The sequence below is a fragment of the Neolamprologus brichardi genome, chromosome 1, assembly GCF_056152115.1.
Source record: "Neolamprologus brichardi isolate AB-2024 chromosome 1, ASM5615211v1, whole genome shotgun sequence".
Lineage (NCBI taxonomy): Eukaryota > Metazoa > Chordata > Actinopteri > Cichliformes > Cichlidae > Neolamprologus > Neolamprologus brichardi.
The window spans coordinates 14953361-15086352 of NC_142104.1; the positions used below are offsets into that span (position 1 = coordinate 14953361).

Genomic DNA, 132992 nt, shown 5'->3' on the forward strand with positions numbered 1-132992 from the left:
TGCGCTGCGGAGCAGAGGTCAGCGTCTTTCATCTGTATATGAAGACAAAACACAAGTGCGATCCAACATCATCGCCATCTTCGCCCTCGCCGAAAGCGTGATTTTCCTCTTCTCCATTTTTTTCTTCTAGCGTTTCCCGCTTTAAAAACAACAAAGCGCTCAGAGCGAGTGAAGCAAAGCTTACCCTCGATGAGAGACAGACGCATTGATAAAGCCGAAGTTTGAAACAGGCACAGACAGGCAGAGGCTGAACGCCTACAGCTGCAGATAGCAGAGACTGCAACTTTCAGTCAGCCGCGATCCCCGCTGAGCTAATTCATTTAGGTTCGCTGGAGGAATAACTCTTTCCAAAAGGCTACCTGCACATCTCAAGGCCCGATGCACCTTTGGGTAAAAACCGAGCTCCATAGCAACTGTGTCGATGTGCGGATGAATGAATCTGGCATTACTGTTTACAGCATGTGTTTGTGATTTGCTCCCACACAGTCCCTCTTCTGCTTTTCCCCTGTTCTGTCACTAATTTAAAACACACAGGTTGAACTGTTTCGATAGGTGCGTGTCACAGACTTCATCTTAAGAACAACTCTTTGATAAATCCAATTACCGTCTGTCTGGAGCTTTTCTCCAACAGATAATAACTTCCTTAATAAAGCCTGCGTTTGCTGCTTTTTCCTGCAGTGCGGTGCCACCCTCCTCTATCAGCCATTTAGCTCTGCTCGCACCCCACTGATTAGCAGGAAAACAAGACTCGGTAAGAAGCTGGCTCCTCGAGAGCTGGCAGGAAGAAAAACCTTCTTAGGTCTGTCCAACAGAGAAGACTTTAATGGGGTATCCTGGTGAGGCAGCAGGCTCGTGTTTGCAACATTATCCTCCTGTGTGCAACAATGCACTCGCAGATATGAGGGTTTGTACCACATCCAGCTGCTAGGAGACTCCTGAGGTTCCCCGCCGTAGTACATACTGTAGTGAGTATGGGAAAAGGAAAGAGAGTACCCGCTATGCTACAAACTAGGAGAAGAGAGATTTCACAGTTATTATCACAGAAAAAGCAGATTTCTTTTTCATTTCCAACTGTAGGAGGCTGATAACACAAATTACTACACTTTTCCAGAAATAACAGGATAATACTTTTGAAGTACAAATGAGGTTGTACAACGTTCATGGGAGGGTAGCACGTAGCAGCTTCCTGTCAGCTCCTCAGTGCTGACACTTTTCTGACATGTTGATTACACACTGCAAAACAAAGACGTCAGACGCATAGAAGTGGAGTTTGTGCACACCTGAATCACATGCACGCCCCCTTTTTTTCCTCTGCTCTGTGCCTCAGACATAATAATCAGCTGTGATGACGCCGAGTATTTCCCTCTCTCCCTTCAAACAACTCGGCTCAATACAAGCAGACTCACTAATGGCTGAATATTAAAAGAAAAATCAATGTTCCCTAAGATAGACCACAATATCTTTGATCAAAAAACAACAGGAACAAAGGTTTTTCTATTGGAACACTGTAAGATTTCAGGGTTTGTTTGTTTTTTTGATCTATCAAATAATGCAGACAATTTGTCAGAGATGGCCACATTACTTTTTGCCTCCAACACCGTGATATTAGCTTACAGGCACTGATGCTGTGCTCAGAAAGTCTTTAAACTGTCATACACGAGCCGACAAGAGACACATTCTTCCAAATACGGGACTTTTCAGCTGATAATAGAGGAAATGCTATTTGCCAAGAGCTTTGATCTACACCACAGTATCATGACAGAGCTGAAGAAGCCAGCCGAACTAATTCTTCTGGCAGAGACGTGGTCTTTCAGATTATTCAAGAGTGGGCATTTGAATTAGCTGCCATGATAGTCCGAGTCCTACTCTTCATGCTGGCAGGATGCTGAATTCACCTCAAGGTGCTTGTGAGCACCAATAACACAATAACGTGTAGCTTGTTGGATGCAAGCAGTATGTGTTACAAATAAGAGGGGGTGGTGAGATGCATATAAATATCTTGTGTTTTTGTGAGCTAGAAAGGTTGCTCTGAAGTCTCACGCTGCACCACTCAACACTGCATCGACATCTGCCGGCTGCCCTTATCTCAATTTAATTAAAAACGTGACCCAAAGAAACACCAGCAGGTACCGAGGAAGTCACTGTGACATTTTATAAAGCGATTGCAGGTTAATTGGCAACACTTTGCAATCAGCACTTTGGGCTCTCTGATCATAATTATTAAGCATTTTATGTGTTTTTAAACACACTTCAAACGCAAAAAAAAAAAAGATGTGATCCTGAAAGTTAATAAGAGCAGTTATAAATTTCAAAATCGCAGCTAAGAAAACATCCATGGTCTTGTTAGGAATTTGCTGCCACCTCGATTAGTCTCTTCTTATGTCACAAAGAGGTGACATACAGTTTAGCCACTCCCTGCATGAGTCTACTCAAACACCAACCGGAACAAGTGTTTTATGGCCATGGCGGAGAAATGAGAAGGCTTGATAGCTGCAGCCTTCAGGGGCACTACTTTGTAGTTATATACACAGTTTAACACAGGGTCTGTTTTGTATTGGTGTAAACAACCTTTCAGCAAATATAGGCTGAATAATAGCCTTAGGTAAATGCATTAAAATCATATGCTAATTAGCAATGTGTCCATCTAGCTTTTGTTTATTTAACCATGAGAAGCTGCTGGCTCCGGGTTACAGCATGCTAGTCTGACTAAAGCTATAATACTGAAGAGATATGTCAAGTTAGAGGTGTCACGATAGCTGCGTACTGCATGATATTTGAAACTAAAAGATAAGTGCCATTGATGTACATATAATGTAACTACTTTTTGGTATAAATTTGTAAAGCCCAGTTCAATTCTTCTATTTTATTTTTATTTTATTTCATTTTATTTAAATGTCACCAAATCTCAACAAACGTCACCTCAAGCCTCTGCATATTGCAAAGTAACCTTAACCAGGGATTTACAGCTCTGAGTTTCAGAGGCTCTGCAAAACCCTCTGAAACTCTGCGCCTTAACCTCACGTGCACCACACCAGAAACTGTCGATTCTTCCTGTGCATTTCCGGATACTTCTTCACCACAGTTTTTGAATTGATTAGTAGAGAACAGCAATTAATGCCTCATATATAAGAAAAGATGTTTACAGTACCAGCAAATTCCAAGGGACATTTACAAAAATCAGAATAGATGTGAGGTAGGGCTGGGCGATATATCGAGTTTTTAAAAAATATCGATATATTTTCATACGAGATATAAGATGTGACAATATCCTTTATATCGATATAGTCTATGTTACGTTGTAATTATACTTGTGGAGCCACAAGTTTGCCTCTTTCGTCCACTTTTGTCTCTACGCAACGTTACTCGGCCTCGCCTCTCCTTCACTGAACACAACTCCCCCTCCTCCCCCATAGCTTCACCTGCAAGCAGCGACAAGAAGGACACGGCAAATCTCCGTTAGCGAGTTGTGGGGCTGGACGGCGTCAACGTGTTAGCGAGCTAACCGCGCTAACGAGCTAACCATGCTAACGACATGCAGCCCACAGGGGCTGCACGGCCTAAAATCCCTTCATTTTCTCAAAAGTTGACAGCGCGCCTTATGTATGAATTCTGGTTGTGCTTACTGACCGCGAACCGATTTTAGGTGGTACACGGCGCTCAGCAATCTGTCAAAAAATGTTTTAGTACGACTTTGGTAAGCTACGGAGCTGCAGCGCTTGATAGATTGTCGGAGCATTACGGCTACCGTAGTCTGGAGCCTCGCGGAGTGATACGTACTGTGCTTCAACGTAATATTACCGTATTGTGTGTGTATAAGGGCCATAAATGGCACCTGTTAAGAGACATGGTTACAAAGAGGATTTCAAACTCAAGGCTGTCAGTCTCGCAGTAGAAGTTGGGAACAGAGCAGCTGGGAAATCTGTCTTTGTTATTATGCTCAGCGTCTGTTAGTTTACATTTTGACTGCACAATTATGAGCTATTTGTTATGCACAAAAACAACATTGTTTTCTTTTATTTATGGAGCATGATTATTTAATAAATGCTCATAATTTATTTTTGAGTAATTTCTTCATGTAAATCTATGCTGTATGTAAATAAAAATGCCTGTGTGTCATCTGGGACACAGTGTGACTAAGAACTCTCTTTTTGTTCTTAACTTATGGCTTTAAAAAAATATTGAGATATATATCTTATATCGCCAACCAGCTAAAAAATATCGAGATATGAATTTTGGGTCATATCGCCCAGCCCTAATGTGAGGCAATGTACAAAGATGTGGAAAAACTTGAGGGACAAATGTGTTTCTCTAAAATAAAAAAATGACCACAACAAAGAGCAAGGACCCAGAAGGCAAGAGAGTCCCAGCTTTCTATTTAATGTATTGTTACTGCATATGAAACATGATCACACAGTAATTAACACATAGAAATGCCCCCGAAGAGAAAACCCCAACCATCAGACGATTACCACCCCCGTCAGCAACACTTGGGGACAGTGGGGAGGAAGAACTCCCTTTTGACAGGGAGAAACCTCCAGCAGAACCAAGGTGGGGCGGCCATCTGCCGAGACCAATTCGCGGTGAGGGGAGGACAACAGGACAAAAGACACACTGTGGAAATGCAAAGTGGTGTATAAACATACAGAGTGAAAAAGAAACATTGCATTGTGGGAAGGCTCCAGCAGCGTAACTAAGGGAAGATTTAGAGTCACCTGACCTAACGTTAAGTATACGCTTTATCGAAAAGGAAAGTTTTAAGCCTGATCTTAAAAAAAGAGAGTTAATGAACAATATTAAGGTTTAACTTGGATAATTTCTCTACAGTATCGTTTTTGTGAAGCCAAATGCTGACATCAGGAGAGCCCCGAGTTGAAATAATTGATTACATCTGCGGAAAATTGATTTTTCCATCTTTTCCTCCATTAATGGACTGAAACCGGTGCCCGAAAATCACTAATAAACCCAACTGTGGATTTGGGGAATTATTGCACACCGGCCGGTAACTGTAAAATCTATGAATGTGTTATTCAGTTGGTTACAAAAAGCACATCCATGAAATTTAGTCAATTTTTGAGAGTCTTGATGAAGCGTCGAGTCCATTTATTATGGAGTTTATTCCATGACAGCAAAGCGGGGGAGAGAGATCATTAAATGCTTCCGCTTTCTCAGACTGAGAGGGGGGGGGGAGATGCGATGGAAAAAACAACACTTCACCTGTGCAGCACCGCTTTTGTTTAACCAGATTAAATGTCCCTCTGTGTAAAGGCACCAACCAGGTGGAGGCCATCATCCATATTAATGCCACCTGCAACCCAACGCCAGTGAAAGTTGCTTATTGTGGAGTGTTACTTTGACCCCTCTAGGAACTTCAAATACACACAAACACACACACAGAGAGTGAGGAAAGCTATCAGCCTAATGGAAAAGTAAAAGTGCTGCTAGGGTTGACTGATGCAAAGCAAACACAGAGAGACAGATAGGACAAGACAAGAGAAAGGTGGGATACACACAGGACATTCACACACATATACTCACACACACAGCCTGGAGAGGTAATAAAGGCAGTGTACTGTGCACACAACCACCCATGCAGACCACACCTCACTCACTCACACACACACACACACACACACACCAGAATTCACTGACTTACATTAGCACACAGGTACACACACACACGCTAGGTGCTCTCCCAAGGCAAAACCCAGTGTCTCACATCTATCTCAGAAGATAGGTGTAAGTTTAGCTGTGTCGTGCCTTACTCTTCATGAACACCTGGAGGTTATTTAACCTGGATTATGTACTGCTTGCATATACAGATCCAGATACTGAAATCCATGGCTCCTAAACATGCAGAGTCACCCTACCAGCTGTGATGTTTCACCTTTATTATCCGCTAGAACAGACAGCTACATGTCTTCAGGTTATTATAGAAAATCTAGTCTAATAGCTGCTCTAATGGAGGTTATAATGTTCAGGTTTTTGTCAAAGTGTGTGTAGAAGTGTGCCAGTTCAACTGTGTGGTCACTTTGGAGGAGGCAGTTTGGGTTCATTTGCACTGCCTTATACTGAGAGGTGCTTCTATTAATACCAATACCAATTATCTTCTCTATTGATTAATCTGGCAGGTCATTTCTCAAGTAATCTTCCGATCCATAACACCAGACCTGAGCTGGCCAGTTGGAGAGGTGATGTCTTTATGCTGTTGCCCAAGTCAAGAACTCAAACATTTTATAATATGTTAGGAAAAGGAGAAAGCAGCAAATTCCCATATTTGTTTCCCACTAATTATTATTTTTCATTATTGATTAACGTGCTGAAGTTTGGACTGTCACAGCATCTAGTGACTTTATCCGGACAGCATTCCGGGACCAGGACGTGAAAAAGAGAATTTTGAGGAACTTTTAAGATTTTTAAACTAGAAAAGTCAGAATATTTAATATCTCCTTTCATCTCCAAACTCTAATATTTAACCCTCTCTGATAGGCAAGAGGTGGACAGAATATGAGCCACATAAAGATAAATCTCTGGAGATTCACCGCAGGGCTGATAGACCGCGCTGCATCGGCTTAATTCAGTGTAAAAATGTTTTAACAAGGGGGAATCTGTGCAGCACAGGGGGCAAAGTCTAAAATCAGAAAAAGAAATGTGTTTTAAAGACGCCGCTTTAAAAGAAAATCTCCTCCTGACAGCACAGTGCACGTAGAGCTTTAACCCGGCGTTAATCTGCACACTTCCTGATCTCTGCCTAGTTATCGGAGCAGCAGCAGCTTGTGCTGACGTGCTCTATAGGCTAACCCCCACCACCACCGGTACCTCCACCTCCCCCGGCCCTGCGAGCCAGGCCAGCAGCCCTATATTAATTACAACCCCCCCTGCATGCTTGATTCCGCTGTCACATCAGCCGGCACCGGCACCGTGAAGTGGTGAGCTGGGCTGCCTGGTGCAGACGCGCTCCGAGCCCCGGCACAGCGGGAGGTCTGTGTACGCCGACAAGCCAGGGAGCGAGCCAGCCAGCCAGCCCCGCTACCCACTGCCCTTGTCCACACTCATCTCCAACCAAATCAATGCCTCGCCACTGATACAAGCAGGCCTTTTTTCCCATTTTTTTCTTTAAAAAAAATCTAATTCCTCTCCGCATCGTGCAGCCGCAACCCCCCCGAGCCCCCAGAAAGGAAGAAAAGAGGCTCAACAGCGCCGAACCACAGCGCTCCATCTTCGCTTTGTCCTGGAAGAAAACCTCCACACGGACACAAAAAAGCAGTCGAGGAAAGGAAATCCTACCTTTCGACTCAACGCTGTCCCCGAGTAGAAGTAGTAGGCTATCCCCAGCACCCACAGCACAGCAAAGCACAACAATATCCTTGATTTCCTCCGCATGGCTGCCTGGTTTTTGCGTCCGCCCGCCTGTGTGTGCGCTTCGCGGCTCCCCCTGCTCGGCTCTCCTCTCGGCTGTGAGCGGCGGCTTGTCCCGGTCGGCTGTGTCCGTGCAGGGCGCTTCGCCGAGCGGCTTCGGCAGGCTTCGTCAGTCGATCAGACGGAGCGGAGCGAGCAGGAAGCAGCAAGCAAACATCAGCGAGGTTAGAGGGCAAAGGCTAGCCGACTCTAATCCAATCAAAACACCGGCCTGGAAGAGGGCCGGAGCCGTCAGCGAGTCAAGCTGTACCGAGCGGTTCCTTACTGAAACCGAGAAACAGGGGCTGGATAGTCACCGAAGGAAATGACTTGTAAACGTTCAGTTATGTGTCTGTGGGAGCTGTGAGAGAGGACGTGTGATCATCGTGATTTCACTCTGTGTGGAGCCGCATGCGCTCTAAGGAGACGGTAGGGGCGCCAGAGATATCCTCCCTGCTGCAAACCGGGTATAAAAACTGAAAACGAAAGCTTCCCGTTTAAATCTTTCATTGCCCTGACATGAACCGACCCATTAAAGGTAGAGACGGATTAAACAGTTTTGGGTTTGTTTGTTGTTTGAAGAGTTACCTCCTTCCTGCCCATGACGTTGCACATCGGAATAAGTTTATTTCAGTAAAAAGATCTGGGACAGCAAAGGAACAATGGGAACTGAATCCATTCCTTTAGATTGGTGTGAAATCCATAAAAATGAATCCCACAGTGGAACCTTTCGTGTCATTTCTCACTCATATTCGTATTTAATCCAATGAATGGTCAGAAAATAACAATACTGAGCTATTTTACAGTAAAATTAATTATTTATAATTTTTTTTTCCATTAAAAATGCCAGACTTCTTCCCTTTGTAAACTTAAACTGTGACTATTTACTGCTTTTCTATCACTTGTATCCTAGTAAAGCAAAAATCTTGAGTTCCTCAACATGTGGAGCCACTTTACAATATTGAAGTGGTTCAGATCTTCCTACCTTTGATCCTCCCAGGAACATTAAAGTTCATAATTGACACCTCTTGGTCTAACAATAGGTTTTTGATTTTGAACTGCAGGCAAACAATCAATGAATCCACTGATTAATCAATAAAGAGATTAATCAGTTTAAGTAGAACGTCAAAGCAGACACTCACAGTCATTCTAAGCTTGTTAGCTGTGTCTTACCTCTGTGCTCAGACCAGTCTGGATGTAGCTGGTTGGTCCTGATAAGCTGTTGAACTTTAAATCTGGTGTTTGAAAACAACTTATTGGTTCTTTTAAATCAGTAATCAGTGCTCATAGTGGCCTGGCTGCTTCCCAAAGGACATGTACTATAAATATAAACATGTCCATGGAAACCTCAGACGCCTGTCTGCATTCATAAAGTGACTAACTATCAGATCATCCATGCATTCAGTGACAAAAGATAAATCATGCTTAACTGGTTTTATTGAAAAACCTGATAAATTTTGTCTCCTGTTTCTTTTTTCTTTTTTCCCCTGCAGGGGCAGGAAAAGCAGGAAAGACTAATTTATTTTCTTCCTCGTTTAAGGAGCGGAGGTTTTGTGCAGCTAATGCATGTGCATGTGTCCTAAAGGAACTTGACCTCATCCATCCACTCATGCATCCATTCATCCGTCTTATTATTTTGTAAGCACGATTCACGTACAGTATGATTTTCAGTATGGTCTTTCTTAAATAGGAAAAACAATTTCAATCTTTTATATTTTCCTTTTTTGCATGTCAGATATTCTTAAATGGTAAATGTATTGGTTCCCATATTGTACTTTTCTAATCTACTTGAGCACTCAGAGCACTTTATACAACATGCCTCATTCACAAGCTCTTCTGAGAGGCTGCACCAAGCCCAGCAAGACGAAAAAGGGTTTTGTGAGGCATGCAAAGCTGCTTTAGTAGAGTCCAACAACAAGAATATGGATCTGGAAATGAGTATTATAGGTTCCCTTTAAATTTCCTCAAACGTGCAGTATGCCATCACCTTTCCCCAGTATCTTTAGACTAATGAGAAGAGCAGTGAAAAACGTGACAACGATGGAAGAAAATCGTGTGCTTAGACTCCTTTGCTCACAGTAAAACGCTTTCAGAGGCTTTAAGCAGTCGAAATCCATAAAACTGCAAAACTTTCAGACACAAAGAAAAGGAAACATTCGTCCTGCCTAAAATTGTTAACATTTTTAAAACACAGTTGAAATAGATTTTTCTATGGTCTGCAGCACTCAGACCAACTCTCTCTGACATCGAGCTCAGCTGGAACACCCCTGGCTAAACTAAAAGGTCTAGCTCATGTTCTGCGTGGTTCAATCTGCCTCTGACATTTTTCATTTTAATGGTGACAAAATGAGATTTTGACTGGAGAGCAAAATGCTTCTCGGTCCAAGAAAAGCAAAAAAAAAAAGAGAGAGAGATGCTATCAATACACACACTGTGCTTTTCTCCAAAGACGTCCCAGCAGTATTACACACTGAGACAGACGCACACGCAGAAAAACACACATTTACTCAGCACTGCTCTCGCTATGGTGGTCTGAGTAGAGACTCGGTGTGTTTATGTTACCTACAGTAGTGTTAAAGTATGGATGGATGGAAGTCAAACTGACAGAGCGGGGAGGAGGACTAAGAAGCACAGAAACAGATGTGCAAATTTAGCAGCACTGAAGTAAAAGAGGTTTTTATGTTTTGCCCTTTTGCCTCCGATGCCCTGATTAGCTCTTATGAGAATCTCAAGTTACCCCCAAAGGGGTCAGTTTGGCTCTAGGATTTCAGATAAAGATCAGCAGCAACAAGTGACATCTTTTTGGCTTTGATCATGGCTGTGAAGCTGTCATGCAGCAAGAAAATGTCATGTCTAACTCTGTTAAATCATGTTGTTGTCTTCTTGGTCTTATTTTTTTTAAGGCTTGTGCAGCAGCCATTAAACAAGAACAAGTGTGGTGTATTTGATCATTTTATGTTATGATAATATTATTAATACACAGGAACTTAATTATATGCAAATTACAGTCTGTTTTGGCTTTTGGATTAAAGCTGAAATCTAAAAACTGTAATTAAAGGGTCAGTGAAACATGACGAAACCATCCGAGGGAAGTTTTTAATTTTACAAAATAAGCCACATTTAATGGGCAAATTTCTAAAGATGGCAACAATATGATAACAGGAAGTAGAATTCCAGGCTTTCTGAGACTCTGTGCAAATTTGTTAGTTAAATCTAATGTTATAAACACAGAGGATAAAGAGTTGCACGGAGAATAACAGTCAGAGGATTAAGTGCAACCAAATTACAGCTGACTAATTTTGTTCATTGTTTCTATGATTAGAGCTCTTTTGTTTCCACAAGTTCACACCCCTGTGTTTGTTATTACTGTATAAATAAGTGCTGAATGGAGCGAACACACTGGTGTAGTTCATGGTTTAGAAAAATAACCCTCAGATTTTAATTCACGTGCCTTTTAAACCTGCTGTGAAGTGGCAGCGGAATATGAGCTCATTCACTTAAAGTGCAGGTGGTTCAACATTAGCTGAGCTGGGAGGACTGTTTAAAACTTACTGCTGCCAAGAAAAAAAGGGATTTTCTTCCCCAGGTCTGGAACATGGAGGAATGGGTCCAGTTTTGAAATATCCCAGTGCAACTGCCAACTATTTGTCAGACTCAGAGACGAATTGTGCAAGTATTTTTCAAGCTGTGGTGACCGTGGACTGTTTTCTTGATGACAAAGTTTCCAGATATCGTACTAATCGTACTTTACGATTAGTGTGTACCGATCCTTCAAGCTGACTTGCCAAAGATAAACTAAGGCCATCAGTTACTTTCAGTGTCAGCTGGCTCTTTGGGCATCGCTAGAGTCATTACAGAGTCTGCTTTTCTTCCAGACATATATGCAGTATTTAGACAGCGATTACACAAAAAACCTGAATGCTTGACTCCCACAGTGAGGTCACATACTGCGAGGCCATGTCGTACACCTCTTCAACTGCTTGTTAACTCAAATATCTAATCAGATAATCACACGGTTGCAACTCAGTGCGTTTAGACATGCAGACATAGTCCAGACGACCTGCTCAAGTTCAAACCAAGAATAGGAAAGAAAGACGATGTCAGTGCCTTTTGAATGTAGGTTGTTGGTGCCAAACATGCTGGTCTGAGTATTTCAGAATCTGCTGATTTGCAGGGATTTTCCAACATAACCATCTCTAAGGTTTATGGAGATGGTTAATATCCTGTTAGCGCCAGTTCTCTGGGTGAAAATGCCTATTTGATTTGAAGGCAGTTGTAGTTTGCCTTGTATCAGTAGTTCAGTTGGTGATGTAATAGTGTGAGGAATATTCTCTTGATAGACTTTGGGCCCCATAGTGCCAACTGAGCACCATATACAGCTTGTCTGAGTATAGTTGCTGACCATATCCATCCTGTTACGACCACAGTGTACCGATCTTCTGGTGCCTGCTTCCAGCAGGATGGCGTTCCATGCATCACAATTAGCATCATGGCTGTGCAGCCGACAGAGCTGCAGCAACTGTGTGATGCTGTTATGTTAGTATGTTGAATTTATGGTTCTGAAGGAAAAAGAGGGTACAACCTAATCCTAATGACCTAATGAAGCAGCTTTTGAGTGTATATTAAGATGTGGTGAATCCTACAGTGAGGCGATCCAGTGGCTGTCTTATGCTGTGGGGGTCATACAGTTAACCTTTACTCCAGGGCGAATCATTTCTGTTCTGCACAAACCCCTTTGTTCTATATATAGACCCTAAAAGCAAACTTGCTCTGACACACTGCTGGTTTGCAAAATCTAGTGACCCACACATTTTTTTTTTAAAAGGTGTGGCCTCTTCAGACTTCATACCTCACACCTTCAGAGCTTTCAAGGAGCCAGAAGATGTCAGAAACAACAGCATCCAGTGTTTCTGAGAATAGCTGAAGACGTGCACGGGAAAACCTTTAACAAGCCATTTCCTGTCTCCGTTGTTACCTGCAGTTTATGCCTCATTTGTGAAGCTTTTACCGAGGCAAGCGGCACTTCAAGGGAACGAGGTTTATAAAAAAATCATTCTCTTGATCGGTGCTGTGACACTCCTGTAAATAAAAACGTTTTCCATTTATGCCATTAACGCAGAACCTGGAAGACGGGAGTTTTCAGACTGATCGATGCATTATGAGAGGGTAAGTTCTGTACAGGCACAGTGATGACGAGTCCATTTAGTACTTTTAAAAACACGTTTATCTGACAGCGACATCGACTACTTAGGGTTGTAAGAAAAAAAAATGCTTTCGATTAATTTCTCCCCCAACATTTAAAAAATGTAAATGACTGAGCACTTCCAGTTTTAAGAGACATCAAAGCTCCAGATCTGTTATTCAAGCACAAGTCACGCCAATATGTACAGTATATCTCTGTAAATACTGAAAGAGCTCGACTCTAGCCCCCCCCCCCACCCTTTTTTTCTTGACAGTTTTGCATTAATGTTTACAAACACTGTCAGTTTAAACACTCGCTCCAAAGCATGAAACCCCCAGCTGTCACTTACTGCCAGTCGTTGTAGCGCGGCTGATGTATTGAAAGATTGAAATATTAAAAGAACAAAACAAAACACGGTTAGATCAGTGTTTCTAAGAGGAGGGAGGGTCACACAATGTCACATTTAAACTGCTCTTCATACACTTTTAATGGTAAATAGGCATGCTTTCATCGTTAGATTAACAGTTTTAGCAGCTGCAAACAAACAGAGCATGTATGATGAAAGCGTGTGTCTAAATGAAAGCTGCGATCATATAATAGCAATATCTGTCTTGCCAAAAAAAAGTGCCCACCGTGCACTATAAATCCAAATAATGAGTATCACTTTTTCCCATTGTAAAACAGCTACAAATCCTGTAGATCGAATCAACATTTGGCCTTTTTTTTAAACAGTTAATTCATCAGCTTTTCCATCAATAGGCAGCTTTTTTTCTGGAGCTCTTCTTATATGTATAACTGAAACGTCTCCTTTTTCTCTTGCTTTACTCTTTATTAAATTCTGGATGTTTATCCAGCCAATTTCCACCTGACAATCAACATTCTTGACGCCGACCTTCACTTTGCGTTTTTTCTTTTATCCAGCCCAGTTTTGTGTCTGTTTTCATTCAGGCATGTGTTGCTCTGGCTCACCCTGTGAAGTGTGTAGATTTATTGCAGTTGAAGCCTCTACACATTTCCTGTCTGATCCGCTTCTATATTCAACTGAATAAAGGCAAAAAATGCGCACAAAATTTTGCGACACGTGAAATATCGAGCCCTTTGAATGTTTCACAAGTATTTGTCCCCCTAAAATCTGCAACAATGTCATATTTTGACGTTCATATTTTGATTACACGTATGCTGTTGTCCGCTACGAGTAAGTGCAGCAGATGAAAAAATAGCAACATGCCCAGTATATCCATCGGAGAAAAAAAGGGATTTTTCCCCCCCCATTTTCTAATTAATTATGTATTCATTCATTTACTCTTTCTTATGTAGGGCTTACAGTCAGGAAGTCTCAAGCTAAGTGGGTGAAGAAATTGGAAGCAGGTGCGGTGGCTTATAATCACATTTTCAGTGGGAGGTGGTTCTGCTAATGAGCTTCTGGTTTTCAAGATTTCCTGTACTGACGCGATCACACCGGCGGTTAATAGCCACAGAGGACACAGGGTTGATTTCAGAAGTAGAGGGGCAAAACGGCAACCAACGCAAAGTCACTGCTTCAGGGGCTTGAAGATCTGCAGACTATATTAAGAAACATCATCTGCCATGTAAGCCGCAGCACCAGTATGATTTCTATGTTTCAGTGTCAGTGCTTTGTTACCATTTCGAAACAGCTGCAAAACACCGTGATATGATCTGTGAAAATAAATAAATTTACCTTAAAATGGTAGAAATATATCCAAAAATTGCATGTGGTGATTTAAAAGTTTAAAACTCCAGCAACATATTTCCTGTCATTGCTCATAAAGATGCTGAAGGGTGGAAGAATTTTGAGGAAACATTTTTAATAAACTTACAAACTTAAAATTAATATATTTGTTACCATGCAATGATTGAAATGTAAAAGGAATACAGGACAAAGGAGTCATTTAAAGTCCTGCAATCACGCATGTGCTGTGTCTTTAGGGTTCAGGGTGTAACTAAAGTGATCTCCTTGCAGTTTTGTATGCATTAAACAGATATTTATATGAGGTGCAACTGTGTTTGTGGTACCTGCAGGTCTGGTTACAACCCTCCTCAGGCTACTCCACGCAACTGCTTTACTTTACATACTTCCTTGTAACTCTGCTAGTTCGAGCTGTATAAATGTTCACAAAGGTGATGGTAGTCAGCTGTGGTGGTGCATAATACATCATGGAGCCAACACACACTCGAGACGCCGATCAAATAAAAAATGTCTTCTCTGTCCTCTAAAATATAAAAGGTATGATTTTATACATCTGATTGATGACTTTGGAGGTTAAAGGTGTTTCTATACCACGCTGTTTTATACTTTTTGAGTAAAAACCTTCATCCAAAAGAAAGCAGCTGACTTTTCAAAGGTTTGACGTTTAAGTGAGTCAGTTAACTCTTTGGTATCCAGGGATGCTTGCTTGAGTTAACAATCTGTACATGTGATTTACAGGCAGGTATCCAACCATGAAACCAACATAAACATAAAGAACAAAATTTAGACAGTGAAAGAATTAGAAAGATCATCATTGTTTTTTGTTTTGGAAATAAAAATATGTTCCCTAAAATCTGGTGGATTCTGATGTCTGAGATGGCTTCACATTCCCCATGAAATTTTAGAGATATTTATAAAACTGGACACTTTAAACTATCTGATCCTCAATGGATGTGAACTATTGTGCAAGAACATGTCTTCTAAATTCAACTGTCAGATACATTATCATATATATTAATGTTCAACAAGCTACTGGAGGGATTCCTGAGGAGTTTTTTGGAGGGTGTAATGTCAGTCTATCACTGAATGTGTTCCTGTGACTGGTAAGCACTTCGTGGAGTGGGTGGGAAGTATTATTCAGCATTGTCTTTATCTTGAAAAACATCCAACACTCTAATACCACCTTTAAAGAGTCCAGCTCCACCCCCACAATGCTACAGGCCCTGCAGATCAGTTTATTGAGTCTGTTGGTATTTGCCACCCTCAACCTTCTGCCGCAGCATACAACAGTATAGAAAAAGGGACTGACCATTACTTGTAGACAATCCTGAGCATGTTAAATGACCTCCGCCACCTCAGAAAATAGAGACGGCTCTGGCCCTTCCTGTAGAGTGCAGTGGTGGTTATAAACCCAGTCCAGTTTATTGTCATTGTGAACTCCGAGGTATTTATAGTCCTCCGCTACGTCCACATTGACCCTCTGGATTTCTGGTCTACTTAAAGTCTGCAATTATTTTCTTGGTTTTTGTTGCACCACATGACAAAGGAGTCCACCAAAGCCCAGTACTCTGTCACATCAGTGCCACTGATGCATCCAACCACCACAGTCATCAGAAAACCTCTGTAGATGGCAGGTCTCTGTTCAGTGGCTGAACTCCACAAAGAGATGGATAATACTGGATATAATAGGTAAATGATGCTCAGTTGGTATTAAGGGGACCAAAGTGTGGCAAGAAAATATCCCTACACCATTACACCACCATCAGACTGATCCATCGATACAAGGCAGGATGGATTCATGCTGTTTATGCCAGCTTTCTGCCAAATGTTGCACCAGAAATCCAGACTCATGAAACCAGGCAACCTTTCTCCAAACTTCTATTTTTAACAGGTTTAATATCTCTTCACACCTAAATGAAGGACAGGTGAGTAGGTGGAAAACATCTTTACACAGATAAACTCCACTCTTGCATAAATTGCATTTTAATCCAATTTAACTTCATCGAGTGAATTAAAGGTCATGAAGGTCAATTTAAGTCCAAGTTTTGTGAGCGTGAGTGAACTGTAGGCTTAGTTTCCTTCTTTTTAGATGACAGGAGTGGCACCCAGTGTGTTCTGGTTATTAATTCAAGCATTCTAGCCATTCTTCTGTCACTCCTGACATCAACAAAGCATTTTCATCGAGAGATCTGCTGCTAACTGGATATTTTCTCTTTCTCCGTTTCTCTGGAGAAAGCAGTGTGGGAAACTCCCGGTAGATCAGCAGCTTCTGAAATACTCAGACCAACAACCATGCCACATTCAAAGTCACTTAAATCAGTTTTCTTCCCCATTCTGATGTTGGGCTTGAGCTTCAGCAGCTCGTCTTGACCATGTCTACATGCCTAAATGTATTGAACTGCTGTCATGTGATCGCTTGATTAGATTAGTGGAAGTGTATCTACTAAAGTGGACAGTTTTGTTTTGTTTTTGAAGACAGGACTTCTCACAACATTTAACAAAATTGCATAAATCATATTTATTGTCTTAGGTACAAAATCCACCGTCTTAATTTTACAATAAACTCCGAAGAGCAAGAACATCAACAGTGACATCATATGGTATCCAAAACTGATTTTCTATTTAAAAAATAATCAAACATAAGCAGAAAATCTACTTTTGTTTAATTAAACTGAAACCAAAGGCAATTTCGGCAGTTAAACAGTGTACTTTTCCTCTCCTTGCCTCTGTGCTTTGTGATAGTGGGTGTAGCTGCCGTACAGCTCGTTGAAGACCTCCCTGACTCCCATCGGCAGTCCTGCCCTCAGAAACTTGATATCCTGCTCCTTGCACAGGTCCAGTATCAGATAGATGCCCTCAGTAAGATGCAGCTTCACGTCTGGTCGCAGAGTAACCTGGAGAGGTCATTTATGAAAGAGGACGAGACAGCAGAGACAATAAGAGATAAAAGAAGAATTTATATGAATCTGAGGTCAGACATCATTTGCTCACTTCATAAATCACATCTGTGTTCCAGTGAAATGATGATCATGTGTACACACATCTCTTCCTCTCTGTTTTGCACTTAACAAGGTCAAATTTGCATAGAAATATGATACCGTATGCTGCAATATCCATCAACCCGATGTCAACATTTCAAACCGGAAATTATGCGCCGAAACAGTTAAATACACATTTAAGTCTTTAGTTCAGCCATAAGTTTCAATTAGAGAGACATCAAAGGACAGATATAATCATTTATACTGACAAAAACTATATTACTGCAAATGCTCAGAGTAGGACTACAAAAATTCAACAATGAAGATCAATTAATTCCCCAGAAACCCAGAAAATATCTAAATACAGAGCAGTCCATAGCAACGGTCCACAAACCTAGATTCAAACTTCCAGGTGCATCCCAAAAAGAGTTTCTCAAACAGGATCATCACAACATAAAAAATCAACATGATCTACATTAATTTGCAGTTTGACACCTCATGACAGCAGATTTTATAGTAATAATCAGCAGTTTGCGTCACTGTTTCTCCAAAATGAACTAAAAATGTAAAAAGTTGTATTTTTAATCCCACGCTGTAGTTTACATATGAAATTCAGTACAGGGTTTTGCCTGGGGGATCTAGTATACGTGGCGTCACACTGCTGCAGAGGATTTTTTAGTTTTCTGAAAATAGGAAGGTCTTACACGCTTCATCTACACCTGAGTGACAGAAGCAGAGCAACGTGTTCCGCCAGCGAGAACCACGACGGGTGGAGCTGTCTTACTCTAATAACACGTAAAATAGTCAAACAACAATGATTGTGCTCAGTGGACCCTGCACAACGAGCCAAGTGGATATTCAATATCGTCTGGTTATTCATCTCTGTTACACTACACCGCCACAGACGCACAGGTGTAACACACCATGACCCGATGCTATCAGCGCTGACCGCAGTCTACAGACCTCTGACAATGAGCGAGGAGGTGATGGCTGCTCTGTGCTGCTGACTGTACCTGTTTAACGATTAGATAAAACCTGAGCCGCATAATGATAGGCTTCACACATGAAGGAAACAACCCACCATGGGGATTTCTGCACACAAAGCAGTCAGCAGCACATAGTAACTGCTTTGTGTGCAGAAAAATACAAAACGGAGACAGAAGAGGCAGAAAATTAACATGATAACCGAAGCTATGTAAAGCACTCGTCTATTTCCGCTTTTTATATTTACATTCAGGGTTTACTTATAAAGTACTACAGGGCTACTTGTATTTGCTCAATTACCTTTTCTTTTACATTTGCATAGTTTAGCACAGAGACACTCCTTCAACACACTTAGTGCTGCCAGTCTGGTCTGCTGCTGCACATACGGAGATGCAACTGCACTCCTGAGCAGTTTCAACTAAAATTAAATAAGATTGAAATAAAATAAAATTGTAAAAAAGCAGTGCTGTACTAATTGTACACACAAGGAAACAAAAGTCCCAATGCATGTGTCAAAGTATATCTAAAACATGTCCAAATCCTTAATCTCCATCAGTCTGTGGATGAGTTTTACTTTGGGTAAAAAAGGAAACATTTCTAGTTCTGAAGTGGGAGCTCCATGAACTGTATATAAAAGATGGTTGTAGTTTTCAATTCTGAAAACTAAAGTTAATGTTAAAGTGCCTAAAACCTTTTTTAAGGTTAATGATCAGCAGGGAGCGACTCCTTTGTCTGCAAAAAAAAAAAAGCACGCCCAACTGTAAGATACATCTAAGGGAAAATAATAAAATTATATTCAATTTTTTATGGTCCAACAAGAGTAACAGAAAAAACCCCAACATGTGTTTATTTTTCAAGTGATGATAGGATAAGATAAGATTTCCTGTTCTGTTTTCTGGTCTACTACTACTACTTTCGGCTTCTCGTTTATATGTTTTATTTTACTTCCTGACAGAGTCCAGCTGATGGCTAGGTGTGCGTGTGTGCTCCTAGCCTCAAACCGGGATTCTTTCATGTATAAGACAAAAGTGTTAACGACTACATGCAGAGCGACAACTGGACAAAACAACTGATGGTTTTGAGATTGCATTTTGGCAAACAAACGGCCTCTTTTGGCCTCAGCACAGGACTGTTTACTGGCAACCAAATCCTGCTCATCATATAACTCTACATAGAAGAAGGGCAAACAAACAGAAACCACAAAGCAGATAATCACCAAAATCAGGCTCCTTGTGACCAGATATTACGCATTCATACGCATGCAAATATCTGTTTAAACCTAGATCAGTCTACCCTGTGACTGATAAGTCAGTATCGAATCGCCCCTTTGCTCATCACGTGAGGTTTGGAGCTTAGCTCAGATCTACAATTCAGCACTTTGCACACCGACGAGTAGTTTCACGGTGGATTGCACATTTGTGCAAATACTGTCTCGATCTTCACTGGTCCTAACCGAGGGGAAACCCGAAAAGTGGTCAAAACTGCAGTTCCTCCAGGTGTCACTTGAGGCTTTCTGCAAAAGCGAGTCAATCCCCATAGATTCCCGTATTAAAATGCCTTAACGTTACAGTATTAAAAAGCATATTTACAGGGTGATATGAAATCATAGCTTTCCCACTCATAAAAACTCCATGTTCGGTGATTTAATTTAATAAACTGTTGATAAAATGTTGCTTTGCTGCTGCACAGGAAGTTTGCTTCTAAGAGCCATGAGGAGAAGCTCTGACACAGAGGCAGCTAAATTACAAAGAGCACAGAGTCTTTAAACTATTCCCATAAGTCCAATTTTAGGATTATTAGATGATTTACGGAGTACAAAGAATCCCAAATATGACTTTCACACTATTTCTGTCTGTCTGCTCGCCGGTTTGCTCATTTTCTTTTTCCCAGTATGCGACTCGACTGGAAACTGCTGAGTCAGGCTGGCGTCATGTTAAATACAGTCTGGCAGCTGAGAGCAGCCGCTCTCAGGAGCCAGACGTGACTCACTGTACTGAGGGAGCTTCACTCCAGCACTCAGAGTTACAGTAATCCTGGACCTGTTCACTGAGATTTGTGAACATCTACAGTTTGGCCAATGGAAATCACCGCTTCTGAGCGTCAGCGCCTCCATCGCTCAGCTCAACGGCTACCAGACAAACTGGGCTGGATCAAAGGATCATCTGAGATCCTGCTGCCTCTTCCATACATCAATCTCTGTGTGTGTGTCACTCACAGCTGTAGAAAATCACAGGGGATGACAGATGGGTTCAGATGAGGAACTGTCTTGGCTTTCTATAATACTGTCTCTGTGTGTGTGTGTGTGTGTGTGTGTCTGGCATTTCATTGCTCTGTCACCAAATTGTAAAAACCATCAGAAAGAATATGTTTCCAGTACAAATATTAGTAAATCAAGACACAGAGAACATTCATACTGTGTGTGTGTGTGTGTGTGTGTACCTTCTGCAGCTCTGTGACGTACTGAGCCACCATGAAGGCTGAGAGCGCGGTGAAGCTCTGAGCGGTTGCAGCAATGTGAGAGTACATCCTCTCTACCAGCCTGGAGCACTGGAAATACACATCACTGTCTGGACCTTCAGAAAACAGAGAAAGGTGTTCATGTTATTCAGATGTTCATATGTGGAATGTAAAGATATTCTTTACTTTACAAGATTCTTATTTTATGTTACCCAAACAAAACTAATGATCAATAGATAAAACTGGAGCGTAACACTGCATTGACCGGCCGGATGTTTTCAATGAAAGCTGGAGATACAAAGCTGCAAATCCATGAACTGTATATAAAAGATGGACATTAGTAATGGCTCGTGTCACAAGCAAATGGAGCTGTTTTAGTTTCTAGGTGATCTTTTAAGAGCATTGCCTTCTTAGTGTCTTGAAAGCAGATTTGATGATAGAGGGACATACAGTACTTTATCCTCCATTTTGACTCTAACTGGGGCCATAATTTGCTAAATGAGCACCACGTTGCACTTACAAAACTCAATAATCTCATAATGAAAATGTTTAATGAACAAAAAAGCCAAAGGGACATTTGAGAGCACGCCGAAAATGTCGTCAAATTTTGCTGACGTGGCCTGTCGTTTTGGTGGCCGATCGTGCACCTCTCAATTTTTGCAACTTGGCATATTATGGTTGAAGACACGAGCGTAACAGTGCTGAAGCTCAGAGAGTGACAAATTATACAGAGGATGTTGCAGCGACTTCCTGTGAGCTAACAGCGGCGTAAATAGAAGAGACTGCGAGATGATGTTGCGCACCACACAAAGCGGCCAATCCGGTGGTGTACCCGCACCTTAAACTTGAAAACAAGGTGACAACAAGCCAATCTATGTGCTTTTCTATTCTGTTCAGTTTCATTCACACAGCTAAAATCATTAAGGGAAACACTTGATCATCAACCTGTGCGCACACTAAAGCCTTTTTTGGGGAGTTGTCTGCCACCAATGCAGGGAAATGGATTCACAATAGTTTATGTTACCTAACTGATCAGGTGTCCCCTTAAAATCTCTGATTAGTATATTGTTGTATCACACTGAAAGAAGCTGGATAGGTACATCCCTAGAAATGTCCAGTTCTTATATACAGACTGTGCTTCAGCCTTTTTTCCATTTCTTTAATTACACAGTGAAGCATTAATCAATCATACATGTTTATTTCTACAGATACAAGAGCCTGAGGACAACATCAATGAGCACTAGATTAAAAAAAGAAACATCATGGTGTGATTGCAGCATTAAGACAGCTGAAAATTTAAAGCTAAACCCCAGAGTGCTCATGCAGCACTCTTATTGGTACAGAGAATAGTTCCTATGGTGACTAAGTAAGAGGTTACTGCAAACAGAGGTCTTAAATTTACAGTGGATTTAAAATGAGAAAATGAGCCTGTAACCTTCTCTACTTCTGGGAGGCTACTGCCTGAAGTGTTGAAACATGTGTGGGCATAACACAAAGTTTGTGTCAGCTCCAGATTACACAATGCAATTTCTTATTCTTCAGTAATCTGCAGTGTTATTTTTCGTTGGGAGGACGGTAACAAAACACAAGCCACATCTGTAGTGAACAGTGAACGCTAGTACAGCCCTGACCCGTCCTCTTCATCAGAGTAAAGCAGACTGTTTTTCTGGGCCTTGAAGACATGATAACGTTTCCTGTTATGTCTTTCACCTACAACTTTACACTGTGCAGTCCTAACAGCCTGACTGAGCTGGTTTGGCCACATTAGTGAATGATGTTAATGTTACCTGCGTCACCGTCTCCTCTTTGCCGACCTTCCTGCACAATAGAAGCCACTAGACGGTAGAAGACATTTAAGAACGAGGGAGCTGCGTTTAACATCGCCTGGAAACACACACAAAAAGTAAACAGTCAGTAACATATATAAATATATATCTTAATAGGTCATACTTCTGCCTGATAAAACACTGTTATACTGCAATTGCTGAAAAGTAATAGATCCTGGCAGAAAACTGTAGACTCTTAAATTCCCAGAAGAGTCATTAGATTTGTTCTTGAGGATTTGCAACTGACTTTGGATTATGTTACATTCCATTCACACCACTAATACAGCATTAACATGAATTGTGCTCAACCCGACCTAAACTCATGAATTACTGTCATATGTGTGCTAAAACACTCAAAGAAGGACAAATGTTACATGTTTTTAGGATCTGACAAACAGAGAGCAGAGAACTGAATCCACGAGGGGTTAAAAAAATGGACTAAGCAGTCCTGACAGATCCATCTGTTACATCGCTTTCACAGAGTTGTAACGGAGCAGCCATAAACTTACAGCTCGCAAAATGACTGAGGTAAAAGTTGGATTCCCGCGAGAGCTACGTATGCATTTTTGTCTGTACCTTTCTCCCTTCGGGGAGACTTAGGCAGGGAAGGAGAGACGGGAAGAATATAAATGAGGAAGGGATGATGTCACCAGCTCTGGTTGGAGCTCAGCAACGGTTTCCATCGACTTAAACCTGCTCCATGCCAACCTACCCGGCCTGCCAGCTCCCCGACCTCTCCTTGCTGAGCCTCCTCCCTCACACCTCTCTGACATAACCCTCTTTTCTATTTTGTCTCGAAACTTCCCTCATGTATCACGTTCTCCATCTCTGGTTTTATCCTTTAATCTCTTTATCGCTTATCTTTTACTCCTGTTTCTTTCTCACTCTGCTTTCCTTCACTGCCTCCTTTTTCCTCCCCTCTTCCCCCTTCTCTTAGTCGTCTTTTGTCCTTGCAAACATCTGATATCACTTAGCTCGTTCATGGCTGGCTTTATTTAACACAGCTGCCCCATTTCAGCCCGGCTTTGTCGCTGTTACTGAACAACAAACTGTCAACATTTTAGATTCAGAAAAACTGAAACATTATCGCATTAACAAAGCCGGAGCAGAATAAAGCGTGTGGGCCGGGATGCAGATGGCTCCATTTCTTCAGGAAAAAAAAAAAGAGTTCATTTTTACGACCTTTTGGGTGCAAAGTGAACACTCCCATTACAAGGCAGAAAAAGTAGACATCGTGATGTTTTCCATGCAGCTGGTGAGCTGCAATATCCTTTTGTTGAAAGCGGAATTCCTTCGAGGCATCCTGTGAGCTCAGCGGCACCACATACCACATTTTCTTCAAATCAAGGATTCAAACCAGCAGCCTTGACCTACAGAGACCTTCATTATACAAGTGTGTAGGTCTGATTTCATAAGTCGGGGGCAGAGTGCAGGAACAGCTTTTAAAAAGTACTTTTTTAATGTTCTTTAGCTGTACAAAAGCATCTTGTAGAAATTTATTAGAAAATTATCTATGAGAATTAAACTGCTCATTTAGCTTTTTGTAGTAATAATGTAAGCGAGCAGCCGCACCCAGCAGCCTGGCTGCACAGCACAGCCAAATAAAAACCTGTTTGGTCAGAATGCATTATGAATGTGGTGACAAGGAGTTTGCAAAGTATTTTAAGGTTTAGATTTACGAGTGAAACTGGGCGGTAGCTGGATGGTTAACCAGGATCCTGGCCTGTTTTATGAAGTACACCAATGATGGCAGAGTTCATGTTTGGAGACGGAGTCTGATGGTTCTAAATTTGAGTGACCATTCTAAAAAAAAAAGAGTAGGCGCTACCTTAGGCCATAAGTCTTTGTAGAAGTGTACTGGAAAACCTTCTGGTGCTGGGAATTTATTGTTTGGGAGATGCTGTAGAGCTTCGTGGAATTAAGATATTGAAAGAGGTGAATCCAGAGCCGCAATCTGTTCATCATTTAGTTTCAGTAGATTTATATTGTTAAGAAATTCTGAAATATCAGCGTCGGTGGGATTAATCTGTGATGAGTATAAAGCTTCATAAAAGTCTTTAAAATATTTATTTATTTGTTGTGGATCATGAGTAATGTTCCCAGTGGAATCCTTTATAGAATGAATAGCTGTTTTTTTTCACCTAAACGTTGAAATAAAGTCTTATTTGATATCAGAGCGGTGTGACACTTTGATCTTGTTGTCGGTACTAAAGTAGATCAGCAGCGAAGACTGGCCTCACATCAAGGAGGTCATTTTGTGTTTGGAGTCCAGCTGCAGTTTACATAAACCTTACCTGCTGCTGAGTTATGGCTGAAAAACGATCTGTGTTTCTGCAGTACATTAATTAACTGCTCATCTTTTTGCATAAAACACCAGGAGCACATAAACTCTTGAGTCAAGGCTAAAAACATCTTGTAACAGGTTAAACTGATCCTGAACTTTGGACACTGAAATCTAATCAGTTTATCCTCAAGTCAAAGAGAAAGTTTGTTTGCAATTTGAAAATTCCCTTTAAGACATTCCAGAGAAACTTTCATTACTGTTCACATGTCTCTGCCCAGGACACCAAGATGTTCCCAAGCCCATCGTGAGATCCTGGGATCTCCAGTCCCTGACAGCGTCAGTATCACTGGTGCCAATCCATCCATCTCCTGCTCCATTCTCCCCTCCCCTGACCCAGAGTGAGCACTCCACCCTTTTCCAGCTGACAACTATGGTCTCAGATTGGTGCTTATTCTGGTCCCAGTCACTTCACACTCTGCTGCAAACTGCCTTAATGCACACTGACGGTTATCACCTGATGAGCCCAGAAGAACCATGTCATCTGCATACAGCAGCGATATGATCCCAAGGGTGGCAAAGTGGAAACCCTCTGCTGCTTGGCTGCAACTAGAGATTTGCACAATGTGAACAAAGCTCTTGGCACGCCTGTACAGGAACTGTAGGTACGTGCAGTTTAAAGAACATACTTTTTCCACATTTCCAAAGCCACTGTCATGTGCATTACAATTTGCAGTGTCTATTTACACGCACAACTCCTTGACATGGTCAACTATTTTAGAGCTAAGCAGCAGTGAAACACATTTTTCTATAATTTAACTGAATAAGTTCTCACTTATTAAAAAGCAATCCCCTGTGCCAGACTGGACCCTCTTACACACTGCATGTTTCACACCCCTGCACCACTTCTTTCACCTGTCCCTTCATACCTGAGGATGACACTGGATGATGGCGAACAGCGCCTCGTGAACAGCCAAGAAAGCTGAATGATAGACTGTTGGGGTCATGTGGTCAAGGGGGACTGACTGGAGAGCTCCAAGAATCAAAGTCACGTGATGAGGGCTGGTGATTTGCCCCTCCCCCTGTCGAAGCAGTGATGTCATCGACGTTATCGTGGGAATGGTAAAGGGAAGGGTCAGCGAGACGTCCTGACTGGATAATCTCACTAAGAACTGTAACACAGAAAGACAAAGACACAGTAAAGGTTAGATAGATGAACACGTACAAACAATGAGAGCAAGAAGCTACAAAAATCCAATCCTTCCAAACATTAAAGGTATTTCCTTCACAACTCATCTTTCTTTTTTTTTTTTTTAAAGCTTTCTGGATGTAATGAATACCGAAAATACATATTTAACAAAACTGACAACAAAAGGCTGTTTCGCAGCAGACATGACTTCCCACAGCAGCACAGGTGTGCCTAACAACATTAACAATGGACCTGTTCATTGTATTTTAAGATCCCATTCAATCAAGTCAGTAACAATGGGCCAGCACGCAAAGCAACAGTCCACATTCACAAAGTACTTGGCTCAGAGTACCTCCCAGAAATGAAATTCCAAGTGTCAATATGTTTTCTAAGAACTGAAAGTTTGAACTAAACCCTGCAAAAATAACAGCTATTTACAAATATCTCAAACACCCAGGAAAGCCCTTAAGGTGAAAAACCATTAGGAGTACTGAGGATGATTTTTAAGAGAGCAAAGGCCCCGGCCACAGCAACCCCCCCTCCACCCCCCTCCCTTCTAGCAAGGACATTACATATTTGCAGTTTGCATTTGTTGACTGATTCATGGTGTCAGCTCATGCAAAAAACACAGTCCACCGTGTAGACAGGTAGAGCTGGAGATGAGACTGGAGAGATGGATGACCTTATGAACTATTCATGCAGTGAGATTTTGATCACGTGGTTATAGGTGACTAACGGTGATTACATAACTGTAGAAACGACTCAGTGCATGCATGCAGGCACGCCTCACTGGTGGGCTCTGGGAATTGGTTTAAGAAGGAGAAATGTTTTCCAAACACTGGAGTAGTCGTTATTTTGCACTTTTCCATATTACAAGCCTACATTCACACACAGTTCACAGCACTTTATTGTATGACATTAAGAGCTTTCTACCTACCACACATATACACATCCACATTCACTCTCTATACCAAGGACACTTTGGCATGCTGATTGGAGGCCCTGGAGATGGAACTACCAACTTTCTGATTAGCCAGTGACCTTCTCTACCTGCTGAGCTGATGAAATGCTGAAGGTTAGATTGTCAGGGATGCCTGTGGTCAATCTCAGTCATGCAGCAGTCATTAAATAGTCAATATTTGACAGGTGGAAAACTGCACTGAGCAGCGATGACTTGATTCTGTCCTTCATCGGCAGAGCGATCACAATAACAAACACACTGCTGTAACTGTATTATATTTGTGATGTAACTACAAAAAATTTGCAATTTTCCTGGGTTGCAAAATGGAAAGCATACATACATATGTACCCTTCTATACGCCCACCACCTGCAGGAGGAGCCATAGCAATGCGTGTTGGGCGGCAGTCAAGGTTTGAGGCCCAGTACATAACTCCGGCTATTGAAGCTGGCTACTGGGACGTGCTACGTCACCTCTCTGGTTAGAAAGGAGCCTGAACTCGTGCAGCTAGATACACTCCTGCTCACTTTAACACGCAGCTTGGGCTCTGGAAGCAACTTCAATGCAGTTCAAGGTTGGGTGATCTCTCCCTTAGAGATGGAGTAAGGAGTTTACTCATTTGGGACTCAAAGTAGAGCCACAAGTCCTCGACATCAGAGCCAGCTGAGGTGGTTTGGGAATCTTATTAGATTGCCTCCTGGATGAGGTACCTCCTACCAGCAGGAGGCCCCAGGGTAGACCCAGGACACACTGGAGTGCGTATAGTTTAAGTGCTTATGCTTGATTCATTTCTGACTTCTGAAAGAAATCCAGTGTGTCGGTTCAAATTTGGGTATAAAATTGTAAAATAAGTTTGCTGTTTGCTGAATAATTAATATAATTTTAAGATTTCTAAAATACTTGTGTTTCCTATGTTTTTAACTGGTGGACTAATACATTTGTTAAGCATTGTAATACTGTACTAAATAAATGCAAACAAAAATATAACAATCGGCATGTAAATTAAAGTAGTTTGTGTATTTCCAAAGAGAAATCGTGACAAGTAACCACCATTAAAGAGCTGAAGAAAAAAGGATTTTAATAAAATTCTGCCTCTTCACTTAAAAGAAGAATTTAATTAGTATATTTTATGCTTTTGAACAGGCTCTCTCTCACATGTCTGAAAATACAGACTTGACAGATAACAAAAGCGTGAGTGAGGGGATGTGTGTCTATCAGAGCGCTCCGTGTGAGTGGGTGGGGGTCTTGATGAAAAGGCCAAAAGAGCATAAGTGAAAATTACAAAGAAGATGAACAAAAGGCTGTGGCTGTCTTTAGGCGCTGGTGGCTGTCAAGCATTAAAAAATTACAGGCATTTTTATTGAATAAAAGAATAAAAAAAGTCCCATGTATTTCCAGCGCATGGTCACTAAAACCATCACAGATGATGAGCCGGAGGTCGGACTGTCACGTCTCATCATCATGGCCCAGTATCTGCTTGTCTTTACTATAATGTGAATGTTAAACTGATTATTCTTGTTTAATGGCTTTTACCTAAATAATAATAAAAAACCCATAAATCCTAAACATGTAAGCAGTCATTTAACTTGTAGTTTGAAGCCAGTTCATTTTCCAGTCACAGTCTCTGACGCTGGCCTAAAAACAAAGCTGGCTTCATTTCGAGGCGTGCCCCACACCCATAATCCCGTTTGTCATCATTCCAGTGATTCCACACCAGGTGTGCAAACTGATTTAACCGTCTTTTTTTGTCAAACAAACAACTGAACAATGACACACAGCATTCCCGCAATAACACAAAAGGTTTTATATTCTTTTAGCTTGGAGAGCACCTCCTCCTGACAGGCAGGCAGGGAAACTACGAGCGTGAAATGCATTTCGTTTCTAAAACACTGTCCTCATTCTCTTCATGATGATCTGGGACATTTTGGTGGTCTGGCAGAGATTTTAATACCGATTTTAAAAATTACCGCAGTAACCCAAAGTAGGTCGTTAAAATTAGGGGGGAAAAAAATCATAATCATTTTAAACACAGTTCAAACCAGCATGCTATTGAACTGAAAAATGTGCATACATACAGGGGATGCGATTAAACTTTAAATATGATTGAGATTAGACAGAAGGATCAGAAGAAGCACATGTTTTGGAGCATAAACACCATGATGTAATCAACTGATATTCCTGATGGTTTACAGCTTCCACCTCAGCATCTCTGCAGGTGCAGGTGGGGGCAATAAGAGACCCAGGCAGCATTTGACTTGCACGCCTCAAGAGACCCACATGGAAACCACTTGGGAAACAAAGCTGACAGTAGCTAACACCGAGCGCCACCAGAGGCAGTCCAGTCGAATGACAGGCAATGCAGAGAAAAAGGCAGCTGCAGGCAACAGTTAACAAGCCTACCAGAGGTTCAAGTATATCAAGCTGCCTACAGTCTCTCTTACTGTCTTTATTGTACATTTAAGGGGCCCCTTTTATGTACCTTAAAGTACTGTATATGAGTAATGAGTAAAGTGGTGCTTTTGTGTGTGTGTATTCTCACTGCATTAAACTTTGTATGTGTTCGAGTGTGAGTGTTTGGTTTTCTCACCACCACAGCAGATATAATCTGTGGTGCAATGAGCCACAGAGCTCTGGAGCAGGTTTCAGGCAGCTGACAACAGGACAGCAGCTTAATGGTGATTACTGCAGATAGCGCCTCCTGGAGAGCAGCAAACAGATAGAAGAGTTTGAAAAAACAGTTAACACAGAGTATTAAACTTATTCTTATTCTTATTCACTGTGGGAAAAAACACCAAAGTCACAACCTCCCATTTATCAGGTAGACAAAGAGAAAGCCTCTCATCTAAAACATTATATTAACAACACAGAAAAATCTAAATTGTGCAGATTCTACAGGTTTTAAGATCATGAAATCTGAAATAGGAAAACTGTAGAAAATTCAGTCTCAGCCTCACCCTGCAGTTTCCTGCCCTCAGCTTGCTAATGTCCAGTCCTTCCCTGATCGTCATCAGCAGTAGATTAAATCGACTTGTAGTACTTTTCGCCACCAAGTGGCGCAACAGCTCCTGCACAGCCGGCTCCAGCTCACTAAGGTCAGTTGAAGGCAGCCAGGGAGCTGAAATCAAAGAGATCGAAAGAGATTTTAGCAAGAAAACAGAATCATTAATGTGCTGCATTAATAATAAATCAGTCTAGTCAATAACACAGTGGATGCAAGCAATGTTTGCTTCACTGAGTGAATGGGTTAAATGCAGAGAGGAATTTCCCCACAGGGAACAATAAAGTATACATAAAATATACTGATCCAAACAGAAATGTTTTCAAAATGTCTGTGTGCCTGATGTGACGCTAACATTAGAGAACTGCCACTAAAACTGACAAAGGCACAGGGGGGACTGTTTTCATAAAGAGGGGTTTATCAGGCTTTCTCTTTTATTATTTTATTACTTTTTGATCTGTGTGATGTCAACCAGAACAGATATTCTTAATTAAATATTCTTAATTCTGTTTGCAAGGAGCAGCCAATCAGAAGAAAGTTGCACCAAGGCCCCAGGATAAGTTGTTAAACTAAGCATCATGTAAAGCTGCTCTAGTGGAGCCCAAGAATCGTCTGCAACAGAATTCAAATTCAAACAACTTTAAATTTAACTAGCTGGGTTGAATCTGACTGTCGTACGTGCGACAGAGAAAAGCTCATTTCCTTTAACAGATGGCATGAAATACTCCCTTAGTTGTATTCCTGTGTCAATGTGTGCGATGTGCAGAGGTAATTACTGAAAGGACAACACTGACTGATTGCACAGGTGAATGAGATGTTTGTTTTTAATATGGTTGCATATACCTGTCAGTAGCCTGTGCACATTCTGCAGTATCTGAATGTAAAGGTCATCCAGCTCATTTCTTCCCTTCTTCATCCCTCCTTCCTCCTCCGTGTCTTTTTCCTCCACCATCTGCACAGCTTGGTAAAAGGAGGACAGGAAGAGGAGAGAGGAAACCAGGAAGTCCATGGGCCTGGGGGCAGAGCTTATTTCTTTAAGGATCTGCTGGCAGAAGCCCTGATAAAGGCTCATATGAGTGAGCCTGGTGCCACTGTGCTTGTTCTCATCCTCCACTGAGAGTGAGGACAGCTCAGACTGCAGCATGACTGTTACAACATCTACTAGAAAAGCTTGACCGAGGATGCTGGCGGGCTGGTTCACCCCCTCACTGAGAGTTTGGGGCTTTAGGACAAACTCGACAGCTGGTACCAGCGAAGCAGTTATTTTTGCAAGCATTTGGGTTAAAATCTGATCCAGTGCCTTGCTTCTTCCCAAATTGGAGATCATCACTTGGGAGAAAGAAGTCACAGATGCCAGCAAAAGATGAACTGATGACAAGGAAGCCCCTGAACTGGATTCAGCATTTTGTCTGCTTGTCACTTCCTCACTAGTAAGATAGGAAGCAAACTGGTCCAGGTTGAGTCGAACACTACTGTTTCTGATAATTATCAAACTGACTAAGGTCTGTATGAAGACCTGCGCCGCTTTGATAAAATCCAACCAATCAGTGCTGCATGTGGCTTGAGCTCTCGCACTACTTCTATGCCACAGGAGAGATGACAAAGCGGCCTGCAGCAAGGTACTACCGTGCATGAGCTTCAGAACACTTTGGAAATTCTTACTCTCTAGGAGATGAGCGAGAACCCCGAGCAGCTTTCCTAGGAACAGAGCATCGCCTCCAGATTCTGTCATGCGCTCTGGCTTACAGGAGGTGGAGGTGAGCATAAAGAAAAGCAGGAGGAACACACAGGAGAGATCCTCGGAGCTCATCCCATCTGGATGTAGGATTGTTACGATTTGAAGTAAGCCTAACAGCTCCCTGCTTTCTGTTTCAGTCAGCAGTACAAAAATCTCTCCAGTTTTAGAGGATGTCAAAATATCCTCAACTATAGTCTCTTTCTTCACCAGCGTGGGCAGAGGCTGACTGGCATCTCTCTGTGAAGAGACTGCCTCTCTTTCCTGAAATGTCAGAAGTGTGGAACAAACCTTGGGTGTATGTGCTGCCCCGAGCACACAGATAATCCTTTGTGTGAGCGACCAAACTGTGGCGGAGAACAGTGAAGGCAACTCAGCAAGTATTGGGCTTTGAAGAAGCTGCGAAGATATGAGGGAGACGGTCAGAGAGTCGGGCGGCAAGTCTTCTGATCCGTCTGTCCGTCTGTTCAGAAATGAGCTGATAAGTACGTCAGCTATGCGGTGCACGTCTTCGCTGCTCAGGTGGCAAAGGATCAAAGGTAAGTTGGTCGTAACAAGATACCAGTGCGCTGCAAAGTAGGAGCTGGTGGTCACGCTGCTGATCTGCCTGTCCCACGCCTGCTCTCCATCCAGACTCACCTCCAGCTCAGATGTAGCTAAAATAAACTGTGCTGACCTTTTTAGAAGCGCCGCAGTGCTGGATTCGCCTATTAAGACGTCGTCCAGCAAAATCTTCTTCATCTGCTGTAAAGTGAGGAGCTTGAGCAGCATGCAGCTCATTGGGCTGTAGGAGGGGGACGGGCGGTGACAAGCAGGTAAGATGTCACCTGATAAAAGACTCTCTATGTCAGAGATTGGAGAACTAGAAGGAGCTTCATCAGGAGATGCATATTTGTAGCAGTGCGTGTGGAAGAGTGTATCCACCTCCACCCAGGTGTATCTGAGCAGGAGAGCTGCCTCCAGGGTCTTCTGCTCCCACAGTGCTCCAGCTTTAGACTCTGAAGGTTTCTCTTTGAGGTTCAGACTTTTTCTGCCTTTCTTTGAGGCCTTCTGAACTGAACTTGTATTTCTATTCTTCTTCTCTGTTGAAACCACACGTAGTAACTCCTTTATTAAGCTCTGAAACCCCTTCATTAGGTCCTGACTCTGCCTCACTAAGGGAACAGGAGAGGCATTGTCTAGAGTCTTCAGATTGAATAAAACAGCATGAAGCAGCTGACTGAGGGGGAGGAGTTTGAGAGAAGCGTCTTTTCTCTCTTGGTCCTCATGTTCTCCATCAGTCTCCATTCGCTCTCCCTCCGTTTTCTCCTTCACCAGGTCAGGCAGTATGAATTTCCTGATGGCCTCCATCACCAATGAACAGATCTCTAAAACTTGGGATGGAGGTGTGTCCAGAAGGCAGGTCCTGAGAGAGGTGGAGATGCTTTCAGGCAGAAGAGGAGGTCGAAGGTCATCCAGAGCAGGCTGGCAGATCACGGACATGAGCTCAGAGAAGAAACGAGGCAGCTGGCGAAGCTTAGTGTAGGTTTGGAGGAGGCTGCACACCATGAGCTGTTGGCAAGTGAAGTTTCATTAAAACATCACCATCTGAATATTCATATATTAAAATGAATAAAGCCAATTCTTAAAAAGTTGGTGGTGCTGTATAAAATGTAAATTAAAACAGAACACAATGATCATAAACGCACAGAAAAAACACAAAAACATATCAAATGTTTACATTTAGACATTTTCACATGTCATGACGAACATTAGCTTATTAAAACATGAAAAAAGCAAAGAGTTTTAATCTCATTATCTATAAGACATAATATCAAAAATTCAGGGATTCTGGAGAAATCTCTGTACGCAAGGCTAAAAAAATCAACACTGGATGACTGAACTTTGGACCGTCAGTTAGCCATGATTGTCATGGAAATAAGGAACACTTCCAGAAATCCAGAAAACCATTTTGTGGTCAAACGAATCCAAATTTGAAATTCTTTCTAGAAAACACGAACACTGCGTCCTCTATACTAAAGAGGAGAAGGGACCATCTGGCTTGTTATCACCGCTCAGTTCGAAAGCCTCCATCTCTGAGGATATGGGTGTGCATTAATGCCTATAGTATTGGCAGCTTGCACATCTTGAAAGGCAGCATAAGGGCTGAAATGTATATACAGGTTTTAGAGAAGCATGGCCTATCTAGGTGACATGTTTCAGGGAAAGACTTGCTTGTCTTCCTTCCATATTTCAGCAGGTCAATCTGCAATATGCAGTTTAGCAATGCTACAACTTTATTACAGCAGCATGGCTTCATAGGAGAAGAGGGTCCAGGTGCTGAGCTGGCCTGCCTGGCTGCACTCCACACCTTTCATTAACGGAAAAGATTTGCACATAATGAAATGAAAAATATGACAAAGAAAACCTGGGACTGTTGAGCAGCTAAAATCCAATATGAGGATATACAAAAGGTACTTTTTCTCAGTTTAAACATTTAATATGTTTTCTGTGTTCTATTGTAAATAAAATATGGGGCTATGAGACTTTTAAGAACTGAGTTTGTAATTAAAAACACTGATTTATTGTCCTTTTTTAAAATTTGTAAAATCTAAAAGTTAAATGAAGACCTGTCTGGCGCGTTGCACTCGTGCTTCCATGCATTCGGCATTAATCCAGGCTGAAGATAAAAGCTGGTCCAGATCTGGCTCGAGAATCAGATGATTGAGACTCAAAAGCACTTTCAAACAGCGGTACCACGATGGAATGCTGAAAGTCAAGACGGGAAATTTTTCTATCATAAGAAAAGAAAATTATTCTGTAATTTTATTGGAATAAAAATGTTTTATAGAGAAGTTGTTCTTTACCTTGGCTGGGCCTCGTTGAAGAGCAATTGTCCCATGGCTCTGTAAAAGTTGAGCTGGACGTCTTTGTGTCGTATCCTGTCTGCGGCCACATTATAAATACCGGCCGACAGCGCCTGACTTAGCAGGGACTCCACAGCCAGCAGAGCCAGGTTCCAGTTCTCTGGGGAGCTCATGGAAGCTGGAGGTGACTTCTGCTCACCAAGATGAAGATCTAAAGTTGGGACTAATCTGCTTAGAAAGTAGAAACACAGCATCCTCTGCTCCTCCTCATCTTCCACCCTCGCTTTCCCGTACTTTTCCAGAAAAAACTTAAACAACAGACACAAAGCACTGGACTTCACCGGGTAATGTAGTGATGGCTCACAGTAACCCCGGTCGTTCAGTTTGGAAAGCACAGCGTTGACAGGCTTGAAAGGCCCCTTTGTCCCTCCTGAACCACGTTTCCCAGAATCCTCTTTAGGTGGAAGGAGCTCCTCCTTGTACGAGTTCAGGTGCTCAGAGGGGAAGAGTGCTAACTGAAGGATGGAGTCCATCCTCATGCGGATGTCTCTACAAAGCTGTTGACGGAGACGCAGGTGAGCGAGACACGCTGCAAATTCTCCCGAGGTCAGCAGGTGCCGGAGCAGGACGAAGGGTTGGAGTAGGTGGTTTGTCACCATACTAGAGACTCTGCTAGGATTGGCTTGTTGTCGCTGCACTGACAAATACGATGACAGCACCTGAAGCAACACCTCAAATAGGTTAGCTGAACGGAGGTTTTCCTTCGGCTTGGAAGAGGATTTGTCAGCGTCCGACTGTGGCTGATCTAGTGAACTGGCATTCAGCATGTCCATCTGGGAAGTCTCCATATTTGTTGCAGGTTCAGTCTGAAGACACTCGGCCATCGATTCATCATGACTTGTGACAGGCTTCTTCTTTAGGTATTCCATGGGCAATGCCTGCTGCAGCTCACGACAGGCCAGCGAGCAGAGCTTGGCCAGCAGATCAACCATAAGTTCATACTTAGATGTAAAAACAGATGAGAGTGCAGGAGAAGAGAAAATGCACTGACACACGCTCAGTATATAGGACACACACCCCGACGACTTGGAGCCAACGTGTGCGCACTTCTGCAGCTGGTCAAGCAGCTGGAAGCAAAGAGAAAAAGCTGTGAGTAAAACTTCCACTTGTCAAGTTAGTAATTCTGGGACCTTTTAGTATAATTGCATCTTTATCAATTCATGCTACAACTGTAGTATTAACCCAGAACTGTGGAGGATATGCTCTTACTATCTTCTAATGACACAAGACAGAGTCAGAGGAGATCACATGTGCAGTTATATCACAGACATGATTTCTGATTTAACTGCTGAAGTACCTGTGCCATGTTGAGCTTGAGAGTGATGGTCTTTCCCTGCTTGAGAAAAGACTGGAGCTTCCGGCTGTGAAGCACATCATCAAGGTAGCACCACAGGCCTTCCAAGAAATCCTGGGAAAACTCCACCTTTTTACTGTAGTAGAGTGAGAGGGCATGGGTGCACCAGTCCAACAGCACCTACAGACAGATTTAGGTTAGCTGCTGCTTAATACACGCCAAAAAAGAAATTACCGTGCTACAAACATTCACAAGCTTCCACTTTTACCTGTTCTTTGTTGGGCAGCAGGCACTGTGAGGAGATCCAGGCAAAACGTGCCAGCTTCAGCTTGTTATCCCATGGAGTTTGTGGGCTCTTTAGTTTCAGGTGGATACCCGAGTAGATGGCAGCCATCGCTGCAGCTGCTGATGCAAAAGGTCTGGAAAGACAGGAAGAAGACAAGGAGTGAGTAGTTACACAGAGGAGAAGAAAGAGGAAACCTGGATATTCCTGATAATCATTAGTGATGATGAAACCAGCTAGCTGAGATTATATAAGACACAGACAAGGAAACAGAAAGAGATAAGTAAGGCTTTTCCTGACTCTTATTTTATGCAACAATAATTGGAAGTTTTACTTCATTTTATTTTTATAAATAGATGCTATAGAAGTATTTAACTGTCTGCCAGTTATAAAGTAATATTCAGATCCTGTTTTTTATATAAAAGGGAAAAAACTATTCCATCCATTTTTTTTTTGTTTATTAGCATCCTCCAAAAAGCTGCGATAAAATGAAAAGAATTACTCTACACATGACGTAGTTTAGTCTCTGAGGCGTTTTGACAAGCAAATTAAGTTTGGCGCAGTGTTTAAACAAGCTGTCTGACACAGTTAACCACATCATTTTAACTTCAAAGCTTTTTATATGTATTTGTCAATATCCTGAACTTCACCTACTCCTACTTAAATAACAGGAAACAGTGTAGAAGAGTGAGGGGATATGGTGTTCTATAGAAGTGGCTGCTTGACTTTATTTTAGCACCAATGCGTGTCTTAGTATTTGTGACATATGTTGTAATGTATATATACACATATACACATATATATGTAATGACACTGTGAGTTTTACCTATGAACAAACAGCAAAACAGTTGTGTTAGGCTTCATCTAAATGATCAGGCATCAGTTATCCCATTCATTGCAAACTCTCTGTACTCACTACATACTGCTCCCCATCTGTCTAACATCTGGATTACAACCGGATGTGACTACAGTCAAGGTGGGGGTTTTTTCACTTTATTGATCAAACAATTGATTATTTATATCTATTAAACTACTTATGAGCACAAAAAAAGACTGGAAATAAGCTGGCTGGTCTGATGAGTCTCAATTTTCTGCTGTGAAGTGCTGTGATCAGCTCTCAATTCAATATGGTCCCCTTTGGGATGTGGTGGAAGAGGAGATTCACACAGTGGTGAGGAAATGCGCCTTACACATCTGCAGCTGCTGTGTAATACTATTATGTCAACATGGATCAAAATCTCTGAGGAATGTTTTCAAGATGAATCCACGAAGATTTAAGGAAGCTCTCAAGGAAAAGGGGATCAAATCCGATATTAGCAAGGTGCTCCTAGTGAAGTGGCCTGTGAGTGTATTGCTTTGCACTATTTAAAAGCAGCCCCAGAAGTCTTTACAGCAGTGATTAATTTTTCTTTACCGTTTTAAGCAAAATTCATCAATTCATAATCTAGAACTGATCGTTTTTATGCATTCTGTCGTTTTATATTATAGAGTACTTGTTGTTCCGAGTTTATTTGCCCATCTGTCTGAGTTACTTTAACTTATAAAGTAAAAAAGATCACTTATAAGAATGATAAACCAGTAGAAGTCCCATCACAGAAACACACACTGACATGCTTAATGCTAACGGCTAGCTACGCAGCATATATTGATGCTAACATGGACTAATCCCGGTGCTGCTACCCGCCTGCACGCATACAAATTAGCTCAGAACGTCTGATTTACTTGATTATTACCATCGACCCACATCCGTACAAATTTAGGTCTTTAAACTTACTACTTTGGAATCCGCACGTGTCTCCTGTTTTCTGATTTGAACGACCCCTCAACTTTCACCCTGCCGGCCCAGGCACAAGCAATCGAGAGACGATATGAACCTGTCGGCCAACAGTTAGCTCAGCTTTTTTTCATTCAGAAATTTCATATATATATATATATATATATATATATATATATATATATATATATATATATATATATATATATATATATCAATCAATTAAAAAGATGAGCATAAATCCAAGACTTGGCTGGAATAGCTCAGGGTAATTTAATCAACCCACTGCTCGCTCTAATCATGACTAATGATATATTTGATCAGGTATCAGAGGACATAGATAAATCAGTTTTCACAACACAGCCACCTGGAAGAGAGGAAGGGAGAATGCAGCAGGTTGCAAATAAATTACAGGAAATAGGAAGATACAGATGTGGGCAGCTATGTGGTGATTCCTTTTTTCTCTGAAGAAAATGAAAATGATGCAATTTACCAGAAAGCACACGACAGAGGACTGTTTTACGAGAGGAAATGGACGAGGTGGAGGTGTCACTAGGTAAACTGGCATATTTCAGCAAATACTATGCTAAACTGCCTACTGCATCTATATAGCAGTTTGGCTTCATAGTAGAATAGTACAGGTGCTGCAGTGCCCTGCCTTCAGTCCAGACTTTTCACCAACTGAAAACATTTGGAGCATCGTGAAATGAAGAATACAGCAAAAAATGACTTTTAAGCAGGTAGAAACCTCTATCAGACAAGAATAGGACAGTATTCTGCTCCCAGAAGTCCAGCAGTGGGTCTCCTGTTACCAGATGTTTACAGATGGTTGTTAAAAGAAGAGGTGATGCTACACAGTGGTTTGCTACACACCGTTCTATCCCAGATTATTGAAACCTGTTGCTGCCTTCAAAATTAAAATTACCTTTTATTTTTGACAAGATGAAACATATTCACAGAATAGTAAAATGTCTCTTTAAAACAAAAAACGTTTTATACATCTTCTATGTTCTATAAAGGGTGAATTTATGAGATTGCCACCATGTGTGAGTGATCTGGGATTGTTTGGTTATGTCTGGGAAAGTTTATATCGTCAGCCATTGAAGTCGGCGTTGAGTTGGAAGAGGTTTCTTGTGTACGCGAGACAAATCAGGGTCACCTTTCTTGTTTATATCTTTTACCCTCTTCGTTAAAGTAGGTCTATCCTTTCCAGCGGACTTTCTGTTGGTCAGTGTTTGGCAGCTGGTGTTTTCATTTCACCCGCCTGCCAAACGGACATTTAGCGGCAGATGACAGCGACAGGCGGGGTGTTGGTAGCTGTTTGGTGATAAGAGATAAAGTGGGTAAAAGGTGGCTGTCAGGAACAGATAAAATTGACAGCAACGGTCTAAAAGCGACAATGTAGCGGTTACAAGCTGTACGGGAGGACACGGTGTGTTGGCAGACCGGCTGGATGTCCAAAAATGTTTCTCCTGGTGGACTTACTGAACCCGAAACACATCGGCACCATCAAAGACTGAGTCCGGAGAAAGAAATACAAAGAGATTTATTTTTATTTTTTGACGGAATCATCAAGTATCATATATTATCTGGTAAATAGCTGTGAAATAGGACGATGTGTCTTTTAATACGCGTGCCAGGCTGCACACACAAAGTGCATCTATCCAGGTTGAAGCTAATGCATTCTAGGTTGTTATGGCTGGAGCATCGTCCGACCTTCTCAGCTGCCCTCCGGAGGACGAGGCAGTCATCCGGGCTCAAATCATCACCCCATCCGACCCTGGCATTCCCTGTCTGGGCTCCCAGGCCCTACATTACGGTCCTACCGCGCAGCCCCCTCACGGGTGTCCCTGTGCTCTGCTCACACAGCCGGACTCTCGCTCGCACACCTGTTGCCTTTGCTAGCTCTTCAGCGGCCTCTACACCCTCACCTGCCGGATCAGTGAAGACCCAGGCGGACACAGAGAGAAGCCAGGCCCCCACTACGGTCCCCCTGGAGGATGTTAAAAGGATTTTGAGACTGGCTCACCCGGAGAGAGGGAGACTGGCAGGTAAACTTTATGTGACCTTTTACCTTAAGGTGTAGCCATTAACAAAAATCATCAGCAACATAGCTGGATCATTAACTTTAGGTGTTTCACTGACAGTAAAAAGCATTTCTTATTTTTAAAGTGCTTTAACCTTAATAAAAAACAAGGTGTCACTTTTATTGTAATTTTAGAAAACGGTGTCTGATACTCCCTTTTGTGGGAAATATACGTTGATTTTGCATTTATAATTTAAATATCACTGACTCGCAAAATGTGGACAGCTGTAGGTGATTTACAATCATTAAATTTTTTTTAACCTGACATGACGTGAATGTATTTTTAAACTTAAAAAAGCAGTGCTAGGGATTTAAAGAAAAAAGAAAGAATAGTAGGCTTGAACAGTAGGAAAGACTTCAAATAAAACAGGTGCCCAAAGTAAATGTGTTACTGTGGAATCGGCTCATTTTTTTAGTTATGTTGAGTGCCAAATACATTATATGCATGATGAACCCCACAATCTAGTGATGCTATGTGACATGTGCTGCAGAGTCCTAAAGCGTTGTAAACAATGATTTTGGTGCCCAGCTGATAATGTCTCTATCTGCTGACACACTTTATCAGTTACCTTTAGGATATTTACAGCATTGTCAAAGTTGATCCTTTTCTTCTTTTTTCCTGATGCCCACAAAAAACGTGTTAGCCTTCTGCTCAGTTTAAATTTCAGTTTTGTTCACAAAATGGGCAGCAATGTCAGAAAATGGACAGATGTCTATTAACCAAGGCAATATAGACTTACTGTCCTAACCATACGCAGCTCATTCACGCTTATGTGCATAGCTGACACCATTAGGTCCATTTTAAGCCTGGAAAACCCCCGCTTATGTCGTGTAAATAGCTGTGGATTATTATTATTGGTCTGAAAACCTTCAAGCTCCCCTGGAGGTTTTTGCGTGTCGGTTAAGTTTCAGAGCTGATGGTGTTCTGGCACACTTCATTTCTTCTGTTCTCTGGATTGATGATGGCACAAATATTACAGAAAAGAAAATCACAAATCTATTTCTGCTTGCCAAAGCTGACCTCACACATTAAACAAGAGGTTACTTCCTGTTTCTGTGGAAGTTTATTTGTAGTTTTATAAGATTTTCGTAAGTCCTCCTGTTTCCCAACCCTCATGTCATGTGCATGCAAGCGTAACAATCAGTTGAAGTGAAACAGTGTCCACACTTTGACCATGTTTTTTGTAATCAGTTACAACAGGTCACCTCACTGTACTTTACAAAGTGGTCATTGTATTTTCTTTTAGGTTAGGGTTGCAGTTCTTTAGGGTTCACAATTCTTTAGTATCTCTGGCTTACATTAACCTCATCTGATCTCATGTCGAGACTGCGGCTGTACATGTTGAAGTCAAATGGTATTCATTGCCCACTATAAACTTTTCTTGCTCCTCTTTGCTCTGTTTAAATGGTAAATGGCCTGCATTTGTATAGTGCTTTTCTAGTCCTTAAGGACCCCAAAGCGCTTTACACTACATTCAGTCATTCACCCATTCACACTCACATTCACAATATCTGTGACATTAGAAAAACCACCCATAGTAGTTGTGTTGGTATAACTCTTTCAAAGAAGAAGATAAGACCTTGTTTAATAATTTCTAGCCCTGGGTTTTTATTTTTCACACATATTTAAAATGTCACATTTTTTGCTTTGGTTCTGATTTTTCTCTCTTTTTTTGTTGTTTTATCCACCACAGCTGCTATAGGCTTCCTGACTGTCTCCAGTGCAGTAACGATGTCAGCTCCCTTCTTCCTGGGCAGAGTGATTGACACCATTTACGCCAGTGCATCAGACGCCGAGACGATGACGGCCTCGTTGACGTCGCTGTGTATCATGCTGGCGGGGGTGTTTCTGTGTGGTGGAGCGTGTAATGCCGCCAGAGTCTACCTCATGCAGTCCTCAGGTGAGATTTACTCACCTGACGTAAACAAAGGCACTTAAGTGGGTAACTATTAAAAAATTAATTAATTATAAACTACGGCTAGGACTTTAACTGACTCTTGTGTGCTTTGAATAATATTCATCGACATTCATGTCCCATTGCAGTCTGGAGATTGTTTGCTTTCCCCCATTTCATCGTTTTTCAACTGGACAGCTGAGACTACAGTTAAATTTGAGCTCTCTCCTCATGGTCTGTGCTTAAATCTTCGTAGTTCAGGGAAATAATCCAAAACAACCATTTAAAGAATTATTTATTTAAGAGATTGTTTGCAAAGAGTTGGATCTAAAGGTCAGTCTTACAGTGTGAACTGAAGGCTTTGATGTGGTTGTGTTACCACAGAGAGCCTCGTGTCTTGCCCTGTTTATTTATTCAAAAACATAAATGTCACAGCTACAAAGAGGTGGTTTTATGGAAAACTTAGAAGCTGTAGTTACTTTTGCCAGCCATTATCCCAGCACAGAGACTTCCTGGAGTCTCTGCTTCTTTTTCTTTCTCAGCCAAGAGTAACATTAGAGTGTTGGGGGGTGGGATGAAGAGCAGGACGTCCCAACCCTCCTGTCTGGCTGAGGCTGTGTGGCTTTTTTTCATACTTCTTCCCAAATTCTAAAGACATGTCAGGTTAATATGGAAATCTAAATTGGCTGTAGATGTGAGCATGTGTGTTACAGGATTTACCCAACATCTCAATGGATGCATGGACATGAATGAGGGAATCTCCCAAAATGTTATTCTATCTCTTTAGTTAATTAATAACACCTGTGAACATTTAATTTACAATTGGCCAAATACTTACCCAAACATAATTAAGTGTGAACCAGACTTTTTTCTGGCATGGCCAAGTGCATGTAATTTTGCACAGCAGCAGTTGCTTTCTCCCTCTCTGATCACGTTTCCCGTCTCTCTGCAGGGCAACAGATTGTTCGTAATCTCCGTGCCTCCGTCTTCTCCTCCATTCTCAGACAGGAAGTGGCATTCTTTGACAAGAATAGGACTGGCGAGCTTATAAATCGTCTCTCTGCTGACACGGCCGTGGTGGGCCGCTCAATCACAGACAACTTGTCAGATGGGCTGAGAGCCGTTGCCCAGGCAGCTGCTGGTGTCAGCATGATGGTGAGTACATCCCCTCCGAGTGTGTTGCTCTTGTCCCTCAGGTCAGATCTGAACCCTGTATTATTGTTTGTTGTTTGTTTGTTTGTTTTTAAATCTTTATTTGCAGTTGATATTCATAAATGCAAATTCGGAGCCAGTACGATCTCATATCTTCTGTTGGCTTTTACAGAAATATGAAAGTCTCATGTAATCTATTCTGGGAGAGATAAAGTGCACACACAAAGTTGTGAAGAATTTTCAGAGCGACTTCGAAGTGATGATATAATATATCTATCCACTCATGAATTGTGGGTGCTTTAGGGAGCAACCAGTGTCTTTAGTGAGTGCTTTTTTTGTACAGGCAGATATAAGAATATCAAATATGTATTCATTAGAGTGTATCAGAGGAGAGCTGCAAAGGTAGATGAGTGTTAAGTATGTGTTTCAGCCCTTTGTGAGAAGTGAATTAGTGAATGTCTGCCTCATAGGGCCTCATCACCCGACATTCCTAGAATATATGCCAGTGATTGGTTTCCTGGAACCCACACAGCCACGTTTAGAATCTCCTCCTGCAAAATGGGCTTTCTGTTGTGGTGTGATAAACAAACAAATTAAATATGGCAATTCAAATTCTTTCACTATCCGAGAATATGTTTTTTTCCACTGAAATTTAATACATTCAACCAGTTCTCATTTGATATTAAGAAATTGCTCCTTTTTTCCCTGCATTTCTCTTTAATGATTCCATGGTGTGAATATATTTATTTAATTATTTGGTCAAACGCTTTTAGATAAATTTTAGAGATGTTGCCCTTATTTGAATCACTTTGGTAAGCATCAAGGAATATTTTCAATATTGGGTCATTAAGATCTAGTCTGTGTCTAATGGTGTGTTCAAATATCTGGAAAAGTCCTGTTTTTCAAGGTGACAGACCTTCATCAAACTTGATCCATTTCATTAGGCTTAACCTCAGCATGTATTTGTAAATGATCCTCTAGTTTATCTTCTCTTCTTAAAATATCCCAGACTTTCAGCTGAACCTTGATCCATAGATCTGTACATTATTTATAAGTCAGGTTTTATATGCCACTAGTGCACGCACCAAATCCAGTGGTATATAAAAAAAATAATACGTAAAACAGTTGGGCTTCCACCAAAGGAAAATCACAATGTGATGTTTTACAAATAGGTTTTAAGTTGCTCAGTCATAAATATTTTTTGTCATAAAGTGTCCAAAGACAACAGAAAAAAGTGTATTTTAAATAATATAAAAAATACTGTACGTCTACATGAAGACCAGCTGGGAACCTGGAAAAACCCTGTGAATGAGAGAGGAAGAATAAAACATTGCTGATTAAATAACTGTGTAATGATTACTATGGACATAAATATTATAAAGTCAATGTCCTGGAGCCACAAAGATAATTATCCTTCTCAGAATGAGCCTTTTGAAAAGGCACACACACAGCGGTGAAGTATTTTGCTCTTATCAGTGTGACTTCTGGAAGCAAAGAATTGTTGGAAATGTCATCTTCAAGCTGAAATGTCACGTAGTTCCTGTTTAAAAAACCTTCCTTGTATATCTCTCACGCTCTCTCTTACATAAAAGCTCTGTGTTTTAGTCATCGAGCTGCACTGGAGCAGAGCATGTCTGCTTTTGTTTTTTCACTACAAGGAAGTGTCTGATTTTGATTTATTTTTATTATTGTTATTTATTTTTTCTGTGTCTGATCTGCTGCTTCTCATTCTCTGCTGCGTGCTTGTGGCCACAATGCTATTGTTAGACTATAAAACTGTTGTACAGCAGGTTTACCAAAAATAATTATTAGCATGAGGAAATGAGTGTGAGGAGCTGCCACGCCTCTGACAAACAATGCTCATTACTGAAGTCACAAAATGTGTATATGTGAATATAAATCATGTAGAGTTTTGACAGAGAGGTTGCTAAATTGTTGCTTGCTTACTGGCCTTTTAATAAACTGGTTTATCAATAGTTAATTCTGCCCATTTTCATACTTTATAAGATTTTCTTCATGGTTTAACTTCTCCCCCTTTAAAGAAAAGAAAACATGACGCGTGTTTATGATCAACAACAGGCATTTTTACTTCTTGTAAGGAAGTAAATGTATTTCCACTTTTCGTAAATGGTCAAGGAAATGAATGGAAGTAATTACCGTAATCAGCTGTTAAACTGGGTGGATGACAGTATCACAGATCACAATAGCTCCATTAGCTGTCTAAGTCTTGTGATGTGTCACTGTGACCTCACTGATTTAAATGCTTTCACGCTTAACAACAAAAATGCACCCAGATTTCTGCACAGTGGCTTCTACAGTGGATTCAATCAGATCAGAGCGAAACCGGCAACTTTTTAAAATTTTAACACAAGTTTAACTTTTACTATTTGAAGAAGAAAAGATTTTCTGCCTTGTCAAGTGAGCTTTAACTGAGGTTTTAATGTTGCTGATTAACTCGATTAACCTTTTCAGTAGTAATACTGAAACAACGCAAAAATACAATAACACACTTGTCTTCTTGTGGTTGGTGTAGATTGTGTATTGGCCCTCAGTGTTGGGAAGGTTACTTTTAAAATGTATTCCATTACAGAATACCGAATACATGCCCCAAAATGTATTCTGTAACGTATTCCGTTACGTTACTCAATGAGAGTAACGTATTCTGAATACTTTGGATTACTTAATATATTATCATGCTGTTTACAACTACGTGAATGTACTATTGCTGTGTGGTTTATTACTGTTACTGAAAGTCTGCGGCTCCGAACCGTAGTAAAGGGACCTCTGGCTAATACAGTGGGTTCTGTGTCGGGCTCATAGCCGAAAACTAGCTTTACTTTGTTGTGTGGGTCAACTTTGCTAGAGAGAGAGAGAGGCCTTGAAAGGCTGCTCCAACTGAACTTATTGTTTTTGGAGGAAAACACGAACACGGTGTACAGTCGAGTCTTAATAGCTTACTTACAACTGGGCTCGTCAGGCACTCTTCTTGGCTGCAGTGGTTGTTATTATATTTACATGCTTCCAGCTCCCGTTTTTGCTCGATGACAGCTCGTACTTTTCCTTTTTCTCCCTCCCTCGCTCACAGACACATAACGTGTATGGCAGTCCATTCTCCCTGCAGCACGGACTACGCTGCCTATGATGCTACATTCTTTAGAGCTATACCTGTAGCATTCTGCCTATTAGCTTAGCACAACAACAACAAAAAGGCCTCTCTCACCCAGGAAACACACAGAGCAAGAGCGTCACCCTGTAACCATGGCAACCGTAACGCTGCCACCTGGAACGACAGAACATGGCTGTCAAACAAAACCCAAACAGGCCTGACCCGCGACAATATGAAACAGGGAAGTACCGCCGTGTAATCCATTTATTTCAACAAAGTAACTGTATTCTAAATACCACCTTTTAAAACGGTAACTGTAACGGAATACAGTTACTCATATTTTGTATTTTAAATACGTAACGGCGGTACATGTATTCCGTTACTCCCCAACACTGTTGGCCCTTGATGTTTGGTGTGGAGTATTCTGGTGAAGTAGGATGGTAAATGAGTAATAAATATATTTTCTTTCATGTTTTGCATCTTTATCAAACTCTTAAAGGTCATCAGCCGTGTTGTTACTGTGAAACCATTTTCTATGAACGTCCTTCACCAGAACTCCTGTTTTCGCTTCTTTCTCTCTTCTTCTAGTTCTACGTCTCGCCCAGTCTTGCGAGCTTTGTGTTGCTGATTGTTCCTCCTATGGCCGGTCTTGCTGTCATCTATGGCAGATACCTTCGCTCAATCTCCAAGCGCACACAGGACGCACTCGCACAAGCCACACAGGTACAAAAACAGACCGACACCGCATCTGGGTTAAACAACTTGAACTTATATTACCAGGATTATTGTTATGATTCAGTGTTTTGGTTTTTAAGGGTAGTTACCCAGTGTTTCAAAAAAGATCCCATGTAAGTCCTACAAATAAAGTTTTAAATTTTTCACAAAATAAATATTATTAAATATAACAAAATAATTTGATAGGTTAAATAATAAAAGGATACAATAAAAGTAAAAATAAGCTGAAAATGTATAATAAAGATAAACTACAATATAGAGCCATGTAAATATATGACTATAGTGCATAGCTTAAATAGTTTACTAAGTGTGGTGAATGTAATTTTAAAGTGGCTTTGAAGGCAGTCAGTATAACAGTGTGTTGTGCAGTAGATCCTTAGTTTTGTGTACATGTGATATAAGTGCTTTACTTCCTTAGGTAACTTAATTAAATAGGCAGACAGAGTAAATTTGCTTGTTGATAATTTGATTTTCAATCAGTGAAGTCCTAATAAAATCACGTTCGTGTGTAGTTGGCAGAGGAGCGAATCAGCAACATGCGGACAGTCAGAGCTTTTGGTAAGGAGCTGTCAGAAGTCGACAAATACACACAGAAGACTGACCGCGTCCTCGGCCTGGCTAAGAAGGAGGCTGTGATGCGGGCTGGTTTCTTCGGAGTGGTGAGTACGTTTGTGTCCTTTCAGTGATGCAAATCAAATAAGTTAGCAAATGAGGTGTTGCACTCAAGCTTCTGCTTTTTGCCCCCATAGTTTGAGCTTGTCACAATCAAGGAGATGTTGCACCATAATTACCGTTTGATTCAGTTCTCCATACAACGACGGAGAATATTTAAACCAGCCTGTGTGCATTAAAAGTTAAATAAAGCACAACGCAGCATGTTCAGCGTTACAGCTTTTAAACAGTTACGTAGTCTATAAAACCTGCACACATGTCTTCTCTTTTCATAGCTTGGATTACTCTCCTTCTTTTATGAACGTGATCATATATAAAACATTTAATCAACACCATGTGATGCACTGTCCACAATAAACATGCACTGTGTGTTACCTTTTATTGCAGGGCTGATGAGTTTGTTTGTTGTGAGGCACCAGATAAATGTGCAATATTTGTAACAGGCATTAAGACAGAGACTGGTGAGAAAACTCAACATTTAGCTCGTTGTGCTGGTTCCCTAATAGATGATTATCAGTGTAATTGAGGAGCAGTGGTCCCAAATGTTATGTTAATTAGATAACATGTGATCGGTGTGTGTGCGTGTGTGTATTTCAGACTGGTCTGAGTGGTAACATGATGATCCTGTCGGTGCTCTACAAAGGAGGCCTTCTGATGGCCAGTCAGCACATGACTGTGGGAGAGCTCTCATCCTTCCTCATGTACACCTTTTGGGTGGGCATCAGTATCGCAGGTAAGATGTACATATTCATACATACCAGTGTATGTAGCATGTGGACGTGCAGTTGCTAACAGCACGCTGGTTTTGTGTTTTACTTGCAGGTCTGAGTTCGTTCTACTCTGAGCTGATGAAGGGTTTTGGAGCCGGGGCCAGGCTCTGGGAGCTGCTGGACAGAAAGCCTGAGTTTCCTCTAAATGGTCGGTACACGCAACATTTTATTATTCTGATTTATACCTGCGCGTGTTATGTTGTACTACTACTCACTCCAAGTGTATTTGTATAATGCCCGAGCAAATTTTACCTCTAAAGTCAAGTTCAAGTGAGTCTTGGACCAGGTCCATTACACCAGAGATGAAACTCTCCTTTCTGTCAGTGTAAAGAAGTGCAATTTAACAGTGCCTCTCAGTTTTCCTACATTATAAAGTCAGAGTCAGCACGATTCTTTGTGCTTAAAGTTTTAAGAAATAAATACAAATAAAAGAAAAGGCTCTGGTAGTTCATAGCCCAGACTGTGCTGTAATTATAAATCAAAAAGAAAATGTCTCTCTTTTTTTTTTTTTTTTTTTCCTCATTGTGGACCCAATGTCGATAGTGAAAAACAGGAACTTAATTGTTTATATTGTTTATCTATTACTTAATTACATTGGTTCCCTATGAGTGGCCATGTGGAGGTCTTATCGTGTGTGCGTGGAAAGAGAGGAGTTGAGATGGTTAACGAAGTGCAGGCCAGCAGGGGAGCGGGGAGGAGGGACGATCAATTTAATGGGTCTCTGGTTTGTTTGGGGAGCTGAGCAATAACTGCTCTGAAACCTGAGTACGTGATCTTAGCCTGGCCACAGAACTCTCGAGTGGTTTTGTTCGTGGCGGCAACTTAATCTAACATCGAACTGATCCGGCTACCAGGTCTGCTCCTCGAGTTTGAGCTAAACGGCTCCTGTTGTCAGGTGTGCTTTAAATTCTGTGGCAAACTGGAGCAAACAAATTGTAGCAACCTGCCTAGTTGTGCTAATGTTTCTCTCACTGTTGTATGAACTGAAAACACAGGTCCCTAATTTATTTACAGGCCACAACTGAGCTTCAAGTACAGTAAAACTTCTCAGATGGAGAAGCGTCAGAAATGCAAATCCTGACACGTTTAGCATTTTGCTTTCATTTTTCCTTAATGAAATAAATAACCTAAAGCAAGTTTTCAGGCTCTTTTCAAACCAGAACAAACTGTAGGTCAGAAACACCATAAAGTGGTACAGATGCTTTTATAAGCAAAGTATGACCTTGTTGCGTAGAAGTGCGTTTACGCTGTATATTAATTTTCAGACGTTTTATTGATAGTTTCAAGTTGCTTCTATAAAACTCAAGTCGATTTAACATTTCAAACATCTCTCCCAGAAACATTCATCTCAGATTTACGTGTTTAAATGTAAGATTTCTGTTTAAAATCAATCTTTGTCTGGTTTAATACAATAAAATCCTCTGTTCCTCCACAGAAGGTAAAATCCTCCCAGCAGACCAGCTGAAAGGCCAGCTCAAGTTCTGTGATGTCTCTTTTGCCTACCCGACACGTAAAGAAGCCCCCATTTTCCAGAATCTGAATCTCTTGGTCCCAGCTGGTAGCATCATGGCTGTGGTGGGGGCGAGTGGATCTGGGAAATCATCCATGGTTTCACTTCTTCTCAGGCTGTACGACCCCGATGCTGGTGAGAACAAGCTCGTTCTGTCCTCTCCGCCGTGACTGTAACACTTGAAGCTACTGATAAAGTGGATTTGACATTGGATGTTTTTGTTCAGGTGTGATCACCATAGACGGTCATGACATCAGGGATTTAAATCCTTACTGGCTCAGAAGTCACATTGGAACTGTTAGCCAGGTAATACTTTAATGGTCAACTTGTTTTATACAACAGATATAACGCACACCACACAAGTTAAATACAGCAAAAGCAATACATAATGTGTTACAATACACGACCTCTCACCCCTGCTGCACTTTTCGCCTCCCTCTTGCAGGAGCCGGTGCTCTTTTCCTGCTCTATCAGAGAGAATATCGCTTATGGAGCGACGGATCCAGATGCTGTAACCACAGAGGATATCTACAGAGCAGCCAAAGTAGCCAACGCCTATGACTTCATCCAGACGTTTCCTAAAGGCTTTGACACTGTGGTGGGGGAGAAAGGAGTGCTGCTGTCAGGTGAGGAACCAAATCAACTATTTATGAGCCGACACTACAGAAAATGTTATTTGTGAGACTTATAGGAACTATTTTTTTCATCTGTCCAATTCCTTAGACATTTATTTGTGCTTTCCCTGTCTGAGTTCAGTGTAGTGCCTTAGACTGCTCTAAATGCTCCCAGTATAAGATAAATTTAAAAAATATATATTTAGCGCCATGAATTAAATATTTAAGAGTAAAAATATGGAGCTGAACATGAGCACAATAGACCTCATTTCATTTGTTTTAATTACTGAGGAAGCATGTTCAAAACTCTCATCATGAATGGATGGATTTAAACTCCAAAATGATTTTATGTTTTAATATTTGATACTACCTGTTCAGAAACTGCTTAGACTTTAAACTCCTTAAATGGGCGCAGGTTTCTTTTTTGAAAGCTCGCGCTATCAGAGCATCATTTCATTATTTCTTTCTGGGGTTTTTAGCTGCTGTTGACTAACTTGACTCTGACTGTGCACATAATTACCTTGTGTCTGTTTTGTCAGGTGGTCAGAAGCAAAGGATAGCCATAGCCAGAGCTCTACTCAAGGTAAATAGACCGTAATTGTTTTACGCATCTATAATCATTGCATTCACCGAAAAACTTGAGTAGATTTATTTTGACTAGAATCTTTTACTCTTTTTCCAGATTTCCTTTTTGTGTGAAATGGTGTCTTATAATCATATTTGTGGTTTCTTTCCACAGAATCCAAAGATCCTGCTTTTAGATGAGGCTACCAGGTGAGAGACGGAGGAATGATTAAAGAATTATAATTTGTTGATTTGTTTGTCATTGTTTGCTCATCTGAACATGAATACAGATTGTAAGTAACCTGTGATAGAAACTTAGTTTAAAGATGGATATTAATATATTTTAATCTTCATCTTTCTGTAGTGCGCTGGATGCTGAGAATGAGTTTCTTGTCCAGGAGGCTTTGGAGCGTCTGATGGAAGGTACACTTTACCCGCTTTGCTTTCCCTGCCTTTCCTGTTGCGTCACACATACGTAACCACACTTATGTTTTATTTCGAGCTGTTGTCGTCCTTTTAACAGGGAGGACAGTCGTGATCATCGCTCACCGTCTCTCTACGATTAAGAACGCGGACGCTGTTGCTGTGCTGGACCAGCGGCGCATAGCTGAGTGTGGCCAGCCCACTGAGCTGCTAGGAAACAGGCAAGGACTATTCAGGAAGCTGATGGAGAAACAGGCGTTTCTACAGGAAGAGCAGCAGCGAGCACTTATCTGATAGGACAGGGAGCACGGATGCGTGAATGATAGAGAAATCGGGAGGCGAGGTCAGTGTCTGTGATAACCTTTGAACTCCAGTTGAAGGGAAGCCACTGGAAAAAATCTAATTTTATTTAAGGCTGAAGCTTTTCTTTCTGTCTCGTTGCTGAAAAGACTGCCGTACATAGCATCACATGTGGATCACTCAGTATTTTTTGAAAATATCTCATCTTATGTTGAAGAAGGTGAGATTAAGAGAAAGGACTTATAACTACAGTTTTAGGGGAAAAGCTCAAATCCTGTTTTCTATCATTCAGACATTCAGGAGGAATTTTGAAGAATTTAAATGTGACACTGTGTCTGCGTCTGGATTTTTTTTTATTTTTTTTGGGTCAAGTTACCAAAACAGTCCAGATTGATTTTTTTTTTTTTTTTTTTTTTTACAACTCTGCTAAATGTATATTTGTTTTTCTCTCTACAGCTGATTTTTTTTTTCTATAAAGACTTGAAGCCTTTTACTGTCATATTAGAGTCTAAAGAACTAATGAAACAAATGAGCAGCTTTATATATATTTATATATATGTATGTGGTGTTTACAACCTTGTAAAACAGGACTGAACACTATTTTAATACATTTTGATTAATGTAAGCACATTTGTCAGTTTTAGTCTAAACCAGTTAGTTCAGTTACACTCGTGTAACTGTTTGTGTTCAGTATTTAACTGATAGCCTTGAAACTGTTGAACTCTACTGTCTTTGATTGTCAAATGTAATAAAAATGAGTTCAGATGCAGGGTAAAGCTGACTGAGGCTGCTGAGCAGACACTTTTATGTTTGGAGATCTGCTGGTCTCAAGGAGGAAGGACACTGGAGTCAAGTCAATAGCATCTGTGCGGGTCTGCGTATCATCAAAACGTCTATTTCACTGTCAGAAATCCACATTTTCATCATCTTATATTGTTTTCAGAAAGCTATGCAGTGCAGATGAGAGTTTAACCTTTCAATTTGGAAAAGCCAAAAACGGCATTGCACCTTTAGACATGTGAGTGTACGTGTGAGCACAGATGACGCTGCTTAAAACTGCCTATGTGGCACAATCGTCTCCTCTGTGCACAGCCGGGTGTTTACTGGATGTGCACTTGGCTGGCTTTAAGTTCTCTATAGACATGCAACCATCTACATGTAGCCACAGTGCTGAATCTTATAAGTTGCATAGAGACAGACTCAGAAGCGATGACACTCTTGCATAAATATTAGGTTCATAAATGCCCTCTTCACGTCTCACTGAGATTCTGTTTGAGAGGATATTCCTTCATTTTTAACCCAGACATGTAAATGTCCTGAGGCCAAATTCCCTGCTTCTCTATCAGAAACAGTTCCTTTTGATTTGTCGCTGTAGAGCCCAGTTAACCTTTGTAACGAGTAGTTTGGAACATTACTGATTACAAGTCTGCATTAGTTACTAAACTCCTTTTATATTTCAGTGAGTGAGAAAAAAACAAGCAACATGAAGGACTCGTATAATAATTTATCACGTATCATTAATATAGATGTTATAGTGCTGTCTTACACATACTTGCTGTTTGTTACATTTGGACACTCTGGTCCATTATGAACTAATTAATCGTTGGAAACTGTCTATGACAACTGGCTAAAATATCAATTTAGCTCACAGTTTGTAGGCAGTGATGTGAGGTGGCTCATAAGTGACACTAATGCAGATGTAGTTTTAGGGGAAATTAATCTGGCATTGATCTGCAGTGACTTATCTTGTGTGTCACTTTTAGAGTTATTTATTTATTCATTGCAGCGTGTAGACTGTGTTTCAGGTGGATTTTATCTGTGTGTTCTTTGTTAAGTATATTGAACACAAGGTGGTTTATTGTGGACCCGTTTCTTCTTTATCATTTTTTTTTTCACTTTAGAAGGAAAAACAATTTTACTCAAATCACATTAGAGTTTCACATCATTGCGACATGTTAGTCCACATTCTAGAGCGAAGTTTACTTGAAAAGTTGCCTTGAATGTCTTTTTTGCTAAACTGAAGAAGCTGCAGAGTAAATTCACTCCACACTAAAGTAAATGCTGAACATCCAGCTGACAGCAGGTCAATGTGCTCACACAACTCACAGCTGCAAGTTTCTTTTTCTTTTTCTAACTTGTAAATAATGAGATATAAATATGACACGGTGGGTTTTAATGATTTTTTTGTGGTCAATAAATTATGATACTTCTATGTAAAGATAAAGTAAAATACTAATAAGTTGCTCTGTCTGTGTGTGAGTTTTTATGTGAATTTTTTGTAAGTGGTTTGTTATCATACACAGCTACTAGTCCCCATAGAATCAAATTACACCAAAAGTCACCCCAGGGTGCTTAATATTGTAAAGTTAAAAAAAACATAGAAAACCCTAACAATCAGATGAACCCCTATGAGCAAGTACTTGGTAACAGTAGGAAGGAAAAACGTTCTTGTAACAGAAAGAAACGTCCTGTAGAACCAGACTTGGGGAGGGGTGGCCGTCTGCCACAACAGGTTTGGGGATCTGGGGAGGGAGATGGGACAAAAAGACACTGTGACACTGTGAAGAGATTAATAACCAATGATTAACCTGCCTTTTATGTTGCGGGTCAAACAGACCTGTTTTAAAGTTAAAAAATCGAAGGGAAAACATTTTTAACCCCCGCATGTTTATATCACATAGATAGTGTTTGGGTCAGTTCAACCTGGCATTCAAAGTGGTTGTTAAAGGGGTCCAAATCTATTTGTTTTATGTGCAACCGTGAGACACATTTCACCACACGCACAACACTCCCTATATAAGGTTCTATTGACCTCATGTGTAAACCGCGTGAATGCAGGTGGCGTTATGACTTTTTCTCCACCCACATTGAGGGGACACTCGCCAGCAAGAGAGCAAAACGTGTAAAGAATCTCTGCAGTGGAGTCCTAACAACATTACACAGCTACATATGAGACATTCTCCTGTCAGAGTTTTACCAAATGAGCAGCAGAATAAAGGGTCATAGCCCTGAAAGCTCTAAAATTCAACTTTGATCATAGAGGAGGAGGATCTGTCTGCAGATGAAGACCATCGTGAAATAAAGAAACTGACTGGAGAAATATAAATCATGACAATAACATCAAAATGGTGAAATAGTCGTCTTCATCCTCAAATATACATCAGGCAAAACTGCATGAAACATAAAGATAGCCTTTTTGGCTCCCAGAAACAAATCTAAACAAAACCACATGCATAGCATAGAGGAGAGAGGGGACATGTTTTATACAATCAGCCACGTGGTGACAGGTGTGCTTCCTCTTAAGCCCCGCGTCACACGGGTTGCCCACCTCCAAACCAAACCGAGTGAGTTGAGTGGTCATCGCGCTAGCATTTAAACAGTTTACAAAGAACCTGTTACACTCCCACTCTTCAATTGACTTTCCACTACAGTTCCAGCAAAAACCATGTGATGATGAATCAAGCAGTCCCAGCTGCTCTGCCGTTCTCTGTCATTATATCACATTTGTTCATCCATATTACATAAGTATCTGGATGATTACATTTTCAGCCTCAATTCAAGGAGTTTAATAAAAGTGTTGCACTAACTTGCAATATAATATCCACAGGATATAATTCTGTAGTTATCCACTATAGGTGCCTCTCAGGGCTTTTGGTGTTGCTGACTGAGAAGTGCCTTTATTCTTGAATGTATCAGGTCCATGATTTGACCACTGTTAAAGTCTCTCTGATTGGTTTATTTTGGTTAATGATGAGCTCCTTCATTTGCATTGACATCACTTCACTTCATATTGAGAGTTCAGGTGAACAGTCTCTATATTGTTAACACTTGGGGGGGGGAAATCCAGATGTTTTATCAGCTAAATTTGTCATGAAAAAACTCAGTTGTCCAACTACTGTTCATGGACCTAACTGCGTTTCAGTGCGTGCCTGTGCAGTGTTTCAGACTATCACTAGGTGGCACTGCTGCTTCATACACTGAACTACCTTCCTGCTGTGAGGCTCTCACTTCAGGTTTCTGGTTCAGTCCTTCATACCAGACTGAAACCTCATGGTTGTGATATGACTAATGTGTATTCAGCTGCTGGTGGGTTGTGATGACAGTGCTGTGAGCTTTGCTGCAAATAGACCGTTGTCCCATCTGCTGGCACACAGACAGGTCGTGGCATTGAAGGGATGCAGTCGATATATTTATCCTTGTAAAACGTTTGTTACACCTGGGGGGGAGGAGGAGGAGCTTAAAAGTCCATCAAGATGAATCAAGTCTGCATTGGCTTGGATTTAAAATGTAAAATTTGTCAGTTCTGCTTTGTAAATGACAGGTTTTATAGCACATACACACAAGACTGAACCACACTGAAAACATCTGGAATAAAACAATGATTTGATGAATAGTTTTATTATTTCTTGAACTTAGTGAGCAAATAATGCTGTAAAAAAGACTATCTAATCTAAAGTCTAAATATCTGATCTTGGAATATTTCTGACATATTGCTCAAGACTTTGATGTCTTACTGAGATGTCTTGCTGCTTCAATTAGTTGGCATTCAGCTTAAGACTATAGACTTTGGGTTCTCCCCTGCACCAGACCAGGTCTCCAATTCCAGCTCCATGTGCTGCAGCTCCCCTCACCGATCCCCACATGACTACACTGAGCTATTTGAGGAACGCCAAGAAAAGAGGTCCTGACCCTTCTTGGCCTTACACAGCAGCATTCAAAGTCTTTATTTGTCACTTGGAAACACCACACAGAGCCTTACATTGCTAAAAAACAGGAATATAACTATATAATATATAATAATAAATATAACTAAATAACCAGAATAATTTACGTTGCGTTTTGAATCTCACTCATGCCAAAGCACCATATGGAGGAATCTCAAGAGAATTTCTACAGTCACATAAAGCAGAGAAGACTCAATATAATTTTGAGAAATCCACCGAATAGGTAGCCATGCATCAACCTCTGCCTGTCTTTGGCATGTCACACCGCCCATCATCTTCCATAACACTGCCCACATGGTGACATTTTACCATCTTCATGTTATGCTCACACCGAGCACTGGAGGGTGATTCCATGAGCTGATTGAATCAAAATGAAGGGAAACGAGCTGATAAAAGAGCTGATATTTTATGGTTGTGTTCGATTTTTACCTGTCCACTTACAACATCCTCAGTATCCTCAGCCACTCCTCACAGCAGCAAAATGGACAGCAAGTTCATTTAAATCTCCAACATCAAGTCCTGCCTATTCACTCTTAAAATAAAGAAAGATCTACTGTACATGTCGAGCATGCTGCCACACTTTAAAAGGTAGCACGCTCATGTACAGCAAGAGTATTGGTTCCAGCTACTGAATGCCTGAGCTTGTGCTATTCTTACACGTTCCCTGTCACTCTCGCCCTCTGTGCTCCCATGATAGTCCTGAAACTTTCAGCTGAAGAAAGCCTCACTAGAAAAGTAGCAGGTAGGCAGCCACAGAGACTGAGGGAGCTTTTACAAAGAAAATACCCTTTTCCCTCAGCCTATTCATGGCTTAAAAAGTGTCCAAACCCCCCCAAATATTCTCCCTTTCCAAAGTCTCTGTCTCTCTTCAGCTGCCTCGGTCACACACCTTCCGACTAACTGCACTCATCTTTTCTGCCACCTGCTGCACACGCCCTTTCACCTCCATCTTCCTCCTCCCCCTATTCTCCAGGCTTGCTCTCTCTAATCTCCTCCCCCTCGGCCCCTCTGACCTCCTCTTGCGCGTCTCCCTCTTGCACTCCCCAACAACTGCCCATCCCTTTACATTTTAGGTGTTTCACTGGCCCCCGGATCCAAAAGGGTTCACAGCAAGTGCATAAAAGTAGCTCAACCTTGCTCTGCAGCTCCTCCACCCCTTCAGCCCCCCCCCCACACACACGCAAACACATTCCCTAATCCACATTCTCTCTACTTTCGGCCTGTACCCAAGGAGGCCCTGCCCATTTGCTCTCATCCACCAAGGCATCCAAGATTTTGTCAGCCTACCTTCTCTTTTCCTATTTTCATTGACATATCAGTGAGCACAGGTACTGCGGAAATTCATTTTAAGTTCAGGAAGGAACCATTGAATCATTGAATGCAATTAAAAATTACCTGATTAAGTCCTCTGTTTACACAGGCAATCAATTCATTACCTCCAACCTCTTGCAGGCCATAGTTAGGAGCTGTAATGACAGTCCAGGTTATGTAAGACTATGTGTTAATATTTCTCTCTTCCCATTGAAACCCAGTTCGATAAGTAAAATATAGAGCAACCCCTTTTTATCAGTCAATATGTCCATTATTGATAAATTACCCTTCATGATATATTTCAAAATATTTGCAATTAGATGTGTACGAACAGCCACAGTCAACACAAATAATCTACAAAGAATCTAAGATCTAAGATCTGAATATTAAAAAAAAATAATAATAATAATTAGTCATGTTAATGCTGTCCTGCTTTCTGCGTATGCTGCTTTCAGGTAGGAATTCCAGGAGTTGCCAGACCCATTGTGATTTTTTTTCTGTCTGATTGATCAGTTCACCATAAATATGGTTCTCTTCTCCCCTGCTTTAGATCCATCTGTTTTTGTTTTGTTTGTTTTTTTTGTTTCTACACTAATCTAATCCTCTCTCACTCCTCCTATGGAGTTATTATAACCACCTTGGCACCTCCTCTTTCATTCCTTTCGGTGTATCCGTCAGTAATACACACTAACATGCATGTACACACACGCACACACTCTCCATTTGTCACACACGCACCAGCTCCCCTCCTCCATTAGAGTTATAATTAATCCAACTGCTTCACTGACAGAGCAGAGTAGCCCCTTCAGATAAGGTTTCAGCTGCTGGCTACTTCGAACTTAGAGCTCCGTGAATTTGAAGCCACGTGGGCTGCAGGATCCGATTTTGAGTTTAATTCATTGCACGTCTTGATACACGATTTAATGCATTTGTGGATGCAGTTATAACTGAGAAGGGGGGGGGGGGGGGTTACGTTTGCAATCTCCTAATTCTGATTGGTTCTCTGTACATTGATCAATATGTTTAGTATTTAGTGTTGTTTTTTAAAAAGAGTATATTTAAACTAGCAATCAATGAATAAAAAGTACACTTTTATAGCAACACTAAGTTAATTCTACTCTAATTAATGTGATTAATTAGAAATAAAGCGTTAATTCTGACATATGATGGCTGAAATAATGCAGTACATATTTAGCTGTTATATACAGAATTTCCAACTTCAGCTTTTGTCCGTTGACCTTTAATAAACCTGTATTAATTGAGTTATTAATTGGCCCTGTACAGCTCTCTTCCTGGTTGACCTGTCAGTCACTGCTTCAAGCCCTGGCCCTCACCGTGGCCTAAATCTGTTCAGATGAGGGAAGCATATTCCCATTTTAAGGCTGGATGAGGCCTACTAGCAACAAATCTATAACCCTGCTTGGTAGCAATTGGCGTCTCCCCTAGAAACACTCCCCAGTGGTCCGCATGGTCCTTATACGGCCCTCGAGGTGGGACTGCGAGCCTTGATGGGAGGTCAGAGCGACAGTTCCATATATGGCGCGCGCTCTCTCCACGTCGGGGGCGCGCAGCGTCACTTGTGATCCCCTCCTGAAATCCGATTGATGGAGTGCCCTCCTTGCCCTCACGTCGGCCCCCCACCTCCACCCACTCCCCAGCCTCGGCCTGTCAGTATCCTAATATGGCAGAGGGCCGGGATGGGGGCCAGTGCTGAGGTTTGTGAATGGTGGACGTTCGGTATAAAAGGTGGACAGGCAGCAGTAAGGACTGTAGCTGGTTCAGCAGCAGCACTGGTTGGGTCGTTCTCTCCGAGCCGCAGACACACCCCTAAGGTAAGACCCTGCTAGGACCTGACACCCCTGAAGCCACTCATCCAGGCTGGGACACTAGACTAAGCCTTAACCGGGGAGCCACTGCAATTACTTAGGGGCAAAAATTAGGAAGGACCACCGGGGACAGGAGGCATAGGACTTGAGGCTGATTTGGGGCAACACGACTGCTGGAGGATAGCTAGACCATAGGAGAGACCTGAAGGAAGAAGAACTGTTTACAGTTGAGGAGGCAGAACACAAACACTGTGCTTGACGGGAGAAGCCTTAACTATCAGATCTGTAATTAAATAGACTAAATAATTGATAAATTGATAGATAGGTAAATAAAACATTTGGACTGAGTTTCTGGTCTGATCTTAAGCTGTTGTACTTTATGACAATTTAAAAACGAGAGAAATTTACCTGAGGGGGGATTGGTGAGACAATGGGAATACTAGGGATTTTGGTTCAACTTTAGCTTATTTTAGAGCCTTGATTTCTTCTAAGATTAAATAAAAAGTAAATCTTAGACAAGTCTGGCCAAATTCCAATAGAAAATTTTAAAACAATATCAGTTACTTTTAATAAGATTTAATTGACGTTTACAAAGGATACTCATCACGCGTTGGTTTGTTAATGCACCATAGATTTATATAGCGCAAGCAGTGAACTTGAACAGGTTCATGCTCCGTGAAATTATTTTTAGTCTTTTTAGCCACACGTAGGATGAGAATACAAAATAATGATACAGTTAATCAACGCCTTACTGTGTAATTGATTTCTGTCACATACATTATGGATTTGATGTGATTTCAAATATTTTGTCTTCCTCTCCTCTCTTACAGAAGCCAACATGTGTGACGACGATGAGACTACCGCCCTTGTGTGCGACAACGGCTCCGGCCTGGTGAAGGCTGGCTTCGCCGGAGACGATGCCCCCAGGGCCGTGTTCCCCTCTATCGTCGGCCGTCCCCGCCACCAGGTAAACAGCGAAGAAAATTAACCGATAGGCTTGATATTAGCCTGGACTAATTGGCAGCAGTCATTATTTCACACTCACTAATTGTCACACCTCACCCATCACACCGTTCAATATCAAGAAATACAATTAACCTTCCAAAAAATGAATTAAAATCAAAATGCAATAAACAAAAACAATAAATTAACATTTTGGATTGTTAAAACATTTAACATTTATTGCTAAAAAATATTGTAAAAGTTCAGTATCAACGCAGTCACAATATTTTTGGCTTCTTTTACCTGGAGCAGCCTTTAAATTAGTAACAGATGAAGTGCCAACTTCACAACTGCTCTGTCTCTGTCTCTGTGACTGATATGTGGCACATTTACGCAACGGTCACTATGTCTGTCCGAAGACTTTAATCTGTCCAGGAAAGGTCGCACATCTGTATGGATCAGTTGACGTCCCCGGCTAACCTTCCTTTTACTTCCCCTCTCTCCTCCCTTCAGGGTGTCATGGTCGGTATGGGTCAGAAGGACTCCTACGTCGGTGACGAGGCCCAGAGCAAGAGGGGTATCCTGACTCTGAAGTACCCCATTGAGCACGGCATCATCACCAACTGGGACGATATGGAGAAGATCTGGCACCACACCTTCTACAACGAGCTGAGAGTGGCCCCCGAGGAGCACCCCACCCTGCTCACTGAGGCCCCACTGAACCCCAAGGCCAACAGGGAGAAGATGACCCAGATCATGTTTGAGACCTTCAACGTCCCTGCCATGTATGTGGCCATCCAGGCTGTGCTGTCCCTGTACGCTTCCGGCCGTACCACTGGTAAGACTGACATAAAACAAATAAACAAACGTAGCTTACTAAACACATAAAACACATATAGCTAGTTTACCTTATTACTTAATAATATGTTACTGACATAGTCAATCGATCTAACATAAATGACAATAACTATTGAGGGAGCAATTTCTCAACAAAACGCTTTTACGCACAGCTTTTACGCACACTCGACCAGCCTTTCTGGAACTGTTCATGTAGGTTTATTTGACTTTATCTCGTAAATTCACCCCCAAGCACCCACTTTACCCATAATTTTACGCACAAAACGTATTTTTAACAGTTTTTTTTTTTTCTTTTTTGTCGCTCGGACTTTACTAAATTTTCTCCGTGGCTCTCTATAGGTATTGTGCTGGATGCTGGTGATGGTGTGACCCACAACGTCCCAGTCTATGAGGGTTACGCCCTGCCCCACGCCATCATGCGTCTGGACCTGGCTGGTCGCGATCTGACCGACTACCTGATGAAGATCCTGACTGAGCGTGGCTACTCCTTCGTGACCACTGGTGAGCAATTGAACAATAATCAACACGGCCTGAAAGAAAGAGGAAAAAGAAAGAAGGAAACTAACATTTTCTAGCAAGACATTATCTGGGCGAAGACGAGTCTAAATTGTCAGCTACCGTTCAATTTTATTAGCAGTGTTTGGGATAATTTGCTATGACATGCTTTGATCAAAGATTTACCTATACAGATAAAAAGGCGCAGCAAATAATTGTCACACTTTGTGAGGCCTATTAATGCCCACATGCGAGCATATTGATACTTAAATGTAAAGATATTGTTTTAAATAGAGTGAAAATAAGATGTGTACATGTTCACAACAGCGAAGAATTTGTGTAGTTTAGCCCATTAAATCCGTGTTATTACGCAGATTAGTATTTCACGTTTTACGCTTTTGGCACTCTGTATAATAACTTATCAACTTATAACTCCACAGCCGAGCGTGAGATCGTGCGTGACATCAAGGAGAAGCTGTGCTATGTGGCTCTGGACTTCGAGAACGAGATGGCCACCGCTGCCTCCTCCTCCTCCCTGGAGAAGAGCTACGAGCTTCCCGACGGTCAGGTCATCACCATTGGTAACGAGAGGTTCCGTTGCCCCGAGACCCTCTTCCAGCCTTCCTTCATCGGTACTTCAAAGAATCAGTTCTTTTAAAAAAAAGTTTTTGCCACCAAATAGACTTATGGAGGCTACTGGTACATACCGGGTACTCATTTCTTAACACTTTTTCATCTCATCTGAACAGGTATGGAGTCTGCTGGTATTCATGAGACTGCGTACAACAGCATCATGAAGTGCGATATTGACATCCGTAAGGATCTGTACGCCAACAATGTGCTCTCCGGCGGTACCACCATGTACCCTGGTATTGCTGACCGTATGCAGAAGGAGATCACTGCCCTGGCTCCCAGCACCATGAAGATCAAGGTACTTGAAATTGAACTCAAATCAGAGAAGCAAAAGCTTCAGAGTTTACAAGAGGATTGAAATATTTTATGCATAAATTGGCAAATACGCACCCGATTTCACTGAACACTTGTTCACTTATAGAAACCGGCACTTTACTAATCCACTCTTTCCTCCTCCAGATCATTGCTCCTCCCGAGAGGAAGTACTCCGTCTGGATCGGTGGCTCCATCCTGGCTTCCCTGTCCACCTTCCAGCAGATGTGGATCTCCAAGCAGGAGTACGACGAGGCCGGCCCCAGCATTGTCCACAGGAAGTGCTTCTAAATCCTTCATCTTTTTCTCCAGCTTCTCCATCATCTCAATCATTTTTACCACCAGCCGTCTGGAGATCAAGCAAGGAGAAAGATCGACCTCTGCGGCACGACAACACTCTGCTGTCGATGGACTGTCTGTCCGCGCTGCTGACATTCATATGCATTTTTTAATCCTTTCAAAAAATGTGCATATTTTATGGCTGTCTGTTGTCTGTGTTGCACGGAGAAAGGCTGTGAAAACCACCACTGAACCATGCATCCACCAAAAAAACTTTAATAAAAAAAATAAGAACAACATGTTGCCCAACACATGTGAATGTAAGTGTATATACATATTGATAATTTATTAAAGTCCATTATTTGGTAACTTTGCCCCTGGTCTTGTTTTTCCGGTATTGGCAGAAGATGACAAACAAAAGCGCAGGGAAATCAGACGATAAATACATTTTTATCTCTTAAAAGATAAATTTGTCTTAAGCCAACAATGCAATATTTCAGTATTCAACAAATCCTGCAAGAACTGTGGGAAATAAACCGGGATAAGCACTAAACGAAACATAGTGCGGCTAATTGTTCCACGAAAGACCAGGTGCAGGGCGCATTCATGGACATCTAAATGCAAGCTGGCACTAATGTCTGGATCATATTTGGATGGATGAGAGGCAGGAGGAGGGGCTGCTAGGTGAAAGAGGTATTGAAGGGCGACGCCTTTGAGCAGTTGCCGACAGTCGGTGTTTGACTTGCCAAGAATGCGCAAAGGCAGCAGCAGCAGCTCAGCCTTTTAGACTGACTGGATTAGTAGCACATCCGACACCTGACACCCTCCCTGCACGACCATAGAGCTCACCCACCGGCCCCCAGACCATCTTTAGACACAACCAGACTCCGGGTACAGTGGGTCATCTTCGCAGGATTATACCTTATATGCCTATAAGCTCACAGGTTATGTAGATGTAGGTTTGGGAGTAGGCTGCAGGCGCGCACATCATTTATAGCACCCGAGTAGCCTATTGTAAGACAACATGTTTCCTCCCCCTACAGAGCACCATTTATCTTTTAATAAAACAAACTGTATTTTCATCTTCTTTTGCCATTTTGTACAAGTTCCATGGCCGCACAGACGGCATTCCTGACACCCCGGTGCGGGGCCACCTGTTGCGGGTGTGTTTGGCTAAAAACGTCTTCAGGTGGGCGGAGCTAAGCTCGGAGACGCAGTCCTGTGTGTGATTACAGCAGCGGCACTGTGAACGCCATCTGTCCTGCTCTGCTTCCGCGAAATCCGACCCCGGCGTGAGTATATTTACTGTACTCAAAATTAGACAGTTACAGCCCCGAATTTCTCCGTGCGAGGCGCGCACTGCTGTTGAGTAGTGAGGATGGATGGTCTGTGACATTTAACGTTTACTGCGCTTCACCTGCGGGCGCTGACAGGCGATTATCGCTGCCCTGTGTCAGTATTAGCGCCATATGATTAATAATGGAGGTCTATAAATAACACATTTGTCATGAGGAGGTAATAGCTATAAAAGCTACAGGCAATAAATAGCCAGCTCACTGATTCTCAGTTACAGCCTAATGGCGTATGGTACACTTGTGCTTTCTGTACGCATATGTTGATTAGCTGGACTACGGAACAGCATTTTTCAGCAGTGAGGACAGGCTTGTAGAGCTGTAGCTGCATGCGTTTCACAGCCTGTCGTGTTTTTTTGTTTCTTGTTTCCTTTTTTTTACACAGATTTGTAGCCGACCTGTAAATTGGAATACTCAAGAGCAGTTTACACCTCTGCGGCCAATCAGAAGAGAAGGTTGCACTTACGTCATCGCGTTCAGGAACTTTCTGCTCTTAACGTTGTAACAGTTTTTTTTACCGGAGGCCATTTAAAAAAATGAAACGCAGATTAAATGAATGAAAAATGGATCATTTACTATGTAATTGTCCCCAGATTTGTCTTTTGTCCTCTTTCCTAACACAAGGAGGCAAACTGCCCCCGCCTGCATCCGCCTTCGACAGGATGTAGGCGGGCTTCTTAGAGGAGGGGGAACCCCTCGTGCTGCTCCGTCATTGGTTTTAACGGCTTCTCCATTATCTTTTAAATGTCTGGCGGTGCTAACAAACACGGGGCTGTGTGTAAAGGGGCGTGGAGGCTGTTTAGGCGTGTTCTGCGTGAGTAACAACAAGCTGTTTTTTCAGTTTAAAGAGTTTTCAGACGAGCAAGATGGTGGCGAAGAGGATCCGCTCGGAGTACATGAAGAAGTTCAAAGATCCCAAATGGGACACGTACACTAAATGTTACGAGGAGATGTTGAAGTACAGGCTGACCCGCAGGCTGCTGGAACACACGCACAACCCCTGGTTCTGGAGCGGCTCCGATACTGACTCGGACTCGGGAGGTAGAAGTCCTCCTATTCCTCCAAGCAAGAACCAGGTACGGGACCAGGAGGATACCGGTGGCCGCGCGGAGGCTGAGCTAGAGGAATGTGGGGGTGCGAGGACGGACACACAGCAGGAGCAGAGCAGAACCGCGGGGCCCGTACCCAGGGTTCCTATTCAAGAAGAGGAGGAGGATACAGGGCCTGCTGCACAGTCTGCACTTCATGGTAACCTGTATAAAACCCTTAATAACATACTGGGATGTATCATTTTAAATATTATGTATTAAAGCCACCGAAAATATAATAATAATAATAATAATAATAATAATAATAATAATAATAATAAAGGACTGGGATTAAAGTTCCAAATGTATTAGAAAAAAAACAGGTACATTTATAAGAAAAAATGAATTGGCAACATAAAGAGCAAAATAAATATTTTTTTTAAAAAGTATAATATATTTTATAAAAAGCTTCTTATATAATTTTAGTTATTTTGTCCTTGAATTTACCACTTTTGCTGTAGTTTTTTCATAATTTTGTCGTTGACGTTTACCTTATAAATTTGACATATTTTTATTACTAAATTCGTCTGCTTTTTCTTTCTTTTAAATTTCCCCTTTTTTCATAAACTAGTGTCTTTTTACTTTTTAAAAAAGTTTTCTATATTTGCCAGTTTTCTCATTAACAGGCCAATAAAACCCCCACTAATGCCTCTTTTTTTTTTCTCAGAAACGTTCTCGGAAAAATTCTTAAGTCTTTGACTCAAAGCTTTTGGTTGTCAAGTTTATTCTCTAAATTTCAGCCCTCTTGTCCAGCTCCTTTATTTCTTTTTCATTCAGTCGCCCTATTACTGCATTGTAGGGATACATGCTTGATACTTTACTGTAACGTACAATTTTCTTTGCTCTTTTGGCCCAGCGTCTGATGCTATGAGGGAGACAAAGGTACTACAAGAGGAGCAGCGAGCCAGCAACAGAGGTAATAAGTAATTAACATTTGCTGAGTCAATTAAAAATAAATAAATAAATGAAAAAGCGTTATAATAAACACTGTTAATGAAATGATGAACTGAAAGTTGATTAAAGTTAAGTCAATTTGTATTTTTGCTTTTTTCTAAACTCAGACTAATGGTATCAAAGCTTGAACTTGAGATGATTATTCATGCTTTTATTTCTTCTCGTTTAGACTACTGTAATGGCCTTTTTACTTGTTTTAACAAATCAGCCTTAAATCGTCTTCAGACTGTGCAGAATGCTGCAGCACGTCTCTTAACAGGCACCAAGAGAAGATCGCATATCACTCCAGTCTTGGCCTCCCTTCACTGGTTGCCTGTAAATTTTAGGTTTCATTTTAAAATTTTAGTTCTAACCTTTAGGGCCCTACATGGTCAAGCTCCTCAATATTTATCTGACCTGCTGAAACCACATTCATCTTCTCGGGCTTTAAGGTCATTAGATCAGAGACTGCTGGTGGTACCGCGCACTCGTTTTAAAACTCGTGGTGATCGGGCCTTTCAGACTGTGGCACCACGGCTGTGGAATTCTCTCCCACTGTCTCTTCGCTGCACGGACTCCATTGATTCTTTTAAGAAACAGCTGAAGACATTTTTATTTAGAAAAGCATTTGATTAATTTCCTCTTATGCTGTTTTTATAGTTTTATTGTTTTACATTGTTTTATTTACTGTTATATTGTTTTTATATTTCCATTTCCTGTGTTGTACAGCACTTTGTGATTTTTATCTGTGAAAAGCGCTATATAAATAAATTTTACTTACTTACTTACTTTTAGCAAACAACTCTCTGTTATAAACAACGTCCATAGATAGTTTATAGTACCTCTGGTTTATTTGGTGAGTTCCTCTTCCATGTTGGTGGTGCTTTAGCCCGTTTGCTTTTTCTGTTTATAGAGAGAGACTCTGAAGGACCCCGACCACAGCAGAGTAAACCCTCAAAGTCCTTGAGGCAACCCCGGCGATCACAGCGGGTCAGGCCTGCACCATCTCGACTGCCCAGAGAGGACAGTAAGGAGAGCAGACATCCTTTCGCCTTGTATGGGTCGGGGGAGAAAGATGCAGACACTGCAGGAAGGAAGACGCACAACGTCGGCCCAGTGGCTTCGACTAATGAGGTTATTTTACTGTCATAGTGGATTTGTTGACAGGTACATACAGAAGCTTGTTGTTACATTGGATTTTTGTTTACCTGATAGATCCATGAATCGGCTCTGCGTGCTAAGACCAGGCGGGAGGTGGAGCATCAGATCCAGACTCAGCGGTCTGAGCGGCGGAGAGCCAAGTCTGCTGACCTGGACAAGGCCAGAAAAGTGGTCCAACCTGAGTTCAACCCCTGGCTAACTGAGTACATGCGTTGCTTTTCGGCTCGCTCGCGATAGGACGCAAACAGGAAAAAAGACCTCTGTACATCAGGATGATGTAGAGGGTCTAGACAACAAACACAACAAACACAAAACTGAAGCCATCACTGCCTCTCACCTCTAAAGTTTAAACTTCAAGTGGCCAAGTAGGACTATATTTATACTGGGATTACTTTAATGTCCCCTACTATGAATTTGATAGTTACTTCATCTAGAGTTTTCAGCAGTTCCTTTTTTAAATGTTAAAATTGGCATGCTGTAAAACAAACATACCTCAAGGTTTAAAATGAATCTTTTTTTTTTCTAGTATTATTGAAACAAAGAAAATAGTTTCAATAGAAGTAACAGAGAGACAATAAGGTCTTTTTTGCATAAACAATGCAAAAGAGCATAAAAAAGCATTATTGAATGATATTAGAGCAGGGGTGTCGAACTCCAGGCCTCGAGGGCCGGTGTCCTGCAGGTTTCAGATCTCACCCTGGGTCAACACACCTGAATCACATGATGAGTTCATTACCAGGCCTCTGGAGAACTTCAAGACATGTTGAGGAGGTCATTTAGCCATTTAAATCAGCTGTGTTGGATCAAGGACACACATAAAACCTGCAGGACACCGGCCCTCGAGGCCTGGAGTTCGACACCTGTGTATTAGAGCATAGGTATGATAAGCACTAACAGAGCCCTTTAAAAAAAGAGTTCTTGCATATAATATAATAGGGTCATAAATGACCACACTCGGTCATTTTAGTGGCTAAAGGAGCATGGTCACTTGAGGGTTAAACACCGACACATGTAAATGATAACATGAAACGGATTCAAACAGATTCTCAGGATGGAAGCTGACTTTCCTTCAATGTTAAGTTTCACTGTGTGGCTTATTCCTCCATGTTTCTATAAACCACTTTTACTAAGACAGTACAATAATATGTATTTGACAGAGTAAGATACTTTATAACAAATGTAAAAATAATGGATACGTCTGTAATACACAAGTTTAGTTGAGGATGAGGAGTCCCAAACGTATGTCAAAGCCATACATTGATGCAGCCCCTTTAAATACATGCTGTATAAGATGTACCCATATTTTTATACATAGATCTCAAACTACAGTGGGACATGTCGAAAAGATAGAGCCTTGTTCTTCTGAGGTAAAGTGAACAATGGTGTGAACGTATATAATAATACGTCATTTCCTGTGTGTGCACACAGACACACAAATTTATGCCAAGAACTCGGAGTAGTTTAATCAGATGAAAGTTTATTTCAAATTCACTTGACTTTTAATGTGCATATTTTCCTATTTGCGCAGAATACAGCTGAGTACACTTAATTGATGTATAGATATATTGATATGTAAGAGTGAAATTTTTAATGCTGGGAGCTGCTTCATGTTTGTGTCCCTCTTGATGGTTCAGACTTGGTTGATGGGTAGTGACTCACTTTATGCTGACAGTGAAAATCACACGTGTTTTGTGACACATTTTCAAGTATTTTCATGAACTCTGATGCATTAGTGACTTAAAGTGGTTTTATAACTGATAGCATTGCTTTGTTCTTAATCATTTTGGTGCTAAGGTCTCAACGGTATTGTGGATACTGTGTACTTTCCTTCATACATCCACACAAGCAAGTAGCAGCAGCATCAGAGAAAGTTGAATACACTGCAGTTTTTTTGTTTTAAAAGCACAGGTAAATAGAAAAAACACAAGCAGATTTAGAAACATTCATAGAAAATAACCAACTACAGAGAAGTGCTGCACAGACAACACCTGAAAGATTTACAGGGGACGCAAAAACGATAGACTGTGTTTGGCTGACGGAGCACAGTCTATCGACTTGCTGCTGACTTCAATAATGTAAGTCACAAAAACAACAAGCATGTATGGAAGCTGTATGGACAACAAACGTTTTTTGGTATCCATGAGTAAAATCTTTGACTAACTAACTTCTGAGAAAATAACTTGAAATAAATAAATTTTTTACTTGCGGCTCAAAATTAGGGTTGTCAACATTAACGCAGATTAATCCGTCATCACAATTAACGCGATTAAAATTTTATGCAGTTAACCCATCTGAATTGCAGAATGACTCAAAATCCCTGAAATGTCTCTGTCAATGCGTTTCGGGCAGTTTGTCCAAAGCTTGTCCATTCTGCACTCCAAAAATTTTAATCACATTAATCATGATGACACGTTAATGCGTTAATGTTGAGAGTCCTAGTCAAAATGTATGTTTGTTTGTTTTTGGTGTGGTGGCAAAAAAGCTTCCTTATAGTTTGGTTTATCACCTCTTTGTGTCCTCTAGAAATATTTCCAGTTTTTGAATAGGCCTTTGTGAGGGTTTGACTAGTTCCTATGTAAGCACATACATGAAAGGCAACCAAAATCTGTGTTGTCATGTTTTCAACAATTTAATATTTAGCAAAACTAAATATCAGAATATTTTAATCTACGTGATTTGGCTCTGCTTTAAGCCTCTGTATTTAAAACCTTCTGTCTGATTGAGTGTTGGATTTGCAGTTGATGCGCTGGCAGATGGAAGATACTTAAAAAAAAATTAATTGCTACTTGCATGCATTTCATTAAACTAGAGCATGTTGAGCTCCCTTTGGTTTGTTGTTGAGGCCAAACGTCTTTATCGTTATTAATTTGAGTCAGCTACAGCTTAAATAACCATTAACAGGAAATGCATACAAACACATTATGCTGATGTACTTTTTGGTTTTCAGCCAGTCAAGAAGCGCTTTGATCATTTAATCACTGTGTTGTTTTCATCTAATTAATTTATGAACATTAGACAAAAGTATGTAAACTCAAATAATGACTGTTCAAACCACAAGAAGTCAGATCTAGTAATGTAACAAAGATAAAATAAGCTTTGTGCCATTAAGACTTGGTGAACAAACATTTTCAGCTGTTGTTGCTGTAAATATTTTGCAGATGATAGTTTGGTTAGTGGCCCCCTTTTACTTTTGTTTTTACTTTTTAACACTTGATTTCTGTGAATGTTGAAACTTTGAGTTCAGTATTACATTGTTAAGATTTGCTTTTAAGTTATAATGAAATGCAGTTTGGTGCAATATTTTGATGCTTTAAAAGTCGGTTTTGAGCCTTTGTGATTTTAGATGTGATGAACTTTGACAATCTCAGAAAACAGGAGGGAAGCAGGATGATACATTCCTTACTTCTTCGTTAGTTATTGGGACAAAGCTTTATAGTCGACTTCCCGCTTAGACTGTTTAGACGTGTACCTCTAGTCAGGAGATATTTTACTCACTATGTGTTTTTCTTAGGTTTACATGATAATGTGTGGCAGAAATCCACCAAGCCAAACCATTCCTGACATGTTACTCATTCACGCTTCACAGTGCAGGATGATGTTAGTGAAAAATGAGTTTCACGTGATTGTGAAGGCACTTGCATGACAAATAACTGATGTACTTGGTCTAGTTTACTGACAACAGATGTAACAACTACGACCCTGTAAAACTGCTTCTGTACATTCTTTGTTTACATATTGAGCTTTGAACAAGCTTCATTGTCATAATTAAAGGATTTAAAACAAGTGGGCTTACGTGGTGTTACGCTGAGCTTTTAATAAAATACATTTACATCTGTGATTATTCTCAAGACTAATATTTAATACTAACAGGCTATTTTCATTGTGTCTTAATCCTGATTCTTGCAGTGACATGGTGTGGTCTCTCAGTACATTATCAAGCACCTGCTGTATACTGGAATAAGTCTGTTTACACTAAGTTTTTGTACAATAAAATTAGCATATTTAATAAGGCCATGTACAATTTTAAAGGTCCTGCAAATATATACAATATATATAAATACATTTTCAAGGCTTTTATTACCATTTGGGTTAGGTGGATCGCATGAAAGATCTCTGTTTTACCTACTGTTTGATAACCAGGCTCATCTCATAGCTTTGCTCTGGACATACTCTATCTCATCTGATTTCAGAAGCTAAGCGGGCTTTTCAACATTGACACTGGACATCTAAAGTCCCATAAGTGGTCAAGAAGATTAGAGGACTGCTATTGAAATGCAGTAAATATGCACATGCAGTACTGTACATTACTGCTGTGAAACTGAGAAACTTCACTGGTGTTCACGTGTTCTATATCATTGTTGCAACATTTCAGATTAGATCCAAAACAAGTTTGTCAAAGTGGGAACGTTTTTCATATTTGATTTTATATTGAATGACCCTTTACCGAATCTATGACTGTTGCAAATAAAAGGAATCCTCTGATTTTACGTTTGACTATTCCATCCATCAGAGCTCACAGAGCTCATTGAAATGGTTTCTGCTTGGTCAAAGATTGTAGGGAAAAAAAGTCTCGTTTAGTGAAGACAATGCTGGATTTGTAGTAGTATTTATTTTAAAAACATATGCCTTTATCATACATAATAAATTATAAATCTATGATATTCATAATGACAGGAAAAAAGGACACATAAATACAAACAAATGACCTGATGAGAAAAACACATGATGCAGAACAACCAAAGCCACCATCAGATATCAAACACCGAAGGATGGGAAACATTTGAAGTGTCTGATTCAAAATCCTCATTTTAAAACGGCTAATATCCTCTAAAGCGGGGAAGGTGAACGTATGGCCCGGGGGCCAGAGAAGGCCCCTCGTATGGCTTTGGAAAATGTGAAATCTTCACAAGGGCATAAACTTTGGACTCTTATTATTGTTAGTATTCCATCACATAACAGAAAACCTTTTTTTTCATGCTTCATTATAGAAATTAAAACATATTGTAAGTTAACAGAAAATGTCTGTTTTTTAATTAAATGATAAGTAGGTAACTGGGAGGTAATGAACTGCCAGTGGTTTTCCTGTAATTTACACCTTCATTTTTTCTTCAACTGTAAGCCTATATGTTATTAGCCAATAGTTTTACTGGTCTGACCTACTTGATATCAAATTGAGCTATATGTAGCCCAGAATGTAAAATGGGTTTGATACCCCTGATCTAAAGTATATCTGAGCTGATGCGACGCGTGAATGCTCTGATGCAAAACACGCCTCATAATAGTTTCTTCCGACTTAACACGGTCAAAGTTAACAACAGGAGATAACAAGGAGTAAAGCACACACTGGATAAGCCTCAAACCATCATTAAAACTTAAAACCAACACGTTAGTATGACCCCACATCTGGCAGCAGTCAGCACTCATGTAAACAGGCAACATTTATATATGACATGTCAGTCATTGGACTTGAGTGGAAAACTTTGGATAAAGAAAGTGTTACACCAACATTTTACTCAGTTGCGGATGCTGACTTGTGAATTCAAAGATGTACCTTCATTTAACACAAATGAAAGCCCAGTGTCTACTCAGAACATGTCAGGCTACCTCTGTTTATTATCTGTGAGCTTGTCAAAAAACCCCAAAACAACAAATAAAAATTTGTTCCAGAATCTTTTCCCTCATAATTCATAATAAAATCTGAATCAGCTTGTCCTGTTTAACAAAAAAAATAAAAAATACTGAGTACTGCCCATCACCAGTATCCTGCTACAAGTTGCCAGTGTATAGTTGCTTCAAATGATAATGATGCAGTGGAGCACGAAGCAGATGCTGAATATGATATCTATTATAATATACACGTAATATCTCTTCATAATGAAATACTCTGATATTTTGTTTGAGAAAACATGCGTCAATCTATTTACAGAAACACTGTACAAGTACAGGGATGCTTTAGAGGAGAGGAGGAGAGAAAAAGGGGGATGTAAAAGTGTGTGTGTATTTCCTGCAATATCATATCAATATTAAGGTGTTTCCCTGGGACCATCGCTGTTACTGATTAGTCATGCTTTTTAATAGAGAAATAACATCGTTAAAGACTCTGTTTTAGGAAAAGATCCATGTTTCTGCTAATTCTAATAAAATACGGTATTTTTCCCCTTTCTCAAAACACATTTTTACAACGAAAATGTAACAGGTCATGGAAGTACAAATATTTCCATGTTTGCTTTTGCTTGAAAGAAACAAATTAAGTGTTTCTCATCCACTCATTTCCTGCTGAAGGCCATGAGAGCAGCAGAGATGCCTAGACCTCCCTGTTCCCAGCATCCACAGTTTTTAATGGTCCAGCTGAGAGATGCAATCTCAACAGCTTGTCCGAGGACAGCCCATAGGACATGCATCAAACACCTCAACATGGAGGAGCAGTGTTTCTACTGACTGAGATCCTTACTCTATTTCTAACAGACCCCATACACTACAGCTGGGGAACGTTCGTTCACTAATTCTGTAGTTCAACACCCGCAGCTTGTGGCCACAGGTGCGGACAGGTAGATTAATCTGCTTCAGTCTCAGCTGAGAGCGGGTAATTCACCCTTTTACAGCCTGGGGTCTGATCTGAGGGTGCCACTTCTCATCCCATCCACTTCAACACTCAGATTTGAGCAATTCATCCACCACAACCTCGTCTTTTTTTCCCTTCTGTGACATCAAACCTATGACATCACATCCTATGCATAATTATTCAGTTGCAATGATGGTCTGGATATTTTAAGAAGAATACAAACAGTGATATCAGGTGAAGAAAGGGAGTGGAGGTGGCACACAAGAAGTGCAAACTGCACAGCTACACAGGTGACTGTTAGTGGTGTGTTTGCAAATGCAAGCATGGAGTTAGCAGATAATTAGAGCAAGAGAAGCAGAAGACCTGTGGAAGGGAAGGGACTTGAATTAGCATGTGGTCGAAGGAATATTTCCACAAGATGAGAATTTTTTTTTTTCTGAGAAAATCAAGACCACGCATCAGTGCACTAAGTATCAAGCTGGAGCCAGGGGGCAGTTAGTTTAGCTCAATCTAAAGGTCTGTGCAGCTTGCTCCAAAAATCTGTATTTAGTTTGTCTGTTTAAGTAGCTGGAGGGTCGACTGGAGCAAGTGGGAAATCTAAAATGTGGTAATCTGGGTTGGCAGGTGTGTGGACGAGGGAAGTGTTGGGGGTGGTCTTGGTTGGAGGGACAGTTTGGTCCAATAGAAGAGCAGACTGTTGGCTGATCTCTGGTTACCTTGGAGATCTTTAAGTTCTGGGAGGGGGCGTGACAGGGAAGTCTTTTGAGCTATCTGCATGGCAACAAGGTTCTGAGGGGTCCGTGCAAAGGTTAGGGGTCAAAGGTCGGGGAGAAGTCACCAGCGTAGCGATCTGAACCCCACGTTATCAGGTCTCACATGGCTGTTTTTCTCCTGGTCTTCACAAACCTGCATATAAAACACACAGATGTTGCAGAAATACACAAAAGCTTATCAATATCAGGCTGTCCACCCAGTAATTAACAAATTTCCCTCTTATGGGACTAATAAAGGTTAATAAAGGTTATCTTAATCATCTCTCATCATTATGAAGCAAGAAAGAATTACAGAGCTTTGACCAACTAGCTATTACAAAAATGGCAAAGAATCTGCCACTGAAAAAAAAAAAATCCAAACCCATTACATCAAAATTGAATTAAGGTTATTCTCTCAAATTATTTTTTGACTCATCCTAAAACACCAGCAGTTCCAGAAAAAGAGTCTCCGGTAATTTTAAAGACCCAGCAGAGCAGAACCACAAGACTCTGTGATCGTTTCTCCCTGGAGTCTCTTCAACTCTGGTGATCCTCAGCTACAATCCACCGCACACAACTCTGACACTTGGAAACTGACTTGTCATTTACACTGTAAATATACTTCTTGCTCTTGTTTCTGTTTCTGTCGCTCTTGATGTGTTTTATCCTCATTGGCCTGAACAGGGACCAAAAAATTAAAATTGTAATTTCACTTCATGTAAATACATGTGCTGGAATGAGAATTAAAAAAACAAAACAAAAAAAACTTGAATCATTAAACATTTCCAGTTACTCGAGAGTCATAGATGAGATCATCACAATTAATCAAGATATTTTAAATATCTGCTGCTAGTTTGGTTTTTAGCGCCCTGAGGAGTGCTTACTGGACTTCAAATGTAGGAATCAGCAAAACTGCTTGATAGTGTTCTGCTGCTAACAACAACAACAACAACAATAACAATAACAACAACAACAACAACAATAATAATAATAATATCTAGGCAAAAGCAATAATCTGACATGTAAACAGGGAAAACTGTCAGACTGCAGCTGGAACTGTGGCGTAACGACTTTCTATCAGCGATCAGGCAAGTGCAGCCAAAGTCTGGTGCAAATAGTTATGGTTAAGTTCATCTTATTGTGTAATATGTAGGTAATAACATAGATCCACCTTTTACTTTACGCCACTATTTAATGATTACAGCCTTCATGATTACTGTCTTGAACAATCATAATGAAGGCTTCCTTTCAAATGATGGGTGGATCAAGTGCGCAGAAGCAAAAATGGGCACTGACTAAATATAGAATTACTGAGTCCGCACATCTGAGAGACACTGCAGGGAGCAGAAGGCATAATTTCAGCTTCTAAACACAGGCTCTCCTTATTTGAAAGCCCTCAGAAACATTTTCTTTTTAATGCTGTGTAGACAGTACAGACTCAGGACCCCCTCACCTTGTCTGTATGTGTTACAGGACACGTCCACTAGCAGCCGCATTCCTGGGTGCCCTGTGGCTGAGCACGACGAGGAGAGCGAAGCTGTCGTAAAGCAGCGTCGCCGTATTGGATACCTGAGCCCATCCTTTCTGGATCCAGCTCCCCTGAAACACAAGAGATCACATGAGTGAACAGTCAGCGAGATAACCAACTTACACCTATTGTGCTTAGTTTACTGACAGTTAAGAAAAGGCTTTAATCATCTATATAAGTACACCGAGTTTGTCCCTTAGCAAAAGCCTTTTGTTAAAGTTTGATACTTCCTGGAACAATATTGTAGACCAGCTAGTTAATGGGTTAGCTGTCTGGGCTTCTGAATGATGTAAAAATATTTTGTTTCTGACTGAGGTAGTGGTGTTAAGAGATATACAGATGGTGTAGATGGTGGTTTGACAGATTAAGCGCTGGGGCACACACAAGTAAGGGTGTTGACTACAGCTCATACCTGACTCTATCTTGTTGAGGATTTTCCGAGCACACTGGACAAAGGCCTCTTCGACGTTCTCCCCTGTTAGAGCGCTGGTTTCCAGGAACATCAGTTCTGTTATGTCAGTGAACACATTATAATAAATAACAATTCAATAATTCTTTGAAGTTGATGGTCTACACATCTAACAACAACAGGAATCGTTCCCAATAATCAGCTGCTGGTCTTACCGTTCTCCTGAGCGAAGCGGGAAGCCTCCAGAAAGGTGACCTCCCTGTCAGCATCCAGGTCCTTCTTGTTCCCACACAGGATTATGACGATGTTCTGACTCGCCAGCATCCTCGCGTCACTCAGCCATGTGGTCAGAGCGTTGTATGTCTCTCGACTGCAACAAAAAATAATAATAAAAAGGATGGCAGGTAATGACATGTTACAGTTTGGAGTAGATGTGGAAGCTAATTAGAAAACAAAAATAAATTAGAGGCTTGAAACACAAAGCCTATCATATTTCTCAGTTTGTGCATCCTCAATTCCTCTTAGTCTTAGAGGGTGGAGAGAGGAGAGGAGGAGGAACAAATTAGAAAAATGTGAAAAGCCTAGCATCACATTGTGTGATACCTGGTGATGTCATAGACCAGCAGGGCTCCTGCTGCTCCTCTGTAGTAGCTCCTGGTCACAGACCTAACACACAGACACACACAGATTAGTAGACATACATTGAGAACAATCAGGAAGTATACAATACATTCTCCCTGAAGAAAAGAAAAAACATCAATGCATGTGTGAAAACCATTTAACTCCTGAACTTTGTAGAGACCTACATAAGGATGCACATGTCTGCTGCAGTTTAATCAGGTTGGTCTTTAACTTGCTAACTCTACAGTCCACGTGAGCTGGATTGTGGCAATGCACAGACAGACCTTCTAACCGTCTGGGGCATGCATCACTAGTGAGTGGGTGTCATGTTTGCTGCTCAGTGCACCCTCTGTTCAGACAGCTGCATTCAACCAGGACAAAACAACAGAACCAATTCCTGGCGTGTGCTACCTCAAAAAAAAAAAGAAGCAATTCTGGAAAATATCTTCACCAGACTCTCCTTAAATTGTTATAGCAGATATAACAGAAAACGGAATAAATAAAATAATCAGAAGCAACAAAACGATTCCTGTTTTACTCAGGACATCAATTAGGCAGCCGAGTTTAATAACTGCAGCTTTTTGAGCTCTCGTTACCTTCCAAAACTCCTGTGTCTGTTACTCTGGTCTTTAAGCTATAGTACTGTTAGCTGAATGTCTGCAGCATAACAGAGATGACTTGTGTGCAAAGTGCATATTCACGTTGGGCTTTTTTCCTACCTGAACCTCTCTTGTCCTGCGGTGTCCCAAATCTGAAGCTTGACCATTTTGTTGACCACGCTGATGATCTTAGAGCCAAACTCGACTCCGATTGTGTGGTTAGATTCATCCTTGACTAGAAAAAAATAAATAAAACATGTAAATGCATTAATATTATTAAATAAGTGGGATTAATAGTGATATGATTATCACTGTGTGGCTGTAAGGAAAACAACTGTTGCTTCTGCACTTCAATGAAAAAGAAGCCAATTTCAGCATGTGTGGATGTGACAATGATTTTCTTTGAAGTTTTTCTCCTGAATTCTGGTTGTAGGTTTTGGTTTCACCCTTAAAAAACAGAACCAATCATAAAAATCACACATTTAGAAGTTGTTTTTTCATAAATGTATCCCTTCATGCCTTAAAATGTGGTTCAACCTGGTGTAAAATTTGATGTAGCTTGATGTCACTCACACTTTTGCCTCCTTTCGCATCTGTGAATATGAAATTTCATTCCAATCTCTACTGACACCCACTCCTCCCCTGCTGCTGTGCAGTTCCAGCAAATCGGTTCACCTCTGACTCTGCTCACACACTAACACTGCTCTACTTTACACAACGGCAAGTTGACACTGGAGTATTTGAGCTCTACATGTTTAAACTGGAAAGTCATTCTGAAGAAAAACAAGGGGTAATTGACCACATGTCGATATATCAGATTGGCTCAGACTGCCAAATTTCACATACACTATATTGCCGATAGCATTCACTCCCCCATCAAAAATCATTGAATGTAGGTGTTTCAGTCATTTCAAATCCCACTGGTGTATAAATATCAAGCACCTATGCCTGCAGACTGCTTCTATACACATTTGTAAAAATGGGTTGATCTCAGGAGCTCACTGAATTCCAGCGTGGTACTGTGATAGGATGCCACCTGCCCAACAGGTCCAGTCTGAAATTTTCTCACTACTAAATTTTACACAGTCAACTGTTAGTTGTATTATAACAAAGTGGAAGCATTTAAGTACGACAGCAACTCAGACACACAGTGTCTAGAAATAAAAAAGTCAATTTTGTCAATCACTGCAGACCTCCAAACTACATGTGGCCTTTAGATCGGCTCAAGAACAGTGCATAGATAGCTTCATGGCCACACAGCTGCATCCAAGCGATACATCACCAAACACAACTTAAAGCGTTGGTTGCAGTGGTGTAAAGAGCACACCGCCACTGGACAAGTCTGAGTTTGGTGGTTGCCAAGAGAACAACACTTGTCTGACTGCAAACTCTTAATGCTTCAGCATATCAAGACACTTTGGACCATTTCATGATCCCTATTTTGTGGAAACAGTCTGGGGATAGCCCCTTCCTGCTCCAACATGACTGCACATGTTTACTTACAAAGTAAGGTTCATAAATACATAGATGAGTGAGTTTGGCATGGAAGCATTTGACTGGCCTGTAGAGTCCTGACCTCAACCCGACAGAGCACCTTTAGGATGAATTAGAGCAGAGACTGCAAGCCAGGCCTCCTCAACCCACACAAGTGTCTGACTTCACATATGCACTTCTGGAAGAATGATCAGAAATTCCCATGAACACACACCTATATATATTAGGTCATATTAAACGCAATGGATTAAGAATGGGATGAGACTCAAGTTTATATGAGTGTGAAGGCGGACGAGCAAATAGTTTTGTCATTACAGTGGATCATCCTCAACAATATTAGAAATGTAAATGCTTTTCTTATCTGACTAACACAACCCCCTTTCCAGCTTACCAGCTCTGAGAAGCTTAGCTTTAACCCAAAGTTAACAGGACAGATTTCTTAGTTTTGCCTATAAAACTCAGAATGCAAGTATAAATGCACACAGTTAAATCCATGGATTAAGAATGCAGTCAAATCCATTGATTTGACTGCATTCATAACTGCATTCATGACTGCATATTTCACTCATGAAATATTGACTTAAAAGGTTGAAAACTTGATTTCCATCCTAGGCATCTTTAACATGTGGAAATTACTGGCATATTTATTGTCTCGTTTGCCTGAAGAAATTCCCTGATGTAGTGCTGTAGTTTACAGTAAACAGTCAGGAGCGTAATGGATCTTTCAGACTTACACCTCTTCTCTATGAACTGGTGCAGAAGACAGGATTTTCCCGTTCCAGCATTCCCAATCACCAGGAATTTAAAGAGGAAATCTGCAAAGGGAAAAGCAAAGACACACATTACATCAGTTGGGCTATTATTATCAGACTATATGAAACTAGTTGCTATAGACGCTAGCTAAAACGACAGGAAATTACAAGAAAAATGTGGGAAAAGCTCAGTTACTGTAGTCTTAGTTTGGTATATCCAGCTCTTTTTTCTTGTCAATTTAGTTTCACTTCCACAGTGAGTTTGCTCGTTTCATTTTAGTGTTTAGCTTCAGTGCTAGCTTTCTTATTTATTGTAATCTGGGTTGTGCTTTTCAGGGGTTCAGAACAGATATTATAATACAAACACAGGCAGTTAGCTCACAGTCATTCCAAGTCTTAATAACCAAATGTATCAAGGCCTAATGAAGCTACATGTGACAACAAACTAAATAAGTTTAGTTGAATTAGTCAATGTCACGTCAGTTAGTCCATCTTTAAAAAACAGTTTTATTTTTTAGTTTAGTTTTAGTGAACTGTAATAACTTGACCTGAGAGATAAAACTCATCCTTCAGTTGATCCATCTACAAACTCAGTTGTTCTTAAGGAAAGGAAACAGGGAGAAAAGGTTGAGGTATGCCAAATTACACAAGAACTGGACTGAAACTCAGTGGCAGTTTGGGATCATCCTGATAGAAATCAGAAATAAAGGCAGTCAAAATCCAATGAAGAGCTTTGAATGTCCTTTGAGAAGCCCAGAGAACTATTCCTGAAGACTACTTAAAGAAATTACAAAAACCTGTCTAACAGAGTTCAGGCTATACTGAAGAATACCAAATCCTGACTTCCACACTCATTAAAAACTCTGTTTTTGCCTTATATTCTGTATTTCCATATATTTTTGCATGTTTCAATGAAAGTGCTGCACCTATTTCTTATTTTCCTTGCAAAATATAAACAAATGAGGGTGTGGCTCAAGTTCCGTAAACATGACCTTTCAAAATATTCTAGAGAAATCAGAAACTGTAGCTTCATATATTTAGTAGCTCATTTAAATTTAGTTTTCCCCCACTTGAGTGGTGAGAGTTACCGTCACTGTTATGAAGTCCAGTAAATCCAGTAATCTCTGCAGTAGCCTTGCAAACACCCGCATTTACCAGCATATACTCCTGTAGTATTATTATAGCTAAAGAGGACAAGTACATTTTTTCATACAAGACAGAAAAGAATCACCTGCGATAAAATACAATGCAAAATCAAGGTGCAGACAAATCATATCACCACATCACCACAGTCCAGCACATACTAAATTGTGGATTATAGAATGATTTTAAGAGTAGTAAACTAGAAATGTGATTTTTGTCTTTAATTTTCTTGGCAGGTGTTCTAAATGGGTTTCAGATATATAACTGTGACAAAGTGTGCACATCGGCTCCCAAAATCAATTTATCAGTCAGGCTCAAGCATATGCTGCACAATACTGTGATGCTTTGGCCATAATAAACTGATGTTTAACAACAAACAGCGCATGGCTTTACTTGCTTGATTTTATAGCTTTCAAATATTGATATAGGTATCATCCTAATAAAAAACAAACAAACAAACAATTAAGCCCCCCCCCCACAAAAAAAATATTGTGAAGGCTTTGATGTAGGAAAACAAAAACTACAGTCAGCTGTTCTGTGCAGCGGAGGAATTCATCCACTATTAAACCACTAAACTAGCAAAATAATCATTATTTTGGTGTAAAATGGTCAAGCTAAGAAAACAATGCCTCATATATGACTGTAATGTTGCAGCTCAGTCAGATATTACAGCTGCACCAAGCCCCAGTCAGGTGTCAGCTTCCCTTGTCTTTTTCGATACCCTCCGGGGAGCTTTGTAACCTTGTACCGTGGGTAAATTTTTTGCACACGGCGACACTAAACTCTGCTGTACAGCCTTTGTGGGTTTCCTTACGCTGACGAGGCAACTTTTAAGGCCAGCAGCCTTCAGCGGCGGCTCGGTTAGCCTGTCAGCTATCTGTTTACGATGAGAAAAAGCTCTCTGGGCACACCTGCCCCATCCCATCTCTGAGGCTACGGGACGATGATAACGGTGGCCGCCGGTCAAAGGTGCTCTCTTACCGTACGACTCCGACATCGCCAGTGTGGCGGTTTGACAGCAATAAAGAAGGGAGGGAGAAATGGGAGTTGACAGATGGTTAGCCAGCTAAATAAAAGGAAAATACTCCTGTTGGTGATTTCCGCGGAGTCCAGCTGATTTTCCCCTCCGACTTCCCGTACGCGGTTTGTTTCAAAATAAAAGCCGTCTGTGCTCCTAACCGACGAACCGTTGGATCACTGTAAAGTCTTCAGGCAGCCGCAGGGTGGCGCTGTATCTGCTTGAGACTTTTGACACAGACTGCTGTTTGGGTCACTTTTTACATGTGACTAAACGAATAAATATTAATTCATTTATTTTGAAATTGGATGACTTTTCCTAAGGTGATCCCTAAAACATAAAAAAGAAATATTTTTTAAAATGTATGTGCTACATATTTCTGTACACTGAGACCTCTCCAAACAAATTTAATCTGTCCCGACTGAAATTAACTTTAAATAAACCAGTGTAGGTCAAATCAAGGAAAATGTCATACCTGTGTGCATTATTAATGGGACAGTGGTAATAAAGGTAAAACGTGTGTTCCCATCACTCCTGTCCCAAATCTCTTCACTCCCAAGTGAAGAGGCACTGTTGCCTCAGCTGGCTTAAATCCTGGTTTGGGCTTAGCTGTGTGGAGTTCACGTATTTTTCTTTGGGTACTCCAGCTTCTTCCCTTACTCTGAAGACATGCATGTTCGTGCACTGGTGATTCTAAACAGATCACGGATGTAAGGTATTTGAAGTTTATAGAATAAAGTCCTGCATAAATGTGTAGTTGAAAGTGTTTTGAATCATCAATAAGACTAGAAAAGCATTATATAAATGCAAGTGTATTATCTGAAAGTGCTTTGCACCTGCAAGCATAGTACACAATGTAAGTTAACAGTGCAACAACACACACACAAAAAAAAAATGAAAAGCAATCTGTGGAAGCTCTACTTGAGACTAAGAGCAAAATGGTTAAGCAGAAAAAAGCAGAAATTAGACCACAAAACTAACTGAGGGTTTCATATGATTTACAATTTCACCTAGTCTAGCAACAGAAACCATATGAAGTCCCTCAAGAGTGTTCCTGACCATTGGACTGCTTAACGAAGTAGGAAAAGGAAAAAAAAAATAGATCTAATGTGAGCAATCTTAACATGGAAAAACTTCCGAAACCTCTCACAGCCATTAGTTACAGCTTCAATGTCAGACGAATTCAGGATATTTAACAAGATCTTTTGTCTAACAGAATGTTTATTAAGAAACTAAACCTTCTTACCTTACCAAGTGTCAGAACTCTTCAAAGCTTTCGAAGGGCAGGGTTTCCCCTCACTGCTCTGAATGCACAGAGTAGTTTGTGCTCTAAGTGTTACTTACATGAAATTATTATACATAAAGAAAAATAGTACTCATGGGCAGGGGGTGGGGGGGGGGGGGGGTGACACAGAAGTGAAGACAATGTTTAACAGTAGTAATTTAATACATGTTTATACAATAATAAAATTATATTGCTGTTATGTTATCACGTCTTTGGTAAAACAAGACATGATATTGCATGACAGTAAATGTTTTGAGTTTTTATAAACCTCAAAATGAGTTTTTATAAACCCCAAAAAAGAAACTCTTCTTATATCAGACAGGCATTCCAAAGTAAAAGTAACATGCCCTTTCTGTCTTTCTGTTTTGAGGACGGCTTCTTTTCCCTGTCACTACAGATGGTCTGTTTATGTTTTGATTGAGAGCCTTTTTTTGGGCAGCTGAAGAGAAGAAGTCTATCTTATGGTCAACCTCTGGCTGTATCTTGGTCACATTACCCAGCAAAACCCAGTATGCAGGTTCATCTGTAATAGTCCTTGTGCCACAGATCCTCACTGTTGCTTCTACTTTAAACAGAAGAGCAGGGACATGGGTGCAGGTCTCCACGACTCCGGCCATACAGCTGCAGTGGGCGGCTTCAACCTTCCCTGTGATGCTCACAGTGACCCATGGCTGCAATGCTGGTTGATTCAGTCTTTGAGAGTGCAGGACCTGAAACACACACAGACAAAGTTCAAGACACAAACTTTAATAAGCCAAGGCCGACACAAATGTGTTGTATCTATGTTTAAATACATTAATCATAAATATAACAAATAAAGTGTTTTTATGTAACCATCTATAGAAAGCTGCATGTTATATTTTAAATCTGCATGTTTCTTTTTAGAAACCTATCAGCAAAAACTTAAGTATGTAATGCAAGGATGTAATCACTTTCAAGAGTGAGAAAGCATAAAGTTTGACTTTAAGTGTAATTAGGATTATTTATAATGAATTAATTAGTGCAATTTCTTTAACCACAGAGAATAATCTGTTTATAATATAATAATAAATAAGAGATTTATAATAATAAATCTCCCCGGTAGGGTAATAAATCTCGATCGATATATTGATTATTGTGACAGGCCTACTGTTTTGGTATCATAACAAGCTTGCCAAACATGCACGACCACTAAGCAATGTCTAAGCAGTAGTACTGGTCTGAATGACAACAAACATAGCTAGTGTTTGGGAAAATCTGTTAGAAAACAGTTATTACTTCAATAATTATGCTTAGCATGTGACACAGACACTGCATAAAAAACTACAACAACAAATACTTACTTGAGGAGGATGGGAGAGGGCAGCATGAGGTTGACACTGTTCCCTGCTCAGATGCAGTGTACAAGGACAATCAGGGCTGTCACAACAATGGGGTGGGGCCAAGTGGCTGCAACCCTAGGTACAATGTACAAGTATATATAATTACATATAATATATGTGAATAAAGCAAGAATCTGTTTAGGTTAGTTACTGTGCTGACTGATGCTTGCTAGGTTTATATGATTGTAAACTGCACAAAAACAACAACATTAATGATAACGACAAACAAAATTACTTAGATTTATGTAAATCTCACATCAGGAAGATCTGCATTCGATTTCATGGGCTGAAATAAATAGGCAGAAACATTACTGCTAAACTACGGAAGCGTAGAGCTGCCATCCAGGCAAAAGAAACATAGAAGTGTATCACGTTATAACGTGAAAAGTTTATTGTTCTAACAAGATACTTTTCCTGTTTGTACAATATACTATCATGTTTGTACAATATACTTTTCACGTTTGAACAACATAATATCACGTTATTACAATATACATAATCATCACGTTCATACAATATAATTATCACGTTCGTACAATATAAATATTATATTGTACGAACGTGATAATTATATTGTTTGAACAATAAAGTTTTCATAACATATATTTTATTGTTCGAGCATGATATATTGCCGTAAAACTACGGAAGCGTAAAACATAGTGAAGTGGGTGACAGTGCAGATCAGAGTGCGAGAAAATGGCTCGTTTATTGGAATTAATTAAGTTCTATTTTATGCTTGGATTGAGGCATGGGGAGATTTTGCATTGAGCAGTTTGGACAGTATTGTGATAAGCATGCGGACACTTAGAAGAAACCTAAAACGCATGGGACTGTACAGGAGAAAGAATGAGTCCGATCCGATTGAGGTGGCACGATTTCTTATTGATCAACTGGAGGGACACGGGAGGCTCCATGGATACAAACTACACCACCTGAACTGCATTCAGGCAGGTTATGTTGTCACGCAGAGTACTGTGAGACATTTACTGAAATATCCTGACCCTTACGGTGTTGAGCAACGACGCAGAAATCGCCTAATGCGACGCACGTATGTAAATCCTGGACCAAATTTCATGTGGCATGTTGACTCCTATGACAAACTGAAGCCTTTTGGAATCTGTATAAATGGAGCTATTGATGGCTTTTCGAGAGTTATGATTTGGCTTCATGCCTATTCAACAAACAATGATCCCAAAGTCATTGCTGGATATTTCATAGCAGAAGTTGAAAAGAGGATGGGAACACCTGCTAGGATTCGCTCTGATTTGGGAACAGAAAATGTCATAATGGCCGAGATACAACGATTCTTGCGCTGGACTATGGATCCAAACGTCAGAAACTGTTTTATTACTGGATCCAGCAATCACAATCAGCGTATTGAAGGCTGGTGGGCCTTTCTGAGACGACATCATGCTCAGCACTGGATAAATCGTCTCCAGGAACTAAAAGACCATGACTGCTTTTCTGGATGTTTTTTGGACAAGCAGCTCATATTGTTTACGTGCCTGAACGTCATCGAGGTATGTAACCATGTTTATATTCTTTTAATGAGTCATTGTGTGTGTGTGTGTTAGAGAGAAAGAGAGACACGGAGAGAGAATAAAAAGTTTGCTTTAACACCCACCATGCACCGTCCCTATTATCACTGCGTTCAGGATATGAAAAAATGCATATTTCACTGGCCAGAAACATAAAATCACACTGTCTAAAACAATTCACGTTTAATAATTACTTTAAATTTTACACAGTATCACGTGTCTACCACTGTTATTCTTGTTGTTGTTGTTGTCTTATTTTTGATAAACTCTGTTTTTCTGACTGTCACTGTGTGGTGCTTTTGATTGATTGATCGTACTTTATTCATCCCGAGGGAAATTGGGTTAAGGCTGCCAGCCGTGCCAGCGCCGTTTTGGGTAACATGTTGAGCCAAGACAAATGTGTTCTTTTACTGATATGAGATTTTTTAATTTTTAATATTTAATAGGAGGAGCTGCAGCAAGTTGCACATATGTGGAACACCCACATAATACGCAGAAGCAGAAATGCAGTTGCTCCAAGTGGACGTCCGATACTCATGTACACCATCCCTCATCTCTTTGGAGGACAGGATCATCTGAAAGAGGTTTCTCGGGAACAGGCAAGAATGTCAACAGAGAGAACCTTATACCTGTGATGAAACCGTTTTCAGCTTGTGTTGCCTCATAATGTCAGAGAACTTCTTACTTCCACCAAGCACAGCAGATGAATCCATTGAACTGTATCTCTTCCTGAGAACCTATATACTGAAGGACTTATAAACCTAAATATAATTGGGCTTTGGGAATTTTTACGCACATATTTTTTGGTACAATGTTTTATTTGTGCAATAAACAATAGAAAAGACAATCATTATTATTTTCTTTGGATTTTCGGTTGAAGATAGTAGCAAGCAAGCATGTCTAAATTTATTTAACCAAATCTGTGTACTCCAGTGAAGAATCAAAATTAAAGCAGGTCCTTGTATTTGTATTGCTTTTCTTTTTTTAATATTTTGACTGAGGCATTTATGCAAAAAACAGGTGTTTGCTTCCCATCTAAAGAAAACATCTGACACCTGTTTATTAATTGAAATGAGAACATTGAAGTAAATGCTTGAATACGCAAAATGTTTTAAAAATAAATCAGTAGAAAGACTTGCATTGAATAATCTCAACCTTTTGGCATTTCCAATTATTTTTTAACTGAATTTCTATTATATATGATTTCTGTTTTAAGACTGTCGAAAAAACATTTTTTAAACTGCTGATCCTATACATTCTCATTCATGAAATATTGTTTTCAATTTTACTGAACACACTGTGCAACTGCTATTCATCCACGAACAGTTTCTTGTAAACTGGTAAATGTAAAAATTCTGCATTATTTAATAATTAACAAACACTGTTAGATGTTAGCCTCCCTTTTATTTGTGTTCAAGGAGAAGAAAACACGGACTCTTGATAAACACTACAAAACTTAACTTATGTGCCAATTTTCTGTCTTTTATTCCAGTCAACTATTGCATCAAACACATTGCCTTCCAAAGTTAGTCCCTTTAAATATGTTCTAAACAAATGACTGGTGGAAAGGTAAAAAAATATATACTTGAAAATAATTAATATTAAGTCTTTTGAATTATTACTAAACAAAACATCCCCTCTAGCAGACATGTTGTATCCTACAAAACTGTACCACAGACCTGTGGAAAAGGACCTTGACACATGATAGATAGAACTAATAATAAGCATAGTTCACCTCTTGCTGCTAACCATATGAACTTATTAAACATAATTATTTAACATTTAAACTAGTAAAACTTTTAAGTATGAAATTTTAAACTGAAATTGACATTTTTCATGGTGGAAACAAATTGATGTTATCCACAATTTTTTGAAAATAAATTCAAATATCCCTGAAATTTAAGCTCTTTCTTTTTTTATACAATGATGTGTTCCCTGTTTGTGGGTTTAACAAACTTTAGAGCTTCATAGCCAGTCATTGTTAGTGCAAACCTTTCGTTCTTTGGTTTAAACATGATGGACTTTAATCAAGCTATGCTGAACTCATAAGAGCTTTTAGCAGCCAAAACATTGTCCAGTTCATTTTGTAGTTCTGGGTAGGACGTGTATGTCCATGGTAGTTCCAGAAGAGGGCCGCATGTGTGTGCCACAGGTCGTCGTGCCAGTCCATCCACAGGCGTGAACAGTACCTCAACCTTGTCAACACAAATGACATCTGACCCAGTAAGAAACCTGAACATCCTTCTGAGCCCTGTATCGTCAAGTCCTCTGATGTACTGGTGCAGAAATCTGAAGCTTTGCTTTTCTGCTTGAGTGGTGGGAGAGGCAGTAAGCAACTTCAAAAGCTTTCTCGTTGTTGGCTTTTTATCTTCATACATTTGTAGGACATCTTGTGGGCTTTGAAAAGCTTCTTTTAGGAAGTGGCTTGCAACTAAGGACATTTTCTCTGCGGCATATGCTGGTTTTTGGATTAATTGTTTGTGTGCGACTTTCAGAAGAAGGCCTTTTAAGTTCTCTTTGGTTGGAAGCACTGATACATCCAGGCGATCCATGAGATCCAGCACTTCATCCCTGTCTTCATCTGAAAGATCTTTTTTTAGTGCCCTTGTTATCAGATCCCTATCTGATTGACTTAGGTAAAAGAGAAGACTTTCAAACAGCAGATCATCTGATACTTGATTTTCACCGAAGATGAGTGCCACTGTGAAAACAGGAGCAAGGCGACAAGGGAAATATCCATGGTCTTGAAATCCCTTCAGTAAAATTCTACCCATGGATTTCCACTCTTCTTCCTGCCATTTAGGAGACAGTGATGGCACTCTGAACTCCTCTCCTTCAGCTGTGTTGTCCACAAACTCTGACCAAAATGCAGCATACACATCTCTTGATACACCATCTGCATCAGCTCCTTTTTCATCAATGTAGGTGTATTTTAGAGGGTGTATGAGGAGTGCTGAATCTTTGAACTGGCTGATCATCTCCTCCAGAATAGTAACCCTGTGAAGTTTGATGGTAACACAGACAACATCATATAATCCTGCAGAGCTTATTGCTTCATTGCTTATAGATGTATCTGGACTACTGACTGCTGTGTTTGTTGGAGGAAGTGTAATGGATGTGATGACCAGATCATCTTCCTCAAACTGCAGGAATGGTTCATCTATTACAGTGTCATCAAGTTGACAAGGCAGAGGCTCTCCAAGGTAGGGTCCAATCATTACCTCAGATGTGTCGAATAATACATCTTCATCAGCATTCCTAGATTCTGATGATGATATCACAACAGTGTGAGAAGCTTCTTCATCTCCTTGATGTGAGTCAGTCAGTTGTGTAACATTGTTTACATCTGTTTTCCCTCTATCATAAACTTCTTCATCATCTTCATCATTGGAAAATCTTCTTGTGCACAAGTAAAATCTCAACATTCCCATTTTAAGTGCTGAGTAGAGTTCTCCAACTGTGACATCTTCATCAAATACGGCCTCTTCCTGATAGTCTAATACAGTGGGGCAAAAAAGTATTTAGTCAGCCACCGATTGTGCAAGTTCCCCCACTTAAAATGATGACAGAGGTCAGTAATTTGCACCAGAGGTACACTTCAACTGTGAGAGACAGAATGTGAAAAAAAAATCCATGAATTCACATGGTAGGATTTGTAAAGAATTTATTCGTAAATCAGGGTGGAAAATAAGTATTTGGTCACCTCAAACAAGGAAAATCCCTGGCTCTCACAGACCTGTAACGTCTTCTGTAAGAAGCTTTTCTGTCCCCCACTCGTTACCTGTATGAATGGCACCTGTTTGACCTCATCATCTGTATAAAAGACACCTGTCCACAGCCTCAACCAGTCAGACTCCAAACTCTGCCATGGCCAAGACCAAAGAGCTTTCGAAGGACACCAGGAAAAGAATTGTAGACCTGCACCAGACTGGGAAGAGTGAATCTACAATAGGCAAGCAGCTTGGTGTGAAAAAATCAACTGTGGGAGCAATCATCAGAAAATGGAAGACATACAAGACCACTGATAATCTCCCTCGATCTGGGGCTCCACGCAAGATCTCATCCCGTGGGGTCAAAATGATCATGATAACGGTGAGCAAAGATCCCAGAACCACACGGGGGGACCTGGTGAATGACCTGCAGAGAGCTGGGACCAAAGTAACAAAGGTCACCATCAGTAACACACTACAACGGCAGGGAATCAAATCCCGCAGTGCCAGACGTGTTCCGCTGCTGAAGCCAGTGCATGTCCAGGCCCGTCTGAAGTTTGCCAGAGAGCACATGGATGATACAGCAGAGGATTGGGAGAATGTCATGTGGTCAGATGAAACCAAAGTAGAACTTTTTGGTATAAACTCAACTCGTCGTGTTTGGAGGAAGAAGAATACTGAGTTGCATCCCAAGAACACCATACCTACTGTGAAGCATGGGGGTGGAAACATCATGCTATGGGGCTGTTTTTCTGCCAAGGGGACAGGACGACTGATCCGTGTTAAGGACAGAATGAATGGGGCCAAGTATCGTGAGATTTTGAGCCAAAACCTCCTTCCATCAGTGAGAACTTTGAAGATGAAACGAGGCTGGGTCTTCCAACATGACAATGATCCAAAACACACCGCCCGGGCAACAAAGGAGTGGCTCCGTAAGAAGCATTTGAAAGTCCTGGAGTGGCCTAGCCAGTCTCCAGACCTCAACCCCATAGAAAATCTGTGGCGGGAGTTGAAAGTCCGTGTTGCTCGGCGACAGCCCCAAAACATCACTGCTCTTGAGAAGATCTGCATGGAGGAATGGGCCAAAATACCAGCTACTGTGTGTGCAAACCTGGTAAAGACCTATAGTAAACGTTTGACCTCTGTTATTGCCAACAAAGGTTATGTTACAAAGTATTGAGTTGTATTTTTGTTATTGACCAAATACTTATTTTCCACCCTGATTTACGAATAAATTCTTTACAAATCCTACCATGTGAATTCATGGATTTTTTTTTCACATTCTGTCTCTCACAGTTGAAGTGTACCTCTGGTGCAAATTACTGACCTCTGTCATCATTTTAAGTGGGGGAACTTGCACAATCGGTGGCTGACTAAATACTTTTTTGCCCCACTGTATGTCATGACTGAACACCTCCCATCTTCCAAATTTGCTTTTTCCACTTGGAAGAAAAGATCTTTAGCATACTGTAATATGTCAGCTTTTTTGGAGTCTTTGGGCACATCAAAGGTCCTTGTTCCTCCTCCTCTGCGCTTTCTCACTTGCTTACCTTCATGGATCCACCCTAACTCAATTTTTCAAGTCTTTTTCTCAGCCCATTTGTTGTTTTTTGCATATGTTCTTTTTCTCTTAGAAACAAATGCCTCCTCATGATCAGGTTTCTTCTCATTTTCATTGATTCCCATCTTTTCCTTCAATTTTTCAAGCAATGAGTTTTTTCTTGATTCTGTTAAGGGGACTTTACCCGGATGGATGTAGTGGCAGAAACACACACGAGCACAGGATTGTAGTGATGCAGATTTTATATACACTGATGAGGGACTATTTACAAGGGAAGGGGCTATATACAGTGACAGATAAAAATGTGCAAGGAGAGCAGCGCTGAAAGGATGAGACGGAGCCGAGGTATGCGGGCGGACCGATGACACACCGGAATTACCTAAAAGCGAGGGACAAACAAAGTTACAGAGTACGTCAATAGCCGAGAGTTAAACTAAAAGTGGACGAGGAGAGTTGGAGAGCTTACTTGCAACACCGAAATACAGCTGTAGCGGTGGTCACAGCCTGGTACGAAGTAATTCTCCGTCACGGATCCACAGAGCCCACACACAGAAAGGCAGGCGAGCAGGCAGCGGGACAGGCTAAAACAAAGGAGAAGCAGGCAGGTGATGGATCCAAAAACATGCAGCTCAATCGCGTGGAATCAACAGATTCAGCTTGCACCAACACGTTACCACTTATGAAAACGACAATACTCCGACACCAGACGTCCGAGATTCAGCTCCATAAAAGCGCTCACTGATGACGTCCGATGCGCCGCAGGTGTGCCTGAATGCCATCAAGCCCCGCCCCGCCTACCTGTGCCAAGAAGGGAAACAAAACCCAAAAACAACAATACACCTACCAACCACCTAACAGATTCCTTAGTACTTGCACCACTGTTTTCCAAGCAGAACCGTCTGGCAGCTATCCGATCACCATATGTTGGGATGTAACCAGACAGGGTCTTGTCATCCATGAAATCAATCACTGTGGCATCAATCTGTAATAACAGAGATATTTATTACTATACAGAAGTACAAGGTATACCTGCTGCCACACCGCATGAGGTACCTCACTAAAAAAAATGTATGTACATTTCACATGTGTTTTGATAATTGTCTGTTATAATATAATTGTCTGTTGCTTTTCATGTTTGTATAATATAATATCACGTTATTATAATATACATAATTATCACGTTCGCACAATATTGTACGAACGTGAAAATTATGTATATTATAATAACGTGATATTACATTGTTCAAACGTGAAAAGTATATTGTACAAACATGATAGTATATTGTTAGCACGATATAATTTTCACGTTATAACGTGATGTACTTATATTTCTCTTTTGTCTGGGTGGCAGCTCTACGCTTCCGCGCCAAATAAGCGAGAATAAAGTAATATTATATTTGAGAAAAGGCACCTGCTATCTTGATGATGGAGGCTTCGTAGACCGTCCACCCGCCTTTTGGCTCCTTGTCGCCACTCCACGAAATAAAGGTCCGTTTCCTCCATGCCGGCTAATTATTCATCCTCATTAAAATCTCGCATATGTTCAGTTGGCAGAATTAAGAATTTTACATCTTCCAACCACTTAATTAACGCGAACATAATCGGCTTGTTTCTTCCCGTCTCCTGTATCCGGCCGTTCCTCTCACTGTCGGAATTCGCGCCTCAGAGACGTCGTTATTTTTCAAAAAAAAGAAAGAAAGAAAGAAACAGCAACAACTACTAAACAGAATTTTTGCACGTTCATTGCACATTTGTGGGAATGTTTAAATATTTACTTTTTATTAATTACTTTTCATTTTATCTTTATTTTTTAAATCACCATGGCAATGCGCATGCGCATACTCTCCTGCACGCAACGGGCTTTGGAGTTGACGTAACGCTGCAATGCATTGTGGGAGCGCAGCACCATATTGGCAGTCCACGAATCAAAACAAACACACTCTTTGTGTTGGAAGGAGCAATTCTGAAAAGTAGCTCAAAAGAAAAAGGACGGTATAGAGACAGATTGTGTCCAGATGCAAAGAGATGGTACTTGCAAAAAAATAGCGTGCATTGGAAATGTGGACCCGTATGAAATCCGGCAGTGGAGTAGAAACCCTGAAGACCAAACCGCTATTGATTTAGCCTGATATATTCTCGTAGCTTGTCTGTGAAGTCAGCGCATACACGGCGCACCAATTTCGCCATTATAAATCTCTGGAGGCGCACATCCAATTCACCAAGGACTGGGTACAATTGTGAGTACGCCGTCATTCAAACAAAGGTAAGTCAGCTTGAGTACTGCGAGTAAAATGCGTTTGATTTCCCTCCGAACATTCAGATTAGTGCAAGCATAAATTCATTCATGAGGGGGAAAATTACAGTGAGAACATGTGGAGGCTCTGTTAGATGGATAACCAGTGTTGGGTAAGTTACTTTAAAATAGTAACTTAGTTACTTTACTAGTTACTTCTATCAAAAGTAACTCAGTTACTTCAAGTTACTCGTTACTTTCAAAGTAACTAGTTACTAGGGAAAGTAACTTTGGTTTTACTCAGAATTCTCTTGTTAATGTGTTGCTTTTATAACTTTGCCAGTCTTCCAGCTTGCTTACTTGCCACAAGTGCACTGTGCCACCTACCAATAGAAAGGAAAAGATAATACGCCTGGACCGTCATTGACTGCTGCCATGATTCTAGCCTACGTCACAGCGTCATGTGCGCCTTTTACATCCAACACAAAAACTGCAGTCGTGGTGCTTTGATTGTACTCAGAACTCGGAAATTCTGCCTTCTGAATAGGAAGATGTAGGTAACACCAGACTGCAGATGAACTGCATACAGGGCTGGACTGGGACAAAAAATCGGCCCGGGCATTTTGACTAGAGACTGGCCCACCATTATAGGAAAGATCATAAAGCCTTTGAATGAAAACAAACGCTGTTGTGACAGTGATGTTCACTGTTTTGATGGTATATATGCATCAATCGTTTGTTGTAAGATTCAGATAATTATTTTTTAAAAGCCAGACATTTTAAATGAGAATAAGAAAGAAAAGTATTTCTTTGTGCCCACCTCTCCCTGTTAATGCCCTACCTGGCACCCCTGGCAAAACTTTGCATCTTCAGGTGCGGATCGCACCTGCACAGTTACCAGCTGTCAGCTACCTAAAAAAGGATCCTGGGGTTATCTGTCTCTCAGAAACAGTTCATAACTTCCCTTCAACTCATTTATGTCACCTAAAAGGTAAACCTGTATCTCCATCACCTGTTCAGCTCTGATGATTCAGTAAGGACATCTCCTGGTTTCATCCTCATTTTTCCCTCTCACCAGATAAACAAACCGACATCATGACCAGCAGCTTTTTTGCAGCTGTGGCTCCAGCAAACATCAGCTGATACTAGGAATTAATATTAAATAAATTCTAACAACAGCTGATCAAGCTTAAACGTGCTGCTGTTGTTTAACGCGACATCGGCTGGTTTCCTCTTTCTGGTGCAAAGTGGGCGATAAACAAACAAGAGAGAAAAGCCGATCAGCTGATCATTGATCAGTTTCATGATTGAAGTAGAAATGGGAGAGGGAGGGGGGAGAATGAGAGAAGAAGAGGCAGCTGTGCAGAAAACACAGAATAACTCCAGCTTTGTGCCCTTTTCATTGTAGCCGAATTACGGGACAAACTGTTCCTTTTCACCTCAATAAGAAATGCGTAATATTTTCTCTGAACACCAGACGGGACGGTTGGCAACTCTAATAACTTATGAACAAAATAAAGTTTAACATCGTTAACATCATAGCACCCACCCAGCTGTATAGAAACTCCGTCATGCTAGCTAGTACACAGTACGGAAAAAGTCAGAATAACGAAAATAAACTCCACCTAAACTTGGTTTATATCTGACCCAGATAGACTGCAGGTCATAACTTCTTACCTGAAGTTCAGTTCACACTTGGACCGGCGGCCGCCTCGGGTCTCTTTTCCTTCTCATCCATCTGCTGCCTCCAACACTTGCTAATGTTACTGAATCTGTGGAAGCTCCGCGATAGCCACCACACGAAGTAACGAGTAACGACCCTATCTAAATCCCAGTAACGACTAACGCGTTCCTGATTTTGGCATAATAACTAGTTACCGTGCTCGTTACCACAATAATAACGTAGTTACTGTAACGCGTTACTTAATAACGCGTTAGTCCCAACACTGTGGATAACATAGTGAGTTCAGTGAACTGACGTGACATTGTCCTGAAGGATTTAGTTATTCTCTGTGGTTAAAGAAATTGCACTAATTAATTCATTATAAATAATCCTAATTACACTTAAAGTCGAACTTTATGCTTTCTCACTCTTGAAAGTGATTACATCCTTGCATTACATACTTAAGTTTTTGCTGATAGGTTTCTAAAAAGAAACATGCAGATTTAAAATATAACATGTAGCTTTCTATAGATGGTTACATAAAAACACTTTATTTGTTACATTTATAATTAATGTATTTAAACATAGATACAACACATTTGTGTCGGCCTTGGCTTATTAAAGTTCATGTCTTGAACTTTGTGTGTGTTTCAGGTCCTGCACTCTCAAAGACTGAATCAACCAGCATTGCAGCCATGGGTCACTGTGAGCATCACAGGGAAGGTTGAAGCCGCCCACTGCAGCTGTATGGCCGGAGTCGTGGAGACCTGCACCCATGTCCCTGCTCTTCTGTTTAAAGTAGAAGCAACAGTGAGGATCTGTGGCACAAGGACTATTACAGATGAACCTGCATACTGGGTTTTGCTGGGTAATGTGACCAAGATACAGCCAGAGGTTGACCATAAGATAGACTTCTTCTCTTCAGCTGCCCAAAAAAAGGCTCTCAATCAAAACATAAACAGACCATCTGTAGTGACAGGGAAAAGAAGCCATCCTCAAAACAGAAAGATTCCACCTGCTACTGTGGAGAGGTTGGATCAACTGATGGGAAAATATTTTTCCAAGCATAGTTCTGTTCTGAATAACCCATAATGTTTTAATTTAGGGGCGCATGTAAATAATTTGCATTTACTGAATATGTACTTACTAATTACCACTGTTCAAAAGTTGAATAAAGAAACAAACAAATGTTTGCCTATTTTTAATTAAAACCACTTTATAGAACATCACATCAGTTATAATGTAGAATCAATGTCATGTATAGTTTACAAATGACAAAATGTTTACATAAAATCATGACAGCATTTATATAATATCACCCACTACTAGCATTCTGTAATTTACTGTCTCTTTTGAAAATGTATCTCTACATATACAGCACAAGACTTTTAAGAGTATTTAACAAGAGTATTTTCCCTGGTTTTACTAACACACTGGTGCACATGTTCACCAAAACGCAGCAAACCTTTGCCATCTTATCCAGGAGGGTCACCTTTTCACCCTCACGTGGAAGAAGTAATCTGATTGGCATGGTGGAATGTAGCATGTAGTTTGAAGCAGGGATTTCATAGTGCCCCATGTGTAGTGTTGGAACCCAGTCAGGATTTGTTTCATTCATTTCATAGGCTGGTTTGCCTGCATTAATGCCAAATAATTAGCAACTCTGTAAATAAAAGTAGTTCTGCATGTTTGTTCTAATTTGCTATGACCTCAGAGCGCATTGAAAATAAAAAGAGTACTATGAACTTATTTAGAACTTACCAGAATGAAAATACTGAAGCACACCAACAGATATCTGTGGCTGGTAGAGAACTGAATATCAGCTCGTCTCACAGCTGCTATCCAGGCTAGACGCCTTCTTTTGGTAACATCCAACACCTCATGATGCTTCCAGGTGAGGAAACAATGAAAAGAGCCCATTTTCAAGCTTATTCCTTTGCCAGTAGTGCAATCTAACATTACAACCGACCACACAGCAAGCATTTGTTTGGCCTGCTAATATGTCGCCTCAACCAAAATTATATAATATTATTATTATCATCATTATTGCACTAAATACATTTTAAATAAAGGATACTTTGATATACATTCTACTGTTAGGTTGGAAATGTATTTTCTTCACCCTAAAATATCTTTTGAAATGTATTTTGGTTTGAAAAAAATATATTTTCAATTTAAAAAAATATTTTTTGAGCATCACAAATACAACATATATTTACCATATATTTAAAATATATTTTGGCCAGGAAAAATGTATTTTTTTACCGTATGGGTGAGCAGGAACAGGAAGTGACACTCTACTGCAGAGAGAGCGAACACCAAGTGACAGCGCCACCAAGGACTCAGACACAGAAGGATGACCTTAAAGTGGCAGCTGTATTGCACTGTGCAGATACTCAAAAACTCACGAAGAAATAACCTAAGCTAGAAACTAAGAACTAAACTCTGGAGAACCCATGGGGTCAGAGCTGACCCCATTGGTTTACTAGGGAAACCATGGGGTCAAATTTGACCCCATGGGTTCTCCAGGGTTAAACACTGGGACACTAGGAGCCAGGAACTGGGAGCAATGGAAATCAGACTCAAGAAGATACTCACACAGCACGTGGGGTATCAGCAGTGTTGGGGAGTAACGGAAGACATGTACCGCCGTTACGTATTTAAAATACAAAATATGAGTAACTGTATTCCGTTACAGTTACCGTTTAAAAAGGTGGTATTTAGAATACAGTTCCTTTGTTGAAATAAATGGATTACACGGCGGTACTTCCCTGTTTCATATTGTGGCAGGTCAGGACTGTTTGGGTTTTGTTTGACAGCTACGTTCTGTTGTTCCAGGCGGCAGCGTTACGGTTGCCATGGTTACAGGGTGACTTCTCTCTCTGCGTGTTTCCTGAGTGAGAGAGGCCTTTTTTGTTGTTGTTGTGCTAAGCTAATAGGCAGAATGCTACCGGTATAGCTCTAAAGAATGTAGCATCATGGGCAGTGTAGTTCGTGCTGCAGGGAGAATGGACTGCCATACAGGTTATGTGTCTGTGAGCGAGGGAGGGAGAAAAAGGAAAAGTACAGCTGTCATCGAGCAAAAACGGGAGTTGGAAGCATGTAAATATAATAATAACCACTGCAGCCAAGAAGAGTGCCTGACGAGCCCAGTTGTAAGTAAGCTATTAAGACTCGACTGTACACCGTGTTCGTGTTTTCCTCCAAAAACAATAAGCTCCGTTGGAGCAGCCTTTCAACGCCTCTCTCTGTCTCTCGCTAGCAAAGTTGACCCAGACAACAAAGTAAAGCTAGTTTTCGGCTACGAGCCCGACATGAACCCGCTGTATTAGCCAGAGGTCCCTTTACTAAGGTTCGGAGCCGCCGACCTTCAGTAACAGTAATAAATCACAGCAATAGTACATTCATGTAGTTGTAAACAGCATGATAATATATTAAGTAATCCAAAGTATTCAGAATACGTTACTCTCATTGAGTAACTTAACGGAATACGTTACAGAATACATTTTGGGGCATGTATTCTGTATTCTGTAATGGAATACATTTTAAAAGTAACCTTCCCAACACTGGGTATCAGATACTGTTTTATTTAGGTCCAGCAACGGCGAACCAAGCAAGACGGTCGCTCACAGCTCGGAGCCGTTCAGCCGGTAATATTCAAACTTTTCAAACTTTCTCCGAGAAACAGACCTCGCCCAGCAGGCCTGAGTTTGCTGCTTTCTGGAAGCTCTTTTGAGTAAACCCACAGACTATTATACTCTGGCTTTACAGCTTTAAGAAACAACAGACAGTTAATCTTCATATTCAAGAAATTAGCTTTAGCAAAAATTAGCATTAGCTACCAGCAGCCGCTAGCTCGCCAGTTAAAATAAAAGAAGAAAGGACTCCTGGACTGGAATGGCTGGTTAAGATAAATATTTATTGGAGTCTCACGAGTAACACAAACTAAAGACAGTATGCCACCCAAGAAAGGCCCAACACCAGAGGAGGTCGAGGATATAAAAACCTCCCTCGGAGCACTGTGCGGAGACGTGGCCGCAGTCAGGGCGCAGTAGGAGCTGCTTCTGGGGCTTTTGGAGGAGGTAAAACAGCTACGCCTCCAAAATGCCGAGAAGGACAGACCAATTATGGATCTCGAGCGGCGGGTGGATGAGCTGGAGCAGTACACCCGTACGAACGACGTGGTCATTAGCGGTATAAAAATCAAGCCGCGCTCGTACGCGCGCGCGGTGGCCGGGAGCGTCGGGGAGCCCAGCGACGAGGAGACCCGCTCGGTGGAGCAACAGGTGGCCTCCTTCCTCCAAAGCAAGGGGATAGAGATGGACCTGGAGCATGTAGAAGCATGTCACCCACTGCCCAGGAGGAGTGACAGACCGCCGGCCGTCATTATGAGATTCGTCAATCGGAAGAACAAGGTCGCACTGCTGAAACAAGGACGCAAACTGAAAGGCACGGACGTTTTCATTAATGAGCATCTGACACGAAAAAACGCAGACATCGCGAGGAAGGCAAGGCAACTGAAGAAGAACGGTAAAATACAACATACATGGGTAACAAATTGCAAGATTTTCATTAAGCTAAACGGGACACCAGAAGAGGCAAAAGTACTGATAGTGAGGAACATGGAGGATCTGGACAAGTACAACTGACACTAATGTATCGAGGCAATATATAACTCTAATGACAATCAAATGATAAATACACCAACATCTCTAATTACACCAGGAAATGACATGGACACGTTGAAATCAATTGTCCAACAGAAAGTAATTGACCTAGATTGTGAATATAAGGAGCATAATATAATAGATCCAGAAATAGATTCTGAAAGTAATTTTCTTTCTTCTTTTGTTAAAAATTGTAATTATTTCACACAGGAACAATATGAAAAAAAATCAACCTAGACGGGAAGCTCTCATTAATTCACTTTAAGAGCAGAAGTATGTACTCTAATTTTGATTTCATTAAGGACTACTTGCAACAATTTTCTCGCCCCTTCAGTGTTATAGCCATCACTGAAACTTGGTTCAATGTCAATAAAGGAATAGATTTCTGTTTGAATGGATATGATTTAAAATACATGAATAGATTAAATAAGGCGGGCGGCGGGGTTGCTATATATGTTCATAACTCTATAAAATATAATGTTGTAACAACTATGTCTATGGCGATTGATGGAATTTTGGAATGTTTGACTATTGAGATCATGAATGAAAAAAAGAGAAATGTTATAATAAGTTGCATATAACGGACACCCAGTTCAAGTATTGACACTTTTTATAAATGGATAGAAAAAATGTTTGCTTCGGTGAACCAAAAAATACTATTCATCTGTGGTGATTTCAATATTGACTTGCTAAACCCAACAAGGTTAAAAGCCATTGATGACTTTACTGACACGATGTACAGCTTATCCCTATATCCAACAATAACAAAGCCAAGCAGAATAACATCACATAGCGCCACTATTATTGACAACATTTTTACTAATGTCATGGATTTCCAAATTAATAGTGGCCTGCTTGTCTGTGACATAACTGACCACTTACCAGTTTTTACTTTGTGTGACTGTGATTTAAAAAAAAATAGATACCAAGATTACGATAGCAAAGCGAACAATAAATGAAGAAGCAATTCATGCCTTCAATTTCGATTTAGCACAACAAGATTGGAGTTCGGTGTATGAAGAGTCAGATGTGGACAAGGCTTATGATAATTTCCTAGATATATTCACTATGTTGTACAATAAACATTGTCCTGTAAATGAACACAAGACAAAGAAAAAAAAGATAATAAGTCCTTGGTTCACAAAAGGAATTATCAATGCTTGCAAAAAGAAAAACAATCTGTATAAACAGTTCATCAAAGTAAAAACAAAAGAAGTGGAACAAAGATATAAAGCATATAGAAATAAATTGACTGATATTATAAGAACAAGTAAACAACTTTATTATAGAAGAAGATTATATGAAAATAAAAACAATATAAAAGGAACTTGGGATGTGTTAAATAACTTAATCAAACAAGGATCTTCTAGAACATCATATCCTGAATGTTTCATTGATGCAAATGGTGAAAATCATAATATGAGTAACATTGTAGATGGGTTCAATAAATTTTTTATAAATGTTGGCCCTGAACTAGCAGCGGACATCCTGTGTCAAAAAAATGAAAATATCAGTAATATAAAATCAAATCCCTTTTCACTGTTCCTCTCAGCTACAAATGAGCAAGAAGTAATAAATATCACATTAAAATGTAAAAGTAAGTCTTCAATGGATTATCATGACATAAATATGTCTGTAGTTAAACAGGTTATTCTGAATATTGCTAGTCCCTTAACATATGTCTGTAATTTATCATTTCAGTCCGGTTGTTTTCCAAAAAAAATGAAAATTGCGAAGGTAATACCACTATACAAAAGTAATGATAAACACAGTTTTACCAATTATAGGCCTATTTCTCTACTGCCTCAATTCTCAAAAATTTTAGAAAAACTTTTTAATTCAAGATTAGAAAAATTCCTTGAAAAACATCAAATAATAAATGTTGGTCAGTATGGTTTCAGAACGCAAAGAACCACTTCAATGGTGATAATTGAGGCAGTAGAAGAAATTACCAATGCACTGGATAAAAATAAATATGCAGTTGGTATTTTTGTTGATCTCAAAAAGGCCTTCGATACAATCAATCACTCAATTTTATTGGATAAATTGGAAAGATATGGTATTCGAGGGAAAGCTGGTAACTGGTTAAAAAGTTACCTAACGGGTCGGGAACAATATGTTAGCATAGGGCATTACCATTCAGAGAAACTTGGTATTACATGTGGTGTTCCCCAAGGGTCAGTGTTGGGACCAAACCTTTTAAATATATACATAAATGATATTTTTGATGTTTCTCAAGTACTTAAACTCATACTGTTCGCAGATGACACCAACATATTTTTCAGTAGCGATGATTATACTGATCTTGTAATGACCGTAAACAGGGAGCTAAAATTAATAAAAAAATGGATGGATATAAATAAATTATCATTAAATATAAATAAAACTAAAGCAATATTTTTCGGTAATTTAAAATATAATATAGAATTACCAATTATCATTGAAGGTGTACCAATTGATAATGTGAGTGAACACAAATTTTTGGGAGTCGTAATTGATAACAAAATTTCATGGAAACCACACGTCAGACACATAAAAACCAAAATTTCCAGAAACCTCGCAGTTTTGAACAAAGTGAAACCATACCTTGATAAAGATGCACTTCGTACTCTGTACTGTACCCTGGTTCTTCCATATCTTACATATTGTGTGGAAGTGTGGGGAAACACATATAAAAATACAACTAATCCATTAGTCACAGTACAGAAACGAGCACTGCGTATTATTCACAAGGCTGGTTATCTAGATCATACTCACAAACTCTTTCTTCAGGCAAAGTTACTTAAATTCCAGGATCTGGTTAATTACAATACATCTATAATCTTATACAAAGCCTTTAATAAACTTCTACCTACAAATTTACAAATTATATTTGAAATTCGAGAAAGGGTTTATAATGTGAGAGGCTTCGGGGAATTCAAATTACCCAGAACTCGAACAACCCGTAAAGGTTTTTGTGTGTCTGTATGTGGTGTGAAAATCTGGAACAGTCTGAGTTTACAACTGAAACAATGCAAAAATATTCATAGATTTAAATTCCTCTACAAACAGTTGGTCTGGTCACAGTATACTCAATGATGGTTTTAGTGTGCTCTGTAATGTCTGCTCTCTTACCATTGCTGGTATGGATTCCAAAAAAAAAAAAAAAAAAAGTATGTATGTATGTGTGTGTAGATATATATGTATGTATGTGTGTTTGTCACTATGTAATTATTATTGCCTGTTACCTGTGGTAACGCAATTTATAATTATTATATATTCTGTATTTAGTTATGATGGTTCTAATTGTTGTTGCGAGCTGCCGTTGAGATGCTTGCTTGCTTTTTTTTATTGATGAGTGAGTATAGGGGTGGGATTTAATAAGTTTTCTTCGTCCCACTCCTTTTCAGGTAATTTTTGTTTTTTGCACTTTATGTTCAATATATGTATTTTGTTGTGCCTGAAATGAATAAATAAATGAAATGAAATGAAATGAATGCGACAACAGAGGAAAACACAGGGCTCAAATACACCAGGGAGTAACGACGGAATGCAAAAATAATAAACTTAACTTACATTTACATTTATTCCATTATGGGTGACCTAGCCATAGGCTGCCCATCCTGGCACAAGCTGAAGATAGGGCTCCATGTTACTGGTGTGTGTAGAGGCCACTTGAGTGGTGCCCCACCATATTCAGTAATGGTGAAATTCTCATTGAAGGCTTGTATCACTATAGCATAGCGTAACGGTTTTGAACCACTTATTGCTATTCATTATTGCTAAAGGTTCAAGGATGTATAATCCATCACAATCAGAAGCATATAACACACATTTCTTTTTTTGGAGATTTTTATTAATATTCAAAATCAATTCAATTTAGGCCAAATTAGAAAAGTAGTTGCCTTAAAGGCACTTTAATATTGTAGGGCGTTTACCCTACAATATAAAGAGAACCCCAACAATCACATGATTCCCTATGAGCAAGCACTAGGCGACAGTGGGGAGGAAAAACTCACTTTTAATAGTAAGAAACCTCCGGCAGACCAGGCTCATTGAGGGACAGCCATCTGCCATGACTGGTTGGGGTATTTTATTTAGTGCTGTCAGCATTAATCTTGTTAAAATTACGTTAATGCAATCGCCCCGTGCGTGGGGTTGCACGACATCAACGCGCTACCATAGTCAACTCGTTAACACGTTGATGCCGTGCAGCCCCATGCACGGGGCGATCCGTGGTAACTCATAGAGATTTGCCGCGTTAACGCGATTATGGCGTTAACGTCATTTTAACGAGATTAATGCTGACAGCACTAATTTAGTTTAATCTGACTGTTGTTATGTCATTAAACTCTTGACAAACACACAATGCATGGCAGTCAAGATTTTAAATTTACAATTTTGTTCATCAAGATCCAATTGGTGATTTAAGTGTTCTTGAAATTTTTTGAGCAGAGTGCTTTGTGTTTTGTTTATGTTGCTATAGAAAGGTGTAAGGAGAAAAGTATTTCGTTAATGTGGCAGATGTTAGTTTGACTGGGAGCTTAAGGTTACGGAAGAATCACGGATGTACTGCAGCACATCAATGCATACTTCCGTGAATTGTTTCTTTATAACTTCAATGTCTATTTCTTCATTCAGACTGCATTTAGCATCCTCAGCAAGTCCTTCTGCCTCTGTCTTAAAGGTATTTGATGTCAAAGGTGTGTCATCAGGTGCATCTGAAGTGGCTATTTTCTTTTTGTGAACTCGTTTTATCAGTGCTCTCTTGAACTTTTGAAAAGGTGTTTTCCCTTTTGGTTTTTCATCATGACTCTCAGAAGCCATAAATTCCAGTTCACTTCCAGCACTGACATTCTCTGACGGGTCCTCACAGCTGTCTGTTGACAAAGAAATGTCAGTGATTGGTTGACCAGCCTTGGTATTGTCAAGTTTGTCATGTTCTGTTGGCAAGTCTTGAACTGTCTGATCAAATAATGTCTGAGTGGGTGTTTTCTTTGTCATGTCAGGGGAGTTCTCTGACAGTACTGGTACTGACAACTGCTCTTTTATAGTGGTAGCAGCCTGCATAGTCTCATCATCAGTCATCGTTGACTCAGGAGAGCCACTTGATTGACGTGCACTTTCATCGTCAGGTGCCTCTGAAGAGCTGGTTTTCTTTTTGTGAAATTGTTTTTTCACCGCTCTTTTCAACTTTTGCAAACGTGTTTTCCGTTTTGGTGTTTCATCTTGACTCTCAGAATCCGTCGATTGCACTTCTCTTCCAGTGGCTGTTTTCTTTTTGTGAAATCGTTTTATCAGTGCTCTCTTGAACTTTTGGAAAGGTGTTTTCCCTTTTGGTTTTTCATCATGACTCTCAGAAGCCATAAATTCCAGTTCACTTCCAGCACTGACATTCTCTGACGGGTCCTCACAGCTGTCTGTTGACAAAGAAATGTCAGTGATTGGTTGACCAGCCTTTGTATTGTCAAGTTTGTCATGTTCTGTTGGCAAGTCTTGAACTGTCTGATCTGATAATGTCTGAGTGGATGTTTTCTTTGTCATGTCAAGGGCGTTCTCTGACAGTACTGGTACTGACAACTGGTCTGTCATAGTGGTAGCAGCCTGCATAGTCTCATCATCAGTCTTCGTTGAGTCAGGAGAGCCACTTGATTGACGTGCACTTTCATCGTCAGGTCCCTCTGAAGAGTTGGTTTTCTTTTTGTAAAATAGTTTTTTCACCGCTCTCTTGAAGTTTTGGAAAGGTGTTTTCCCTTTCAGGTTTTCATCATGACTCTCAGAAGGCATAGATTCCAGTTCACTTCCAGCACTGACATTCTCTGACGGGTCCTCACAACTGTCTGTTGACAAAGAACTGTCAGTGATTGGTTGACCAGCCTTGGTATTGTCAAGTTTGTCATGTTCTGTTGGCAAGTCTTGAACTGTCTGATCTGATAATGTCTGAGTGGTTGTTTTCTTTGTCATGTCAGGGGAGTTCTCTGACATCACTGGTTGTGACAACTGCTCTTTTATAGTGGTAGCAGCCTGCATAGCCTCATCATCAGTCAACGTTGACTCAGGAGAAGCGCTTGATTGACGTGCACTTTCATTATCGGGTGACTCTGAAGAGCTGGTTTTCTTTTTGTGAAATAGTTTTTTCACCGCTCTTTTCAACTTTTGCAAACGTTTTTTCCGTTTTGGTGTTTCATCTTGACTCTCAGAATCCGTCGATTGCACTTCGCTTCCAGTGGCTGTTTTCTTTTTGTGAAATCGTTTTGTCAACGCTCTTTTGAACTTTTGGAAAGGTGTTTTCCCTTTCAGGTTTTCATCATGAGTCTCAGAAACCATAGATTCCAGTTCACTTCCAGCACTGACATCCTCTGAGTGCTCCTCACAGCTGTCTGTTGACAAAGAACTGTCAGTGATTGGTTGACCAGCCTTTGTATTGTCAAGTTTGTCATGTTCTGTTGGCAAGTCTTGAACTGTCTGATCTGATAATGTCTGAGTGGATGTTTTCTTTGTCATGTCAAGGGCGTTCTCTGACAATACTGGTACTGACAACTGGTCTGTCATAGTGGTAGCAGCCTGCATAGTCTCATCATCAGTCTTCGTTGAGTCAGGAGAGCCACTTGATTGACGTGCACTTTCATCGTCAGGTCCCTCTGAAGAGTTGGTTTTCTTTTTGTAAAATAGTTTTTTCACCGCTCTCTTGAAGTTTTGGAAAGGTGTTTTCCCTTTCAGGTTTTCATCATGACTCTCAGAAGGCATAGATTCCAGTTCACTTCCAGCACTGACATTCTCTGACGGGTCCTCACAACTGTCTGTTGACAAAGAACTGTCAGTGATTGGTTGACCAGCCTTGGTATTGTCAAGTTTGTCATGTTCTGTTGGCAAGTCTTGAACTGTCTGATCTGATAATGTCTGAGTGGTTGTTTTCTTTGTCATGTCAGGGGAGTTCTCTGACATCACTGGTTGTGACAACTGCTCTTTTATAGTGGTAGCAGCCTGCATAGCCTCATCATCAGTCAACGTTGACTCAGGAGAAGCGCTTGATTGACGTGCACTTTCATTATCGGGTGACTCTGAAGAGCTGGTTTTCTTTTTGTGAAATAGTTTTTTCACCGCTCTTTTCAACTTTTGCAAACGTTTTTTCCGTTTTGGTGTTTCATCTTGACTCTCAGAATCCGTCGATTGCACTTCGCTTCCAGTGGCTGTTTTCTTTTTGTGAAATCGTTTTGTCAACGCTCTTTTGAACTTTTGGAAAGGTGTTTTCCCTTTCAGGTTTTCATCATGAGTCTCAGAAACCATAGATTCCAGTTCACTTCCAGCACTGACATCCTCTGAGTGCTCCTCACAGCTGTCTGTTGACAAAGAACTGTCAGTGATTGGTTGACCAGCCTTTGTATTGTCAAGTTTGTCATGTTCTGTTGGCAAGTCTTGAACTGTCTGATCTGATAATGTCTGAGTGGATGTTTTCTTTGTCATGTCAAGGGCGTTCTCTGACAATACTGGTACTGACAACTGGTCTGTCATAGTGGTAGCAGCCTGCATAGTCTCATCATCAGTCTTCGTTGAGTCAGGAGAGCCACTTGATTGACGTGCACATTCATCGTCAGGTGCTTCTGAAGAGCTGGTTTTCTTTTTGTGAAATAGTTTTCTCACCGCTGTCTTGAACTTTTGAAAAGGTGTCTTCCCTTTCGGTTTTTTATCATGACTCTCAGAAGCCATAGATTCCAGGTCACTTCCAGCACTGACATCCTCTGAGTGCTCCTCACAGCTGTCTGTTGACAAAAAACTGTCAGTGATTGGTTGACCAGCCTTTGTATTGTCAAGTTTGTCGTGTTCTGTTGGCAAGTCTTGAACTGTCTGAACTGATAATGTCTGAGTGGAAGTTTCCTTTGTCATGTCAAGGGCGTTCTCTGACAGTACTGGTACTGACAACTGGTCTGTCATAGTGGTAGCAGCCTGCATAGTCTCATCATCAGTCTTCGTTGACTCAGGAGATCCACTTGATTGACGTGCACTTTCATCGTCAGGTGCTTCTGAAGAGCTGGTTTTCTTTTTGTGAAGTAGTTTTCTCACCGCTCTCTTGAACTTTTGGAAAGGTGTTTTCCCTTTCGGTTTTTCATCATGACTCTCAGAAGCCATAAATTCCAGTTTACGTCCAGCACTGACATTCTCTGACGGATCCTCACAGCTGTCTGTTGACAAAGAACTGTCAGTGATTGGTTGACCAGCCTTGGTATTGTCAAGTTTGTCATGTTCTTTTGGCAAGTCTTGAACTATCTGATCTGACAATGTCTGAGTGGATGTTTTCTTTGTCATGTCAGGGGAGTTCTCTGACATGACTGGTTGTGACAACTGCTCTTTTATAGTGGTAGCAGCCTGCATAGCCTCATCATCAGTCAACGTTGACTCAGGAGAGCCACTTGATTGACGTGCACTTTCATCGTCAGGTGCCTCTGAAGAGCTGGTTTTCTTTTTGTGAAATTGTTTTTTCACCGCTCTTTTCAACTTTTGCAAACGTGTTTTCCGTTTTGGTGTTTCATCTTGACTCTCAGAATCCGTCGATTGCACTTCTCTTCCAGTGGCTGTTTTCTTTTTGTGAAATCGTTTTATCAGTGCTCTCTTGAACTTTTGGAAAGGTGTTTTCCCTTTTGGTTTTTCATCATGACTCTCAGAAGCCATAAATTCCAGTTCACTTCCAGCACTGACATTCTCTGACGGGTCCTCACAGCTGTCTGTTGACAAAGAAATGTCAGTGATTGGTTGACCAGCCTTTGTATTGTCAAGTTTGTCATGTTCTGTTGGCAAGTCTTGAACTGTCTGATCTGATAATGTCTGAGTGGATGTTTTCTTTGTCATGTCAAGGGCGTTCTCTGACAGTACTGGTACTGACAACTGGTCTGTCATAGTGGTAGCAGCCTGCATAGTCTCATCATCAGTCTTCGTTGACTCAGGAGAAGCGCTTGATTGACGTGCACTTTCATCGTTAGGTGCCTCTGAAGAGCTGGTTTTCTTTTTGTGAAATAGTTTTTTCACCGCTCCTTTCCACTTTTGCAAATGTGTTTTTCCTTTCGGGTTTTCATCATGACTCTCAGAAGCCATAGATTCCAGTTCACGTCCAGCACTGACAACTTCTGCATTGCCCTTACAGATATTTGTTGACAAAGAGCCTTCAGTGATCGGTTCACCAGCATTTGTCTTGTCAAGTTTGTTGTTTTCTATTGGCAATTCTTGAACTGTCTGATCCGATAATGTCTGAGTGGATGTTTTCTTTGTCGTCTCAAGGGTATTCTCTGACAGTACTGGTACTGACAACTGGTCTGTCATAGTGGTAGCAGCCTGCATAGTCTCATCATCAGTCTTCGTTGACTCAGGAGAGCCACTTGATTGACGTGCACATTCATCGTCAGGTGCTTCTGAAGAGCTGGTTTTCTTTTCGTGAAGTAGTTTTCTCACCGCTCTCTTGAACTTTTGGAAAGGTGTTTTCCCTTTCGGTTTTTCATCATGACTCTCAGAAGCCATAAATTCCAGTTCACGTCCATCACTGACATTCTCTGACGGGTCCTCACAGCTGTCTGTTGACAAAGAACTGTCAGTGATTGGTTGACCAGCCTTGGTATTGTCAAGTTTGTCATGTTCTGTTGGCAAGTCTTGAACTGTCTGATCTGATAATGTCTGAGTGGATGTTTTCTTTGTCATGTCAAGGGCGTTCTCTGACATGACTGGTTGTGACAACTGCTCTTTTATAGTGGTAGCAGCCTGCATAGCCTCATCATCAGTCAACGTCGACTCAGGAGAGCCACTTGACTGACGTGCAGTTTCATCGTCAGGTGTCTCTGAAGAAGTGGTGCTGGGTCTTGTCTGAGTAGATTTTTTCTTTAATATGTCACAAGAGCTTTCCCCCAGGCGTCTTTCAAAAAACGTTTGCAAGTAGTGTTGGGTTTCTTTTTCAACAAACTCATCAGCATTCACAGAAGAGGCATATTTGGCTTTCCAAGAGTCTACATGCATTTCTAGCGAATAGAGATCTCCTGATACCTTCTGAAATACCTCTGAGTCAACTGTGTTTTGTGATTCATCAATATACTTTTTGTTGTCCTCTCCCGATTTCAGTAGGGATTTACCACTTGTATCTTCCTCACAGATATTTGTTGACAAAGAGCCATCAGTGAATGGTTGACGAGCCTTTGTGTTGTCAAGTTCATCATTTTCTGTTGGCAAGTCTTGAACTGTTTGATCCAATATCGTCTGACTGGATGTTTTCTTTGTCATGTCAAGGGGGCTCTCTGACAACTGCTCTTTCATAAAGGCAACACCCTGCACAACCTCATCATTAGTCAACATTGACTCAGGAGAGGCACTTTCCTCATCAGATGCCTCTGAAGTGGCTATTTTCTTTTTGTGAAATCGTTTTTTCACTGCTTTTTTGAACTTTTGGAAACCGATTTTTCCTTTCGGTTTTTCATCGTGACTCTCAGAATCCGTGGATTCGAGTTCACTTCCAGCACTGCCAACCTCTGCATTGTCCTTACAGATATTTGTTGACAAAGAGCCATCAGTGATCGGTTCACCAGCATTTGTCCTGTCAAGTTTGTTGTTTTCTATTGGCAAGTCTTGAACTGTATGATCTGATATCGTCTGACTGCATGTTTTCTTTGTCATATCAAAGGGGCTCTCTGACAGTACTGGTACTGACAACTCCTCTTTCATAATAGCAGCAGTCTGCACAACCTCATTGTCAGTAAACACGTTTTGAGACTTACCACGGTTCACGGTGTCTTTGGCTGAGTTGGGTAGAGATTTACTGGGTGAGCTTACTTTCTTGTCTTGTACCATGTGATGTTTAACTGGTAAATTTTTCCTAGTGTTAACGTTCACAGTGGGTGCCTTTGATGATATTGGGGGGAGTGGCCTCTGTGCTAACATGGGCGACAAAGCAGTAGGAATTACAGCTGGACATTTGCTTCCTGGTCTTTTAGATAGATTGCTCAAGTTTTGTTGGTTTGGGTGATTTTGGGTCCGTTTCCTGTCTGGCACCATGAGATTAACTGGTATATTTTTCCTAGTGCTAGCACTCACGGTGGGTGCCTTTGATGGAATATCGGGGAGTGGCCTCTGTGCTAACATGGGCGACAAAGCAGTAGGAATTACAGCTGGACATTTGCTTCCTGGTCTTTTAGATAGATTGCTCAAGTTTTGTTGGTTTGGGTGATTTTGGGTCCGTTTCCTGTCTGGCACCATGAGATTAACTGGTATATTTTTCCTAGTGCTAGCACTCACGGTGGGTGCCTTTGATGGAATATCGGGGAGTGGCCTCTGTGCTAACATGGGCGACAAACCAGTAGGAATTACAACTGGACATTTGCTTCCTGGTCTTTTAGATAGATTGCTCAAGTTTTGTTGGTTTGGGTGATTTTGGGTCCGTTTCCTGTCTGGCACCATGAGATTAACTGGTATATTTTTCCTAGTGTTAGCACTCACGGTGGGTGCCTTTGATGGAATATCGGGGAGTGGCCTCTGTGCTAACATGGGCGACAAACCAGTAGAAATTACAACTGGACATTTGCTTCCTGGTCTTTTAGATAGATTGCTCAAGTTTTGTTGGTTTGGGTGATTTGAGGTCCATTTCCTGTCTGGCACCATCCTAGTTTTAACAGTCACAGTGGCTGGCTTTCGTCCAGTAAGGCAGGCTGGGTTCTGTGGTAACTCAGGCAAAGAAACAGTAGGAACTGCACAGAGACTGTAGCGTCCTACTCTAGTAGATTTATTCCTCATTTCTTCTTGTTTTTTGCCAGGGTTTGGTGTGATTTTAGGCAGGCGTGTTTCTTCATGCCTTCCCACATTTGAGAAATGATGTATCTCATATGTGGCATAAGCCAGGCAAATGGTAGATGTTTTACTGGTTTCACCAGATGCACTGGATTTTTCAAAAAAAAAATTTTCCTCACTTTCAGGCATTTTAGGCATGTTTTGGCTGGGTGTTTTTCTTTTGTTTTTTTGTTTTTTAAGTGGTTATTCTCTTATGCTAAATTTTGCTTTAGTACAGATGCTCTGTGTAGAACAAAGTAATATGTCTGTATAATGAAGGACCTCTTTATAAGGTTTAGCTTGTATTTAAGCCTTTCCGCATTCTATGATCAAAGCCACGTGCACTGTGATGTCATGAGGCATGTTCCTTTCATCTTATCTTCAACATTCTATGACAAAAGCCACATACACCGTGATGTCATGAGGCAGGTTCCTTTGATCTTCTATCATTCCATTCACATAGTTGTAAAACACTGTAACTTGTTTATACTAAATTGTCAAAGTAGTTTAATTCAGTTCAATTCAATGATCTTACCTGGTATTGTTCTTTAGATAAATTTTGATCAGAGTTTGCTTTTATGATTTAATCAAGGGCGTAGATTTGGTTTTGGCATTGGTGGGGACGGATGATTCAACCACCGAACTCTGCCTTTTTCTTTTTTTTTCCTTTTTGTTTTTGCTTCTTAATAAAAAGAGGAGAAATATACTTGCCTACATATGGTATTCTACGTGCTTTTAAACCATTTAAAATCACAATTCATAGTTTTATATGTGAATTATATAATGTTAAATTACTATTAAACAAATGACTGACTAAGTATATTAGGCTTTTGTTTACTTCAGCCATAATCCATATAAATCAGGTATCATACAAAAATAAAAATAGCTTCAAATACAGTCATGGCAATAAAAGAATATGACTTTAAGGACTTAACATCATTACTTCAGTTATAGTACACCAACATCTGTTATATTTTGGCACTAAGGGAACACTGAATGACCTGGTGGTTTTTGTCCATAAAACTACTCATCTAAGATTACCACAGAGTAAAAGATCTCTCAGCAAAATTATGCAACAATTTAGGCACACAATTGCCCCTATCAAATTAGTGAGCTGAGATTTTCTATTCTAAACATGAACTACTGTTACAGCAACAGACATTAATACTACTGGTGTCCCACACAACAACTCAATGTCCACTATGTGAAGGAGCCAAACACATGCCTTCTCCTCTCGTTAACTGAGATAAACTGCTAGCATATTTGTTTTACATCTATATTGTCCAGTCTCTCCTGGTGGACATGGCATACAGCAGCATTGTTTAATCTAATTTGAGTCATTGTTAACCATAGCCATCTTTTTAGTCTTCTGAGAGCACTGAAGCTTCTTTCAGCCTCAGTACATGCGTTTTATCCTCAGATTACAATTATTATTCTGTGCTTGATGTGCCTCACCTTTGGCCCTGGCTCTTCCCCTCTAACTGCACTAGGACATATTGCCACCTGATAAAATAACACATTGATTCGTGCCATATAAAAAGTGAGACATGTCAATTCAGATTCTTTGTCAAATATACACTAATGAAACAATTTACATCAGCAGCCTAACAATTGTCATGATAATAAATAATAATACTATTTAATCTACAGCACCAAATTATCAGTCAGTCACCTGTGACCTCGCATCTTCACCTCTGTCCGAGCTACAACATGGCAGAGCTGCCTCTGTCACCTGATAAATAACAGTGAGACATTCCAAATACATGCAGTCACACATGTGCTTCAAATACAGTAATGAACCAACAAGTCATCATCCAATTTCACCTGTGATTTTGTATCACCATTGCTCTCTGAGCTTTGTGTTGGTTCTTCTGTCACCTGACAAATAGGACATACATGACAATAAGAATAAAATGTGTAGCTGCTTCAGTGTTTCTCTCAATTTGTGCAGATCTTGACTCATCAGTAATGTTTGTAGGGTGAGTGCATTTTTAAAACAATTTGTGCAAACTGCACTACAAGGTGGATATTTGCAAAATCATGAATACCTCATGACATTTTGTCTCAAAAATTAACCCTATGAATATGTCAGTACCATTAGGATGAAATTATTGTGTCACCAACATTTTAATGTTAGACATATAATTTTAACAGCCTCTGTAAACTAATATCCTGGCTTGCTCAAAGCTGCCGTTTTCTCTGACAGTATCAATCAAAATTAGAAATGCTACTCTGGGAGACTGAGATAACTAATCGTGCTGCCTGTTGTGCAGTTAGTTTCCAAAACACGTTATTCATGGTTACATACAATTTTAGACTGATGTGGGCCAAAGCCTAGCATAGCCTGTAACGTTATTATGATGGACACATTTTATGAGTTAATTTGGCTTTAAGTGACTTGCAGGTTTCTTTGAAAAATACTTGTATCCAGGTTCTTCCTTTTTGCTGCAATCCTCCTCTCCTCCTCGCAGCGCAGGCTTGCCGCTGCTAAAACTAAACAGAGCTCCCTGAAAGGCACAGCCAATCACATTGGCCATTTTTGTCACATGAGGTAGGACTCCAGTAGAGGACATAATTTAACTCTTTCTGCACCGCTGGGTGAATGAGACGTTGACAGATCTTTTTTTTTTTCTTTCTTTCTTTTTCGTTTGATTTTCTTTACTGGAATAGATCAAATTATTGGTGGGGACAATTCAATAATCGCTGAATATTGATGGGGACATGTCCCTTCTGTCCATGCCAAATCTACGCCCTTGGACTGCTCCAATCAAATTTGACCTGTCCCGACTGAAATTAACTTTAAATCCACCAGTGTAGGTCAAATCAAGGAAAATGTCATATCTGTGTGCATTATTAATGGGACAGTGGTAATAAAGGTAAAACTATATGTGTTCCCATCACTCCTGTCTCAAATCTCTTCACTCCCAAGTGAAGAGGCACTGTTGCCTCACAGCTGGCTTAAATCCTGGTTTGGGCTTAGCTGTGTGGAGTTCACATATTTTTCTTTGGGTACTCCAGCTTCTTCCCTTACTCTGAAGACATGCATGTTCGTGCACTGGTGATTCTAAACAGATCACAGATGTAAGGTAGTTGAAGTTTATAGAATAAAGTCCTGCATAAATGTGTAGTTGAAAGTGTTTTGAATCATCAATAAGACTAGAAAAGCATTATATAAATGCAAGTGTATTATCTGAAAGTGCTTTGCACCTGCAAGCATAGTACACAACGTAAGTTAACAGTGCAACAACACACACACACAAAAAAAATGAAAATCAATCTGTGGAAGCTCTACTTGAGACTAAGAGCAAAATGGTTAAGCAGAAAAAAGCAGAAATTAGACCACAAAACTAACTGAGGGTTTCATATGATTTACAATTTCACCTAGTCTAGCAACAGAAACCATATGAAGTCCCTCAAGAGTGTTCCTGACCATTGGACTGCTTAACGAAGTAGGAAAAGGGAAAAAAAAAAATAGATCTAATGTGAGCAATCTTAACATGGAAAAACTTCCGAAACCTCTCACAGCCATTAGTTACAGCTTCAATGTCAGACGAATTCAGGATATTTAACAAGATCTTTTGTATAACAGAATGTTTATTAAGAAACTAAACCTTCTTACCTTACCAAGTGCCAGGACTCTTCAAAGCTTTCGAAGGGCAGGGTTTCCCCTCACTGCTCTGAATGCACAGAGTAGTTTGTGCTCTAAGTGTTACTTACATGAAATAAAGACAAATAGTACTCATGGGCGGGGCGGGGGGGGGGTGACACAGAAGTGAAAACAATGCTTAACAGTAGAAATTTTATACATGTTTATACAATAATAAAATTATATTGCTGTTATGTTATCACATCTTTGGTAAAACAAGACATGATATTGCATGACAGTAAATGTTTTGCGTTTTTATAAACCCAAAAAAGAAACTCTTCTTATGTCAGACAGGCATTCCAAAGTAAAAGTAACATGCCCATGTTGGAGATCTTATAATTTGATGTAGAGAAATTTTCTACATTCAACAATAATAAAATAACATAATAAAAAATTAAGTTAAAGATTTTTTTAAAAAGTAAGTGAAAAGATCTGTATCAGAGAGCGGGAGTGACTGTGTCCCAGTGCAAAAGGAAAACCACTGTTATAAATAAAAGTTCTGCTGTCATCACACTCGTGTCCAGCATATGCATAACGGGTCAAACGTTACAGGATGGTTGGCTCAACAGTGGTCTGACTTTTTGTCAGCCTGGCTACTGTGCTGAAGAGAAACCTAGAGTTGTTCTTATTTTCTTCAATCAGTGATGAATAGAACATGTTCTGGCTTTGCGGAGGGCTTTCATATAAAGCAACAAACTATTTCTCCAGGCTAAATGATGATCTTCTAAATTTGTGACACGCCATTTCCTCTCCAGCTTATGAGTTATCTGCTTTAGGCTACGTGTTTTAGAATTATACCACGGAGTCAAGTACTTCTGATTTGAGACCTTATTTTTCACAGGAGCTACAGTATCCAGAGTCATACGTAGTGAGAAGGTAAAATTATTAACAAGATAATTGACCTCTGTTGGAGCAGTGTTCAGGTAGCTGCTCTACTCTGTGTTGGTACAGGGCATTGAAGATGCTAACAGTGGGTGGATTAGGCCCAGGTGGATGATCTATGGTAACAAGTAAGACTGGTTTCTTAGTTTTACAGCTGGGGTGGACAAGGCTAAGCATCAGGCTTTCAAATGAATTAAAAATCTGTCGATGAATTGATCTAGAGTGTGATTAAAGTGGTGGGTGGGTTCTTTTACATTTTGAGAGAAGCCAATTGAGTCTAATAACAGATTAAATGCTATGTTGAGGCTGTCATTTTTTGCATCTACATGGATGTTAAAATCACCCACAATAATTATTTTATCTGAGCTGGTGGATGATAGATGATAACAAGTAAGACTGGTTTCTTAGTTTTACAGCTGGAGTGGACAAGGCTAAGCATCAGGCTTTCAATTGAATTAAAAATCTGTCTTGGTCTTTCGTTGATTAATAGGCTGGTGTGAAAAATTGCTGCCACACCGCCCCCTCTGCCTGTGCTTCGAGATTTCTGGTGACTCGGGGGTGTTGATTCATTTAAACATAATCATCCTGCTGCAACCAGGTTTCTGTAAGGTAAAGTAAATCGATTTGTTGATCAATTATTAAGTCATGTACTAACAGAGACTTGGAGGAGAGAGACCTAATATTTAATAATCCACACTTCACTGTTTTACTCTTTGGTTCAGATGTGGATACTGTATTGTTCTTTCTTTGTGATTTTTTTTATGTGTAAGTTGTTTGTTGCTGGTTTTTAATTTGTTTTTTGTCTGTTTGGAAGCTGACACAGCCTCAATGGACATGAGGTTTTGGTGGGGTAACAGGAGGAGCGAAGCTGCAGAGAGGCGTGTAAGACTGCAACTCTGCTTCCTGGTCCCAACACTGGATAGTCATATTTTGGGGGGTTTAATAAATTTGTCCATATTTCTAGAAATGAGAGCTGCTCCATCCAAAGTGGGATGGATGCCGTCTCTCCTAACAAGACCAGGTTTCCTCCAGAAGGTTTGCCAATTATCTATGAAGCCCACAACATTTTTTGGACGCCGCTATGACAGCCAGCAATTTAAGGAGAACATACGGCTAAACATGTCACTCCTGGTCTGATTGGGGAGGGGACCAGAGAAAACTACAGAGTCCGAGATTTTTTTGGCAAAGTTACACACGATTCAATATTGATTTCAGTGACCTCCGATTGGCGTAACCGGGTGTCACTGCTGTCGACGTGAATTATGATTTTACTGAATGTACGTTTACCCTTAGCCAGCAGTTTTAAATTTCCCTCAATGTCGCCTGCTCTGGCCCCTGGAAGACAATTGACTATGGTTGCCGTGTCTAGCTTCACATGTCTGAGAACAGAATTACCAATTACCAGAGTTTGACCCCAGACGGGTGTGTCGCCGAGTGGGGAAAAATAGTTAGACACATGAACAGGTTGGTGGTGTACCTGGGGCTTCTGTTTAAGACTATGCTTCCTCCTCACCGTCACCCAGCCGCCAGCTGCTTGGGGTCTGCCGGGGTACAGCCAGCGGGGCCTATGCTATGTTCGGCTGCACCAGCTACAGGGGCCTGGCTAGCTATGGGTGAATGAAGGGTGCGAAGCCGAGTCTCCAATTCAGCAATCCTGGCCTCCAGAGCTGCAAATACACTACATTTGTTACAAGTATCACTACTGCTAAAGGAGGCCCAGGAGTAACTAAACATCTGACACAATGAGCAGGAAAGTGCAGGAGGGACAGGTGAAGAGGCCATGCTGCTAGCGAGTTGGCTACAAGCTAAGCTAAGCTAGTGAAACAGTAAAAACACTGAGTGAATACTTTAGGGAGTGAGTACACAGAAAGTGTCCCTCGGATGACGCCTGTGAATATTATGCTATGAACAGAGAATGTATCTAAAACTTTTTAAATAAATCGCTAATCAGATAAGCTATTTAAAAACACCACCGTGTTTGAGCAGGAACAGGAAGTGACACTCTACTGCAGAGAGAGCGAACACCAAGTGACAGCGCCACCAAGGATGAGGACCTCAACACAGGACTCACAGACAAAGAAGGATGAACTTAAAGTGGCAGCTGTATTGCACTGTGCAGATACTCAAAAACTCACGAAGAAATAACCTAAGCTAGAAACTAAGAACTAAACCCTGGAGAACCCATGGGGTCAAATTTGACCCCATGGGTTCTCCAGGGTTAAACACTGGGACACTAGGAGCCAGGAACTGGGAGCAATGGAAACCAGACTCAAGAAGATACTCACACAGCACGTGGGGTAGCAATGCGACAACAGAGGAAAACACAGGGCTCAAATACACCAGGGAGTAACGACGGAATGCAAAAATAATAAACTTAACTTACATTTACATTTATTCCATTATGGGTGACCTAGCCATAGGCTGCCCATCCTGGCACAAGCCGAAGATAGGGCTCCATGTTGCTGGTGTGTGTAGAGGCCACTTGAGTGGTGCCCCACCATATTCAGTAATGGTGAAATTGTCATTGAAGTCTTGTATCACTATAGCATAGCGTAATGGTTTTAAAACAACTTATTGCTATTCATTATTGCTAAAGGTTCAAGGATGTATAATCCATCACAATCAGAAGCATATAACACACATTTCTTTTTTTGGAGATTTTTATTAATATTCAAAATCAATTCAATTTAGGCCAAATTAGAAAAGTAGTTGCCTTAAAGGCACTTTAATATTGTAGGGCATTTACCCTACAATATAAAGAGAACCCCAACAATCACATGATTCCCTATGAGCAAGCACTAGGCGACAGTGGGGAGGAAAAACTCACTTTTAACAGTAAGAAACCTCCGGCAGACCAGGCTCATTGAGGGACAGCCATCAGCCATGACTGGTTGGGGTATTTTATTTAGTGCTGTCAGAATTAATCTTGTTAAAATTACGTAAATGCAATCACACCGTGCGTGGGGTTGCACGACGTCAACGCGCTACCATAGTCAACTTGTTAACACGTTGATGCCGTGCAGCCCCATGCACGGGGCGATCCGTGGTAACTCATAGAATTTTGCCGCGTTAACGCGGTTATGGCGTTAACGTCATTTTAACGAGATTAATGCTGACAGCACTAATTTAGTTTAATCTGACTGTTGTTATGTCATTAAACTCTTGACAAACACACAATGCATGCCAGTCAAGATTTTAAATTTACAATTTTGTTCATCAAGATCAAATTGGTGATTTAAGTGTTCTTGAAATTTTTTGAGCAGAGTGCTTTGTGCTTTGTTTATGTTGCTATAGAAAGGTGTAAGGAGAAAAGTATTTCGTTAATGTGGCAGATGTTAGTTTGACTGGGAGCTTAAGGTTACGGAAGAATCACGGATGTACTGCAGCACATCAATGCATACTTCCGTGAATTGTTTCTTTATAACTTCAATGTCTATTTCTTCATTCAGACTGCATTTAGCATCCTCAGCAAGTCCTTCTGCCTCTGTCTTAAAGGTATTTGATGTCAAAGGTGTGTCATCAGGTGCATCTGAAGTGGCTATTTTCTTTTTGTGAACTCGTTTTATCAGTGCTCTCTTGAACTTTTGAAAAGGTGTTTTCCCTTTTGGTTTTTCATCATGACTCTCAGAAGCCATAAATTCCAGTTCACTTCCAGCACTGACATTCTCTGACGGGTCCTCACAGCTGTCTGTTGACAAAGAAATGTCAGTGATTGGTTGACCAGCCTTGGTATTGTCAAGTTTGTCATGTTCTGTTGGCAAGTCTTGAACTGTCTGATCAAATAATGTCTGAGTGGGTGTTTTCTTTGTCATGTCAGGGGAGTTCTCTGACAGTACTGGTACTGACAACTGCTCTTTTATAGTGGTAGCAGCCTGCATAGTCTCATCATCAGTCATCGTTGACTCAGGAGAGCCACTTGATTGACGTGCACTTTCATCGTCAGGTGCCTCTGAAGAGCTGGTTTTCTTTTTGTGAAATTGTTTTTTCACCGCTCTTTTCAACTTTTGCAAACGTGTTTTCCGTTTTGGTGTTTCATCTTGACTCTCAGAATCCGTCGATTGCACTTCTCTTCCAGTGGCTGTTTTCTTTTTGTGAAATCGTTTTTTCACCGCTGTCTTGAACTTTTGGAAAGGTGTTTTCCCTTTCGGGTTTTCATCATGACTCTCAGAAGCCATAGATTCCAGTTCACTTCCAGCACTGACATCCTCTGGGTGCTCCTCACAGCTGTCTGTTGACAAAGAACTGTCAGTGATTGGTTGACCAGCCTTGGTATTGTCAAGTTTGTCATGTTCTGTTGGCAAGTCTTGAACTCTCTGATCTGATAATGTCTGAGTGGATGTTTTCTTTGTCATGTCGAGGGCATTCTCTGACAGTACTGGTACTGACAACTGGTCTGTCATAGTGGTAGCAGCCTGCATAGTCTCATCATCAGTCTTCGTTGACTGAGGAGAACCACTTGATTGACGTGCAAATTCATCGTCAGGTGCTTCTGAGGAGCTGGTTTTCTTTTTGTGAAATAGTTTTTTCACCGCTCTCTTGAACTTTTTGAAAGGTGTTTTCCCTTTTGGTTTTTCATCATGACTCTCAGAAGCCATAGATTCCAGTTCACGTCCAGCACTGACATTCTCTGACGGGTCCTCACAGCTGTCTGTTGACAAAGAACTGTCAGTGATTGGTTGACCAGCCTTTGTATTGTCAAGTTTGTCGTGTTCTGTTGGCAAGTCTTGAACTGTCTGATCTGATAATGTCTGAGTGGATGTTTTCTTTGTCATGTCGAGGGCGTTCTCTGACAGTACTGGTACTGACAACTGGTCTGTCATAGTGGTAGCAGCCTGCATAGCCTCATCATCAGTCAACGTCGACTCAGGAGAAGCACTTGATTGACGTGCACTTTCATCATCGGGTGCCTCTGAAGAGCTGGTTTTCTTTTTGTGAAATAGTTTTTTCACCGCTCTTTTCAACTTTTGCAAACGTGTTTTCCGTTTTGGTGTTTCATCTTGACTCTCAGAATCCGTCGATTGCACTTCTCTTCCTGTGGCTGTTTTCTTTTTGTGAAATCGTTTTTTCACCGCTCTCTTGAACTTTTGGAAAGGTGTTTTCCCTTTCGGGTTTTCATCATGACTCTCAGAAGCCATAGATTCCAGTTCACTTCCAGCACTGACATCCTCTGGGTGCTCCTCACAGCTGTCTGTTGACAAAGAACTGTCAGTGATTGGTTGACCAGCCTTTGTATTGTCAAGTTTGTCATGTTCTGTTGGCAAGTCTTGAACTCTCTGATCTGATAATGTCTGAGTGGATGTTTTCTTTGTCATGTCGAGGGCGTTCCCTGACAGTACTGGTACTAACAACTGGTCTGTCATAGTGGTAGCAACCTGCATAGTCTCATCATCAGTCTTCGTTGACTCAGGAGAACCACTTGATTGACGTGCACATTCATCGTCAGGTGCTTCTGAAGAGCTGGTTTTCTTTTTGTGAAATAGTTTTTTCACCGCTCTCTTAAACTTTTGGAAAGGTGTTTTCGCTTTTGGTTTTTCATCATGACTCTCAGACGCCATAGATTCCAGTTCACGTCCAGCACTGACATCCTCTGGGTGCTCCTCACAGCTGTCTGTTGACAAAGAACTGTCAGTGATTGGTTGACCAGCCTTGGTATTGTCAAGTTTGTCATGTTCTGTTGGCAAGTCTTGAACTGTCTGATCTGATAATGTCTGAGTGGATGTTTTCTTTGTCATGTCGAGGGCGTTCTCTGACAGTACTGGTACTGACAACTGGTCTGTCATAGTGGTAGCAGCCTGCATATTCTCATCATCAGTCATCGTTGACTCAGGAGAGCCACTTGATTGACGTGCACTTTCATCGTCAGGTGCCTCTGAAGAGTTGGTTTTCTTTTTGTAAAATAGTTTTTTCACCGCTCTCTTGAACTTTTGGAAAGGTGTTTTCCTTTTTGGTTTTTCATCATGACTCTCAGAAGCCATAGATTCCAGTCCACGTCCAGCACTGACATCCTCTGGGTGCTCCTCACAGCTGTCTGTTGACAAAGAACTGTCAGTGATTGGTTGACCAGCCTTTGTATTGTCAAGTTTGTCATGTTCTGTTGGCAAGTCTTGAACTGTCTGATCTGATAATGTCTGAGTGGATGTTTTCTTTGTCATGTCAGGGGAGTTCTCTAACATCACTGGTTGTGAAAACTGGTCTGTCATAGTGGTAGCAGCCTGCATAGCCTCATCATCAGTCAACGTCGACTCAGGAGAAGCACTTGATTGACGTGCACTTTCATCATCGGGTGCCTCTGAAGAGCTGGTTTTCTTTTTGTGAAATAGTTTTTTCACCGCTCCTTTCAACTTTTGCAAACGTGTTTTCCGTTTTGGTTTTCCATCTTGAGTCTCAGAATCCGTCGATTGCACTTCTCTTCCAGTGGCTGTTTTCTCTTTGTGAAATCGTTTTTTCACCGCTCTCTTGAACTTTTGGAAAGGTGTTTTCCCTTTCGGGTTTTCATCATGACTCTCAGAAGCCATAGATTCCAGTTCACTTCCAGCACTGACATCCTCTGGGTGCTCCTCATAGCTGTCTGTTGACAAAGAACTGTCAGTGATTGGTTGACCAGCCTTTGTATTGTCAAGTTTTTCATGTTCTGTTGGCAAGTCTTGAACTGTCTGATCTGATAATGTCTGAGTGGATGTTTTCTTTGTCATGTCGAGGGCGTTCTCTGACAGTACTGGTACTGACAACTGGTCTGTCATAGTGGTAGCAGCCTGCATAGTCTCATCATCAGTCATCGTTGACTCAGGAGAGCCACTTGATTGACGTGCACTTTCATCGTCAGGTCCCTCTGAAGAGTTGGTTTTCTTTTTGTAAAATAGCTTTTTCACCGCTCTCTTGAACTTTTTGAAAGGTGTTTTCCTTTTTGGTTTTTCATCATGACTCTCAGAAGCCATAGATTCCAGTCCACGTCCAGCACTGACATCCTCTGGGTGCTCCTCACAGCTGTCTGTTGACAAAGAACTGTCAGTGATTGGTTGACCAGCCTTGGTATTGTCAAGTTTGTCATGTTCTGTTGGCAAGTCTTGAACTGTCTGATCTGATAATGTCTGAGTGGATGTTTTCTTTGTCATGTCAGGGGAGTTCTCTGACATCACTGGTTGTGACAACTGGTCTGTCATAGTGGTAGCAGCCTGCATAGCCTCATCATCAGTCAACTTCGACTCAGGAGAAGCACTTGATTGACGTGCACTTTCATCATCGGGTGCCTCTGAAGAGCTGGTTTTCTTTTTGTGAAATAGTTTTTTCACCGCTCTTTTCAACTTTTGCAAACGTGTTTTCTGTTTTGGTGTTTCATCTTGACTCTCAGAATCCGTCGATTGCACTTCACGTCCAGTGACTTTTTTCTTTTTGTGAAATCGTTTTTTCACCGCTCTCTTTAACTTTTGGAAAGGTGTTTTCCCTTTCTGTTTTTCATCATGATTCTCAGAAGCCATAGATTCCAGTTCACTTCCAGCACTGACATCCTCTGGGTGCTCCTCACAGCTGTCTGTTGACAAAGAACTGTCAGTGATTGGTTGACCAGCCTTTGTATTGTCAAGTTTGTCATGTTCTGTTGGCAAGTCTTGAACTGTCTGGTCTGATAATTTCTGAGTGGATGTTTTCTTTGTCATGTCGAGGGCGTTCTCTGACAGTATTGGTACTGACAACTGGTCTGTCGTAGTGGTAGCAGCCTGCATAGTCTCATCATCAGTCTTCGTTGACTGAGGAGTGCCACTTGATTGACGTGCACATTCATCGTCAGGTGCCTCTGAAGAGCTGGTTTTCTTTTTGTGAAATAGTTTTTTCACCGCTCTCTTGAACTTTTGGAAAGGTGTTTTCCCTTTCTGTTTTTCATCATGATTCTCAGAAGCCATAGATTCCAGTTCACTTCCAGCACTGACATCCTCTGAGTGCTCCTCATAGCTTTCTGTTGACAAAAAACTGTCAGTGATTGGTTGACCAGCTTTTGTATTGTCAAGTTTGTCATGTTCTGTTGGCAAGTCTTGAACTGTCTGATCTGATAATGTCTGAGTGGATGTTTTCCTTCTCATGTCAAGGGCGTTCTCTGACAGTACTGGTACTGACAACTGGTCTGTCGTAGTGGTAGCAGCCTGCATATTCTCATCATCAGTCTTTGTTGACTCAGGAGAGCCACTTAATTGACGTGCACTTTCATCGTCAGGTGCCTCTGAAGAGCTGGTTTTCTCTTGGTGAAATAGTTTTTTCACCGCTCTCTTGAACTTTTGGAAAGGTGTTTTCCCTTTCGGGTTTTCATCATGACTCTCAGAAGCCATAGATTCCAGTTCACTTCCAGCACTGACATCCTCTGAGTGCTCCTCACAGCTGTCTGTTGACAAAGAACTGTCAGTGATTGGTTGACCAGCCTTTGTATTGTAAAGTTTATCATGTTCTTTTGGCAAGTCTTGAACTGTCTGATCTGATAATGTCTGAGTGGATGTTTTCTTTGTCATGTCAAGGGCGTTCTCTGACAGTACTGGTACTGACAACTGGTCTGTCATAGTGGTAGCAGCCTGCATATTCTCATCATCAGTCTTCGTTGACTCAGGAGAGCCACTTGATTGACGTGCACTTTCATTATCGGGTGCCTCTGAAGAGCTGGTTTTCTTTTTGTGAAATAGTTTTTTCACCGCTCTCTTGAACTTTTGGAAAGGTGTTTTCCCCTTCGGTTTTTCATCATGACTCTCAGAAGCCATAAATTCCAGTTCACTTCCACCACTGACATCCTCTGAGTGCTCCTCACAACTGTCTGTTGACAAAGAACTGTCAGTGATTGGTTGACCAGGCTTTGTATTGTCAAGTTTTTCATGTTCTGTTGGCAAGTCTTGAACTGTCTGATCTAAGAATGTCTGAGTGGATGTTTTCTTTGTCATGTCAAGGGCGTTCTCTGACAGTACTGGTACTGACAACTGGTCTGTCATAGTGGTAGCAGCCTGCATAGTCTCATCATCAGTCTTCGTTGACTCAGGAGAGCCACTTGATTGACGTGCACTTTCATCATCAGGTGCCTCTGAAGAGCTGTTTTTCTTTTTTTGAAATAGTTTTTTCACCGCTCCTTTCCACTTTTGCAAATGTGTTTTCCCTTTCGGTTTTTCATCATGACTCTCAGAAGCCATAGATTCCAGTTCACGTTCAGCACTGACATCCTCTGGGTGCTCCTCACAGCTGTCTGTTGACAAAGAACTGTCAGTGATTGGTTGACCAACCTTTGTATTGTCAAGTTTGTCGTGTTCTGTTGGCAAGTCTTGAACTGTCGGATCTGATAATGTCTGACTGGATGTTTTCTTTGTCATGTCAAGGGCGTTCTCTGACATCACTTGTTGTGACAACTGGTCTGTCATAGTGGTAGCAGCCTGCATAGTCTCATCATCAGTTATTGTTGACTCAGGAGAGCCACTTGATTGACGTGCACTTTCATCTTCAGGTGCCTCTGAAGAGCTGGTTTTCTTTTTGTGAAATTGTTTTTTCACTGCTCCTTTCCACTTTTGCAAATGTGTTTTCCTTTTCGGGTTTTCATCTTGACTCTCAGAAGCCATAGATTCCAGTTCACATCCAGCACTGACATCTTCTGGGTGCTCCTCACAGCTTTCTGTTGACAAAGAACTGTCAGTGATTGGTTGACCAGCCTTTGTATTGTCAAGTTTCTCATGTTCTGTTGGCAAGTCTTGAACTGTCTGATCTGATAATGTCTGAGTGGATGTTTTCTTTGTCATGCCGAGGGCGTTCTCTGACAGTACTGGTACTGACAACTGGTCTGTCATAGTGGTAGCAGCCTGCATAGTCTCATCATCAGTCTTCGTTGACTCAGGAGAGCCACTTGATTGACGTGCACTTTCATCATCAGGTTCCTCTGAAGAGCTGGTTTTCTTTTTTTGAAATAGTTTTTTCACCGCTCCTTTCCACTTTTGCAAATGTGTTTTCCCTTTCGGTTTTTCATCATGACTCTCAGAAGCCATAGATTCCAGTTCACGTTCAGCACTGACATCCTCTGGGTGCTCCTCACAGCTGTCTGTTGACAAAGAACTGTCAGTGATTGGTTGACCAGCCTTTGTATTGTCAAGTTTGTCGTGTTCTGTTGGCAAGTCTTGAACTGTCGGATCTGATAATGTCTGAGTGGATGTTTTCTTTGTCATGTCAAGGGCGTTCTCTGACATCACTTGTTGTGACAACTGGTCTGTCATAGTGGTAGCAGCCTGCATAGTCTCATCATCAGTGTTCGTTGACTCAGGAGAGCCACTTGATTGACGTGCACTTTCATCGTCAGGTGCCTCTGAAGAGCTGGTTTTCTTTTTGTGAAATAGTTTTTTCACTGCTCCTTTCCACTTTTGCAAATGTGTTTTCCCTTTCGTGTTTTCATCATGACTCTCAGAAGCCATAGATTCCAGTTCACGTCCAGCACTGACAACTTCTGCATTTCCCTTACAGATATTTGTTGACAAAGAGCCATCAGTGACCGGTTCACCAGCATTTGTCCTGTCAAGTTTGTTGTTTTCTATTGGCAAGTCTTGAACTGTCTGATCTGATAATGTCTGAGTGGATTTTTTCTTTGTCGTCTCAAGGGTATTCTCTGACAGTACTGGTACTGACAACTGGTCTGTCATAGTGGCAGCAGCCTGCATAGTCTCATCATCAGTCAAGGTCAACTCAGGAGAGCCACTTGACTGACGTGCAGTTTCATCGTCAGGTGTCTCTGAAGAGGTGGTGCTGGGTGTTGTCTGAGTAGATTTTTTCTTTAACATGTCACAAGTGCTCTCCGCCAGGCGTCTTTCAAAAAACGTTTGCAAGTAGTGTTGGGTTTCTTTTTCAACAAACTCATCAGCATTGACAGAAGAGGCATATTTGGCTTTCCAAGAGTCTATATGCATTTCTAGCGAATAGAGATCTCCTGATACCTTCTGAAATACCTCTGAGTCAACTGTGTTTTGTGATTCATCAATATACTTTTTGTTGTCCTTGCCCGATTTGAGTAGGGATTTACCACTTGTATCTTCCTCACAGATATTTGTTGACAAAGCGCCATCAGTGAACGGTTGACCAGCCTTTGTGTTGTCAAGTTCATCATTTTCTGTTGGCAAGTCTTGAACTGTTTGATCCAATATCGTCTGACTGGATGTTTTCTTTGTCATGTCAAGGGGGCTCTCTGACAACTGCTCTTTCATAAAGGCAACACCCTGCACAACCTCATCATTAGTCAACATTGACTCAGGAGAGGCACTTTCCTCATCAGATGCCTCTGAAGTGGCTATTTTCTTTTTGTGAAATCGTTTTTTCACTGCTTTTTTGAACTTTTGGAAACCGATTTTTCCTTTCGGTTTTTCATCGTGACTCTCAGAATCCGTGGATTCGAGTTCACTTCCAGCACTGCCAACCTCTGCATTGTCCTTACAGATATTTGTTGACAAAGAGCCATCAGTGATCGGTTCACCAGCATTTGTCCTGTCAAGTTTGTTGTTTTCTATTGGCAAGTCTTGAACTGTCTGATCCGATATCGTCTGACTGCATGTTTTCTTTGTCATATCAAAGGGGCTCTCTGACAGTACTGGTACTGACAACTCCTCTTTCATAATAGCAGCAGTCTGCACAACCTCATTGTCAGTAAACACGTTTTGAGACTTACCACGGTTCACGGTGTCTTTGGCTGAGTTGGGTAGAGATTTACTGGGTGAGCTTACTTTCTTGTCTTGTACCATGTGATGTTTAACTGGTAAATTTTTCCTAGTGTTAACGTTCACAGTGGGTGCCTTTGATGATATTGGGGGGAGTGGCCTCTGTGCTAACATGGGCGACAAAGCAGTAGGAATTACAGCTGGACATTTGCTTCCTGGTCTTTTAGATAGATTGCTCAAGTTTTGTTGGTTTGGGTGATTTTGGGTCTGTTTCCTGTCTGGCACCATGAGATTAACTGGTATATTTTTCCTAGTGCTAGCACTCACGGTGGGTGCCTTTGATGGAATATCGGGGAGTGGCCTCTGTGCTAACATGGGCGACAAAGCAGTAGGAATTACAGCTGGACATTTGCTTCTTGGTCTTTTAGATAGATTGCTCAAGTTTTGTTGGTTTGGGTGATTTTGGGTCCGTTTCCTGTCTGGCACCATGAGATTAACTGGTATATTTTTCCTAGTGTTAGCACTCACGGTGGGTGCCTTTGATGGAATATCGGGGAGTGGCCTCTGTGCTAACATGGGCGACAAAGCAGTAGGAATTACAGCTGGACATTTGCTTCTTGGTCTTTTAGATAGATTGCTCAAGTTTTGTTGGTTTGGGTGATTTTGGGTCCGTTTCCTGTCTGGCACCATGAGATTAACTGGTATATTTTTCCTAGTGTTAGCACTCACGGTGGGTGCCTTTGATGGAATATCGGGGAGTGGCCTCTGTGCTAACATGGGCGACAAACCAGTAGAAATTACAACTGGACATTTGCTTCCTGGTCTTTTAGATAGATTGCTCAAGTTTTGTTGGTTTGGGTGATTTGAGGTCCATTTCCTGTCTGGCACCATCCTAGTTTTAACAGTCACAGTGGCTGGCTTTCGTCCAGTAAGGCAGGCTGGGTTCTGTGGTAACTCAGGCAAAGAAACAGTAGGAACTGCACAGAGACTGTAGCGTCCTACTCTAGTAGATTTATTCCTCATTTCTTCTTGTTTTTTGCCAGGGTTTGGTGTGATTTTAGGCAGGCATGTTTCTTCATGCCTTCCCACATTTGAGAAATGATGTATCTCATATGTGGCATAAGCCAGGCAAATGGTAGATGTTTTACTGGTTTCACCAGATGCACTGGATTTTTCAAAAAAAAAATTTTCCTCACTTTCAGGCATTTTAGGCATGTTTTGGCTGGGTGTTTTTCTTTTGTTTTTTTTGTTTTTTAAGTGGTTATTCTCTTGTGCTAAATTTTGCTTTAGTACAGATGCTCTGTGTAGAACAAAGTAATATGTCTGTATAATGAAGGACCTCTTTATAAGGTTTAGCTTGTATTTAAGCCTTTCCGCATTCTATGATCAAAGCCACGTGCACTGTGATGTCATGAGGCATGTTCCTTTTATCTTATCTTCAACATTCTATGACAAAAGCCACATACACCGTGATGTCATGAGGCAGGTTCCTTTGATCTTCTATCATTCCATTCACATAGTTATAAAACACTGTAACTTGTTTATACTAAATTGTCAAAGTAGTTTAATTCAGTTCAATTCAATGATCTTACCTGGTATTGTTCTTTAGATAAATTTTGATCAGAGTTTGCTTTTAATAATAACGAATTAAATCATAGATAAGAAATGTTTGTCCACTTTTCGCGCATAGAATTTCGAAAAAAAACATCGGTGTAAATTATAAGTATGTATTATAATGTCTGGTGTTTTTGTGTTTGTTGGGTTTTTTTTTTTTATTATTTTGTACGGTGGCCTTGAGAGGCCAAACGGACTGCAACTTCAGAAAACACTTGCAAAAAGAAAAACACCTCCAAAAAGAAAAATGCTGCAAAAAGAAAAATGCTGCAAAAAGAAAAACACTTGCAAAAAGAAAATTGCTGCAAAAAGAAAAATCCTGCAAAAAGAAAAACACTTGCAAAAAGAAAAACGCTGCAAAAAGAAAAATGCTGCAAAAAGAAAAACGCTGCAAAAGCACACAAAGCACAAGGAAATAGGAAAAAAGACAACGGAAATGTTTCTGGGGAGACAATAACTGGACGGACCAGTTGCATGAACCAAAACATGCTAACAAGTGCACTGGGACTGGGAGACACTTCAAAGAAGTGGAAGCAGAGCGGCCAAAGAGTAAACTTTCAAAAGTAAGTTCTGAATATTATGTCACTTATTTATGTGCAAATGTTTAATAATGAGGAACATTAAAACATTACTGTTGGCCACATGCCGGCAAAGTTATGTGACATTAGCGATGTTTGTACTTTCAGGGTTTACTTTGTTTTAAAGCCTTTACTTTATACACTGTTAGATAGTCGACCTTAATCCTACAGAGAATGTGATGATTTTGTGGATAATTAAAGTCAGTGATGCTGCTCGGTTTACAGTCCTGAATATCACGGCACAAGCAGGATTCACTGCACTGTTAATGTTAGCTATATTATATTGCTGCCTCTGTTCGGTGGTGTCGAGCCAAACGGACTTTAACGTGTGTTTGAACGAGCTGACGGTTCACTCGTTAAGCTGAAAGAAAGATGCTTTAATCACAGGAGTCACACATGTGTCCACTGTACTATCTGGGAACTCTTCTTGTTTAGCACTCGTAATAACACAAACACTAAATCCTCCTTCTCTTGTGCTGTTTTGTAGCAGTGTATACACCTGAGACTGTCACCTGTCTGTCTGTCCTGCACTCTCTCTCTGTTTCTTTCTCTCTGATTGTGGAATAAAAGTATGAACATTTATTTATAAGTTACACTTGTGTTTGAATCCTGCAGCTTATCACACATTAGTAGTAGTAGTAGTAGTAGTAGTAGTATCTTTATTTCAGACATATACAAAAAAAACCCAAAAAAACCAAAAAACAATATATACACAAGTACACATACTTGCATTTACTCTGTGTACATACACACACGTATGTGCTCAGATAAAACAAAGAAAATAAAATAAAAAAATAAATAAAAATAAAATAAATAAATAAATAAATCATTTGATTTCCATGTGTCACAACTGCAAGTGTCCAGAGTGAGGACAGACTGAGGGACCCATTGCTGCACATCATCTGTGAGGCTTTGCACCCCTGATGATCCACCAGGACAAACTCAGCAGTGTGTGAGGAAGAGGAGGAGGAAGAGCCAGCAGCAGCTGACAGATGGAGAGAATAGACAGACTGTTCCCTGTTTGTGAAGGACTGCTAGGAAACTTTAGAATAACTAATTGTCTGTCCTGAATCAGTCTTATTAGGTAATGTTCAAATAATTTTATCATTCCAGTGTTTTCAGTGTGGGAGAAAGTACTCAGGGCCTTCAAGTTACACACTATGAAAGGCAGCAACAAGTTTAATATTCAGAAACCTAAAGTATGTATCAGCAGCAGAATGGAGCTAAAAATAAATGTTTGTTTCAGTTCTATGAAGCTTTGAGTATTTTGGATTAGTGGGCACTGCTGTGTTTGTTGCATCATATTGCTGTAATTGTTTATATGCTTTATATATTCTGAGGTAAGTTGATCTATAGTGTTACATCATATTCTATAATGATGTTATGTGTTTGGATACTTTCTGCCCAGTTTGACCCATTTAACAGAAGTCAGCCTGTTTAAGGCTCTGATATCTATTCTGTATGACTTAAAGCAGTTATGACATGGTCTGATTTTCTCACCCAATAAAGGAATATTTCATATATCAGTCTACTCTTCATTCTATCAGAAACAGTTATCACAGCTCGTACATTTGCTTCTTCCACCCATATATAAGCATTGAGCCAAATTTAGTAATGCCAACATATTAAAAGAACAATATTTGTCTCTTATATATAATACATCTATATACACTGTCACAGATACTTGTCTTTAAGTGAAGATTTAAGGTGATAGGAAATATAAATAAATGCAACTTGAATCTTTACTGAAGCTCATTATTTGGCACAGAGTTCATGTTCACTGCTGTAATAACTAATAATGATTAATATAATATTGGCCATATTATATTTAATTACCAAAGTCACATGACTTTAGTCTCATGAACAACATTAGCTAATTGTTATTTACTAGCTAATCTTAAATTAATGTTCAGTACAGAAATGAAGCCCAACAATCATGTTTTACAGTCCTGTGGTCTCAGCCTCAGATACTTATCAAATAACACAAAGCTCATGTAGAAACAAATGTACAAAATATGTTCTCCTTCATTTCTGTCAAACAAAGCTGTATAAAACGTTTCCAGCTGTTAGTATCATGGTTGCTAGGCAACCTGGGCAGCGCGACGGAGAGCTAGACCGTCCCATTTCACAAGCCTACAAGCCTCTCACTTCCGGCCTCAGCGGTCTTTGACTACGCGGCCCTTGAGGACCGTTAAGGCTGCGTACTTTAAGGCTGCAGACCCTGAATTGGGAAGCAGTCCCTGAATTGGGATACAGCCATACATACACG

At 40.7% G+C, this 132992-nt stretch overlaps 7 protein-coding genes and 2 pseudogenes across 9 annotated transcripts in view; 5 read left to right on the top strand and 4 right to left on the bottom strand.

The window, feature by feature from the left end:
- galnt2 (UDP-N-acetyl-alpha-D-galactosamine:polypeptide N-acetylgalactosaminyltransferase 2) overlaps positions 1 to 7801 on the bottom strand; it is a 72509-nt gene extending 64708 nt beyond the window's left edge. Inside the window, exon 1 of the mRNA XM_006779938.3 lies at positions 7285 to 7801. Within this exon, the coding sequence (XP_006780001.1) occupies positions 7285 to 7380 (96 nt within the window). The 5' untranslated portion in view covers positions 7381 to 7801. The remainder of the gene's footprint in view (positions 1 to 7284) is intronic.
- A 9180-nt stretch (positions 7802 to 16981) lies between these two features.
- Positions 16982 to 38023, bottom strand: urb2 (URB2 ribosome biogenesis homolog). The gene is made up of 12 exons (XM_006779939.3): positions 37950 to 38023; positions 36161 to 36311; positions 35896 to 36072; positions 34539 to 35665; positions 34302 to 34440; positions 30801 to 33243; positions 29914 to 30074; positions 29547 to 29657; positions 25741 to 25983; positions 22492 to 22588; positions 20687 to 20820; positions 16982 to 17179 (listed from the first exon to the last, which is right to left on the bottom strand). Exons 2-12 carry the CDS (start codon positions 36284 to 36286, stop codon positions 16982 to 16984), a joined length of 4956 nt encoding a protein of 1651 aa, XP_006780002.2. The 5' UTR covers positions 36287 to 36311; positions 37950 to 38023.
- Positions 38024 to 39055: 1032 nt separating this feature from the next.
- Positions 39056 to 53989, top strand: abcb10 (ATP binding cassette subfamily B member 10). The gene is made up of 14 exons (XM_006779940.3): positions 39056 to 40000; positions 41730 to 41936; positions 42883 to 43085; positions 46777 to 46911; positions 47436 to 47582; positions 48193 to 48328; positions 48418 to 48513; positions 49801 to 50010; positions 50102 to 50181; positions 50321 to 50501; positions 51029 to 51072; positions 51229 to 51263; positions 51418 to 51476; positions 51577 to 53989. The coding sequence occupies exons 1-14, from the start codon at positions 39565 to 39567 to the stop codon at positions 51768 to 51770; spliced, it is 2163 nt and encodes a 720-aa protein (XP_006780003.1). The 5' UTR covers positions 39056 to 39564; the 3' UTR covers positions 51771 to 53989.
- Positions 53990 to 59488: 5499 nt separating this feature from the next.
- Positions 59489 to 63525, top strand: acta1b (actin alpha 1, skeletal muscle b). The gene is made up of 7 exons (XM_006779941.2): positions 59489 to 59643; positions 60468 to 60604; positions 61093 to 61417; positions 61777 to 61938; positions 62373 to 62564; positions 62682 to 62863; positions 63025 to 63525. The coding sequence occupies exons 2-7, from the start codon at positions 60476 to 60478 to the stop codon at positions 63166 to 63168; spliced, it is 1134 nt and encodes a 377-aa protein (XP_006780004.1). The 5' UTR covers positions 59489 to 59643; positions 60468 to 60475; the 3' UTR covers positions 63169 to 63525.
- Positions 63526 to 64372: 847 nt separating this feature from the next.
- ccsapb (centriole, cilia and spindle-associated protein b) lies at positions 64373 to 70876 on the top strand. The gene is made up of 5 exons (XM_006779942.2): positions 64373 to 64448; positions 65350 to 65756; positions 66453 to 66512; positions 67443 to 67663; positions 67745 to 70876. The coding sequence occupies exons 2-5, from the start codon at positions 65375 to 65377 to the stop codon at positions 67925 to 67927; spliced, it is 846 nt and encodes a 281-aa protein (XP_006780005.1). The 5' UTR covers positions 64373 to 64448; positions 65350 to 65374; the 3' UTR covers positions 67928 to 70876.
- A 1404-nt stretch (positions 70877 to 72280) lies between these two features.
- Positions 72281 to 82706, bottom strand: rab4a (RAB4a, member RAS oncogene family). 2 transcript variants are annotated; one of them, XM_006779943.3, is made up of 8 exons: positions 82532 to 82704; positions 80390 to 80470; positions 78282 to 78396; positions 77545 to 77607; positions 77157 to 77311; positions 76945 to 77040; positions 76458 to 76603; positions 72281 to 75158 (listed from the first exon to the last, which is right to left on the bottom strand). In XM_006779943.3, exons 1-7 carry the CDS (start codon positions 82545 to 82547, stop codon positions 76488 to 76490), a joined length of 642 nt encoding a protein of 213 aa, XP_006780006.1. In that variant the 5' UTR covers positions 82548 to 82704; the 3' UTR covers positions 72281 to 75158; positions 76458 to 76487. The 2 variants fall into 2 exon arrangements, with proteins under 2 accessions (XP_006780006.1, XP_087692370.1); XM_087836244.1 differs by lacking the exon at positions 72281 to 75158 and adding an exon at positions 75174 to 75680 and having other exon boundaries at positions 82532 to 82706.
- A 3519-nt stretch (positions 82707 to 86225) lies between these two features.
- LOC148106395 (uncharacterized) lies at positions 86226 to 87387 on the top strand. Its single transcript, XM_087843307.1, has 2 exons — positions 86226 to 86734; positions 87199 to 87387. Exons 1-2 carry the CDS (start codon positions 86252 to 86254, stop codon positions 87385 to 87387), a joined length of 672 nt encoding a protein of 223 aa, XP_087699433.1. The 5' UTR covers positions 86226 to 86251.
- A 1392-nt stretch (positions 87388 to 88779) lies between these two features.
- LOC148106396 (uncharacterized) lies at positions 88780 to 93793 on the bottom strand (annotated as a pseudogene). The gene is made up of 6 exons (XR_015719254.1): positions 93435 to 93793; positions 92868 to 93005; positions 92524 to 92604; positions 92394 to 92402; positions 91884 to 92154; positions 88780 to 90269 (listed from the first exon to the last, which is right to left on the bottom strand). The product of XR_015719254.1 is annotated as an uncharacterized LOC148106396 (transcript).
- A 6082-nt stretch (positions 93794 to 99875) lies between these two features.
- LOC148106397 (uncharacterized) lies at positions 99876 to 100638 on the top strand (annotated as a pseudogene).
- The last annotated feature ends 32354 nt before the right edge of the window (positions 100639 to 132992 follow it).

What these genes read in the sequence shown, in the direction of transcription:
- urb2 (XM_006779939.3), bottom strand. Translation starts at nt 36,286, where the DNA reads ATGGCTGCCATCTACTCGGGTATCCACCTGAAACTAAAGAGCCCACAA. An exon ending in TTCAACGAGGCCCAGCCAAG is followed by an intron (nt 34,441 to 34,538) that starts GTAAAGAACAAC and finishes CTTGACTTTCAG; the next exon opens with CATTCCATCGTGGTACCGCT. An exon ending in AAGAGGAGACGGTGACGCAG is followed by an intron (nt 20,821 to 22,491) that starts GTAACATTAACA and finishes TGTTTTCTGAAG; the next exon opens with GTCCAGACAGTGATGTGTAT.
- abcb10 (XM_006779940.3), top strand. Translation starts at nt 39,565, where the DNA reads ATGTGTCTTTTAATACGCGTGCCAGGCTGCACACACAAAGTGCATCTA. An exon ending in GGTGGGCATCAGTATCGCAG is followed by an intron (nt 48,329 to 48,417) that starts GTAAGATGTACA and finishes TTTTACTTGCAG; the next exon opens with GTCTGAGTTCGTTCTACTCT. An exon ending in ACATTGGAACTGTTAGCCAG is followed by an intron (nt 50,182 to 50,320) that starts GTAATACTTTAA and finishes TCCCTCTTGCAG; the next exon opens with GAGCCGGTGCTCTTTTCCTG.
- LOC148106395 (XM_087843307.1), top strand. Translation starts at nt 86,252, where the DNA reads ATGCGACGCACGTATGTAAATCCTGGACCAAATTTCATGTGGCATGTT. An exon ending in CGTGCCTGAACGTCATCGAG is followed by an intron (nt 86,735 to 87,198) that starts GTATGTAACCAT and finishes AATATTTAATAG; the next exon opens with GAGGAGCTGCAGCAAGTTGC.
- ccsapb (XM_006779942.2), top strand. Translation starts at nt 65,375, where the DNA reads ATGGTGGCGAAGAGGATCCGCTCGGAGTACATGAAGAAGTTCAAAGAT. An exon ending in GCAGCGAGCCAGCAACAGAG is followed by an intron (nt 66,513 to 67,442) that starts GTAATAAGTAAT and finishes TTCTGTTTATAG; the next exon opens with AGAGAGACTCTGAAGGACCC. An exon ending in CAGTGGCTTCGACTAATGAG is followed by an intron (nt 67,664 to 67,744) that starts GTTATTTTACTG and finishes TTTACCTGATAG; the next exon opens with ATCCATGAATCGGCTCTGCG.
- rab4a (XM_006779943.3), bottom strand. An exon ending in GCAGGACAAGAGAGGTTCAG is followed by an intron (nt 77,608 to 78,281) that starts GTAGGAAAAAAG and finishes TCTGTGTGTTAG; the next exon opens with GTCTGTGACCAGGAGCTACT. An exon ending in CCTCAACAAGATAGAGTCAG is followed by an intron (nt 76,604 to 76,944) that starts GTATGAGCTGTA and finishes CTTGTGTTTCAG; the next exon opens with GGGAGCTGGATCCAGAAAGG.
- acta1b (XM_006779941.2), top strand. Translation starts at nt 60,476, where the DNA reads ATGTGTGACGACGATGAGACTACCGCCCTTGTGTGCGACAACGGCTCC. An exon ending in TCGGCCGTCCCCGCCACCAG is followed by an intron (nt 60,605 to 61,092) that starts GTAAACAGCGAA and finishes TCCTCCCTTCAG; the next exon opens with GGTGTCATGGTCGGTATGGG. An exon ending in CGCTTCCGGCCGTACCACTG is followed by an intron (nt 61,418 to 61,776) that starts GTAAGACTGACA and finishes GGCTCTCTATAG; the next exon opens with GTATTGTGCTGGATGCTGGT.